The sequence below is a fragment of the Anolis carolinensis genome, chromosome 6 (assembly GCF_035594765.1).
Source record: "Anolis carolinensis isolate JA03-04 chromosome 6, rAnoCar3.1.pri, whole genome shotgun sequence".
Taxonomy (NCBI): Eukaryota; Metazoa; Chordata; class Lepidosauria; order Squamata; family Dactyloidae; genus Anolis; species Anolis carolinensis.
The window spans coordinates 54,507,356-54,651,534 of record NC_085846.1 but is presented as its reverse complement, the minus strand read 5'-3'; the positions used below and the strand labels follow the sequence as shown (position 1 = coordinate 54,651,534).

At 40.6% G+C, this 144,179-nt stretch overlaps 1 long non-coding RNA gene across 1 annotated transcript; it reads left to right on the top strand.

The window, feature by feature from the left end:
* The first annotated feature begins 78,044 nt into the window (after positions 1-78,044).
* LOC103279166 (uncharacterized) lies at positions 78,045-135,333 on the top strand. The gene is made up of 3 exons (XR_506611.3): positions 78,045-78,374; positions 92,891-92,990; positions 134,579-135,333. It is a non-coding gene; the product is annotated as an uncharacterized LOC103279166 (long non-coding RNA).
* Positions 135,334-144,179: the final 8,846 nt, after the last annotated feature.

Below are 144,179 nucleotides of genomic sequence, written 5' to 3'. Positions count from 1 at the left end.
GCTGCAACTATGCCCTTGGGGTGTTTTTCAGCAGCCCCCACTATCCCTTGTATCCAAATATTAAAATGTGCTGTAGTACAGGCAGATGTCTACAATATGCTTTGCATTCTGCAGTGCTGATTTCATCATGCGATGTGGTTCACATTGGGTGCTTGCTGAAGCCCATTAAATTTGGACTTTCCTGTGACTTTTCTTGATGCACTTTAAACCCTTTAATTTATGGTGCCGTCTTTGGCAGTACGTGTTTTGTAACCGCCACAGTTTGAAGTCAGCTTCAAGCTGCATTAAATGGTCAGCGATGTGCCCCATATCAATCTTCATTTGCAATCTGGTTTCCTTGCCAAGATCTCACTTGATTCATGGAAGCATACGGTGCTTTTGGGGGAGGGGGGATTGAAGAAAAATAAGTAGAGCAGTTCTGCCTTTTCATTGTAATCTGTTAGTATTGTACCATTCCTGCTAAGCAGTGGCTCTACATTCTGTTCATGATTCTTTTGCTTTGAATATATTTTTTAAAAGTAGCAATTCCTTGCCTTAAATGTATTTTAAAAATCCTCTTCATTGCTCCTTGCTTGACCAGTCAGTTTCAGCTTATTTTGAACTTTAGGTTTCCCCACACTATTCCCGCCTGGATCACATATCTGTACTTTCCCTTCATCATTCATTCATCCATTCATTTTTTGTACATACAATTTTTTATTTTCGCTTCCTCCCTAAGTTTTTGGAGCTCCGGTGGCATTAAAGCACTGAGCTGGAGACCGAAAGGGCCCAGGTTCAAACCCTGGGAGCGGCGTGAGCAGCCGCTGTTAGCTCCAGCTCCTGCCAACCTAGCAGTTCGAAAACATGCCAATGTGAGTAGATCAATAGGTACTGCTCCGGCGGGAAGGTAACGGCGCTCCATGCAGTCATGTCGGCCACATGACCTTGGAGGTGTCTACGGACAACGCCGGCTCTTCAGCCTAGAAATGGAGATGAGCACCAACCACCAGAGTCAGACATGACTGGATGTAATGTCAGGGGAAACCTTTACCTTTACCCTAAGTTTACTGCGCAAACATTTTGGTTTTTTTTTTTGTTTCTCCTTTTACTTCTTCCATGAATTGTTCGTGGTTATGCTTTTAGCATTTCCTTCATGAAGTCCCAGCCATACTGGATGTCTTATCCTTTAGCACCTCTAGCTATGGGATTCTGCCCAGTATTTTCTTGAGTTTGATTAAAATACACTTTCCTAAAATCCAAGGTGCAATTTAACTATATTCTTTTTTGGTCTGTACTACCATCATGAATTCTAGCATTAAATGGTCACCCCCACTTAAAGTACAAATTACTTTGATTCCAGTGATTTATTGGTTAGTATCAAGTCCAGGATCGCAGATTTCTGGTTCCTTCTTCCACCTTTTCAAAGAGGAAATTATCCACAGCATATATCAGAAACTTGTTGGAGAGCTGAAGCTTAGTAGAGCTAGTATCCCAGCATACGTGGGGATAATTGAAGTTCCCAATGCTTACCAGTTCTTGCTTCTTGAAGATTTCTGAGATTTGTTACGGAAAAGCTTCATCCACCACCTCACCTTGGTATGATGCCCCATAATAAACATCTACTACAGTGTTGTTTTTATTTCTCTCTCCATTTATTTTTATCCAGACGCTTTCCACTGCTTTTGTTTGATGATTACCGTATATACTCGAAGATAAGCCGAGTTTTTCAGCCCTTATTTATGAGCTGAAAAAGCCTCCCTTGGCTTATAACGGGTCAAGGTCAAGGCTGGCAATGGAGTCTGCAGGCTATTACTTGCAATATGTGATGTATTTCTCTCTTCTTCTCCCTTGTCAGTATTTTCTTTTGCAAAGCCTCCCTGCTCTTAATCAAGAGAATGTTTTGCAAAGAGAGACACCCTTGCAAGTCAGGAAGAAGGAAAATATATATTCATTAATCTTATGAAAGCATTTTCCCCGAAATATTTGTTAAACTCTCCTACAGATTAACCCTTTGCAAGCTTTTGCAATCTCTAAGTACCTTTATATGTGTATCTATCTATATACATTATACACACACACACACACACACACACACACACACACACACACACAGGGCCATAGCCAGAAAAAAATTTCGGGAGGGGTTTTGAAAATTTCGGGGGGGGGGGGGGTTAACCCCTAGCACACACCCCTCCCTGCTACAAACCTGTCAATATCTGCTTGAGATAGTGCCTGGAGGGACTCTTAATGTTTTGTGTCTCATAGACTTAGCATGGGGATTTGGTTAACCAGTTAAAATTCATGAGTAAACCAGGTTTTTTTAATAACCTGAAAAATTTCGGGGGGGGGGGTTGAACCCCTAAAACCGCCCCCTCGCTACAGGCCTGTATATATATATGGTTTAAAATATTAGAATCATAGAATCATAGAATAGTAGAGTTGGAAGAGACCACATGGGCCATCCAGTCCAACCCCCTGCTAAGAATCAGGAAATCGCATTCAAAGCACCCCCGACAGATGGCCATCCAGCCTCTGCTTAAAAGCCTCCAAAGAAGGAGCCTCCACCACGGCCCCAGGGAGAGAGTTCCACTGTCGAACAGCTCTCACAGTGAGGAAGTTCTTCCTGATGTTCAGGTGGAATCTCCTTTCCTGTAGTTTGAAGCCATTGTTCCGTGTCCTAGTCTGCAGGGCCACAGAAAACAAGCTTGCTCCCTCCTCCCTATGACTTCCCGTATTTGTACATGGCTATCATGTCTCCTCTCAGCCTTCTCTTCTGCAGGCTAAACATGCCCAGCTCTTTAAGCCGCTCCTCATAGGGCTTGTTCTCCAGACCCTTAATCATTTTAGTCGCCCTCCTCTGGACGCTTTCCAGCTTGTCAACATCTCCCTTCAACTGCAGTGCCCAGAATTGGACACAGTATTCCAGGTGTGGTCTGACCAAGGCAGAATAGAGGGGGAGCAGGACTTCCCTGGATCTAGACGCTATTCCCCTATTGATGCAGGCCAAAATCCCATTGGCTTTTTTAGCAGCCGCATCACATTGTTGGCTCATGTTTAACTTGTTGTCCACAAGGACTCCAAGGTCTTTTTCGCACCCACTGCTGTCAAGCCAGGCGTCCTCCATTCTGTATCTTTGATTTCCATTTTTTCTGCCGAAGTGAAGTATCTTGCATTTGTCCCTGTTGAACTTCATTTTGTTAGTTTTGGCCCATCTCTCTAGTCTGTCAAGATCGTTTTGAATTCTGCTCCTGTCTTCTGGAGTGTTAGCTATCCCTCCCAGTTTTGTGTCGTCTGCAAACTTGATGATCGTGCCTTCTAACCCTTCGTCTAAGTCATTAATAAAGATGTTGAACAGAACCGGGCCCAGGACGGAGCCCTGCGGCACTCCACTTGTCACTTCTTTCCATGATGAAGACGACGCATTGGTGAGCACCCTTTGGGTTCGTTCGCTTAGCCAATTACAGATCCACCTAACCGTAGTTTTGTCTAGCCCACATTTTACTAGTTTGTTTGCCAGAAGGTCGTGGGGGACTTTGTCGAAGGCCTTACTGAAATCCAGGTAGGCTACATCCACAGCATTCCCTGTATCGACCCAACTCGTAACTCTATCGAAAAAAGAGATCAGATTAGTCTGCCATGACTTGTTTTTGGTAAATCCGTGTTGACTATTAGCAATGACCGCATTTGTTTCTAAGTGTTCGCAGACCACTTCCTTAATGATCTTTTCCAGAATTTTGCCTGGTATTGATGTGAGGCTGACCGGACGGTAATTGTTTGGGTCGTTCTTTTTTCCCTTCTTGAAGATATGGACCACATTCGCCCTCCTCCAATCTGCTGGGACTTCTCCCGTTCTCCAAGAACTCTCGAAGATAATTGCCAGTGGTTCTGAAATAACTTCCGCTAGTTCCTTCAGTACTCTTGGATGTAGCTGATCTGGCCCTGGGGACTTGAATTCATTTAGAGTGGCCAGGTGTTCCTGGACAACTTGTTTCCCTATTTGGGGTTGGATTTCCCCCAATCCTTCGTCCATTCCATGTTGCTGAGGTTGAAGATGGCTTTCTTTTTGTGAGAAGACCGAGGCAAAGAAGGCATTAAGCAGTTCTGCCTTTTCCCTGTCCCCTGTCGCCATCACCCCATCTTCTCCTTGCAGTGGCCCTATCACCTCCTTTTTCTTCCTTTTTCTACCAACGTAAGCAAAAAAGCCTTTTTTGTTGTTTTTTATGTCCCTGGCAAGCCTGAGCTCATTTTGCGCTTTAGCCTTGCGAACCTTTTCCCTGCAGGTGTTGGCTATACGTTTGAATTCTTCTTTGGTGATTTCTCCCCTTTTCCACTTCTTGTGCATGTCACTTTTGAGCTTTAGCTCAGTTAGAAGTTCTTTGGACATCCATTCTGGCTTCTTTGCACTTGTCTTATTTTTCTTCTTTGTTGGCACTGTTTGCATTTGCGCCTTGAGTATTTCACTTTTGAAAAACTCCCATCCATCCTTAACTCCCTTGTTTTTTAATATCGGCGTCCATGGAATGCCGCTCAGTAATTCCTTCATTTTTTGGAAGTCAGCTCTCTTAAAGTCCAGAATGCGTGTTTGACTTGTCTTAGTTTCAGCATTCCTTTGTATTGCAAACTGCAGGAGCACATGGTCACTTGCCCCTAAGGATCCAACCACTTCAACTGTATTGACCAGGTCTTCCACATTTGTTAAGATTAGATCAAGAGTTGCTGATCCCCTTGTTGCCTCTTCTACCTTCTGGACCATAAAATTATCTGCAAGGCAAGTGAGGAATTTGTTGGACTTTGTACTCTTGGCTGAGTTTGTTTTCCAGCAGATATCGGGATAATTGAAATCGCCCATGACTACTATATCTCTTCTTTGTGCCTGTTTGGTCAGCTGTTGACAGAAGGCTTCATCAAGTCCTTCATCCTGACTCGGATGTCTGTAGTAGACACCCACGAGAAGATCTTTTTGAGTCCCGGTTCCCTTGATTCTTATCCAGATGCTTTCAAGCTGGTTTCCCGGATTACAGTCTTGCATTTCTTCTGCAACGTAACTGTTTTTGACATATAAAGCTACTCCCCCTCCTCTCCCCTTTGTTCTATTTCTGTGAAAGAGGTTATAGCCCTCAATGGTTAAATTCCAGTGATGGGAGTCATCCCACCAGGTTTCAGTGATGCCTATGACATCGTATGTGTGGTGCTGTGCTAGGAGTTGGAGTTCGTCTTGCTTATTTCCCATGCTCTGAGCATTAGTGTAAAGACATGTAAGCCCCTGTGACCTCCCCTCGAACTGTTTATTTGGGATTATTGTGCTCTCTGTACTTGGTCCTTGCTGTGTTTGTGCAGCCCTCCGTTTAGCCTTTTGGCGGTTCCCTGTGGTCGTGGGTAATATAGTGTTCGCCAGGCTGTTGTTCCCCTCCCCCAGTGGATCTAGTTTAAAGTGCGCCTGATGAGGTTTGTGAGTCTGTGTGCAAAAAGATGTTTTCCTACTTGTGTGAGATGCACCCCATCGCTTGCCAGTAGTCCATCCTCTTGGAAGAGTAGACCATGGTCAAGGAAGCCAAAATGCTCCTCTTGACACCATTTTCTGAGCCAGTTATTGACCTGTACTATTTTTCCGGACCTTGTAGAGCCGTGTCCTACAACGGGGAGGAGGGATGAAAAGATCACATGTACATTATACAGTTTTAGCTTTGTTCCCAGAGCTCGAAAATCATTTGTGATCTTTTGAAAAGTATGCCTAGCGGTGTCATTGGTACCTACATGAATCAACATAAGGTGGGAAGGGTGATGGGGCTTTAGGAGCCTGCTGAGCCTCTGAGTGATATGGTGTATTTTTGCCCCCGGGAGGCAGCATGTTTCTCGAGCCATCCCATCCGGTCTGGAAATGATGGCTTCCGTTACTCTAAGGAGGGAGTCACCTACTACCAAGACCTGTTTCCTTTGAGGATTGACAGGGTCCCTTTTGTGCAAGACAGTGTGTATGTCCCCCGAAGAGTGTTCCTGTGGAAGTGAATCATGTAGGTGTAAAGTGTTGTCCTCCTCCTCAACATCCCCAGTGCATTCATCAATGACAATCCATTGAGATACATCCGAGAGCCCATTACTCTCCCAAGGATGTTCCTGTTGCTCCTGGCCTATGATTGGGGATGGAGCATTTGCATGATTACATAAGTATGACTGTGGTGATGCACTGTCCCCGTCAGGGCTATCCCCTGCGCATTGATCCAGGGTGGTCCACTGAGTGGTATCTAAGAAACTGTGGTCCTCCACAAGATATGTTTCCTGATTGTATGTTAATGATGTAAGAATTTCAAATCTGTTGTGTAAATGCAGCTGAGCAGAGGAGTTCTGCGGAGGCTGCCTGGTCCTGCGTCTCCTTCTATGGGTGACCTCCTTCCAAGCCTGAGGGTTGTCTACCTTTGAGTTGATCTCCCCATAAGGTTCCTGATCATGGTCTTGGTGGTGTTGGTGTGATGCAGGCTGCAGATCTACAGCAGCGTGTTGTGCAGTGTCCAAGAAGAGTGCCTGAATGTCCTTAAGGGTCTTAATACAGTGCTCGAGCTGTTGGATCCTCTGCTCCATCAGAGTCATCTGTTTGCATTTGGAGCAGATGTAGTTGTCTAGTTTTTGTGTGAAAAAGCGGAACATGCCACAGCTGGTGCATGTGATGGGAATGTTTTGCTTTTGTTGCATCTCTTGGTGAGCGTGGTGGCCAAGTGGGATCTTTGTACAGTTAAGTAATATGCACGCACTTTATGTGCAGACTGCAACAAACCACCTCTTTGTGTATTTGTTTATGTTGTTTTGTTTCCTGTATGTACTGCAAAGGATAGTTAGTAAAGGTGCCTTTTTCGCGCGCGACACTGGCAAATAAAGCTTTCCCAGAAACTCAATTAAAAGGGGACAATGCCTGCTGTCAATCAACTTAAGTACCTGGCTCTCTTTCAACACAACAGTCACACAACAGTTAGACTTTGACCACAGGAGCCAAGCCCACACTCAGTTTAAAATCTTAGCCAAATCTTAGCCAAATCCTACCTGAAGCCAGGGAGCAAAAATGTCCTCCTGCTGCCTCTGCTTCTGCGAGAACCAAATGCACACACACAAACATAGAGAGAGGGGTGGATTTGCAAACATTTCAGGGGGAAATGCATATGTGAAATTAGTATCTATAATTATAGATCTATATCTAGCTCTGCATTGTTTATATAAGCATTGAATATTTGCCTGTTACTATGTTGGAAGCCGGCCTGAGTCCCCATGGGGAGATAGGGTGGGATCCAGATGAAGTTTTGTTGTTGTTGTTGTTGTGGTTGTTGTTGTTGTTGTTGTTAGGTTATTGTTGATATCATATTGTTTTTGTTGCCCCTACTTTTCCACTTATAGAGCTAGTTTATTGTTTTTCTTTTAAATATTCAAAAACATTTAATCTACTGATACCTCAATCAATGAAATTTTATTGGTATCTATTTTTATTTTGAAATTTACCTGTAGCTGCTGCATTTCCCACCCTCGGCTTATACTCGAGTCAATAAGTTATCCCAGTTTTTTGTGGTAAAATTAGGTGCCTCAGCTTATATTCGGGTTGGCTTATACTCGAGTATATACGGTACTATGAATTTCCATACAAGTATTTGTCTTTAACATATAATACTACCATCCATTATTTTCTTCTCAATCTATTCCTTTTTAAAGTGATTATTTTTTTCAATTGTTGTGGTACAGTCATGGGAGCCATCCCATCTAATCTCTGTTAAAGTCGTGTTTACCTTTTTGCATTAGGACTGAAAGTTTGCCTTGTTTGTTTCACAAACTCAGTGAATTGTGTTTAGACATTTAAAGCATTGGCTGTTCGCATCTTTAATTCTTCTGTGAGGTTTATCGTGGCTCTAGTTCTCTCCCTCAGCTTCGCCTCTACAATTCCCATAGATGTGCTTAGAGCTTGCTTTTGGACAGCTGTTTAAGCTATTATCTCAAATCTCCCAATGGTCTGTTCCTAATGGCGACTGTCCTCCAGGGTGCTCCTTCAGTGTTACAGAACTCTTCATTTTCTTTCGCAGTTTCATCCTCTTGGCGATCTAGTTTCAATTCTCCCTCTTTTCTATCCAGGAAATCCTCATGTTCTCTGATGTGTTGAAGAGTTTTAACACATAGTTGCAGTGCAGTGACCTTCTCTTTCAAGAGAGCCACCAGTTTGCACTTGCTGTGAGTGTAGTCAATGAGGTTTTCTGGCAAAAAGACAAACATTGCACACACACTGCAACAAACAATGACAGATCCTTCTGCCTCCATCAGTGCAGCTATTTTTGCATCCCTTTCAAACTGCAACAATTTTTATTCATTTGAATACTTGCACCACAAGGTGCATGTCAGTGGCTGCTATCTATGCCCACAAACAAATGAGTGACTTAGGACTTCATCATATGCAAGTCTCCCCCCTCCCCCCCCCCCGTTTCCACACACTTCTAAAACAGTTCATAGATGAAGTACCATGGAGCCAATCATCATCATCATCATCATCACCACCACCATCACCATAACTATTATTATATTTATTTATACCCCGCCTTTCTCCCCATGGGGACTCAAGGTGGCTAACAATCCACACTAGACAAGTTTTAAAAGAACAATACAAAAGTTTAAAAACTATTGAATAACAATAGTGTGGTAAAACAGAATTAAAATACAATGAATACACTTAAATGGCATTTAAAACTCATATCTCCCCCTCACCCCAATGATACAGGCTTCTGGCTGTCACCTATGGTGTTTCGCCAGTGAACTAAAGCCAGGGACAAGGTCCTTAGTCAAGAATCCCAGAAGTGGTGTCTGTCTTCTTAGTGGATGGTTAATAATAATAATAATAATAATAATAATAATAATAATAATAATTTTATTCTTGTACCCCACCTCTATCTCCCCACAGGGACTCAGGGCGGCTTACAAATGCAAATGAGTATACATACAAAAACATCAAATACCGAAAACGCACAAATGAAAAATTAAAATAGATGATTAAAATCAAACCATTAATAAGACAAAGTTAAAACACATCAATAAAAACATAAGGATGGGCTGATCAAAGTGCACTAAGTGAGACTTGTAAACATTTAGGAAGTTAAAAGTGCTATAAGAACATGGGGGAGAACCCAACAACAACAACAACAACAACAACAACAACAACAACAATTTATTGATTAACCAGTTGGCCTTATCAAGGACAGACAATAAAAAAAAACATACTACATCTGGTTCACTTAAAATAAAATACAGATATACAGGTGTCTGCCTGCTTGGTGCCAATGTAGTTTAGCTAAAGATCTATGCATCAACTATCCTCGTCTCCCCTACACTGCACCCCAATCTGATCTATGTACTCTGATCTCCTTTTAGCAGCTTTAAACAAATACAGGGCCACTTTTGTTGTCAGAGTGGGGCTATAAGAACATGGGGGAGAACCCAAAAGTGAGTTGAACCCTGAGGCTCTATAGAGAAATTACCTATGCGGATGCAACCGATCAAGAATAACCATTTGTACAAGAATTTAGCATTCAGGAGGGTGGTACTTATTCAAAAGCCTGTGTGAACAGCCAGGTTTTCAGGCTTTTCCTAAACCCTTCCAAAGTGGCAGCTAGCCGAATTTCCTTGGGAGTGCGTTCCAGAGCTGGGGGGCCACCACGGAGAAGGCCCTCTCCCTCATCCCCACCAACCATGCTTGTGACAGCGGCGGAAGCGAGAGGAAGGCCTCCCCGACGAACGAAGAGATTGTGTGGGTTCATAGGGAGAAATGCGGTCACAAAGGTAGGTGGGTCCCAAACCGTTCAGGGCTTTGTGGGTCATCACCTGCACCTTGAATTGGGTCCAGAAAATAAACAGCAGCCAGTTGAGCTCCTTAAACAGGGGGGTAGACCGCTCCCTGTAATTTGCTCCAGTTAGAAGCCTGGCTGCCGAACGCTGGACTAACTGAAGTTTCCGGGCCGTTTTCAAGGGCAGCCCCATGTAGAGTGCGTTACAATAATCCAACCTCAAGGTAACTAAGGCATGGACCACCGTAGCCAGATCAGACTTCACAAGGTAAGGTCGCAGCTGGCACACAAGTTTTAATTGTGCAAAGGCCCTCCCGGCCACCACCGACACCTGAGCATCAAGTGTCAGTGTTGAGTCCAGAAGGACCCCCAAGCTGCGGACCTGCGCCTTCAGGGGGAGTGCGACCTCATCAAGCACAGGTTGCCACCCAATACCCTGATCGGATGTGCGACTGACCTGGAGGACCTCTGTCTTGTCAAGATTTGTTGAGGTGGGAGGAGGTGATCCTGTGTGATGGGGTAAGTAAAATCTTCATCTTCTTTAAAGACAGAAATCCATGCAAAGAAGATGATTCCATACACAAAGAAAATGATTCTATACACAGATGATTTCCCCCGCATCCCCCCACTATCTCCAGTTCTGTCTGATGAAGTCCTTAGAAGAAGCCTCATCCCTTAGACCACAGACAGTAGATGTCCAAAAAGAAGTAGCTGCCCCCATACAAACATTCAACATACACACTCAGAGTCAAGAATCAAGGAAGACCACCAAAACCCCAAGATATAGCTCAGCTTCTGCTCTCTACTCATAGGTCCAGACTTCCCTAACATTTCCCGAAAGAACCTGCCATCACCAGATACTGATTTTCAGAGAGAAATAGGACTCACTATCACATTGACCATGGATTTCAAAGTAATCTCCACAGTACCTGAAGTCAACCAAGTTTTTTGGCACATGAGACAGAAAAATCCTACAATCTATTGTTTTCATTTTCAAGTATTTATGCCCTTGTTAGCTACCCTGTTTCCACTAAAATAAGACATCCCCAGAAAATAAGACCTAGTAGAGGTTTTGCTGAATTGCTAAATATAAGGCCTCCCACGAAAGCAAGACCTAGCAAAGTTTTTGTTTGGAAGCATGCCCACTGAACAGAACATGAGAGCATGCAGGATCGGTACATTGTTGTACATGGAAATAATGGTAGTAACAAGAAATTCTTGATAGGATTCACAGTTTGTCTGGTTATGCTGGTTTGTGATGACAACTACTGTACAATAAATAATAAATGTTCATTTTTTGTTCAACAATAAATGTGAATTCTTGTTCATGGAAAAATTAGACATCCCCTGAAAATAAGACCTAGAGCATCTTTGGGAGCAAAAATTAATATAAGACACTGTCTTATTTTCGGGGAAACATGGTAGAATCCAGTTGGCCAAATACACTGAAACATACAATGGCATAAATATTCTTATGCTAGTGGTTTCATTTTCTCAACTGTTCAAGACTACCTTATAATGTTTGTATAAGTGGAGTCTCACCTGTTTTCACCAAAAGATACAGACAGATAAAAGAATTCTTCCTACTAAGTAGGGTTTCTTGGAACCACTCTGAAGATTTCAGTGTAGTTCACAATAACTGGAATCAAGATAGAGGCATACCTGGTACATGTAATTTTACCTGTCTATGTAATTTATTTCTCATAATTTGCAATGTTTACAAAAGGTCTATTAGTTCTTCCAAAACTAACAATATGAATAATATTGAATTGAAATAATTGCTTGTAATTTTAATAGTAATTGAAATAGTTGCTTGTCTGAAGTAATAGCTTGAAATTATATGTATCATTGATATCAATATGGTACCATTGGTCTCACAGTAAACACTTTAGGGAAAATGGATACATCTTTGTAATCTGAGTGTAACAATGTGTGGGGATTTTGTGCTCAGTGCTAACCAAAAATAAGTTATATAGAAACTGCTTACATCAATGTTTTCCTTACTGTGAACTGATGAATATCTGACAAAGACTGATATAAGAAAATGGATGACAGTACAAATATGTTTTTAATCATCCTGAAAGTTTGAGTTGGCTTTGGGTTCAAATGATATTTTGTGTAAATGATGAGAGGTTAAGGCATAGCCTGGAGCTGAACCCAATGTTAAAGGATGGAAAATATGACATAGTTCATACAGTACAGTCAGATGGATTCATTCATATTAAAAATCTTCAGTATTATCCTACATCTATTAGTGAGATCTTTGCTATCATGAATAGACATGAAAGGATCTGCTAAGCAGTTTGTCTATATGCATCATGATAGATAGATAGATAGATAGATAGATAGATAGATAGATAGATAGATAGATAGATAGATAGATAGACAGATTGATTTTAGGCAGTCAGAAATAATTGTTTGTCAATTAATAATTAAGTTAAACTGGCAATAATCAGCACATCACCAAAATCTTTTTGAAAAATAATAATAAAAGTAAATGTTATTTCTGTGTTTGTGATATGCATATTTTTGCCCCTAAAATGTGATGGAGCAACTTGCATTCTGCAACCAATATTTCAAACATTTATTTGCATAGTCCAGGGAAGATTAACCAGGTGCACATGAGAATCCCAACATTTTCTGCTCATTATCAGTCATTCTAATCTCATTTTATTCTGAGCTAAACCTTATGGTCAATTGGAATGCACATGTAAAAGCATTATTAAAATAATGGGTTAGCAAATTATAGAGAATAAGAAGACTTCTCTAGACAATGGAAGAAACAAAGTCAGTATGTACATTCTGAGGACAGAAAACATGCTACTCATTTTTGAGCCCACAAATGATAATTAAATCAACCATTGTTAAAGTTTTTAAAAAGTAAAATTTGAAACGTGCTGATGGTTTTTGGGGGAAGAGGGACTCTCTGTCCCACTCAAAACAGCAGTAGGTAGTCTGGACATGTGCTTTCTAGGTTTCTTGCTGTGAGGGTATTTGGAGAGATAAATTATTCTTATGTTTGCTATTGAAGATAGTTTGAAAATCATGAAATTGATACTCACCAAAATCAAGCTTTGCTATTTTCTTATTCTAAGTGAGGGAAACCCCTCTTGCCTTCAGCAATTCACAGTAAGGGAAATCACACTATAAAGTGAGATCAGAGGCTGGCGTTAAAGGGACATTGACCATTTCAAATCCCAGATCTTGTTATTATTTAAACTATTATAGAACAATTTCATCTGACTGGAAAAAAGAGTATTGGTTATAGCCTGTAATGTCAACATCATTATCGGAAATAGCAAGGATTAACAGAAGAAGCTGCAGATGCAATTGAGGATCCTATCTCATCCACACAATAGCCTTGTTACTTCTGCACAGAGAGGGGATACTTCTTACTTTGTAACTCATTTATACTGTGGGATGAATAAATTTCTGGAACTGATGCCATATTGTTTGTAAAGAATGAGCTGGGAGGGTAAATGCTTTTTGGGTTTCGGGCACAGCTTTATCTATTTATTCACGTTGACTTGTAAGGCACAAAATATTGCAGTATATGGCAACTAAGGTGCTACACTTTCTAGTAGGATTCACTACAGCTAACATCTACAAGAACCTTACGTTCTTAAACAATATTTATCATTTATCCACCAAATAATGCCATCTATTCTGTAGATCCTGCAAGGCAGACTCCAGCAATACATGGAGCGAGAGCTGCCAGATGTCCAAGCTGGGTTCAGAAAAGGCAGAGGAACGAGAGACCAAATTGCCAATATCCGATGGATAATGGATGAAGCCAGGGAGTTTCAGAAAAACATCTACTTCTGCTTTATTGACTACTCTAAAGCCTTCGACTGTGTAGACCATAACAAACTGTGGCATGTACTTGGTGGTATGGGGATACCAAGTCACCTTGTCTGTCTCCTGAGAAATCTGTATAAAGACCAAGTAGCTACAGTAAGAACAGACCACGGAACAACAGACTGGTTCAAGATTGGGAAAGGAGTACGGCAGGGCTGGATACTATCGCCCTACCTATTCAACTTGTACGCAGAACACATCATGCGACGTGCGGGTCTTGACAAATCCAAGGCTGGCGTTAAAATTTCTGGAAGAAACATTTACAACCTTAGATATGCAGATGATACCACTCTGATGGTTGAAAGTGAGGAGGAGCTGAGGAGCCTTATCATCAAGGTGAAAGAAGAAAGTGCAAAAGCTGTGTTGCAGTTAAACGTCAAGAAAAACAAAATCATGGCAACCAGACCGATTGACAACTGGCAAATAGAGGGAGAAAACGTGGAGGCAGTGACAGACTTTATATTTCTAGGTGCGAAAATCACTGCAGATGCAGACTGCAGCCAGAAAATCAGAAGACGTTTACTTCTTGGGAGGAGAGCAATGGCCAATCTCGATAAAATACTGAAAAGCAGAGACATCACACTGGCAACGAAGGTCCGCATAGTCAAAGCCATGGTATTCCCCATAGTAACCTATGGATGTGAGAGCTGGACCATAAGGAAGGCTGAGCGAAGGAAGATAGACGCTTTTGAACTCTGGTGCTGGAGGAAAATCCTGAGAGTGCCTTGGACCGCAAGAAGATCCAACCAGTCCATCCTCCAGGAAATAATGCCCGACTACTCACTGGAGGGAAGGATATTAGAGGCAAAGTTGAAGTATTTTGGCCACATCATGAGAAGACAGGAAAGCTTGGAGAAGATCATGATGCTGGAGAAAATGGAAGGAAAAAGGAAGAGAGGACGACCAAGGGCGAGATGGATGGACGGTATCCTTGAAGTGACTGGCTCGACCTTGAAGGAACTGGGGGCGGTGACGGCCGACAGGGAGCTCTGGCGTGGACTGGTCCATGAGGTCACAAAGAGTCGAAAACGACGACAATGACGATTCTGTAGAGGAATTATAGATATCTAAACAGACATCTATGAACACACATGCTTCCAAAGATTAATATCTTTGAGCATCTCCATATGTAGCAGCATCCATTACATATCTATAAACATCCATAATGGGCATGCATTATAATCATAACTGGAAATACATCTACTCAGTATAGCCTAGTCGCTTCTCTTGCCAGTATGGTCCATCCGTGTTAGGATATTTGGACTATCATCAAGGAAAGCACAGCTATTACTGAACAAACTTCTTCATATGATCGAGGCAGACATTAGTTGCCTGATTTCTCTCTCTTCTTACCTTTTTTTATTCCTTTTCTAGACCATCAGCTGACATATTCAGTCAAATGAAATAACAAACACTTAAGAGCATTTCATTTATGTAAACAATTAGTCTCACAGAAAATGTGATAATAGATAATTAGGTTTGTTCCAGTTTGAAACAGATTAACCTGGAACAATATTTCCAGAGTAATCAGTTTCCTATGCCATGTTATGTGGCTGTGAAGTCAGGGCCTAAGTCACAGCTGAGAAGATACTATCTTAACAAATCTTAACAGTGCTTAGCGTTTCTGTTGACACAGACCATAAAATACAAATAGTATATATAGATGGTAGATAATCCTTCCAAGTTTACCTAAGTACAGTAGAGTCTCACTTATCCAACACTCACTTATCCAACATTCTGGATTATCCAACACATTTTTGTAGTCAATGTTTTCAATCTATCGTGATATTTTGGTGCTAAATTCGTAAATACAGTAATTACTACATAGCATTACTGTGTATTGAACTACTTTTTCTGTCAAATTTGTTGTATAACATGATGTTTTGGTGCTTAATTTGTAAAATCATAAACTAATTTGATGTTTAATAGGCTTTTCCTTGATGCTTCCTTATTATCCAACATATTCGCTTATCCAACATTCTGCCGGCCTGTTTATGTTGGATAAGTGAGACTCTACTGTATTGATATGTAAGACACAATGTCGCAGTCATAGCTTCTGGCCTTCCATATTTACCACCTAATGTTTACGGTGTTATTTATGTCTTCTTCACATAATTCTTGTAGAAACCAAACAGAAATTAGCAGCCTATATCAGCTCCTAACTTGTGTGTGCGCGCAAATGTACACATGTATGTGTGATGGAAGGAGAAGCAAAGCTATACCTACAATGAAGCAAGACTGTCATTGATGTGTGCAGTCGTCATATGAGAAGATGAAATAAGGAAATTAATCCAGCAAACTACAAACATCCAACAAACTAAAGTCATGAAGAAGAATGCTTTCAATATTTATCTTGTCTTTATTTTAAGTTCATAATTACATTATTTTGTCTTAACAAACATTGGAGTTCTACTGTGCTGTCATGGATTGTTTCTAGGACTGTTTATCCTAATCAAGTATTCTTTTGAGAAATTGAAACATTTGGCCTTGGATTATTATTCATTTTATGTGTTCCAAATTCTCTGACATTCCAAATTGTTTCAGCAATTAAATTCTGAGTGATTATTGGAGAACTAACTTAATTGGTTTTAAAAAATTGTAACAGATGCATACATTTAGACTTTGTAAAAATGTCCATCCCTCCTCCCTCCCTCCCTCCCTCCTTCCTAACTTACTTCCTAACTTCCTTCTTTCTTTTCTCTCATACACATGTCACCTAGCATCAGCCAATCTGAATCACTTCTTTTATTTCCCAGTCATATGATGGGAGGGGGAGGCACTTTACTTAGAAAAAGCAAATTCACTGTGTTCTGTTTCTTTCCCTCAGCTCTGGGCCCAAAAAGGTTGAGGTATTTTTGTTGTTGTTCAAACCTCTCTATTCTTTTAAGTTAGATAATGAAGGGTATGTGTGCCAGCTTTGGCTCAGATCTATCAAGTTATGTAGGAATCTTTGTGGCATCAACCAACCAACCAAAACACATGCATACTTTGACTTTTAAGGTAAAGGTAAAGGTTTCCCCTGATGTTAAGTCCAGTCATGTCTGACTCTGGGGGTTGGTGCTCATCTCCATTTCTAAGCTGAAGAGCCAGCGTTGCCCGTAGACACCTCCAAGGTCATGTGGCCAGCATGACTGCATGGAACGCCGTTACCTTCCCGCCGGAGCGGTACCTATTGATCTACTCACATTGGCATGTTTTCGAACTGCTAGGTTGGCAGGAGCTGGAGCTAACAGCGGCCGCTTCCGCCACTCCCGGGGTTTGAACCTGGGACCTTTCGGTCTCCAGCTCAGTGCTTTAACGCACTTCGCCACCGGGGCTCCCTTTTGACTTTTAGATAGGCACATTATTCAGCTATTTCATTAATAAGTTCTCTCTAGGAATCCCTTGGTCCTACAGCACAGCTTTTACCTAGAAGTTGACCATGTGCTGGAGAACCAATACATTTCTCTAATCATTTGTGGGTCCTCCTGCATGATTTTTATGGTCAGTTTTCAGTGGAAGATGACCACAGTGTTCCACTTGAGACTAGCAGATAACTTTCTTCTGCTTTCTAACCCCAGAAAACGTATGAAAGATATTTGCAACTTCATCACATGGGCTTTCAGACCCGCCGTAGGATGCTGAGAGCACAGTTCTTGAGTTCCCACTGGATCCCTTCACATAACATACAGCTACTTCCTGTAGGCTCAATCCCTGAACTGTGCTCTCAGCATCCTGCAATGGAGCAAGAACACAGGAGGTTTCCCGCGTTCTCATTGCAAGCAACGGGGATGGTGCAAGGGGAAGCTGGGCAGCAATTCTTTCCCCCATGTGATGGGGAAAGCAGTGCTGTGGGGCACAGATTCCACGGCTGCCCCACAGATTCTCTGCAATGCCTGGTGAATCCCCCTGCTGTCACCAGTGTTAGACAACGAAATGTGATAAAGTCCAAAGCCAGACCTACTTAGGGTTGCCATATTCCACTTCTGCAAATCTGGGTCTATTATTCGCATACTCTAATTTGCATTCTAATTATGAAAATTCAACAGATTAACTGTTGCATTTTCTTCCATTATGTTTCAAGCTTCATACTATTTTTAGAATTATATGTGATCTGAAAGAACCAACTGCCACTGTCGTGGCATCAGATGGAGCAAAGAAGAGGCAGACACAGCTCCATCAAGCATATTCCCAATGCAGAGGAAAAGACCCTCACTCACCCTCTCAACTGCCACTGCCCTGGTCCAGCCGCTGTTGGATCTAATCCCTTTCCCCATTACCATCCTTTCCCCTTGTATGACATATCTTTAGATTGCAAGCCTGAGGGCAGGGAACTGATTTTTTTCCTTATTCTTGTAAAGCACCATGTACCATGATTACACTATATAATAAATTATAACAGCTTAACAGGATTCTGTTAATATAATTTCCCACAAAACCTTGGGCTAGGGATGAAAAGAATATTTGAATGCCTGGGGAGCTTAACATCTTCTTGAAATGACTGGGAGCAATCAACTGGAGGCATTTGGCCGGGAGCTATCTATATTCCTATGACATCCAAATATTCTAGTTTATGCCTTCAAAAGCAGCATCCACTAAGAATACTGTGTCTCCTCTAAATGAATGCCAGGAGGAAGTAATGGACTGGATAAGGAAAAATAATCTGAATCTTACTCCAGACAAAATGGAGGTCTTTTAACAATCCTAATTTGAAAGTATGTTAATCAATCCTGGATGGGGTTACACACCCACTGAATCAGCATGGGCAATGTTTGTGCTGAGTTCAGAAACGTTGAGAGCAAAATATGGCAGCCAGCTTGATTATTGTTGCATCCAGGAGTGCTCATATTACACCTATATGGAAATCATCCCACTGATTGTGTTATTGAGCAATTAAAAGCAGTTCACGGATAGTGAGATCAGAAACGCAGAAGCTGAGTCTGTGCCTGGCGAGACTTAAAACTAAAACCCAAAGTTCCTCAATCAAAGAAATCTCACCAATTGAAGCAGAAGTCACCGAGGCATTTAATTCAATCCGGCCAGAAGGAATGACAGCCAGCGGTATGCTGTTCAAAGAAGCTGACATTCCATTTTACAAGTAAAACACACATTTTATACAGTTAAGTCTTTCGTCTTTCGCATGTTCGCCCAGCTGGGGCCGGCTTCATGCTGAGAGGATTCCCTCCACGTGGAGGGGCTGTGGCATCCAACAGCCAATCAGAGAGTTTTTACCTCTTCAGATGCAGATTTCAGCTCTCCAATGGCAGGCAGGGATGGGATGGTCAGGAAAACCAAAGGAAAATATGGATTTGTGAATAGTCAATAGTGTCTCAAACTCAAGACTAATAAAACAGGGCCATCTGATCCCTGAGGATTATTGCTTTGGTGATTGTCTAGTGAATGAATCATCGGGTGGGTCTGGTGCCCATGGTGCCTGTGTCCATTGATGACTCTGCAAACATGCTGTTCAGAGTCATGGGATTAAGGAATCTGTTCCTGGGAAAAGGGAAATGATAATCAGAAAAGCAGTGGCAGGACCTTCCAGACTCGAGGAAGCGTGCCAGATGATAATGAGTCATTTATGGGCAGTTAAACGTCAAGAAAACCAAGATCATGGCAACTACACCTATTGATAACTGGCAAATAGAGGGGGGAAACGTGTAGGCAGTGACAGACTTTATATTTCTAGGCACGAAGATCACTGCAGATGCAGACTGCAGCCAGGAAATCAGAAGACGTTTACTTCTTGGGAGGAGAGCTATGGCCAACCTTGACAAAGTAGTGAACAGCAGAGAAATCACACTGGCAACAAAGGTCCACATAGTCAAAGCAATGGTATTCCCCATAGTAACCTATGGATGCGAGAGCTGGACCATAAGGAAGGCTGAGCGAAGGAAGATAGACGCTTTTGAACTCTGGTGCTGGAGGAAAATCCTGAGAGTGCCTTGGACCGCAAGAAGATCCAACCAGTCAATCCTCCAGGAAATAATGGAGGGAAGGATATTAGAGGCAAAACTGAAGTATTTTGGCCACATCATGAGGATACAGGAAAGCTTCGAGAAGGTCACGATGCTGGAGAAAATGGAAGGAAAAAGGAAGAGAGGCCAACCAAGGGCAAGATGGATGGACGGTATCCTTGAAGTGACTGGATTGACCTTGGAGGAACTGGGAGCAGTGACAGCCGACAGGGAGCTCTGGCGTGGACTGGTCCATGAGGTCACGAAGAGTCGGAGACGACTAAACGACCGAGCAGCAGCAGGGCACACAAAAGGAAGTTTGCCCAATTCAGTCTGGTCATCCTTTGTATAGTCGGTTCAAATTGGAATCAATAGGGATGGATTAATTCCGAAGATGATGGGTGCTTGAGGAAGACACAAGGGGAACTTCAGGTCAGGAGGTGCTGGTGAAAAGGTCACCAAGGTCATGGTGGTGGCTTCATGGCTCCAAAGACATTTCATAAAATCATAAAACATAAAATATTAAAACATACACATAAGGGATCCTGACATCACCTAATCTGTGGATACCGGGGGCACCTGGTTCTGAATGCCAGGGTTTTGGGGGCATGGAGGTTGACCCTGGATTGGAGAGCATACAAGGGGGCAGTTGTAATGGGGAAAAGAAGGGAGAGAAGCCCCGTTTGAGACTGAGGGGCTGCATGGTAACCAGGGCGGGCTGTCAAAGTAAAGGAAAAGGCAAAAGAAGACAATAAAGCTTACAGTGAAGCAAGTATGAGGGGAAAAGGACACAGGGGTGTCTGCTGTGTAATTCATAAAAAGGGGTTTGGAGACTATTTTTTAGAGCTGGCGGCGGCTGCTAGTCTTCCTCAGTTCTCCTCTGGCAAGCCATCGAGACTTCCTGCCATGGTTCAAATAAAGCAATCTGTCATAGATTTTGCTAAGTGGAAGCAGAGAGACTTCTGGCTTGACATCGATTGCCAATTTGTTTCTGGGCAAGGTAGAATATGCTGTTGTTACCTTTTAACCCTACATGGTTTGAGTCCAGGTTACCTATTGGACTGCCTTCTTCCATATACTGATCTGTCCAATACATTCAGATCTTCTGTTGGACATCTGTGTCAATCAATCAGGATCTGGCTGGCAACTTGTTAACCAAAGGACTTTTTCATCAGTTTCCTCCAAATTGAGGAATGACCTTTTGGGAGAGATTCAATAGCTGGACACTTTAAAACAGATCTAAAGACAAATCTCTTTGGCAAGCCAATCCAGATGATTTTTAAATTATGAGTTTTAAAAATTTGAACTGATTGCTTTAATATGTATGCTTTTAAAACTGATATTAAACTTTTTTACTGATTGAGTATTTTTAATTTGTGTTTTCGATTTCAATTGTGGTTAACTGTTTCTTTATTTAGCGGTATTATTATTAGCAGTTGATCTAATGATGGCTTAGTAGACTAAAGCCTTGTGACTTGAAGGTTGGGTTGCTGACCTGAAGGCTGACAGGTTCGAATCCCACCCGGGGAGAGCGCGGATGAGCTCCCTCTATCAGCTCCAGCTCCATGTGGGGACATGAGAGAAGCCTCCCACAAGGATAGTCAAAACATCAAAACATCCGGGTGTCCCCTGGGCAACGTCCTTGCAAACGGCCGATTCTCTGACTCCAGAAGCGACTCAAGTTGCTCCTGACACATTAAAAAAAAAGCAGTTGATCATCTGGAAATCCAAACTCTGAAATCTTTCATAATCCAAATTGTCCACATGGGTGGCTGAGACAGTAACACGATTGCTTTCTCATGGTTCAATGTATACAAACTTTGTTTCATGCACAAAATCATTTTTAATCTCATAAAATTTCCTCCAGTATATGTGTAAGGTAAAGGTAAAGGTTTCCCTTGATGTTAAGTCCAGCCATGTCTGACTCTGGGGGTTGAAGCTCATCTCCATTTCTAAGCCAAAGAGCCGGCGTTGTCCGTAGACACCTCCAAGGTCATGTGGCCGGCATGACTGCATGGAGCACTGTTACCTTCCCGCCAGAGTGGTACCTATTGATCTACTCACATTTGCATGTTTTTGAACTGCTAGGTTGGTAGAAGCTGGAGCTAACAGCGGGTGCTCACTCCGCTCCCGGGATTTGAACCTAGGACCTTTCGGTCTGCAAGTTCAGCAGCTCAGCGCTTTAACACACTTCGCCACCAAGGCTCCTAGCATATGTGTATGAGATATAAATATACCACAAATGAATTTTATATTTAGTCTTAATTGGGTCTCATTATGTACAAATATGGAAATACAGATATCCCAAAATCTGAAAAAATTAAAATCCAAACTACTTGTAGTCCCTAGGAGTTCAGATAAGGGATCAACCTATATCCTCCTCCTCTTCCAGCATTACTGGAGAACTGAGATATTTGGCTTTAAGCAAGCCAGTGAACTTTAAATTGATGTTAAATTTATGTTAAAAGTAGCATACCTTGAAGGATTGTTGCAAAGACCATATGACAGAGTATATGTGATGTGCTTGCCAAATTCCATAGGGCTATTTCTTTCCTTTATACTTTAGTAACATTCATTTGTCTAAGTAATGGGCATTCATTGCCTCTTTGAGTTTTTAGTGGGAAAAAAACTATGAAAGCAAACCCCAAAGGCTCCTTGTGTTCCAAATGGGTATTTGGTGAGACTGTTCTCTGAGTAACAAATAGAGTCAATTCATTATAACTTGGAGAAGGTACGACTGGAAGGCAGATGAGAGATGATGTGAACTAATGAGAGAGTAATACCTCTGTGAGAACCAGATTTAATTGCATTGTTTCCACTGTTTTCCAGCATAGTGGTATCTCTGGCTCAAGTAAGAATTATTGTTTCCTTTCTCACTGCATGAAATATGCTAGCTTTTCCATCTCCTTTTCTCCTGCATCTAAGGCAGAAAATGTGGAGATAAAGATTTCAGTTTTCCCCTGCTCCATGTTGGTCAGGACAAATGGAATATCTGAGTTAGCATGGTGTACCTGGTACTTTCTCATAGGGCCTTCAGTATCTCTTTATTACAACTTTTATACTCAGTTTGGAGCAGGAATTGTGAATGCATGGTCCTCCACATGTTGGATTGCAGCTCCCATCATCCCTCACCTTTAACTATGCTATTTAGAGCTCATGGAAATTTCAGTTTAAAAAATCAGGAAAATCACATAAACTCTACTCCCAGGGTCTTTCACTCTACAACTGTGATTTCATTTTAACTGAAATTCTTATGGAATGATGAGACAGGTAAACTGGTGAAGAATTCTGCCTGGAAATATTAATTAACCTTTCCTAAACTGGAAATTCCAAAATTCCATTATAATTTGCCATCTATATGCAACTATAAGTCAAGGAATTTTAATCTTAAAATTTGCTCGTAAAACTTGGGAAAATAACTACTACTACTACTACTACTACTACTACAACTTCCTGCTCCTCCTCTCCTCCTCAATATCCCATTTTTTATCTCTGAGATGAAAAATTACTCACAACAGTTAAAAACAATACAATTTAAATTCTCCAGCATGTAAATATTAAAATGTAATTAAACATATACATGGGTTAAATCACTTAAAACACTTTAAAACAATGAAAATGTTATACAGCACCATCCTAGCTCACTCTTAACAACTTTATTCTTTAATAGCCTTTGCTTTGGGTGGAAAGGGACACTGTAGTAGAGCTGGGTATCATCTGCATATAGATTACATTGCACCCCAAAACTCCAGATGACTACTCTCAGTGGTTAGAATTACATGCATATGTTAAATACCATGGGGACAAAACAGAGCCCCGAGGGACCCCACAGGCCAATGGCCAGAGGCTTGAACAGGAATCCCCCAGCACCACCTTCTGGGTTTGTCCCTCTGAGAAGGAATGGAGCCACCATCTGCAATGGTCCAGCTGGGCCAAGACTGCTTTAGCCCCACTGTACTGTCACCTTACCTTCCATGTCACTGCCACCACAACCAGATGGCCACAGAACTCCATGAGAGATCTTTGCTGTTGAAGGCACCCTGTACTTACATTAGCAGAGGCACCTGCATGACTAGTGTGCTGGTACGGCTGTACCAGAAGCTCTAACTTTATTTTCTTTCTGCTAATGTTTGCAGTCATAGGGCAGGCCGCCTGTCAATCATCAAGTTTGGTTCTGCCCCTTGTTCAGGGCTCTGGGAGGGAAGGAGCCATTTTTAAGTTAGTCTCACTAAGGAAGCTAAGCTATAGGACGTAGACCAGCTCGTCCCGTAGAAAAGCTTCTTATCTCAATAACATCCGGGGATATAGAACATCCGAGAAAACAGAAACGGAAATTCCAGGGGAAAAGGTCCCAAAGGCTCTGGCTGAGAGCTTGCAGCCTCTCAGCCTCGCAGCTCCTGAGGGAAACAGCCCTAAAGTTTCCAAAGAAACCTCAGAGAGAGAACGGCACCACAGATCCATGGAACCCCAGCTGAAACATCTACAAGCCTTGGTTGGTAGGTCCACTCGATACCCAGACGCACTTGGAATCAGTAGTGGGTCCCACATCAGCTAGGCCCATATGATAGACAGCCTGGGAGAGGTTATAAGAGGGTTTTCATAGTTATCCAAAGCCAATTGCCTGTCCCTTGGGGACAAGACTGAAAGAGCCAACAGTCTATTAAGGAAACCTTGAAGTGTTATTTGACTCCTTGAAGATTTATTATTTGTTCAACAATAAAGACTTTGTTATCTCATTAAAGACTCAAAGAACTATCCTTTTCAGGAAAATTCTCAAGAACCTCTTTTCGAAGCGCCCTGGCTTCCCGCTGGGCATAAAGTATACATCCTATACAAAGACAATAGTTACAGGCCCAGCACGTGACAGAATAACTAGGGAGAAAGAAGGGGCCTAAAGAGAGCTAAGTGACCTACAAACTTCCTTGGACCTCACCTGGTCTGAAAACTGATGCTACTATTGGCCACTATTCTCTGATAATATAAATTTATCTGAGAAGCATCTTACATATTTTAGTTAAAGGACCAGAAATTTAATTGCTGAGCTCTTTAAGACTATATTTATTTTAATGGTGATATGTTTTCATTATCTTGTACTCTGTCTTGAACTATGAGAAGAGGCAAGAAATACATAAAATGTATTATTTATTTGTGTCCTGACAGAAAAAGAGAAGGGGAGTGTGATCCTAACCTTCATGTGGGAGAAAGTTCCACAAAATTACGCATTAATCGCTTTCACTGGGAAGTCTCTCTTGCTGAACCCTCTATTGAGCCCTCCCTTCTCTTTTTAATTATAAAAGCCTGCACAGACTAACAAACAAATGAATTAGCTTTCCTTAACATTTCAGATTTCAAGTCAAAAGTCCAAAATCAGTCACAAATGGTGACCTCTTAATAACTTCAGAGGTGTAGCAGTTTTAAAACATTATGGGGAAAACCAAAACCTTTAAACAAAATTATTAAAGTGAAAGATTTTGTGACATCACCCTGTATCTTAGGACGTTTAAATGAATAATTCTGATTGAAGACAAAAAAGAGTCTGCTTGCCTTTTGAAATTCCAAAAACTACTGAACTCTTACTGTAAACAGTGGTGACTGATTTTTTTTTTTTTGCGGGGGCGGGGAGTAATGAACCATTTTAATCTTACTTAACAAAAATGGTTTTCATAAGGCAGTTTAGAGGATCTGCATGTAAGTGGTTTGATTAAACCTTCCACTGCCCTGTCTTTTGGCATTTCTTCAGGGGCATGCAAATACTTACGAACTAGCAGCTGAATGTAAAAGTTGAAATGGCCAAAGCCATGGAGTTAATTAACTGGTGATTTTAAAAGAAAAGATTAAAAGGAAGCAATGTTGTATTCTTTGATTCTTCATTGTGTTAATTTGAAACAGGGCTAAAGATTAGTTTGTTGAATTCATCATAAGTTTACAAGCCTAAGGCAGGGACCAGCTTTCATTCGTCTCTGACAATTTGGACCCATTTGAGTTATTGCGCTCTATATAACAACAAAAGAAGTTTGGCATAGTGCATTCTTTTAATTTTGGTTGGTATTCCTCTTGAAAGCAAAGGGGACTTGGAAACTGTTAGCAAAACAGATGCAACAAAAGCAACCTTTAAAGCAAATAAAATACGGAGCATCGTAACAAATTGGCTGTAAAGTTCAGAAAGAACAGTGCAATTATCAAGTAACCACTTCTATTCCATTCAGACTTCTGGAAATATTTCCATTCCATTTTGTGGGAGAAGGAACAATTAGCCACAGTGAAAACAGACGTTGACAAACAGATATTGGATTGGACTCAGTCAAAGCCTGATTCAGATTTGAAGGTTGATCCAATTGACTATTTAGAGACATACAGCTGCAATTCAAATTATTACTCTTTTCTGAATGCCAAGTTTAACTTTGTGAGAAACTAAACAATTTTCTCTGCATTTAGTTATTAATAAAAATACAATCACTTTCTCTGTTTCTCAATTATTACAAGATGTGCATGTTTGCCAAGAATATGTTTTCAGGACAGTGTTTTCCTACATTGCTCTCCACTACCTTTTGTTAGTTGCTTACCTATTTGGGGACAAAATGACTTTTTAAAAAGTTATTAATTTATCCAGTGGTTAGCAGGGTAGCTTCACATCTTTTTTATTCACAATGAAGTGATACAGGGTGTATGTATGTGTGTGTCTTATGCATGAGTGTTTCCCATTCAGGCTTGGAAGTACTTCTCTGAAATGGATGCATTAACAGTCTCTATCATTCTTTGTATTTGTTTGCGGGTTGGTTTTAGTCTTTTCCTCCTACACTGATTTTCTTCATTCTTGGTTTTTTGTCAGGACTGTGGCTTTTTAAAAAATGAGCTGGTACCAAATGCAAAAACACGTGGTTAAAACTATGCTAGTTTCCAGGACAACAAGAGATCTGTAATCCATGCCACTAAATTTCATGATCTGGAAACTGTTAGGTTACTTCAGTGTCTCACTCAGTCACTAGATTCATTTTTAATAGTGCCTATTGAGCAACATGAATTGTTTGACTGTTTTCTTCCTCTTGAAATCCCATATGGACCATATGTTCTTCACTGTAGCCTGATATTTGAACCACATTCATCAATTTTAATGTTACTGCAAGATAGGGAAATCAAATTTAATTCCCCCCCCCACACACACACACACACATTTTTCACATATGATGTACAGTAATGTCTTATTTCATTCTGTTTTTCCTATGAATTTTATGCTAGCATTTAATATAAGGCAATTAATTCAAACATTTCAGTGCTGCCTTTCCCACTGCTCAAGGGCACTTGCAGTATATTAAAAACTAATAAGTTATACGTAACAGCAATTAATTAAAAAGGAATTAATCACAACCAATTTTATCAGCAGCCATAAAAAAGCTTAATGTCTCTTAATCCAATCAACTGTAGAAGTAGCAGATGGCAAAGAAAATCATAAAAAAGGTGTCAGCCCAGTTTTTATTCACCAAACGCCTCTATAACCGAGTGGGCTTTACAGAGATTCCAACATTTCAGTGAGGAGGTCCAGTGTCACAACTCCTCCAGAAGCTCATTTCCAATACCAGTTGTGATAAAGTCTTTACTCCTTCCTGCCACCACCTTGGCAGTAACTGGGAGGGAAAATCCTGCCTGACATTTCAGAGAGTGACTTCCAATTAAAATAAACTCTACTAGATAGATTCCTGTTTCTGACTCAGTATAAAGGCAGGTTCATATGTTTGTCATCATATACACCCATCAGTTGTTCGATGAATGCAAATCCAAAACAGCATTACCAACACACTAGAAGAAGAGTCAGAAAGCTTGGGAGAATCCCAAAGTTTGCAGAAGTATAAAACTTTCAAGAAGTATAAAAAATCACTAGCAAAAACAACTAAGGTTCCATCTACAGTGACCATTAAGTCAGGCATCCTCAAACTGCGGACATACAGCTCTTTGAGCCTCCAACTCCCAGAATCTCTGATCATTGAACAACTTGCATAGGGCTTCGGGAAGTTGGAGACCCAACAGCTGGAAGGCTACAATGTAACGTAAATGATTAACTCTGTGGCAGCTAAATGCCCCATAGCACTGATCCGCATTAACCCTGGGTAAAGGGAATTAGGAGGAGTCAGTTTGTCCCCTAGTTAGGGACAGTCCAAGCTGTTGCTGCAGGTTCCTAAGCGTTGTCTCAACAACCATCTCACGATCTCAGGACTCAGGCGGTCTGGCTACATGGAATGGCAGGCATGTAATGAGCTATACAAAACACAATAATGGTTCTAAACATAAGTAATACACAATATGTATATTAGAGCATCATATACATATTCCATTCACGGAATCAATGCTTATTCCTATGGTATATAACCCAAAAGTATCTAACTCAGTATTATAAATCAAACAAGATGATATAAGTCTCTGCAGTCCTAAAAGGATTAGATTGGCTTAAAGGCAAACCGATTCAGAGTCTCTGCAGTTCTGGAAGGATTCCTCAGGACTCCACAGGTTTTGAATCAATAGTAAAGCCAAGGAGACAGAGTCAATGCTGATGTAGATCCTGAGTAGCTGGTTATTGACTGGAGTAGGTGGTAATATATCCGTTTACGCTGTTTACAACTAGTTCCCGGGTTTTATCCCAGTTTCGGTAACCCTTCTTCTGGTAAGTGGCAAATGTTTTATTATTTCTTTATTGATGGCTCTGCTTCAGGTATTATGTTTGCAGTATCACTATGCTGCTGTGGATTTTGTGGTCTCTATTTATAATTTATAATACTGAGTTAGATACTTTTGGGTTATATACCATAGGACTGAGCACTGATTCTGTGAATGGAATATACATATACATATTGTGTATTACTTATGTTTTGAACCATTATTGTGTTTTGTATAGTTCATTACATTGCTTAGAATAGACATCTGTGTTTATCCAATGGCAGGCATGTAGCCGGGGGGGGGGGGGCTTGAAGGGTTCCAGCCCCCCCCCCCCCCCCCGAAATTCTCAGGGTGGTCCGTGAGAAGGCCTTACATTTATTATTTAAATTGTTATGTTTATTCATATCATGAAATGATCACCATGCTCAATATATCCCATATGCATGGGAGTATTGGGATAACAATACAAAAGGTTTGCTAGGGTAGGCCCTCTCCCGCTCAGGCTCAGCCCCCCCCCCCCCCAACCAAAATCCCAGCCCTTTCCAAAACAAAATCCTGGCTACGGGCCTGTGGGATGGCTACCCTATCTCACCCCTTGTGGCCCTCTTTCCATTCTAATTCATGGGACATGAAGCTCAGTAGTAGGAAAAAGAATCCCACAGGAACAGATAGGTGGCCGTGTCACTGCTATAGTCAGCAGCAACAAAGGGGAGGAGTGGTGGCAGTTGGACCCCTGCCCAGCTACCAAACCATTTTCAGTGTGGCCGGTGACTCCTTACTGTCATTGAGATGGCTCAGGAAATTTCTTTTGGGCTACAAAGTGGGCCTGATTTTGCATTTCACATACTGGATCATGCTTGCTTTTCTTTTCAAACTAAATCTGCTCTAAGGGAGTGATCTCCCCTCTTACTTGCTGAGTGTGTACAAAATGTTAACTACTTTGCAGGGTTGACATGACGGAAGGGGGAAAGAAAAAGAAAAGGAAGGAGTGCCTGGAAACTAGAACTGGAATAGTGTGTCCTTTTTGCTGGCTCCACTTTGAAGTCATAATCATCTCAATGCATGGAGCCAATTTCTGAACTGCAATTCACTATAGCATTTCCCACAAAAAGAATCCATAGCAGTAGTTCTGTGGTCTTTCTTCTGAGGCAAGACTTTCTGTGCCAAAGTCACATTTGTGTGGGCTTTTCCAAGTAGACCTAATTCATAATGAGGGCAGACTATTTGACTGGCAGCATACAGTTTTGTTTTCACAGAAAGAAAAGAAGAGATTGCTACTACTAGTGTGTTTTTCAGATTGTTGTTAACTAGTACTAATATTAACAACCTGAGATCTGCAGATGATACCACTTTGATGGCTGAAGGGAAGGAGAAGCTGAAGAGCCTTATAACCAAGGTGAAAAAAAGACTGTAAAATCTGGGTTGCACTTAAACATAAAAAACAAAGATTATGGCAACCAGACTAATTGATAACTGGCAAATAGAGGGAGAAAAGGTGGAGGCAGTAACAGTCTTTGTATTTCCAGGCATGAAGATTACTGTATATGCAGAGTTTAGCTAGGAAATCAAAAGACATTTACTTCTTGGGAAAAGAGCAATGATCAATCTCAATAAAACAGTGAAGAGTAGAGACATCACACTGGCAACGAAGGTCCACATAGTTGAAGCAATGGTATTCCCCTTAGTAACCTATGGATACAAGAGCTGGACCACAAAGAAGGCTGAGCAAAAGGAGATAGATGCTTTTGAACTGTGGTATTGGAGGAAAATTCTGAGAGTGCCTTGGGCCGCGAGAAGATTCAACCAGTCCATACTCCAGGAAATAAAGCCCAACTGCTCACTGGACGGAAAGATATTAGAGGCAAAGGTGAAGTACCGTAGCCACATAATGATAAAACAGGAAAGTTTGGAGAAAATAATGATGCTGGGGAAAATGGAAGGAAAAAAGAAGAGGGGCTGACCAAGGACAAGATGGATGGATGCTATCCTTGAATTGACTAGTTTGTCCTTGAAGGAGCTAGGGGTGGCATGGACTGGTCCATGAGGTCACAAAGAGTCAGAAGTGACTGAATGAATAAACAGCAGCAGGTACTAAGTAGACTTTGGCATTTGGTGACCTTATGAATAAGAGACCTCCAAGTCACCTTATTATCAACAGCCATCTTAGGATTGTGGCTTCCTGGACTGAACCTATTCATCTGTAATGGGTTTTTTCTTCTCCTACTGCTTTCTATCAAGAGTGGTCCTACAAAAACAAATAAAGCAGTTTGGAGTGTGAGATTTATTATATTTATTTATTTATTTGCAGTATTTATATTCAGTCCTTCTCACCCCGAAGGGGACTCAGGGCGGAACACATTGCACATATAAGGCAAACATTCAATGCCATAACACAGAACAGAGACAGACGCAGGCACAGGTGGGCCTCGAATTCATGACCTCTTGGTCAGAGTGATTTGTTGCAGCTGGCTGCTAACCAGCCTGCGCCACTGCCCAGCCTAGAGATGGCTGTCTTGACAGCCAAGCTGGTTCTGCATAAGAACTAGCTGTGGTTGTCTGGACTGCCATAAATCAGGGGGAGAACCTAAATATTGGTGCAAGATTGGTTTTCCCCCAAGTTATTGTAATCTGGGATACAGATTAAGATTTTCCTGGGTTTTCCTGGATTAATGCAGATCTGCCCACATGTGTTTGTAGCTGTCTGCAGGCTGATCCATCCTCACACCTATCTAAATGGTCAGTCTAGATCAGGGGTTCTCAAACTTTTTAAGCAGAGGACAGTTCACGGTCCCTTAGACTGTTGGGGGGCGAACTATAGTTTGGAGAAAAAAGAATTCCTATGCGCACTGCACATATATTATTTTTAGTGCAAAAACATCTGAAAAATGGGAAGTGTGAGCCTGCTTTTTGCTGATGAAATAGTCAAGTTAATTAGGATTGTTGTTGTGTGCCTCAAGTCGTTTCAGACTTAGGGCGACTCTATACAATTTAGGGTGGGGAGGGTTGGTTCCGGCCCATTGCCATTAGTTTGGGGACCACTGGTCAAGATGGAGACAAATTACTGGGAGGAAAGGAGAGGGAGAATATATGAAAGATGAAGGTATGTTTTGACATAGAACAAGATTACTGTAAGGAATGTGAACTTGGAACGTTAGGTTTCAAAATTAATTAATTTTTTAAAATGTTTTTATGAACACAGTATCTTTGTTTATAAAGCAACATACAAAACAAAGCACTGCAAACTACAGACTGAAATAACATCTATATGTATAAAAGAGTGATGGCATCAGGGCAGCGGACAAAACAACAAAACTACAGGCCCCCCAACCTCAAAATTTGACAACACAACCCATTATCCGCGGCTCTAGGTTGATACAACAAAAAGAAAAGAAAAATAAAGTCCTAATTAGAGGGAGAGGAATAATAGTTTTTATCCGATTGCTGCCAGTTAGAAGGCTAAGCGCTGCCCACTTGGTCTCCTAGCAACCTACTCAGCCCAGGGGACAGGCACATTTAGGCCTCACTTAGGCCTCTTCCACAGATTATCTGATTTTAACTGGATTATATGGCAATGCAGACTCAAGGCCCTTCCACACAGCCATATAACCCATTTAGAATCTTATATTATCTGCTTTGAACTGGATTATCTTGACTCCACACTGCCATATAATCCACTTCAGTGTGCATACTAAACATAAAGACAACCATACAACAGACATTCAATACCACCACTACCTCAACAATTTCTCACCAACACCACCAGACAATGCCACAGCAACGTGTGGCCGGGCACAGCTAGTACTATACTAAAAACATACATACGTTAAACAAAAAAACAAAAGAAAAAACACGTCTTCCAACTTTCTGTCTAATGTTTGTAAGTACTAAGATGAACTTCTGCATATTATTTAACCTGCTATTCTTCAAATCCTATTATTAATACCACTTCTCCCCCAGTAATCAAACTTTCCCAAACCAACTCAACAAGGTCATATTGTTTCATTAACTGTTTCATTTCTAAATACAGTAGAGTCTCACTTATCCAACACTCACTTATCCAAGCTTCTGGATTATCCAAGCCATTTTTGTAGTCAATGTTTTCAAAACATCATGATATTTTGGTGCTAAATTCGTAAATATAGTAATTACTACATAGCATTACTGCGTATTGAACTACTTTTTCTGTCACATTTGTTGTATAACATGATGTTTTGGTGCTTCATTTGTAAAACCATAACCTAATTTGATGTTTAATAGGCTTTTCTTTAATCCCTCCTTATTATCCAACATATTCACTTATCCAACGTTCTGCCCGCCCATTTATGTTGGATAAGTGAGTCTCTACTTTACTGAACATTTTAATACTTATCTACCCACATTATATCTCATAGTTTTTTTCGTTAAAAATGGCATCTGACCCAATTTTTAGATATAGTTCCCATTAATTCTTTGCCACCCCACTTTTCAGATGCTTTTAAAATGTCCTAGTTTCTCTCTCATGTATCCATTTTCTCCCTTTGCCCTCAGATTACTTCATTTGCTGCAAATTGAGTTTTACACTCATTCTGTGGCATGAAGAGCAAAGGGGTAGGGATCTTTTTGGTAGGCTCCCTGTTGTCCTTTCCAGTCAACTCAGGCAAAAATAAACTGCTGTGGTTTCCCTACCTTGTAATCTTCCTCATTAAACACTCTTGCCATCTTGAAAACACTCTGATATTGCTTGGTGTCATGTGTCCTGGCTGGTTGTCATCTGTGAAATGGTGAAGAGGAGGAAACAGCAAGACCAATTCCAGTTTTGTTCAGTGACCAATAATTTTTCTCTGTGTACAGGGTTGTAATAAATTATCCTTTTAATCTTTCATTTATTTTTTCCCTTAGAAAAAGAACACACACATACATTTATTAATAGATTTCTATGCTTTCCTATAAGATTTCATTACGATTGCAAATATAGACTTGATGTGTCCCATGAAAATCAGGAACAGATGTTTCCTGAATCTGATTGTCCTTTCACTTTTAATATTTCCCAGTAATTAGCTTGTCTACAATAAATACCGTACTCCCTATAGCACTCCTGAGCATTGTGATCACATGACTGTTTGTGATTTATGAAGTCTTATATCTAAATAAATAATTACTCCATAGAAGTTCCATCGCCCCTCCCCCATTTTCAAGACATCAATATTACTGCTTGAAAGGAAGCCTTGAACAAATGTCTTAGCTAAATGGTCACCAATCCCTCTTGAGGTCTGCTGTCCAAATTCAGAAAAAAGATCTGCTTAGGACTCAGAAGTCTTGTCAGCTCTGTGTGATCATAATTTCTTTCTCTCAGGTCTTTCCTCCTTTGAAAAATGCATGTCTGTTTCTGTCATTTAAAACAGTCACATTTTTCTCTTCTTTCTTTGGAAACTGAGCAAAACAATTCAAATAATCTATTTAACAATATCTCATTACCCTTTCAAATAAATTGTCCCATGTCTGTTGCCAGTAATTATCCTGAACAGTTTTCTTTTGCAATTTGTTTATAATATAATATTTAGTACAGTAGAGTCTCACTTATCCAACATAAACAGGCCGGCAGAATGTTGGATAAGCGAATATGTTGGATAATAAGGAGGGATTAAGGAAAAGCCTATTAAACATCAAATTAGGTTATGATTTTACAAATTAAGGACCAAAACATCATGTTATACAACGAATTTGACAGAAATAGTAGTTTAATACACAGTAATGCTATGCAGTAATTACTGCATTTACGAATTTAGCACCAAAATATCACGATGTATTGAAAACATTGACTACAAAAATGCGTTGGATAATCCAGAATGTTGGATAAGTGAGACTCTACTGTATTTATGTTGTATTTAAGAATGCTTGAAGTGCATTAAATATGTTACATTTGTTCACCTGGAACTCCTTTCAGCCCAAAAATTCAATTCTGTGTCCAAAACGTTCTTCCAGTAGCAAGAAGTACCAAAGACAAAAGAGTAGGACGAAAAACTAGCTGTGTAGTTTCACTCTTTCAGCCTGTAACTAACCCTTGGGGAAAATGTTGCAATCATTTGGAATAGACAAAATTGTGTAGGAAAATCAAATCACCATAAAGTGAGGGCAGTATTGGAAAAGGTTATCACCTCCGTAGGAACACCAGAGGGACTGAGTGAATAGAACTGTAAGGAAGGGGAGATTCCACCCCAGTGCCTGCAATTCCCTACACCATATTACTGTATTTAACTTTTTTTTTCGTGTCAGGAGCAACCTGAGTTGCTTCTGGGGTGAGAGAATTGGCCGTCTGCAAGGATGTTGCCCAGGGGATGCCCGGATGTTTTGATGTTTTACCATCCTTATGGGAGGCTTCTCTCATATCCCCGCATGGAGCTGGAGCTGATAGAGGGAGCTCATCTGCGCTCTCCCCGGGTGGGATTCGAATCTGGCAGCCTTCAGGTCAGCAACCCAACCTTCAAGTCACAAGGCTTTTATCCCCTAGGCCACCGGAGGTTCCTACCAGAGGGACTGAGTGAATAGAACTGTAAGTGTTATGGTTGAGCCTTCTGGCTCCGGTACTAGGAGACGGGGTCGTAAGACTCCTCGAGAGTCAGACTCTTTTGAGGAGCGTGAAAGGAAACGGCTCCGGGACTTATTTGCAGAACCAACAGATGAAGACTCATTTGAGGGTTTTACCGAGGGAATGGAGGAAGAGATGGTTAGCTCAGAGGAGGATGACATGGAGTGGACTCGTGTGAGGGAGGATTTGGGTGTCACCGGCAGTGATAGCATGGGAGGCGATTGGCGGGTTGCAGGATCAGACCCATGGACGGGCTGGAGGGATGGAGCGGGATCCACAGCTGGGGATGCTGTGGGGCGTAGTCAAAGGTGTTTTAGCTCTGATGAGGATGATGATGATGAGGCACCTGGAATTAGGATAGCAGCTGACAGCGATGAGGAGTTATGAACTGGGATAAAATGGGGTTTAGGATCAATGGCTAATTGCGTTGGGCAAGGTAATCTGGACGAACGCTTGGGCTCTTGTTGGGGAACTTCCTGAAGACGGGTGTGATTCGTTGCTGGATACGTAAGTTACCAAGGACACTGGGCATAGACGGCGGGAGGAACTGTGTGGGGTTTTTCTGTGCAACTTGTGTTTAATCTTGATAGCTTGGACCTCCGTCTTCTTTTTGATGGATATTAATTACCTACTCTGGATTGACGCTGGACTGACTGACTGACTACGACCTCGGACTATCCCTTCTGTGGCTTTCGGTGGAACTTGTGGAACTTTAGACGTCTGCACTTGGCTTTCGACCTTGGACCGGATTGGGACCCTGCTGACCGCCGTTACCCTGATTGATGTGCCTGGACCCGGATTTCGCTCGTTGCACGGAGGAGTAAACAACCTGAGTTACTCATCTGTAGTTTTTGAGTAGCAGAGAGGAATCTGCTGCCAGTTTTTTGTGTTCATTTTGACCTTTGTTTACCAACTTTTGTTTGTTTAAATTGCCAGGCTGAAGTAAGCTCTTTTGATTTAATCCAGATTAAACTCCTGTTTAATCCGGTTTATCCTTTCGAACCGTTTTAGTTCAAACGGAGCCGTTTCTGTTACTTTTCACACTGAAGTCAAGTGTTTGCCTAGTCCTTTGTTTCCTACGGGCATTTTTTAGTTCTGTAACTTCAATAAACTGTGTTGTACTCTATTTGGTGGCGTTCTGTCTTTGACAGTAAGGAAGGGGAGATTCCACCCCAGTGCCTGCAATTCCCTACACCATATTACTGTATTTCGCTGAATCAAAGATATAATTGAATTAATGCACAGCTTGTTTTTGAAGTTTGGGTTTTAGAGAAAGGCGCATCATTCCAACCCTTGTTGGAACTACCTTCCATATGAAAATCAATGTCCTCACTGTGAAAGAACATGTGGATCAAGAATAAGTCTCTACAGTCACCTATGGACCCACCACCAAGACCCTACACTTGGAAGGCAATCATACGCCACCATGAGTGATAGCCTATTATGACAACAGAGAGATAAAACATGATTAAAATAATATAATAGGATAAGGTAAACATTTCCCCTGACATTAAGTCTAGTCATGTCTGACTCTGGGGGTTGGTGCTCATCTCCATTTCTAAGCCGAAGAGCCAGCGTTGTCCGTAGACACCTCCAAGGTCATGTGGCCGGCATGACTGCATGGAGCGCCGTTACCTTCCCGCCGGAGCGGTACCTATTGATCTACTCACATTGGCATATTTTCAAACTGCTAGGTTGGCAGGAGCTGGAGCTAACAGCGGCCGCTCACGCCGCTGCTGGGGATTGAACCTGGGACCTTTCGGTCTGCAGCTCAGTGTTTTAACACACTTTGCCACCGGGCTCCATAATAGGATACATACAGTTAAAATGCAGGTTATAATTTATTGATAAAATGCAAGTTAAAATTCACAAGTTAGTTCTCTGGCTGAGACTTCTCAATATTCCTCCCTAAACATCAAGATTGCCACAGAAGGTAAAATAGAAGCATAGTGCTGTAACTGTGCAATGTGAAAGAGTCCCAGGTTCGTAGCTTCGGTTTTTCCAGAATGTGGATTTCTTTTCTTTGTTACCATTTGCTAACGGTTAACTTAACTTCACTAAGTAATTTGTGCCATTTGTTATGAACCTAACCACATATTATACCCTTTCCTGTTGTTGCAACTGACGTCTGTCTGCTTTTGTAACCTTTATGTAAGAACATTCAGGAGCTCTATGAGTTCTACGTGCTGAACAGCACCTCGTGTTTTCTGGTTCTTATTCAGTTGTAAAGAATATACCCTTTCACTTGGGAAGAAGAAAGCCCACCCTTACTACAATAGGCTTGATTTAGAAAGTTCTGGGTTACACTCCATGGAAAAACGTGAAGAGTAAATATAAATTTTATGATGGCCCTAGCGATTTCGATGTGGTTTGGCTGCAGCCGAAGAATATGAATGGAACAAAATAAGCCAAACAATCTAGAAATCAATTTTAATGCTTGATTTGCCTTTTCCTTCTGGCAGACTAGAAAGGCTTTCTCCCTCCTTCCTTCTTCTCTCTGTGCCATGGAAACCTATCTCTCATGCGGGACTCTGTTTAAAACTAGACCACTTTCCAAACCCAGGCTTGTCATTCTTCCCCAGACTGTAGCAAGTTGGTTGTAAGCACTGTGTGGTATTTCCCTCAAGGTGAGCCAGAAGTTGATATTACATATGTATGCTGTTTTCTTATGCCTGGTCAATTTTTCTGCTTCTGTATGCACAAACCACTATTTCCTGGCACTCTAGTCCTGAACTCACTAACCTGGAAGAAAATCCACTTTACTTTAACAGAATTGACTGCCAAGTTATACCGAGGAGTGCTATGTCTGGCAAGCTCAGCTTTGGCCTTGGTAGAAGAGAACTATTTCACCCAAACTCATAAACTACATTGATTAATTCTACTTCTGGTTTGAACCTGCCAATTATATCTTTGTGGATATGATCGAATTCAGTCTCTTCGCCATCAGTACATGGGATGGTGGCATTGCCCTGCCAAAAAGAAAAAAGAAAGAACATGGAGGACCTTTCAGGATAGGGTGAAAATATACCTTTCAAGGAGAAATCTCACACATGTTTTTATTTGGGAGAAAGCCCTTGTTATGGGTTGCTTAGTAGAAAGTGATTTCTAATGTAACCACCATGTTAATAGAAACCTTATTTCACCTGTGCTTCATTTCACATGAATATATTGTTTATTTTGTATGAAGTGTTAGCTGCACTTGAACTGCTCTTCATGTTTGTAGTGTAGGAAATTATCTCTGTCATTTCCATGATATTTCTATCTCTGGAACCTTTTTTCTCTTGGTTGGGTTGGTGTCTTTGCTGATGTCAGCACAATGCACCCGTGATAGCCAGGAACTCTCATGGAGCTCTGCATTCTAAAATACCATTCCTAAGATCCTCACTAGTCCTTATTTGACAAAGTTATAAAGGCACAAAACCAGAAATACGACTCAATACATACCTTCTTTCTCTTGACTGGTTCCCACAGACTGGCAAGAAGCAGTTTTATTGCTGAAAATTGTTCTGGGTCTTCGTTGGGGAATAATACCTGGAAAAGCTCTCATTTAGAGCCACTTCCACATTGAATCAAAACCAGCTGTTGCCTTTTTTGACACAATTATTTAAAGGTGGTTAGGGGAATACATTTAACACCACATCACGCTTTTTCCAGGATATATTATGAGTTCTACTGTGCAGTTCAGTTGGATGGGATAGCATTTTCCAGCATATGTACAACGTGTTTTATTTTATAATCTTGTAGTGGTTTAGAAAATGGAGCCCCACAGGTTTTCCTTCTGGAACTATTTTAAGCACCACCATATTCCTGAGAAGGTATGTGATTTTTTTTTCTCTGAGACCCATGTTTTTAAAGATACTCATGATTATCAAGTACTCTGTTGCTTGAAAGGAAAAGCCTGTTGCTCATGTACTGAGGAGCTTCAGTTCCAAAGAATATATATACAGTAGAGTCTCACTTATCCAAGCTAAACGGGCCGCCAGAAGCTTGGATAAGCAAATTTCTTGGATAATAAGGAGGGGTTAAGGAAAAGTCTATTAAACATCAAATTAGGTTATGATTTTACAAATTAAGCACCAAAGCATCATGTTATACAACAAATTTGACAGAAAAAGTAGTTCAATACGCAGTAATGTTATGTTGTAATTACTGTATTTATGAATTTAGCACCAAAATATCATGATATATTGAAAACATTGACTACAAAAATGGCTTGGATAATCCAGAAGCTTGGATAAGTGAAGCTTGGATAAGTGAGACTCTACTGTATTCTGTTGCTGGAAAGGAAAAGCCTGTTGCTCATGTGCTGAGGAGCTTCAATTCCAAAGAATATATATATATAAACTAAGACTTAAAATACTACTACTATAATATGGTAGCATCTGCCTGAAAATATGGCAAGTTATAGCATTGAGTGGAAGTGAGGTCATTAGCCTGTCTTGAACGCAATAGATGCTGATATTATTACGGAATAGAATGCAGTAACCATCACAAAAGAGATCTACTGATGGGCCATCAGGAATGACTACAGTAGAACTGGGCCAAAACTTGAAAAAGGTACTACAGTAGAGTCTCATTTATGCAACATAAACGGGTCAGCAGAACGTTGGATAAGCGAATATGTTGGATAATAAGGAGGGATTAAGGAAAAGCCTATTAAACATCAAATTAGGTTATGATTTTACAAATTAAGCACCAAAACATCATGTTACACAACAAATTTGACAGAAAAAGTAGTTCAGTACGCAGTAATGCTATGTGGTAATGACTGTATTTACGAATTTAGCACCAAAATATCATGATATATTGAAAACATTGACTACAAAAATGCGTTGGATAATCCAGAATGTTGGATAAGCAAGTGTTGGATAAGTGAGACTCTACTGTACTTTGACAACTCCCTAAGTTGTCCAGTACTGGTTGGGGGATTCTAGGATAGTACTAAAAAGTTCTAGATTAAGTCATACCATTTGGCTCTTCGGCTTAGAAGTGGAGATGAGCACTAACTCCCGACTGGACTTAAAGTCAGGGGAAAACCTTTACCTACCTAAAGACTCCAACACTTGTACTATGGCTTAAAGACGTTCATAAAAGGGAATATGGTGAGTTTTAGTAGGTAGAATTTTGAGTCTGAGTTCACAGTCTCAGTCATCCATAAATCTATGAACAAACCAGCCCATGCAGAGAGTTATAGCACAACCTGTAAGTATGGATGGGAATTACTTTTGTTTGGTTCACAATTTTGCATCCTCTGTGATTACCAGTAGAACAGTTACTTTGACATTTGTATTTTAGAAAGACTTGTGATCCATTGTATAGACGGGGTACATATAAAACAAATATACATTTGGATATGGGTATAATGAAATATCTACACATCTGAAAGTATAATCACCAAAATATATGTACTTTGAAAATGCACACAATCACATTTTAGCCAAAAGAAAAATGCCTTTATAAATGTGGGCATTGGAAAAATATGCATACTTTCTCACCTCTTTATCGCGAAAAGCTTCTCTCTCAGCATGAACATGGTCCTCACTATGCTAGGAATATCCAATTTGGCTGATTCAGATGTGGGAATTATATTTCAGAATCATTGTGTTTTGGGAAATTTGTACTTATATATTTGCAATTGTCTTCATATCACAATAGAAAGAACTTGAATGTTTTTAAGAGAAAGTAAAGCATTTTCATTACTATGAAAAGAGCATGGGAATAGTTTATCATGAGTTCAGCTCAAGTTGTGGAAGGCTGATGAAAAACCTATTGTTATTAGTATCTTAATAAAAATAACAGTTACAATCAGATACAAAAGTGCTTAGCTTAATTATTAAGATAATTTCTTCTCACAAAAATATTTTAATGGTGTGCCTGGCATAGCTGTGTATTCCTCAGGACAAAGTGTCACCAGCCTACACCATATTCATTACACATCATGGTACTTGGAAAGCTATCAAGTATTCTAGTTATAAATCACGAATAAAAACGTTCCAGATTTATTCATGTGCTTTTCCCAAGTTTGGACCTGGTTGTGTCACTTGCAATGATTTGAAAAAGGCCAACTTGATTTCTGTGGGTTGCCAGGTTGTGAGTAATGCCATGTCGTGCATTCTACATTTCGAGTTCCAAGATCTTTATTCTGCATTTGTTGTTCCAAGTCGTGAATGTGTGCATACCCAATGACCTTCAGATTTCTGATCTATTTTTGTTTGCTTTTAAGCCTCAGCAAAAATAATAGGTTTACTTTTAATCAGAAATCTAACTAGCACTGGAAAGGCAATAAAAAATCTTCTTGCCCTCCATAATAACAGACTTGAGAAATTGGGTGGCATCCTGCTAGTAGCATACATGCACATATGCCTCCTACTGGGTGAGCCAGCTTGTGTGGTGGGGCAGGGGGCAATATAAACTAGGTTTTTATATTCTGTCCAATCCCACTGCATCTATAAAGCCCAAGAAAAGGCAGTAGCTAATGCTACAAACTACTGGGAGGAGAGAATGGGAAGAGTAAATGCAAGCTATGAAGATGTAGCTAGTCTGGGCTCAAAGGGGAAGAAAAGGGGGTGCACTTTACCTGGGAATGCACCCTTGTTCCTTACCCCCTCCGGCCTGAAACCAGCCACATTTTCCTTGTCCAAATTACCTCCCCCCCTCTCTGTTTCCCTAATGTTAAGTAGCAAAGGTGGCTCCTCCTAAGATCTGGCAGCTGACAGGGCAGTGTGAGGACACATAACTGCTTCCTTGATGTAGGGACTTAGCCATTGTCTGCACAGAGCCTCCTCACTTGCGACCTCATCAGACAGGGTTTACTTCAGCCAGTTCAGACCTAGCTGACCCATGGAGCTCTCCGGCTCCCATCTCATGACAAAAAGGAACTTACAGCGGGGCTCTGTGGATCAACTAGCTTGGAACTGGCATAAGCTACCACTGTGGTAACACAGGAGACTTGTTGCAACAGAAGGAATGGAGGGAAGCCACACAGTTAATGCTTCTCCTGTGGGTTCAACTTGTAAATCTGATTTCTAATAATATACATATCTGTGATCTTCTGCACATCTGCTGTAAGGAGGTGATTATCTTAAGTGCTGCTAACTGTGAGAGAAATAAGGTCGAACATTGTGAAAGCCACCCATTGCATGACTATCAGCCTCCTCCCACCAGGCTCAAATCAAGGAAGGGCTTCATGAGAACCACCACTCCTCTTGATGTTCCTCCAGCAACAGCAAGAGTGTCCCTCTGGGCAGCTAAACCAGGCAATCCCAACTGGATGGCCCCCCATGAGGTTCTGCCTCCAGGGGCAAACCAAAAATGGGCAACTTGGAAGTCCCTGAACAGACTCAGAAGCAGAGTGGACAGATCAAAAGACAACTTGGCAAGGTGGCCCTACCTGTAGGAGTCCTCCACCTTGTGTGACTGTGGAGCTGAACAAACAACTCTGCATATGTATACTTGCCCACAATGCCCTGCCTCATGTACGGAGGAGGAGTTGTTTAAAGCTACGGACAATGCCGTCGCTGTTGCCCGCTTTTGGTCTAAAACTATTTAGCTGCTTGTGATTTCCTTTATTTCATCACTTTTAAATTTATTTATTATGCAATGCTTTTGACACAAAATAAATAAATCTGAAGTGCTGGTGAGTCTTTAAAGAGCAAGAATGTATAAAAGAGAGCTGTAGCAAAAACTTTATTAGTGATTACACCTTAGTGGAATCCAAGATGAAACAACCAAAGATAGTACCATTCCTAATAAATAATACAAAAATAGAAGATAATTAATTATTTGGTACAATGCTAACTAATAGCTTTGCTCCATTCAGTTGAAACTTTGAGACTGAGCCACTTTTTCTTCAGAACAAGAAAGAATCCTCTGGCCCTGAAGTGAGTGTAGTAAATCACAGCGCCAGCAGAGAACACGACTTTTGATGATAAGCCATTGAAGCAGACCTTATCAGATCAATACTCTTTAATAGTAAGATTTAGGACAAGGATTACCTTGAGTAGGAATAGTGCAGCCCTCCAAATGTCAGATTGCAACTTTTATCAATAGTAGCCAGCACTGACAGTGATATAAATGCTGGGAGTTGCAGTACAGCAACATCAGACAGCTTCCAAACTACTAGATTATATAGTGTTCATACCATTGTCTTCTGATTAAATACGTTTTTTCTAGAAGGCCTTTTGTCAACCAATTATTTTGTAGTAAAAAGACAGAGCTACATTAGACAGAGACAGGGGAAAACTGCACACCCCTCTTCCTTGTAACCAAAACTCTGATCGCATCTAAACTGACCATTTAATGCAGTTTCAAACTAGTATTAAAGAAAGTGCTTTCACTACAGATAATTACTCGTACATAGGAAGTCTTAGAATCAGTTAGAGGCTGGATGGTGACTGTACCACAGAACACTGATGTGTATTAAGGGCTTTCTTTCACACTTTTTATGGGAGTTTGTTGTCTGGCCACCACAGTTTGAAACTAGCTTTGATCTGCATTAAATGGTCAGTGTAGATGGGACCTCTCTCTCAAGTGGCATATCACTTTCATTCTCTTTTATCAAGATTTGTTTTAATTATAATTATAGTTCTAGATTACCTCAGCTGTTCCTGTAGAGTTGCCTGGCACAGTTGGCATATGACATCATTGCAAGAGACCTTTTTTTTCTTGAAAGTTTTCCAACTGTAGGCTGTTCTTCTTAGAACTGAAGTAGATTTTTTTTGCAGCCAAATGAAGAAGATGTTTTTAAAACAGGGCCAATAAAAACAAGATAGTAATGTGGAATCATTCCCATGAAATGACTACAAAGGGAACAGCCACACAATGAAGACAGGTTCCCATTGAATGTTCCACACATCAGTTTCAGCAAACTCTCAATAATGCTGAAGATTTCCACATTACTTCTTAGATATAAAACAATATTGGATTTCAAGTAATCCCAAGGCCAACATTAATTTTACAGATTTTAATTGTTGTTTACTTTTTAAAAGAAAGAATTCAGGAATGTTTTTCTTTCTGAGCCAGTATGACATGCTGTATTGCAAATATGTGCAAATTAAATACTAGATGAAGTCAATATAACTTGAAAGGGAGTCTGCTGAAATCTCATAATCATGAGTTGAAGTGTCATAAAGCTGCAACATGATACTCTATAAAATTGTGCAGAGGACTGTATTTGTAATTAACCTGGGTGATTTTTGTCAGCTTATTTAATTTCAGAAGGGAAAGACACTTGTGTATATCCATGTCATATGAAAGATTACCCTGAACTAATGCAAGTGGCATTAGTATTAATTGCATTACAAAAATTACTTGCTCCTTAAAAAAGCCCAAGCAGTATTCTGTATTTGCTGAAAACCTTTATGTCATTGACAATGCAAGTACAAGGGGAAATGTTATGTTTTCCATATCGCCACATTATTCAAGAAGTATAGTAAAAGAATAGGTAAAAGAATGAAAATTATATTTTTGCTTATCATGTACAGTAGAATCTCACTTATCCAACATTCGCTTATCCAACGTTCTGAATTATCCAATGCATTTTTGTAGTCAATGTTTTAATACATCATGATATTTTGGTGCTAAATTCGTAAATACTACATAGCATTACTGAGTATCGAACTACTTTTTCTGTCAAATTTGTTGTATAACATGATGTTTTGGTGCTTAATTTGTAAAATCATAACCTAATTTGACGTTTAATAAGCTTTTCCTTAATTCCTCCTTATTATTCAACATATTCACTTATCCAACATTCTGCCAGCCCATTTATGTTGGATAAGTGAGACTCTACTGTAATTATTGTTTGTATCCATTGCAATTACCGTGGTATAATGATGGTAAAAGCACATCTGAAAGAAAATGTGAAGTTCAAACCTTAATAATAAATCCATATACTCTAGTTTTCTTCAGAGCATATAAATCCTTTTCATGAATGCCTGTGATGTACTTTGCTAGCCAGAATGATCTTACTAAACTAATATAGCGGTATGCTTTTCTTTACCCAGTAATTTCTAAACGTTTTAGTGCACAACAGTTTTTATACTGTCTTTCCAAAAAATGCTGTAACTTCTGTCCCTGCAGCTGAAAATGAATAAATCTACGTTACATATTCATGTATAAGTTAACCACACATATTAAATGGAAGACAGGTTTTGTGGCCAACAATTATGGATATCGATGTAACCTCCCTCTCTCTCACCACTGCCATTTTCCCACCTAGACATTTTAAAAGGGATTTAATCTCTACTTAGAGAGACCAAGCTACAATATTATCTCTTATCAAAAATGACAGCCCTGGTTGCTGTCATTTTCACAAAAAGGCATTCAAAAAAGGTCAAAAGTAATGCCAGAGTGAAAAGAATTTGGCCTGCCATGTCTTTTTAAGTGGCCCTCCAATGATGAGAGTGGTTATTCAATAACACTTGGGGACCTAAATTGGGAAAAACTAATGCGCACTGGCCACTATGCAAAAAATACAGTTGGCCCTCTGTATTCACAGATTCTCCATCCATGGATTTCAACTGCCTTCTTAAAGCAAACATAAGGTTGAGGTGACCCTCGATAAAAATGAGTTTGATATCCCTGGATTAGAGGAACCATATCTAATTTGTGTTTTCTCTGGACAGACAAAGATCTTGCCATTTCCCATTCTGCTCAGAACAGGGGATGGATCCTTTTTAAATAATAAGAGTTAAGGTACAGCACAGATTTTTTTCACTTTGACTAAAATTTCTAGACCTATACAGGAGTATATAGGGCACCTTGATCCATGGAGAAATCAAGCCAGGAGTTTGGGGTCAATTTTTGGCTAAAATTCATAATCATATACACAAGTATATTTAGGATATGTATGCCCACATGTGGCAGGAGAATAGAAAAAGTAAGAAATCCGCTTAGATCTGGTATTGCTGAATGGCAATCAGCCAGTACTCTTGTCTCTCAAAAGATCCAGGTCTGACTAAGGGCCTCACCAGAAAGGCCAGGGAAAGCATCCCACATTACCTGGCTTCATCAAGAAAAAAGAGGAACAGCAGGGTGAATCCATCACCCTGCATGCAGTTCCCTCTCAGCTGAGCTTTCCCCATCAGATGGGGAAATCATTGTCCTCCCCGTGAGGCCCCATGCAGGTTCCATTGGGGCCTGCAGGTTCCATTGGAAACCTCCTGCATTCTGGGGGAAGCATCCAATGACACTTCCACCCGGTTGGGGGTGGGGCCTCCACTGACAGTCACACAATGTTGTGTGATGTTTGGCATGGGGCTCCATCCCCAAGACAGGGTGTGTGCTGGTAGGGCTATACCTGAAGCTCCAACTTAATTTTCTTGCTGCTAATGTTTGCAGTCATAGGACAGGCTGCCTGTCATTCATCATTAAGTTTGGTTCCACCCCTTGTTCAGGGCTCTGGGAGGGAAGGATCCATTTTTAAGTCAGTTTCACTTAAGGAAGCTAAGCTATAGGACGTAGACCAGCTCGTCCTGTAGAAAAGCTTCATATCTCAATAACATCTGGGGATATAGAACATCCAAGAAAACAGAAACAGGAATTCCAGGGGAAAAGGTCCCAAAAGCTCTGGCTGATTGCTTACAGCCTCTCAGCCTCACAGCTCCTGAGGGAAACAGCCCTAAGTTTCCAAAGAAACCTCGGAGAGCGAACAACATCACAGATCCATGGAACCCCAGCTGAAACATCTGCAAGCCATGGTTGGTAGGTCTACTCGATGCCCAGACGCATTTGGAATTGGTAGTAGGTCCCACATCAGCTAGGCCCATTTGATAGACAGCCTGGGAGAGGTTATAAAGGGATTTTCCTCTTACAGAGAAAGTACAGTCATCCAAAGCCAATTGCCCGTCCCTTGGGGACAAGATTGAAAAGCCAACAGTTTATTAAGGAAACCTTGAAGTGTTATTTGACTCCTTGAAGATTTATTATTTGTTCATCAATAAAGACTTTGTTATCTCATTAAAGACTCAAAGGACTATCCTTTTCAGGAAAATCCTCAAGAACCTCTCTTTTGAGGCGCCCTGGCTTCCTGCTGGGCATAAAGTATAGGTCCTATACAAAGACAATAGTTACAGGCCCAGCGTGTGACAGAACAGGGTGGAAGCATCCTAGGACACTAAATTCTTCTCCATCTGATGAATTTTTCAAACTATAAACCCATCAAGCTACCTTCTCATCCTTTTGTTCTAATCTCAGAATCCATCAGGGAACATTGCCACCTATTATCCCAATTTAGGAATCTTATGACACTCATGTCCTTAGAGGCAAGCACATCAGCTACACTTTCTTTTCCATGACCCAGCCCCAGTTAGCTGCCCTCCCAGAGGTAGATACAAACAGACAGCAGACAGCTATAAATGAATGTCCTTTTGAACCAATGAGATTACCGATCCTGAAAGTGCACCAATTGCCTCTGTTTTTTATGTTCCCAAATGTGTGTCATTCTCTCTATGTTACCCATACTTGTACTTGGAAAACAAACTGGATGTGGGAACTGCTCTGGCCAAAGCTGAATAAATTGATTTCTGTTCTCGCCTTCAACTCCTGTGTTTTTCATTGGACCAATTGGGAGCTGTAGCACACTAGGAGAACCCAAGATTTCATACAACAGAATATTCAAACAGATCTCTTGGTGAAATCAGACAATTTGGAAAGTCACCAGGAGCAATAAATGAGCCTTTGGTCACAACTTCAAAACCAGTACTGTGATGCAAGCTAACATTTGTATTTTCACAAATTGTATGGATGTTTCTTCACTTGTCAATTATAATTAACACACGTTCTTTTGATATACAACATTACATGCTCAGCCTTTCCAGTTGTACCCAGGGCATTAGGACAGGAATTAGGAATTCATAACTTATTAACTTGGGTAAGATTGGAGGCAATATGATATCATTTTAAATTTGAGACTTTCAGACCTCTATTTTCACAAGCTTGGAGAGAAGTTTGTTTCTCTAAGCTATGGATTTGGATGCCTCCAAGGCAATCATTCTGTTTTAGAAAAAAACATTTATCTGGCTGGTGCATCTGTGGGGCAAAGTGGAATGGCAGACTTCTCCAGTCATCTTTATCATGCTTGCTTCTCCTCAGAGATTAAGATGGAATTTATTATAGCATCTGATACCTTCCAGCTTGTTTAACAAAACTAGCTGAAGCAGACATAAAAACATTAATTCTCTGATATAATTAGTACTGGATAGTGAACTGGATTGTGATTATATGCCAAATTTCCTTAAATCCATTCCATTCCAAAAATTATTCCTTTTCATTCTATCCACCCTCTTCTTGGCTATGCACATGCCTCCCACTTCTGAAGATGCCTTTCTTTCTGAAAGCAGGGTTGACATTTTCTTAAACAGAAAGTGGAGGAAATGACCATTCCATAAACTATCCTATCTAACAAACAAGGTTTTTTCTCCCTTTTGTTGTCTTTTTTAACAGTTTTAGAAAATTCAGGAGACCAGAGTTAAATGGAATCCTTTTGCCAAAAGAGTGCAAAAATACAAGAGACATACAAAAGACATAGAAATGAAGGCAATAACAGCATCACCTGATTATGCTCCCTTTCAGTGGTGGGGAAGAGAAAACAGAAAATAACACTTATCATAGCAATATTTTTAAAAATATTTTTAAATGGGCAGGACTTGAGTCTCATCTGTCTGCAACATATTCAGTCAAAAGCTGGGGCTGGGCTGTGGTGCGGGGCCGGGCTGTGGCGCAGGCTGTTGAGCATGAGGTCATGAGTTCGAGGCCAGCCCGTGGCGGGGTGAGCACCCGTCAATTAAAAAAATAATTTAAAAAAATAGTCCCTGCTCGTTGCTGACCTAGCAACCCGAAAGATAGTTGCATCTATCAAGTAGGAAATCAGGTACTACTTATAAAAAAAAGTGGGGAGGCAAGTTTAACTAATTTACGACCTGGAATGAGGAAGTGCCATCAGAGTGGATGATGAAGCAGCTGCTCCCCCCTGTGGCCAGAATCGAACATCCCCTCAGGAGGTTAAACTGCCTCTGCGTCTGTCTGTCTCAGTCTCTGTTTGATGTGTTTATGGGCATTGAATGTTTGCCCTTGTGTGTATAATGTGATCCTCCCTGAGTCCCCTTCGGGGTGAGAAGGGCGGAATATAAATACTGTAAATAAATAAATAAATAAATAAATAAAAGCTACACCCTGGGTTGGCCTGCTGGTTTTTGTAAAGATGAAGACTCTCATTGCTGAAATCATGGGGCAGTGTAGGGAACTGTCTCGCTGTCTCACTGTGTTCCCTACCTTCGGGGTATATGGAATTGCTTCCCACAATGTTTCCCCATTGTCCCCCGCTTCCTCTTCAGCTCCTCTGTCTTTTTTTATGAGGAGCCAGGTTTACACCCAATTCCTCTGGGTTCTGCTGCCATAATGCCGCTGGCGTGGAGCCCCATAGATCCTGTTGGAAGTAGCCCTGCATTATGTGATGGGTTCTGGGGGACTCCGTGCCAGGAAGAGAGAAGCAAGAAAAATATGCTTCTCTCCCTACATGTGATGAGGTCATAAGAGAACAAGCTCTTAGGGAGAGTGAAGATACAACAGTGACAATATAGAGATACTTCATGTTCCATTACAAAGCCTGGTACTTTTCTTAACATATGCAGTGAGTGCTTTAATTCCTACTCCTCTTACAACAAAAACAAACACTCCAATCCACGTTGACTTTTCAGCTTGCAAACATTCTAGTTCCATGGGATCCAGCTCTTCTTGCCCTTCTCTGTAGATTGAGGCAAAAACAAACTCCAGCAACCTCTTCTATCTTGTTTTTTTCTCATTAATACTTTTGCCATCTTGAACACACCCTTGCCTCTTTTAAAAAAAGCAGCTAAAAACCTGGCTTTTTAGCTGTGCTTTTGAATAAATCAGTCCCCAATACCAAAAGTTAGATTAATACTCCTTTCTATGCACAGGTCCCTCTTTCCATAATAATTTGGACGTCCATCTACCACTCCATCGGTTTAGAAACATTTGCACTTTGTCCTTGACCCCAAAGCACTTTAGAACTATATTTTTGCACTTTAGTCAAGTGGCCCCTCCATGCTATCCCCTCCACCAACCTGGTTGATCCATTATTCTATTTGATTTTAATTTGATTTTAATTGTTAATTGAGTTTTGATGGTCTATTGCATTGTTTGCTTAAGGTAACTGTTTGTATAATTGTCGATTTTACTGTATTTTATTGTAAAACTGTTTTACCTGTTTGTATTTTTGGGCTTTTGTCCCATGTTAGCCGCCCCAAGTCCCAGCCGGGAGATGGTGGCGGGATAGAAAAATAAAGTTACTTACTTACTTACTTACTTACTTACTTACATTTTTAAATGTTGAGAGGTATGAAAATATTCCAGGTCAACAGAACTGTCCTATCAGAAGTGACACTTCTCTTTCCCAATTTCTGAGAAAGCAAGAAATGGAAATAGAATGAAATTTTGTAATTGGTGATAGTAGGACAACAGGATAAATACTGGCTATATACTGGAGCCAGGAGTCATGCAGTTTTTTGAGTTTATTGGGTCACAGACTGTGTAGTGTATCCCTTAACACCACAGCAAACCTCCAGTCCTCAAGGAAAGAGGGAAGAATTTGAAGGCAATTGCCTTGAAAGATAAATGTACATTTTGGTAAGAATCCTGAAGATGCTCCCACTAGAGCAGATATACTGAAAATAGAATATATTTATATGCTGACTCACTATTCAATAACACAGCCCAACCAAAAAAATTCTTTATGTCTTGTTTTTAGTCCTGTTCCTGGGGTTATTTGAGAAACAGAAAATTGCATTGGATAGATTGCATCAGCTGAAGTTTCTTAGATCTGAGTATCATGATTTTTATGGCAAGCAGAGGAAGCCGAGCTGTGGCGCAGCTGGTTAGTAGCCTGCTGCAATAAATCACTACTGACCGAGAGGTCATGAGTTCACAGCCCAAGTCGGATTGAGTGCCTGACTGTTAAATAGCCCCAGCTCGTTGTTTACCTAAGCAACCCGAAAGACAGTTGCATCTGTCAAGTAGGAAAATTTAGGGACTGCTTATGCGGGAAGGCTAATTTAACTAATTTACAACATCATAAAAACGTCCAGCAGTGTGCGTGCTGGAGGAGAAAGTACTCAATCAAAAGGACTCGTTGTCACAGTGGATGACGAAGTTGCACCTCCTCCTGTGGCTGGAATCGAGCATACCCTCACAAAGCCAGAAGCTGGAAAGTTAAACAGCCTCTGTGTCTGTCTCTGTGTTGTTTGTCTAATGGCATTGAATGTTTGCCATATTTATGGACATTGTGATCCGCCCTGAGTCCCCTTCAAGGTGAGAAAAGCAGAATATATATACTGTAAATAAATAAATAAATGTCATATGTTCTGTAGCTCAAAAACTAGCGATGATAGGGGGAAAAGAGTGCCATTTTTGGAATCAACAGGTCAAATATACCCAGGAACAGGTCTGAGACTTGAGACACCAAAACGTGTGTTGAACAGTGTAATTGATTCAATGAGTCCGTATCATACCATTGCAGTATGCATGCTCTTTTCAGCGAATTGTATAAGTGAAAGCCGGTTTTCTCCTCTCTTGTAAGAAGATTATAATTTGAATTCTGAAAGTGGAAGAAACAAATGGAAGCAACAGGAAATGTGAGGCCATGAGGTCACTTATGAATGAAAAATATTGTGTGGCTGGTTGTGAAATAAACAAACTTAGTGGCATCTTCTTTAGCCTCTTGGTATCAGATGCTTATCATGTTTCTTCATTTTTGGCAGCATCCACCATATTTTACAAGTTTAGTAATTGCGCAAAAGCAACTGAAGTACATTCTGTGTATGTGGTGAACTGTATTGTTTTGCTTTTTACATAACACACTGAAAACATTAATGGCCATATTGTGAAATCCTTAGTCATGCTTGTTTTGTCAGTAAGCAACTTCTATTATGAGTAGCTCTTCTTTTCCTCACTAGAATTTCATGCCGAGTCTCTGTTTTTTAGTATGAAGGAATGCATTCTGGCTGTAACCAGTCATGGATCTCCCCTCCTTTGATCTCTCACTTTCTTTCCCTCTCTTCACACAGTGGTTGGTGGTGTTGCAATTGCAGATATGAAACAGAAGATTGCAATTAACTGGAGGCTTAGATTGGAACTCTGTCTTCAGACTGAGTTTATTGCGAGGATTCCAGTTCAATTTAAAGTGACATCAGTGTGGTAAAAATGCCCAAACTAATTATGAGTGAATACTAAGTAAAGATAGGTAAACATAGGCAGTTCTCATCTGAAAATATTCTCATGGGCCCATGGAAGAGTGACTGTTATAAGTCCATGATGTCATTCAGACATCAGATCATTCCAATACATCAGCATTTAGACCAGGGCTTTTTATACATTTTCCATTCATGATCCCTTTCTACCAAATAAATGTTATGTTACTCCAGAATATAGGTATATAAAAAAGGTATAAAATCAAACATTTACTGAAAATGAATCAGCATTTGCAAGGCTTATTAAACAAGTTGATTTTCCTTTTTGTGGAGTACAGCTGAGCAATTTTCTGCAGAGCTCTCTGTAAACTCTGCACGTTGTTGCTAATAAATTTGTGCAATATCTGAAACAGCCAATAGGTGGCATTTGGAATCATTTTACTGTTGCCAAGTTTTTCGTGACCCCAACATTGAGCTAAGGAACCCCATTTGAGGTTTGGGCCTAGTGTTTGTTTAAGAAGTAGTGATTTAATTTAAAAGTATATAAATGCCTTTTGAAATAAGAGACCAATGATGAACTCTACAAGAGTACAGGGAATGACAAGATAAGAATTTCTTTTTCAAATCTGATGAACTTGCAATAAGGGGAAAAATTACTGGTCTAACATGTATTGGCTCATTCCAAAAATTTAAACTAGACACTGTAATTTTACTAGAAATATTTTTGCTGAGCATTATTGTTAAAGATTTGGATTGTAATTGACAACACCAAAACTATCCTTTGCTCAAAGCTAGAAAAAGACCAAAGCGCCAATGATGGAAGAATTGATTGTTACACTTACTGAGTTAACCTAAATGGATGTGGTTTCTAAATTTGTGTGTTTGATGCGGAAGTACCCTGATTCGGAATTGTGTTCGGATGTTTAGCACTTTTGAAGCGAGTTCTGAAATGCCTGCTTGATGTCCCCCAATATTAAGAATTTGAATTAAAAGACATCTCCGATTCTTAAGCTTCAGATGTGTTCAGATGTAATTGTGATGGTGCTAAAATTCACAGGGCAACCAAGCCCTGTGAAGCCAAACATGTTGGAATGCCTCTCCAGTCAATCAGGGCTGACGGAGGAGGGAGGGGGAGGCAGAGGCGGAGGTAGAAATTGCTAAAGCATGCTTTTTAAATACTTTGAAAATTCCCAAAAAATCAGTGGATGAGTGAAACATTATGAAACTTAATAGGCAAAGAGTGGAAAATGTTTTCTACTATTGTAGCAAGTTTCACCCAATAGCTTTTAAAATGAGGGAGATAGGAGCCTGAAGGTTCCCCATTTATAGTAATTTAAGCCATATGCCTGCGCTAAACTACATTTCCCAGAATGCATTGGGCTGCAACATTAGACAGTCTAAAATTCACAGGGCACCCAAGCCCTGCTGAGAAGTCAAGCCAAACATATTGGCATGCCTCTCAGGCAATCAAATTTTGTTTTTAAAAACTGAAAATTCCCTAAAAATTTGTGGATGACTGACACCTAATGAAATTTGGTAGGTAAAGAGTGGAAAAGGTATTCTACCATTGTAGCAAGTTTCACCACAATAGCTTTAAAAATGAAGGAAATAGGAGCCCCATTTATAATAATTTCATTTAAACCATATGCCTACGCTAAACTACATTGCCCAGAATGCATTGGGCTGTAGCAACAAGCTGTGGTGTTTAGTCAGTCTAAAATAATTAAAATCATAGAATCCCCAAAGAAGGCTCTAAGCATCCTAGGGCGCTTATTTTAGGCAATAATAATATACTAATAAATCTTTATTTATATCCATCCCGCTTTTCTCCCACAAAGGGACCCAGAGTGGCTTCCAACATTTTAGTATCGTCCATCAGCAATCCAAACACGTATATAAAACAGATAAAACAATAAATAAACATATAAACTTCTTAAAATAAAACAGTTTAAAAACAATATACATTAATATGGTATATTGTCGGGTTATATTGCACTTCGCTGCAATCGATAAAATTTTTGGCATTTCTTGACACTTCTTGACACTCGGCTGTTTTTTGAAGGAGGAAAGGGAGGGAGCTGTTTAATTTCCTTGTGGTGGGGTATTCAGGGTGCGTTCAACGCCACTGTTTAAGGAGCTCCATTGGCTGCCGTTTATTTTCCGAGCCCAATTCAAGGTGCAGGTTATTACCTACAAAGCCCTAAACTGTTTGGGACCCACCTACCTTAGAGACCGTATTTCCCCCTATGAACCTGCACGATCTCTTCGCTCATCAGGGGAGGCCCTCCTCTCGCTTCCACCACCCTCGCAGTCGCGGTTGGTGGGGACGAGGGAGAGGGCCTTCTCTGTCGTGGCCCCCCGGCTTTGGAACTCGCTCCCTAGGGATATCAGGCAGGCCCCCACCTTCCTCTCCTTCCAGAAGAGCCTGAAAACCTGGCTCTTCCAAAAGGCCTTTGATGATTGATCCTTGTAGGTTCGATTTGTCTGCCTACTTAACAATAGACGCACTGGTATGCCTTCTCAGTATTATACTTAGCAGTTTATTGACTATGTCAGCTGCGTAACTACCTCTCCCTGATGACTTTGACATATTTTGCACTTTGGTCCAGATTTGTGAATTCATCTTTTGTTTTAACACTTTATTTTGTATATTGACCTTTTATGACTGTTTTTATCATGTTGATGTTTTATTGTTGAGTAATTTGCTTTATTGTTTTGCTTGCTTTTATATTGTTGTGTCTGGGCAAGGCCCCATGTAAACCGCCCTGAGTCCCTTTGGGGAGATGGGGCGGGGTATAAGAATAAAGTTGTTGTTGTTATTATTATTATTATTATTATTATTATTATTATTATTATTATTATTCCAAAGGTTTGGGGCAGCCACAGAGAAGGCCCTCTCCCTAGTTGCCAGTGGCGCAAGCGAGAGCAGGACCTCTTCTGAAGATATTAGAGATTGGGCACGTTGATATGAGGAGGTGCAGTTGGATAAGTAAGTTGGAACTGAACCATTTAGGGCTTTAAAGGTCAAATCCAGCACCTTGAATTGGGCTTGGAAACAAATTGGCAGCCAGTGGAGGTGCTGTAGCAGAGGAGTTGTGAGCTCCCTGGGTCAAACACCTGTGGGTAATCTAGCTGCAGCTCTTTGGACTACTTAGAGTTTCTGGGCAATCTTCAGGGGCAGCCCCATGTAGAGCTCATTAATGTAGTCTAGATGGGATGTAACCAAGGCATGGACCACAATGGCGAAGTCTGGCTTCTCAAGGTACAGTCAAAGCTGGTGCACAAGTTTTAATTGTGCAAAGGCTCTCCCGGCCACTGCCGAAACCTGGACCTCCAGGTTTAGCAATGAGTCCAGGAGGACCCTCAAGCTGCGGACCTGTGATTTCAGAGGAAGTGTTGAGGTCCTAAATCTCCTTTTCAACAACCTTCCTCGCCTTGCCCTTTGATAATGCCGTATCATATTTTTGTACGGTGGTACAATCTCTACATACTGATACTAATTTTATCTTGTTATGTATTGCCCATTTTTTGACTATGCTTCTTGCTTGTACTTAGGTTTTTTTAAAGAGTAGAAACTTGGTTTTGAGATCTTTTAATCACTCAAACCTTTGATTTGGGGCCTTTATTTTTGGACACTTAAGGTTCGAAGATAATATTGAACATGGTGCCCTGGATTCCTCATGTTATCCAAGGTATTAAATGATAAATTATGAAGTGAAAGAATATAATGATCAGCTCATTTGTGTTTAGTTTGAGGAAAAATAGAGACCTGCATTTGAGGGCATGAAGGGGATAATACTAGGCAGCTCCATTTGCTGTGGGGCAGGGTTGGCTTGAAGTGAGATGGCACAGTTTGCAATGTTTATGTGCAAATCTGCTGTGGAATATACCATACTTAGATCCTTGGCATGTGCAAATCCCACTTCCACTTAATTCTAGTAAGTGAAATAATATGGTGTTCTTCACTAGTATCATAGAACTCATTGTCTGAAATGAACCCTTTCATCTGTCCTAAGGATTGAGCTGGAAAATGGAATCTCTGTAATTGCAGAAAAGACATTTCAACATCCTGTTGGTCTGAAAAAACTAGTAGACACAGTCACTATATAAAGCAGCAAAAGTCCTATGGCTCTGTGTGCATGAAACAGGGATGGTAAACTTAAAGCAAGGCAGATGTACAAAAAACCCCAAACCCTGGGTAAATTAGATAATGCTTTCCTCCTGGGTGCTTTTTTTAAAAGCAGAAGTCTTTTGAGCTAGGTTGGGTGTTGAGTGAAAAGGCCATCTGTTGCAGGAGTTTATACTAAGCTTACAAAGAAAATCCAGACTTTGTGCCAAATGTAACAGACTCTCTATTATTATTTTCTTCCCTTCATGAAGATACAGTTCAACTATGATGGCATACAGGCCCCATCTATACAGCTAAATAATGTAGTGTAGCAAAGCTTTGGAGGAGCACCACCACCATGCCTGCAATTAAATATGTTTCCATTGATAATGAGGGACATGTTCCTATTTGCTCTTTATCTTGTCTAAAATGCTCAGTATTCTTAACTTTCCTGGATTTATAACTTAGGGTTTTGTAAACAGTGATGCAATAGACAAACCTGTTCTTGTCTTCTGGCAACCATAATTATTTGTTTTGTTTTTAAAAAAGAATAACATTTTCCATCAGCATAAACTTGTTACCTGGCTCTTTATGACAGTATCAGAAGAAAATAATGTGTGCTTAATACTTCTAGCATTTCCGATACAAATATTAATATTTATAGTTTCTATGGTAGTTTTATCATCTAGTGACCTAGCTTCATATTCTGCACTGAAAAATTAATGTAGTTTGACATGACTTTAGCTGCCATGGTTCAGAGCTATGGAATCATGCGAGTTTTGTAGTCCTGCTAAATCTACTTTGCACATTTGAGCTGTTGGGCTGGTCCCACCATGGTGGTCCCGCCATGTGCCATGTGCCTTTGTGAAAGAACCCACAGATGGACTTGTTAGCAAATAGGACTTTCATTTGTCAAGAAGCAAAGTATGGTTAGAAGAAAGTCACCTGAAATGTACAAAGCACTTGTGTTCATTTTAAGGCTACCTAGGGATTAGAAAATTACAATCCCACACCAACATGGTCAATGAGCATGCCAGTGGAATATTCTGGGAGGGATAGTAAACAAAAAAATTGCGAGGCTCTTGTGCTATTTTACTTATCTTCTCACCCATACTTTCCTTTCTGTCACTCAGCAATAGAGTCGCTCCAGATAGCTTTAGAAAAATTTGATAAAAATTATTCCATCCATGGTGATAGGAAGTAAAAATGGCATGGGAAGGAGGTCAGAGGTTGCTTGTTAAGCAAATACTTATATCCCCTCCATTTATTTAGCTATCTTGCTTTTAAATAACCCCTACATTCAGAAAACCCCTCTTCAAAACAATGGGATTGAGCAGGATACAGATTAAGCAAATATCATGGCTAAAGGCTTCTAACTCTCAAATAGAGGTGTGCATTCGTATAGAATTGCTGGTCATTTTGTGTAGTTTCATTCATGTCATCTCATTTTCGTATTTGTGTCCCGCTAACAAAAATCGGCTACCTATTCTACATGAATTTTCGTCTGGCTTACGAAAAAAAACAATTTTTTTTGGACCATTGGCTGCAATAGGAAGGCTTCCGGGGCTCACCCCCCCCCCCAGCTCGGTTTTTGGGCTAGAGGGGTGAAAATTGCCACACATAGAGGGCATTTCGACCCCTTTTAACCAACCAACTTTTAAAACATTTGGGTCTTCCCCAAAGTCTTATTATTATAAATATTATTATCAAGACCCATAGATCCACATAGGATGTAATTGGGGGGCACTGCTCTCCCAGACTCAGCTTAGGGTGACAGAATAACTGCTGATCTTAATATTAATATAATATTATTATCAAGACCCATGGATCCTCATCGGATGTAATTGAGAGGCACTGTTCTCCCAGACTCAGCTTAGGGTGCCAGAATAACTGCTGTTCTTAATATTAATATAAATATTATTTCAAGACCCATGGATACTCATCGGATGTAATTGGGAGGCACTGCTCTCCCAGACTCCACTTAGGGTGCCAGAATAATTGCTGTTCTTAATATTAATATAAATATAATTATCAAGACACATGGATCCACATCAGATGTAATTGTGAGGCACTGCTCTCACAGACTCAGCTTAGGTGCCAGAATAACTATTGCTATTAATATTAATATTATTAATACCCATTGGTACACATCATCTGTAATGGGAAAACAGCCCTCTGTCAGTACCTGCTTATTGTTACGGGGCCGAAACAAAAGGAAAACGAAAGTAAGCATGATGATTGTGCGGCTTTTATTTTCATGTTGCCTCTCATTTCCTACAAAAATGTCATCATTCATTTTGTGTAGATGAACATTCGAAATGAAATGATAGTACAAAGGAAATGAAGGAATATTTTTCACACACATCTCTACTCTACTTCTGTCTCGTTCTCTTTGTAAAAAATTATAGGAGCAAATAATTTTTCCCTATAAATTCTGAATATTGCACTATGTTTGTCTTGATGGAAATGGAAATGTAAGATGTGGAAAAAAAATGTTGTGTGCCTTCAAGTTGTTTCCAGTGACCTAAGTGACTCTAAAGTTTTCACAGGATTTCTTGGCAAGACTTGTTCAGGAGAGTTTGCCTTTGCCTCCCTCTGAGGCTGAGTGTGTGTTTTGTCCAAGGTCTCTGAGTGAGATTTGAACACTGGTCTTCAGAGATGCAGTCCTATGCTTAAACTACTAAACCACACTGGGTCTTATATAAGTTTATATAAGCTACCTTAAACCTGGTCAAACTATTTAACACTCATATAAAGTGGTTCCCGACTTTGGGTCAACTTAATGCGACATCTGACTGGAAGTTGTGAAGGTTTTGAAACTTGAAAATTTTATTGGTTTGGGCACATGCTCTCAGAATTCCCGTCATCTTGATCAGTAGGATTCTGCAAGTTGAAATCTAAAAAATTAATTTCCAAACCATGGAGAAACTGTCCCATTACATTTGCAAGAAAATTCTTAGAATTGTATCCCAAAATGTGATCTTCTATAAACTCTGATAACAAATTTCTGCTTGAAAATTGCTAAAGCCATGAAAATTATTCAAAAACAGAGGGAGAAGCATGTTACGTTCAACCTAAAACAGAATATATCCTCTCAAGAGAGTTTCCTATTTTACGGATATGAGTTTATCCAGGTTTTAATAATTAGAACTATTAATCAGTGATAGTGTTCAGAGGAAATTCTATGTGCTGAAGCATACCTTACTGAAAAACAGGGCTTACGTTTGAATAAACATGTATAGGATTCCACTGCAATCTCTTTTTCCCCTCATTTGTCCACAGCTTTCTTTTAAAACTACCTTAAGGTCCTGAGTTACATATCTTTACAAGGTACTTTGCAAAGAAGCATGTTCTTTTGTCTGTCCTGAATCTTCTGTCAACCTACTTTCTTGTACAATAATATAGAAAGGAAAAGCTACCTCCACTCATTACCCCATCCCATTTTTAGGTGATAATAATAGTAATAATAATAATAATACATGGGACAAGACAAGAAAATAGGATTTGAAGATAAAGAAACCTTTTGGGACAAAATAACACAATCAGAATCTAAAATCATAACTAAAGTTTACAAAAAAACCTACTAGAGTGGGCAACAGAACAGGATTTCATCAAAGAATGTATGGTCAAATGGGCAAAAAATATAGGGAAGCCAATCAGAATAGAGGAGTGGGAGAAATGTTAGAATCAGAGACTAAAATATACATACTCATCAGATCTGGATTAAAACTTTCCACAGATGGTACTTAACCCCCCAAAAACTATCCAAAATCTATTTTAAAAAACCCTCCAACAAATGTTGGAAATGCGGGGAGCATGAAGGCACCTACTACCATTGCTGGTGGACCTGTGAGAGAGCCAAAGAGTTTTGGAAAGAAATAAAACAAAGAATACAAATTTTTTTGCCAATTAAGATTAGCCTAGACCCCAAAGTATTCCTCTTAGGGATGCTAGACTTAGAAGATAGGAACAAAGAAATTTTGTTTAATTATTTAATGATGGCGGCAAGAATAACTTATGCAATAGAATGGAGGACGAAAAACAGACCTGATATAAATTCTTGGTTTAATAAAATTCTGGAAATTATGAACATGGATAAATTAACATACTTATTATCAAACACTCAGGGCAAACAAAAAAAAAACAGATTGGGAAATGAGAAATGTAAAGTTATAATATAAAGAAATATTAGATGAGTAAGAAGGGCAATAGAATTGTCTCAGAATAAAGAATTGAGAACAGATACAGAAACAAGATAGGAGATATAAGGGTACCGGTAGTACCAAGGGAATAATATAAGGAACACCACATAATAGATGGAAGTAGATTTTAATAAATGTGTGTTTTGGTCATGTAACTATGTAAAGTTGTCTATTCGATTAGATTCATATTTTGTTTTGTTTTTTGTTTTTGTTTAGTACAGATTGTCTTTTGATTTTTGGGTTGTTTGTTTTGTTTTTTGTTTTTGTTGTTTTTGTTATTATATATTCACTTATTGTCACTGTCAAATCTTCATCATCTCATTGTAAACCACATTATTATAAATGTTTGCAATAAAAATTTATTAAAAAATAATAATACATGGGAGGCAATGCTCTTGTAAGTCTGTGCATTTTTGTTTGCATACATGAAAAGGGAAAGATCGTGTTACACACACACACACACACACACACACATATATGTCTTTTTGCCTGTGTTATGTTCTTTGTGTATGCCTCCAGACTCACCATCCATAACTCTATTGGCAAAAACTGTCCCAGGGTTGCTTTATTATATTCAAATAAACTTATCATAGGGCAAGATTTATTTAAAGAAGTTTTGCCACTGTGTTCTTCGAAGGCTGAGTGTGGCTGGCCCACTGGGTTTACATGGTTGCATAGAGAATTGAACCTTGTATGATGGGGAAAGTGTCGCCACACCGGAACAGTGCACAGGGCGATGGTATCAGCCTTCGCTGTGCCAGCTGGTGAAATGGCATGGGAGGGGGAGTTTGCTCGTGTGATAAGGTTGTTAGCCTTGAATTCCATCTACATTGCTATAAAATGCAGAATGAAACTTCATTATATGGCAGTGTAGATGGTCCTTGGGGTCTTAAACTACCATACTGACTTTAACTTAATTGTACTAAATTTTGATGGGCTGGGAAAATTATTCATGATGACTAATCAAAAGAAGCTTATGTACTAATAGTAACAATAATAATAGTACAGAAAGGGGAAAAAACAATTATGTATTGGCATTTGAAATGAATAGAAGCAGCAGAAGGGTTAAGAAAGTGAAGACAGTCAAACATGGAAAAGGAAAAACACAAAGAAATGTTATTGCAGTCTGATGAAGATTACCAGACCACCACAGAAAAGCCCCAAAGCATCCTTCAAACCTCAGAGGAGGAAAATATACTAAAAAAGTTACCATGGGAACAACCAATTAAATGATCCAGTAAAAAAAGACAACTATCTACACCTCAACCAATGACACAAACAAACAATAAAAACAGAACTATAAATAAACTAAACTCCAAAATTAACCAGGAAATAGGGAAAATGAGGTGTGTGTTGTGTTTATTAAATAAAAAAATGAAACAAAGCAGTTTGGAAAACTTTATATAAAATTAAAATATAAAACTCTAAATAAGAAATTGAATGAAAACAAAAGCATCTCAAATTTCACACAACAAATACATCTTGAAAAGTGTGGCATATTATGAAACAATCACTCTTTAACGAGCCATTAGACCTTTTCCTTATGGAATGCAAAATGGCAACATTTTAAAAGATCTGAACAAAAGATCTGTAACCCAGATTCTGGACTGGGTTAGACTTGTTGGGTCACTGCCATGGAGGGAAAATTGTCTTTACTTCTAGAGAACAGCTTGCTTTGCATGATATATTTGTAAATGTATCCTGTGGATGGGCAAAGAAGATGGAGAGAGAAAAGCCACTGGATGTTGGTCATTTAATAGACCTTTGAAAAGTTGGGGGTGGGGTTAGTTTTAGTTTTTTATTTGATACCTTCTCATAGAATTGCTTGTTTGACTGAAGGATATTGACATAAGTACAGTAGTCCAAGCTCTAGCCACAACTTTAATACATTCCACTGAATTGGCAAAGTTTGTAGGATAAGACTTTGAAATTATCTCTTTAGCCTTGTTGCTGATAACATGGCGTTTTGCCAGTCCTACCATCCATATAGTAAAGCAGACAATTGAGGCAGAAGCCCCTTCAAATATTGACATCTGTGTAATTTTCCAGTATCCTGGAAACCTGCTTGTTCATTGTTATGTTAGACCTCAAAATTATGAATTATGAGATGTGGCTCCATTTGGGAAATATAGCTAGCCACATGGTTTTCTCTGATTTCCCTACAGTAATCTTTCATGAATTTCAATGGAATGTTGCCCCACCACAACTAGGACTTCATGAGATAATCCCACCGTTACCATAATCCCCTAACAAGGCCTCCACACACCTAACAATGGAGTTAAACCAAAGGTCACAGAAGTTGTCCAACACCCCCTTTTATCCTCCTCCTGGTGAACACCCATTGCTATCCATTGTTTTACCAGCACAAACCATTGCCCTCCCCAAGCTGTGGAAACTACCATCATTAGCATCTACTACCTCAAACCCACTCACATCCTTTCCTTACACCCCATGACAGGCAGAACCAGCAATGATCACAAAATGTCAAACTGAGCAATGAAAATGTATTAAATTTTCCACCAGACTTGGAGACCAATGGGCAATAATGACAGACAAGTGCATCCCAGCCAACCAGCCTGCAGATCCTAGCCTGCCACAATCTGGACCAATAAATACAGAGGGTAGCAGAAGTCCTTTGTTTCAAGTTGCTATCAAAGTACTATAAATATTTCTGCATGTTTGCATTGAGGTATGTCAGTTCTTGGACAGCTATCTCAATTGACATCCTCTCTGGCCATTGAAAATATAGCCTCTGATTTTGCCTTCAGCCCAGCGGTGTCTTATTTGGTCCTTTGTAAGCTTGGCATTCTGGGCCCTAAACCTGTGATTTTAGCAGAGTTAAAATCACATAACAGTTATGGGAAAGCCTTATTATTAATAATACAGTGTTCCCTCACTTATTGCTGGGGTTAGGTTCCAGGACCACCCACAATCAGTGAAAATCCGTGAAGTAGGGACACTATATTTATTTTAATATTTATACATTATGTTAGTAGTTATACACTATTTTAAGTCTTTATCAACCAATCGTGTGTTGATAAATTGCTCCTTCTCCTCCCGTTGTCGCTTGGGCTCCTTTGGCTTCTCCTTCCTCCCTTTCTTAGGCTGTAAATTGTAATTTTTTATGATTTATAATAATCTTTTAGAGTTTATTGAAAAACCGTAAAACAGTGAATCCGCAGAAAATGAACCGTGAAGTAGTGAGGAAATACTGTATATAGATATGTGTACACAGCACACATGAATATCAGGTTGTTGTTGTTGTTGTTGTTGTTGTTGTTATTATTATTATTATTATTATTATTATTATTATTATTATTATTATTATTATTCCCTGCTTTTTCTCTCCACAAGGAGATGCAAAGAGGCTATATAAATATATATTATATAAATATATATAATATTCCCAGCTCAGATACCTATGTAGAAGGAAGGGTTAGAACTGAGGAAAGTTAAACAATGCTGAGCACAGGGCCAAAAAACTTTCTATAAGCTTTGTCCTTTCCTGTGAACAATGTGAGAAGTGGTCTTTTGCTGCTTAGCACATGAAGGTACTGATAAGCCAACCAGTTATGTGCCAAAATTCATTACACAGTCTATATTTGACTAGCAAACCAATCTCTACCCACAAACACTTAAACTTTATAAGATGCTCACTCTCTAAACAGCTATACTCTGCCTCAGAACCCTAGAGCAGCTTTCTATTACTCTCCTGGATCTTCTCAACTAAATGCTTGAAATATGTTTAGGGAAATCTTTTAGAGTCATACCTGCTACACAGCTAAGCACCTTCAAGCCAATGCGGCAGGCAGAGCTTTTCTATCTCCTCTCATCTAAACAGCCATAAGAATGCAATACTTCTATTAATTGTTATGGTAGGGGCTAGATGCGATTGGAGGGACTGTAACTTTTTATCCACCCAGTAGTCAATAATCTGACCTGCAGGTTTTTTTTCAGCTGTTGTCTCCAGTGTACGATTAAGGATCAGTGAGTGCTGAATATCCAGTGTTTTTCTCCTGTTTCTACTACAAGCTCATGTTGCACTGGTCCAGTGGTTCTCAATCTGGCGTCCCCGGATATTTTTGGCCTTCAACTCCCAGAAATCCTAACAGCTGGTAAACTGGCTGGGATTTCTGGGAGTTGTAGGCCAAAAACATCTGGGAACCCCAGGTTGAGAACCACCGTGCTAGTCGCTTGGCACTCTGCTTAATATGGATACCAAATAGTCATATACAAATGACACTGAGAGTATAGCTAAGCCCGAGCTCTCCTGGGCAGGGCTCAGTAGTGGGGTGGAGATATCATCCAGAATGCCACTTCTAGAACATTACGCCTGACCTGCTATCTTCAAAAGATGGTGATTGCCGATTTTCAAATTTGGACGAGATCCCCGCTTGGAAAAATTATTTTTTCGAACTACAACTCAGAACCCACAGACAGCATGGTTTGTTATCAAGATCTGAGTTAGATTACCTATGAACAATCCATCCAACCCCCCCACCCACCCCGGGACTCACCCACAACTGTCTGACAAATGCAGAAAAAAGAGAGTTACAAGATAAACAGTCTTATTTTCCTCGTATTTATATTAGGGATGAAGGACATGTAGCTCTCTACATGCTACTGAATAATGATAATCACCTACCATTTCCTGTATTGGCTAAAACTGAAATGTGTTACAGTGCAGCACCATCTGGAGGGCTCTGAGCTGCCCTTCTGTCTATGGTGACCCCGTAGCCAGGATTTTGATTCGGGGTGGGGGCTGAGATTTCAGTTCGGGGGTGGGGTGGGGCTGAGTCCGAGTGAGAGAGGATCTACCTTAGCAAACCTTTTGTATCATTATCTCAATACCCCCATGCATATGAGATATATTGAGCATGGTGATCAGATCATGATATGAATAAACATAACAGTTTAAATAATAAATGTAAGGCCTTCTCACGGACCACCCTGAGAATTTTTTTGGGGGGGGGCTGAAGCCCCTCAAGCCCCCCCCCCCCCGCTACATGCCTGTGTGTGTGTGTGTGTGTGTGTGTGTGTGTGTGTATATATATATCTCCAATGTCATATAATAATATTTTAGTACTTGATATGTTAATGAAAAAATATTAATAAATTAATATAGATTTCATAGCAATTATTTATTGGCTCGCCATTGTACACCTCTAGTTTCATAATGGGGGAAGATTGCATGTTTTTAGCTACAATAATATTCTGGGATTCCCAGGGTCTTGAACAGTCACATGGATTTGTTTAGAGCTGTGGGATTCTAAAATGTTCCTAACAGAAGTTCTAAGTTCCATTGCCAGTAATGGATGGCAGCTGCTGACAAAATGTGCAAGAGTGCATGGAAGGTTGGGTGGTCCATTATAAACAGACAAAAGTTTCCAAGGTCAAGGATGGCCAAGGGACAAGACATAATAGAATGGAAATGGAATCCTATGTAACAGGGCAGCTGTTGCTTTTCTTGCCTGCCAGGCTTTCCCAAAACATGAAAACATTTTACACAGAATCCTCCAACCACTATAGACAGTGGTTCTGGGTATTCCAATGCCTCTGTTTCAGTTAGAGGAATAAAACCAGGAATAAACCCTAGGTTTTTTCAGGATGTAAGCCAACCTAGGGCTGCACCCCCCCCCCCCCGAAATTACGCCCCCACCCCAAACTTACCGGCCTCTTCATTGAGGCCCCTGAAGCCATCGCTTTGGGTGCAGCCCTTCCTAGGCGCACTTGAAGCGGCGGCGGGCGGCGACAGCGACCTTTGGGTCACTCACCACGGAACAAGGAAGTATTTTGTATTCTCGTGAGATCTTGCAGAAATCTCGCGATATTTCATGAGATCTCGTGAAATCTTGCGAGAATACAAAATACTTCCTTGTTCCGCAGCGAGCGACCCAATGGTCATTGCCGCCGCCGCCGCCCGTCGCCGCCACCGCCACTTCGAGTGCGCCCAGGAAGGGCTGCACCTGAAGCGGAGGCTTCAGGGGCCTCAATGAAGAACCGGGCCTGAATACAACCATTTTATTATTGGTCCACCCATGTTCAGCAGCAATTCTAATCTGATCTGCCTAAAATCAGCTAGCAAGTATTCTATTTTGGGAAACTGTACTACCATATTTCTTCAATTGTAAGACTCCATTGCTCGTAAGATGCATACTTATTTCAATACCACCACCACCAACAACAAAAATACATAAGATACACCTGCTAAAACATACCCATTTTAGAGATGTTTATACAGGAAAAAGTGCTTTTTAGAATTGAAGTAATACAGTAATACTAAAGCAATATTATCTTGGTGGGAAAGTATTTTGATTCATATCAAATTTGAGAGAACATTGTTTAGTCCTGACTACTTCTGCTAGAATTGATCCTTCTCTGTGGAGTAAACCTGGAGACAAATCACAATTATTTCAAAAAGCTGAATAGGGCTGTCTCAAGACATTTTTGATTACTAGGGCCCCATCTAATCCAGTTTCTGAATTCAGATTATCTGAACTGGATTATTTGGTAGTGTAGATACAACCTAAGACAGAAGATAAAATGATGTTTCCTTGTTCCATGTAGCTCATTATTAGCACTGATAATGGGACAAGAGTTTCCATCTCATCTAAGGGTAGTGGGGCATGTTGCTTGAAAGAGACAACCCTGTCCTCCAACAGAGGAGAACAGAAATAACACACAGCACCTGCCATCTGCCTATGCTGAAGGTGATATTGGTATATATTTGAAACAGTAAAAGAAATGCAGATATCAGAATCCAAGCAAAGCAAATGAATTAGTTTCAAAGGCCAATTCATGGCGCATCACATGAAGATAGTACATAAGGGTCATGCCATTGATCCCAGTGAGTTCTGGAATATATCCTTCGACCATTACAACACAGATATATCTTTCCACCATTACCTATGTGCATTGTGAATTATTTAGGGATTCACACCTCACAGGTATATATTTGGAATGGCGGTAAACAAACATGAAGGAGTTTGCATGATAGGCTCTTCAGCCATTGCTCATAATGCTGTCCAGATCTTCTTTCCTCCCTGTTTAGCCTCACATTACGATATCCTGTGTTATCGGGTGTCCTGTGTTTTGTCTGTCTGTCTCTGTATCACATCAGTGTTTCTATTTTGGGACATTCTTATAGCATCCCAAACTTCAGATCAAGAGTTTCTCCTAGAGCTGTGGTGTCATGAACCTGCTTCCTTTTTATGTGAAATCCTGCAGGCCTCCTCTTCACCTATTCTTAGTCACATAATAGCACTGTGAGAACATCAGAAAATATTTATATGGAAAATGCATCTGAAGAAACAAAACTATTATCTAATGGTTGCATTTGAATAAAGTGTGTCTTCCCCTTTTCTTCACAATGTGTCCATGGGGAGATAATGAACAGAAGAACGTAGTCCAACTTATGACTAGCTTGGATTTTAAAGTGCTGGACATTAAGCAGAGCAGAAAGAATGGTAGAAGTTTCAGAGGTTACAATGGAGGGGGGGGGCTTTGTGGGCAGTTTGATCATGGAATCCACTCAATTTCAGGTTTTCTGTAGGTCTTTTTGGGGGGAGAGAGAATGGGGATGCTAAGAGGGTGGGAAACTGAGCTCAGCCCTGCTGAATTTTGTAGTTTTACAAAGTGTTAGCCCTCTCTGCCAAAGAGTCTTGGCACCTCACCAACTAGAATGGTGTCAAGCTGCATTAAATCTTCAGTGCAGATGCACCCTACATGAGGGGCAGAGCCTGGAAATGCTACTTTTGAACTATATTCTCAGATCCCTTCAGCCAAAAATTTCTGTAGCTCCCACAGCTCCTGTTAAGCAGTGCCACATGATCCTGTGTTGTGTTCTTAATTAAACAACAAACCCACACAAATTTATCCCCAAAACATTGCCATTCATGCTGTTTTGGTGCCATGTGAGAGTTGGAAAGGCCTGATTTCTTTCCAACTAATTTCATAATGTCAACAAGTCTCACTGAAAGTAGAACTTAGGCTTCGCGAATAATGATAACATCTGCTGGAAGAGATTTTGTGACTTTGCCTCCTTGGTGCCACATAGCTTTCTGGGACAGTGTCTGCAGAGACCAGTCTTCCTTCACTGAGGAAATCCCATCCTAGGAGGACTGAGTAACACTGGGCTTATTGTATTGCCTGCAGGCATTTTATTCAACTCGAGCTGCTACTCCAATTGACAGATGAATCAGTAACATCTGGGTGCATCAACACTGTAGAATTAATATGGTTTAACACCACTACCATGACTCAACGGTATAGAATCCTGAGAATTGTAGATACAAAGTATTTAGCCTTCTTTGCTAAACTGCACCTCACCAAACTGCAAATCCCAGGATTCTATAGCATTAAGCCATGGCAGTCAATATGGTATCAAACTGCATTAATTCCACAGGGTAAATGAGGTATGTGACACTGTTTAACTGACTGGCAACGGGTTTGCAGAACTGTTCAGTGGAGACTAAGGCTGTGCAATCAATGAAAAAAATGTTTCAAAACTCATTACAAAATTAGGGGGCACCTAATGTTTTGTTTCTAAAGTGTTTCCAAAGTGTAGTTAGTGAAAATTTCATTACTATAATAAAAGTAATGAAATTTTGTTCCTGTTTTGTTATAGTAATTGCTCAAGTGGGGAAACTTCAGGGGCTTCCAAGGTTTACAAAATTCAAGCTCCTCTGTTTTGACTGGATTCAGTTTCAATTTGATTTTCCTTATCTAGCCCATTACCTCCTCCAGGCATTAATTCAGAGGGGACATGCTATCCTTAGTTGAAGCTGTTTTGGAAGGCACTGTATTTGGGTATCATCAGCATACTGATAACATCCCGCCCCATGCCTATGGATGATCTCCCCCAGCGGCTTCATGTAAATATTAAATATCATTAGAGAGAACCTTGTGGGACACCACATAATAGCTCCTTTTTTGAGGAGCAGATATTCTCCAAGCACCACCATCTGGAATGTGCCTGATGTTGGGAATCATCCTGGACTACTCAAGTCTAAATGTAGTAGATAGATGATAGAGTTAGATTGAGGGAATCCTTTCCCTGTTTCCAACGCATGTCTAGATAGGCTTTACTGTGTTTCACTCTATCCTGTTTACTTCACATCCTTTACTTTGAAGTTAGCAGAAATGTGAATCTCCTGGAACACTAACTTCTCATTGGTCAGAATGTCTTTTATGGCCCCAATAAATTGGACCATGAAGTTGGAACCATTTTGGTTCTCTCTTCTCCCTTTGTTCTTCTAGCTAACAAGCATCTTGTCTCTCCTGGCAAGATGTAACTATTTAGATGTTTGTTATTTTTCCTTTCTTATTTTTCCTTAGAAACCAGTCTAGAGGAGACTAGACAGCTCCCAAGCCTTTCTATCTACAATGGAATTCTTTTTACCTGAATAATTTTTTTGAACTTTTACTGAGACTCTGCACTCCATTGACATCCTAAGCTGAAAGGCTTCTCTTTGCTCACCCCGTGTAAGTAACTGTTGCATTTGAAAGCTTTTGCTTTTGCTACTCTGCTGCATTTTGGTGGAATCTCCCCCAGAGAGGGTTAAATTGAGTCTAACTGCTCAGAGATTACCACAAATGGATTTTAATCTTGGACATTCTTAAAATTTTATATAATGTGATTTTATTTTGTAATGGTATCTGTTTTATATGAACTGTTTTGAAGATTGTTTTATATGAATTGTTGTTTTTACATTGTTTTTAGGCATTGAATTTTTGCCATTTACTGTAAGCAGCTTTGAGTCTCCTCGGAGAGAAAGCCGGGGTAAAAGTGATGTAAATAAATAAATAAATAAATAAACACCTGAGACATATGACCAGAACCACTGCAACACAATGCCTCCAATCCCCAGCCCCTCCAGGTGTTCCTGAAGGCTACCATGCTTGATAGTATTGAAGGCCGCGGAGAGGTCTAGAAGTACCAACAGTGATACACTCCCCCTGTCAGTGTTGAGACAGAAATCATCCACTAAGGTGACCATAGCAGTCTCAACTCCATATCCTGTTCTGAAGCCAGTTTGAAATGGGTTAAGGAAGTGTGTGCCTGGATTTGGAAGGCAACTGCCTTCTCATCACCTTGCCCCAAAAAGTGAGGTTAGACACTGGTCTGTAAATGTAAAGGTCTAACCACTGCTTCATTTAAACAGGATGGAAAATTCCCCTCCCTGAGAGATGCATTCATAATTTGTTGTATTTGAGATCGAACTGTATCTTCTCCTGAACAACCAATGAATTTTAGTTCAGAATAAACCTGAGCATCCAGGTTTATTCCAGGACTTTAGAGGACTACGTCTTGGGATTATCATCTGTGATCTCAGGGGGCATTCCACATAGCAATCTCACCTCCATGGGCTCAGGCATGGGGAAGGGATAGTAGTGCCACCCTCTCCTCCCTGCCCCCTGTTCCACCCCAAACATACAGCAAAGACCTCAGGACCAAAACAAGGGCCTCTCTGGAGCTCTGGGCATATCAAAATGATGCACTAGGAGCATTGGAGAGGAAAGGTGAGAATCCCCACCCCAACACTCATGGCATCATTTTGACACATCAGGAGCTCTGAAGAAGCCTTGTGTTGATGCTTTTACTATATGTTTTGGGGTGAAATGTTGGACAAGAAGGAGAGGGAGGCAGGGACCATACCCCCTGTGTTGATAGCTAGTTGGCACAAATGGGTATCTGGTCACTCCCAAATGCAAGTAAAATTGCCATTTTAAATGCTGATTCCATGTGCATTTGTGGCAGTGTAGAAGCTCCATTGAAAGGGTCCTTGCTGCTTGTGGGTCTTGGTTTCCTGCTAAGCAAACAAATAATTCTCTAGGTTGTTGTATGTTTTTCAGGCCATATGGCCATGTTCTAGAAGTATTCTCTCCTGACGTTTCACCCACATCTATGGCAGGCATCCTCAGAGGTTGTGAGGTATGGAGAAAACTCAGCAAGGAAGGTTTATATATATCTGTGGGAAGTCCAGGGTAAGTCTCGGCCATGAAAGCCTTCATCAACACAAATAATTCTCTCCCACACCCATTTCCAAGACTCATTTACTTCCTTCTTTTCCAGTCTTCTTTTTCATTCTTCACAAACCTCTTCTGCTCCAGAAAGTGCCCCCCTCTCTCTCTTTCCCTCCCTCCCTCCCTCTTTTCACCCACCTCTCTGCACCTCCCTCATTTCTTCTCAAAGAAATTCCACTGCCCAAGAAAAAAAAGAAAAAGGTTGCATTTCCTCCATGTGACTGGTTGGAGGGCAGTGTGGTGTGTCCACTGCTGCAACCACTACTTTTGACACTCTCATTTGCCCAACCAGCTTCCAACTGGCAGAATGGGACAGAAGATTAACAGGATGACATTGAGGACAGAAGGGATAAGGAAGACAGATGAGCACAGGAAAAGATGTCAATGGATGAACTGGCAGAAGGTAGTGTGGAACAGAAGGAATGAGGTGGCACCAGGATATGAGAAGAACAGCTGATGAGGAGGAGGAACTTTGTGTTCATGTGAAAGAGAAAAAAGAGGCCAGGAAAAGAATGTGTGGAAAGGAAAAGAGAAAGTAGAGTGAGAAGACAGTGGATAGTAGGAAGCGCTAGCACTGAAGTAGAAGTAGAAGTCTCCTCACTCCCCACCCTGGGCAATTTAAATTTTCTTTCTTCTTGATTACATTGTTTGCTTGTATAACATGGTTTAATAGCCTGAAGTTAAGCAGCATCTTATATTTATTTGCATCATTACTGACTAACCCACAAGCTTCAGGGGAAGTGTGTAAGGATTCAGTAAATTGTATTCTTTCTCTCTTGCAAACACTTTTATGTTGTCCCTACCTACATGGAATTGCAAATTAGGGCTGGCCCTACCCTAGTAGCAAAAAATGAGTGGAGCCACACTTTAATTTTAGTATTTCCCCCCTTTTTGCTACTGAAGACCTTCCTTTTTCCCAGAATGTAACACCTTAACAAATTATAAAGACCCAATTTCTGTAACCATATCTTTAACTTTAGCTCATTTAGAAAATCTAGAAATCACTTACTCAGCCTACTGAATTAGTAACTCAGTGAGTTAGTTCAATAGCTCAGACACTAATATTGATATTCTTCAAAGCAGTGACCATTGGGATGCCCTGTTAACCACACCTGTAGCCTGAGGCCACTCTTCACCAATGCCAAATCATCCCATAATCGGACGGTTTTTTGATTCATTCTGTAATTGGGATTAGGCTGGACCTGCCACCACTGATACCAATGCCAATAAAGGTGCTCAGTGGTCAATCCAGTTCAGAAGTAGAACAAGAGCAGAAAGAATGCTCCCAAAGCTATTCTGTGGGCTAGCAAGGGCCCCTGTAAAGGTAAAGATTTCCCTGACGTTAAGTCCAGTCGTGACCGATTCTGGGGGTTAGTGCTCATCTCCATTTTTAAGTCGAAGAGCCGGCATTGTCCATAGACACCTCCAAGGTCATGTGGCCAGCATGACTGCATGGAGCGCCGTTACCTTCCCTCCGGAGTGGTGCCTATTGATCTACTCACATTTGCATGTTTTCGAACTGCTAGGTTGGCAGGAGCTGGGGCTAACAGCGGGTGCTCATTCCGCTCCTGGGATTTGAACCTGGAACCTTTTGGTCCGCAAGTTCAGCAGCTCAGTGCTTTAACACACTGTGCCACCAGGGGGCCCTTAGCAAGGGCCCCTAGGATCTCCAAAAATTGGGAGATGTTGACTTTCAATTCACTTCTTGGTTTAATAAAGTGACTCTAGTGGGCATAAAACTGATCAAAAGGGGAGAAAACATGGCAAAATTGCCTTCTGGGAGTAGGGAGTGTGGAAGAACAATTTTTAAGGATAATTTTCAGACAAAAAGTTAAAAAACGTGGAGAGGAGACATGGTAGGTATACGTTGCCCTTCAAGACCCACTTTGAGGGTTAATGACTGCCTAACGTCTTACAGAAGGGTAAAGAACAATGTAATGTGTCGAAATTAACAATAATACTTTATCTCATTCAAGAGGAGAAAAGTCCAAAAATATTTTTTAAACTTCAATCGGGAGGGATTCCACAACATTGAGATCACAGCCAAGCATCATCAGATGTGATCAAGATGGCAAATCGTGGCAAACTTGACAAACTAATGACAAACTAGGAAAGGATGCAGTTTGCTTTTGTCCATGCCTACAAAATGATGCCACCCACTCTTCGCCTCTCTTTACTGCTGATTTTAACACTTTGAATTCAGTTTTCAGTAACTTTAAAAAGCCATCACAAAGGGTGAAAGTGAGGGGAAGAAGAAAAATTGGGGCATTGTAAAAGCAGCTGAAAGTTGAGAAGACAGAGGATTAATTGGGACGCTTCTTGCTAAATCAGGATAGTTGGAAAGTCTGCAGGGGAAAGGCCTCTTAAATACAAGTAGGCCTCTTAGCTTCTATGCAAGCTCATGAAAGTGAAGGTGATCCTTCAGATAACCTAATATCGGAATGTTTAAGACTTTAATACTAATAAGCAACCATTTAAACAAAGCATGGAAATGTGTTCGTAACAATTTTAGATCGTTTTAATCTAATGCCATGTATTTCAAAGTTATTGTTACTGCAAAACTTTTTTATTTGCTTGAGCATATGTACATTTGTTTGCATAGGTGTTTATCTGTGTGTACTTGTGATAATGTGTGTATCTCTTTATTGTAAGCAAGGCATGTGCGATCGATAATTTTGTTATGACTTCCTTACAATAAAGAGATACACACATATTTTGAAAAAAACATTATCATAAGCACACAGGTACACACAGATAAACACATATGCATAAGGAATAAGGTTCCTCAGTTTCCCAAACTATCTTTCCCAGAATTCTGTGCTTTTTCGGTCTCTTTCCCAGAAAACTCTGCTTTCTTCCTGCTGTTTCCCTCTCCTAATGGCAAAATGGTGAAAGGCAGCCTTTTTGGCTTTGCTTTGCTACCTTGCACTGAAAATGAAATGGACTTTGGGAAGTTTCAGAAATTTACAAATTCAAATGAAAAAGTATTGGATAAGTTTTAATTCTTAAGTTTTTGGCACGGGCCATGTCCAAGTGTTGGATATTGCACTGTAAGTATTAATTTAACAAATTTGGTATGACTTACTAAGACTAATGAAAAAATTGCACACCCCTATTGTATACATGTATATTCTTATACACACTAATCCATCCTCTTCCCTGTCTACTCTCCAAATCTGTCTGACTATACAATTTAATAATAATAACAATAATAACAACAATAATCCCCTTCCTCCTTGATCTATATAGTGCCATCATTGTACAAGACACTTTAAACATGAAAGACAATGACACATTTCTCTGACCTCAAGTTTATATTTAGATATGACACAAAAGGAGAAAATAATAACAGTATTGGGAAGAAGGAGTCAGCAGACTCTGCAGCTTCTTCTCTCCCTCCGAGGCAAGGCTTTTGCGTTGTGTTGTCAAGTTTTGTATTTCTGGGGCATTCAGTTGTGTTGTTATAGTCACAATGCGTTGTTGTGAGTTTTGTGGGTCCGGATTGTGGTTTTGTGGTGTGATTGTGTTGTTACAACCGGGAGGGAAGGCTTTTGTGTTGTGTTGCCAAGTTTCATATTTCTGGGGCGTTGTTGTGAGTTTTGTGGGTCCGGATTGTGGTTTTGTGGTGTGGTTGTGTTGTTACAACTGAGAGGGAAGGCTTTTACATTGTGTTGCCAACTTTCATATTTCTGGGGTGTTTAGTTGTGTTGTTATAGTCACGATGCGTTGTTGTGAGTTTTGTGGGTCCGGATTGTGGTTTTGTGGTCTGGTTGTGTTGTTATAACTGGGAGGCAAGGCTTTTGTGTTGTGTTGCCAAGTTTTGTATTTCTGGGGCGTTTAGTTGTTGTGTTATAGTCATGATGTGTTGTTGTGAGTTTTGTGGGTCTGGATTGTGGTTTTATGGTCTGGTTGTGTTATAAACGGGAGGCAAGGCTTTTGCATTGTGTTGCCAAGTTTTGTCTTTCTGGGATGTTTAGTTTTGTTGTTATAGTCACTGTGCAAACAACTTTATCCTTTTATATTTATAGATATATATGTGTGTGTGTGTGTGTGTATACACACACACACACACACATATATATACATATATACAATATAATTTACAATAATATATAATATTATAATATATTGTATATACATATAATATTAATAATATTATTTTGTGATACAATATATTACTAATAATACAATATAATAATATTATATATTACATGTAATATTATTAATACTACAATATATAGATATAGTACAATATGGTAATTTATTTCAGAGTAATTTGCAGCGCAGCAGTAGTTGGATGGAATCAGTGGAACGCAGAATGAAGAGACATCAGAGATGATGGTAAAACTATATACAAAGTTTTACTGAAAGCAGTAATAAAGACAAACAGGCTTGCAGACAATAGACGAACACAGGACTTGACTCAACTCAGAACAGAACAGAACTGATGCAATCAGTAATGCACACACACTTGTGTCTGGACATTCCCCAGCTCCAGCCACACATCATCATCATCATCATCATCATCATTATTTAATTACTTATTAATCGCCCTCCATCCACGATGCTCTAGGCAATTTACAAGATAAAATTGTAAAGGATAAAAATATATACATACAAATATTGATAAAATTAACATAGATTAAAAGCTCTAGTAAAGAGCCCGGTCTTGAGTGCTAGGGTAAAAGGCCCCAACTCACACATGGCTCTCATATAGGGCGGCAAGGCATTCCATAAGGCAGGGGCAGAGATAGAAAAAGCTCTGCGTCTGGTCCTTTCCAAGTGCACTTCTCTAGGACCCGGTACATAAAGTAAGTCTCGTTGGGATGGTCGTTGCAACCTCCGATGATGGGAGAAGGAGAGACGGTCCCTAAGGTACAATGGGCCCTGGTCGTAAAGAGTTTTAAAGGTCAGAACTAGCATCTTATATAGACCACAGTAATCAGTTGGAAGCCAATGCAGATGCTGCAGCACTGGTGTTATATGGCATTTCAAGGGTGTTCTTGTGAGTAGCCTGGCTGCCGCATTCTGAACAATACGGAGCTTTCGGGTCGTAGACATCGGAAGGCCAACATACAGGGCGTTGCAATAGTCCAGCCTAGATGTGACCGTGGCATGGATGACTGTTGCCAGAGCCTCATCAGATAGATAGGGTGCCAGTTGCCTCGCTTGTCATAGGTGGAAAAAGGCCTGTTTGCTGGCAGCAGCGACTTGAGCTTCCATTGTCAGCTGCGAATCTAAAACGACATCCAGGCTCTTAACGGTAGGCAAAGGAGATAGGGCAGCACCATCGAAGGTGGGTAGCAAGTGGGTCAGACCAGTCGAGCGGCCATGCCAGAGAATCTCAGTCTTCACCGGGTTCACCTTCAGTCTACTAGCACGTAGCCAGTTCGACACAGCCTCCAGACATAAGGTGAAATTGTCTGGTATTGACATTGCTCCAGGCTCCAAGCGCAGAAGGAGTTGGGTGTTGTCCGCATATTGATAGCAGTCTAGGCCGAAACTCCAAGCCAAACTAGCAAGGGGTCTAACGTAGATGTTGAAGAGAAGAGGGGAGAGAATTGCACCTTGGGGGGAAATCTGTCGGAGACTTGATCCATATACTCCACGCATTGGCTCCGGTTTCGCAGAAATGAGTTGAACCAATTGAGGGCCTGAGGGCCTGACATCAAGGTCATTACAGCTTCTTAGTAATTAACTCTTTCCAGACTATGTTACACTCTGGATGATGCAATCAGTATGCAATACAGACAAGACACAAATTTCATTTAAACACTACCAATACACAAATCCCACATTAACAATTTATTGCCAGTATTGTGCTATGCTAATAATATAATATTGTATGTAAATTTAATTTGTAAGCCGCTCTGAGTTCCCTTCGGGGTGAGAAGGGTGGGATATAAATGTATTAAATAAATAAATACATGGTGTAATTTAGCCTTTTTTACCCTTAAGGTAAATTTCCTTATCTTGTGAAGTCTGCATCCCACTCCACTCTGCAACCTCTGTGGCACAAAAGCTGAAAGAGACACAACAGCAGTGTAATGATAATTTATTATGTAATGCTGTGTAGTTTTATCAGTAACACTGGTTTTGTGTTAAAATTCTGATCCTCTTAAGGTAAACAAAGCTTGCTTTATCTCTGGCATTTTCTGATCAATCTTCTCTGTGATTGTTTATTATTTTCAAACCGTGTTGTGTCTAATATAGTTTTGATACACACTCATGAGGATGAACTTCGCTGAGAAAGGAAATTCAAGCCAAGAAAGCCATGGAACCTGAACTGTCACAGTAGTTGTCAAGAGTAGCTCCTTGACGGCAATCATAGCTTTCTTCCCGCCTCAATCCCACTTATTTAGTCTAGTAGGATGCAAACGCACACGCACAGACTAACTGGCGTCCCATTGCATTCCTCCAGGGGAAAAAGTTTATCAGGAATGAAGCTGATTAAGTGTAAATGAGAGGAATGTCAGGAGTCCAGGTAGCATGCTGCCTTTTCACCTCCAAAGACCCTGCATGTCAGTCTTCATGCTCTTTCAGAGTATTTAATGGATTTCCTTGTTTGGGAACACAGCTCTTTTTTCAGAGGGGAGGCCTTTAAAAAGAATTGGCTCCTTCTTTTGATTGTAGCTCAGTGCAGAGAGTTACAGCATGTGTACTCATTTGGAGATAATTACAGCAGCTGAAAGCTCAAGAGTTAGTTAATCTGTGAAAACCAAATTATGTATCAGGGTGTGTCATCCACATGCATGTTTCCACAAATGTTGATATGTAACCAATTCATGAGACTTGCACCTATTAGAGGTCAACTACTTGGCTGAGTTCTGCTCAGCCACAGAATCTACACAGCCGGCTTGTATGGTTGCTGTGTTGCTGCCTGCATCGGATATGGGACACATTCCAATAAGGACCCATCCTATGGCACTCAATCTTCCAGCTCATTTCCTGGTGTCACAACTATATCCAGCAAAGTGTAGACTCATCCTGATGTAGTCCTGCTCCTGGACAGGGTATTGATGATTCAACCCCATCATTCCTTTTGTTACGGGTGAGATAAAATTTTATTGTATAAGTTTTTCTCATTTGCAAAGAAAAATTGGAGTTTTATTTAAAGTTGCCCTCACTTGTCCTTATTTGCATAATTCAACAGTGAAATGTATCTAGAGACAAAGCACTGGGATGCCATTCCTTTCCCTATATGATTTTTGATTGGATATGATGATATATGTGTGTAAAATGGAACGGTAGAAAACGTGGCCATGGGACTGGGGCCATCTGGGAGTGAAAAGCCAATATTTAGTATGCAAAGTAAGTCTTACCCCGTTTTCGGCAAAAGACTGCTGTAGAAATTTTTACTGTGTCTGATTAGATGAACTTTCATATAGATTTCACAAATACACTTTTGTGAGTTTATCTTTTGACAGGAGAGATTATAGCATACAAAGTTTGCTGTTATTAACTGTGATAAGGGATATTTAGTCATCTACAGCTCTGCTCAAGTCTTGCAAACTCAAAGCTGTGGCTATCTACCAATTTTTCCTACAGCCTTCTATCTTGCCAAGCATTATTATCTTTTCTAGTTGGTTATGTTTTCTTATGATATGGTTAAAGTACAGTTATCTCAATTTAGCCATCATGGCTCCTAGGGAGAGTTCAGGAAGTCCAGGATATCCACAGACATCTCCTTCATTACCACATTTCAAATGAGTCGATTGATTCTCTTCGTATCACTCTTTTTCACTCTTCAGGTTTCCTAACCACACATAGAAGTTGGAAATCAAATGGCACGGGCAATTCTGACTGCAGTCTTTATTTTGATTAATGACTGAGCTCTCTTAATGATCAACCATGAAACCTGTCTTATTTATTTATTTATTTGCAGTATTTATATTCTGCCCTTCTCACCCCAAAGAGGACTCAGGGTAGATTACAATGAACATATATATGGCAAACATTCAATGCTATCAAACAAACAACATACAGTATAGACACACACAGAGGCAATTTTAACTTTTCCAGCTTCATGAGGGTATGCTCAATTCTGGCCACAGGTGGAGCTGTTGCTTCAGCATCCACGAGTGACACCGAGTGCTGTACTTCCTCATTCCTTTCCACATGCTGCTGGCAGTTTTATGGTGTTGTAAATTAGTTAAATTAGCCTCCCACATAAAGCGTACCTAAATTTCCTAGTTGACAGATGCAACTGTCTTTCAGGCTGCTTAGGTAAACAGCAAGCAGACTATTTAATGGTTTAATGGGGGCTTAACCCGACCCAGGCTTCGAACTCATGACCTCTCAGTCAGTAGTAATTTATTGCAGCTGGTTACTAGCCTGCTGCGCCACAGCCCGGCCCGGTCTTGCCACTTTATTCCTTGACCTTCTTCAGTAATCTTTTCTAGTAATACAGTATTTTAGAGGCTTTTTGGAGGCTTTAAGCAGAAGCTGGGTGGCCATCTATAGGGGTGTTTTGAATGCGCTTTTTCTGCTTCTTGGCAGGGGGTTGGATTGGATGGCCCATGAGTTCTCTTCCAACCCTATGATTCTATGGTATCATTTTCATATCTTGAACTGTTGATTTTTCTTACTCCAATTTTCATACCCCTTCCTCAAAATCTGATTCAGCTTTGCAAGCAGTATTCTTGCTATGGTGCTGAAAGAAGATTATGAATTCCATTTATAAAATAATTATATTAGTGGCAAGCCATATGGCAAACTTACACTGTGTTTATCTTGAGTTCTGAAAGCCATGGCCTTCCCCAGGGAAGGAACTGACATGGGTAGGATCCAGTGCTGAACTGATATTGGTGGGACAGCAGAATCCACAACAGCTGGGAGGGGAGAATGTTGCCTCCCCACAATACTGCACTGTCCTAGAAGGGTGGTGATAGGATTCAGCACTATGAAGTAGGTACTGAAACCTGGACTAGATTCACCACTCCATTGATATGAGATCCACCATTTGCCACTGGAAGACGTGTATTTTATAAAGGGATATTTAATATTGTGGGTGCAAGAGATTACAAACAGTGAGACTGAAGCTTAGTTCATATGTTAGTGTAAGCGAGGTGCTCATCTTCCCATATCCAAGAATGAGAAATCACATTTTCCTTTCAGATGTAATTCCCTTTTGAGAGAATTGTTTTTGTTTCCATTGAACAAACTACAGAGCTAACCTGCAAGTGTTCCTGTCTCACTGCACAAGCTTTTAACACTATGAAGCATTAGATGGGCTCTCTGTGCCTTTCTAATAAAGCTTCTCTGTAAAAAGAGAAGACGCTGGGTGGTGTTTTTTTCAGATAAGTTTTGGAGAATTAAAATCACCTGATGAAAAAACATTAATCCTCCTAGTTTGTGCTGGAGGTGAACAATCACATGGGAACTAATGAACTGAACTTGATCTGTTGAGGTAATCTGTTGATCTGTTGAGGTCTCCTGTTAAGATCGGGTAATTTAGTGAAATGTGTCCACATGCCTATATAATGCAGATTGTTTTGCTTGTCATTGTCCCCCTTTAAATGTGTCATTATTACTTAGGTTTATCATCATTAGAGTTTAGAAATGTTATTTTTATGCAACTTCTAGAATGCATTATCCAACGTTTCCATTCTCTATGGTGGTTGATGAGTCAGATGGTTGAAGTCTTCTAAAAGTAATTTCTAATGTAATTTCCCCATTGTTGGCTTGTTTTTGCTTCCGAACGTGGTGCTTTGCTACTGTTCCAAACATTATTGCAGATCCATTCCTATTCAACAGCTTTGCTTAGTTGCACATTATATGTTTGCAGACCTGTAAAATAAGTTTTTTAAATCCTGTACATTACTCTTGGTGTGCTTACACAATTATAGAAAAGCCAAGATTCTCATTGCAGTCAGTACTGAACATTATATTAAAGGAGTAAAATGCTATATGAGGCTAGGTGAGTGGGCAAAGAAAGGGACATAATCTCACCATGTGTCTTGCCAATTTGGAAACAAAATAAAAATATGTAAGGCAACTGATTTCTGTTTGCATATGCCTGCCCCATCTGTTAATAGCCTGTAGACATGAAAAGTTATTTTGTGTGGTTGGTTGCTAGACTTAAAAATACTATTGTGTCTGTGAGTCAATAAAACTCTTAACCACTGTGTTGCTTATAAAAGATATTAATTCAAGCTGTCCTGCTAAGATGAAGCATTGTCCAAAATGAAACATAAAAATAGATCCAAGGCCTATTTCATCATGCTGGAATCTGTCTTAAATGGCAACAGGTTGCATCTGTTTATTCCCATGTGTGATATGCAGCGATGACAGGTCCAAAAGCACAGGGAGTGGCTTTATCCAGGAGGCTCAGAAAACTATTGTGAGGTCTAGTGCTTGATTATGCTTGAACATGTCAATTTGCACTGGCTTACCAATAAGACTGGAGAAGCAGCTACTGGTACAGAGAATTTCACCATCACATTGTGATCCTTAACACTTTGCTTTTAATGAAAATTACTTGCCCATTTTGAAAGCTTTCATTTTCATCCTCTTTTTCACTTCATACCTTAAGAGGGTCGAGGTAAGAATCACATTGTGGTCCTTCACCATCACAAATTTGGTCCTTAACACTCTCTTATCCCTGACTGGACTGCCGCATCCAGGGGAGTGACCACCCTGTGGCAAAAAAAGAAAAATGAACTTTGGAACATACGGACGCTGTTGGACAACTCAGACAATGAATGCCATGAATGCAGGATTGCTCTTATTGCAAGGGAGCTGGGATGCTTTAACATTGAGATAGCAGTACTTCAGGAGACCTGGAGAGCAGGAAAGGGACAGCTGAAAGAAGAAAAAGGAGGCTACACCTTCTTCTGGAAGGGACTGCCTGAAGAAGAACAAAGAATACACAGAGTTGGCTTTGTTATCAGAAATTACCTGACGAAGCACTTGTCTGAAGCACCCATCAGCATTAACGAATGACTCTCAACCCTCCGAATTAACCTTGCAAAAAACCAACAGGCAACCATCATAAGTGCCTATGCACCAACACTGGATGCTGATGAAGACATCAAGGAATTTTTTTACTGTCAGCTGGACACCATTGTATTGAAGAGACTGAAGGAGGACAGAATCGTCTCCTGTGGGATTTTAACACAAGAGTTGGATGAGACTTCGACCTACAGCCAGGGACCATAGGAAAAAATGGGTTTGGAAACAGCAACTTGAATGGCATCCTTCTTCTCACTAGATGTGTGGAACATAACCTTGTCATCACCAACATGCTCTTCTGCCAGAAAAACAACTTCAAGACATTGTAGAAGCACCCCTGATCAAACCATTAGCACCTCTTAGACTGCGTAGTTACATGTGCCAGAGACCACTGTGATGTGCTTCTCACAAAAGCCATGACAGGTGCTGATTACTGTTGGACAGACCAAAGGTTAATCCAATCCACAATGGCCATCAAGATTGCCCCCAAACGCAGATTCCATGGAAGAAAGACAAGACAAAAAATGAACACCCATGCCCTTTAAGAGCCCTCCAGACTAGCCCTTCTCCAAACAACACTCAAGAATAATCTACTCATAAAACACCCGAAAATGTTGAGGAACATTGGAACAAACTGAAAACCTGTATCATCATAGCCTGTGAAGAAACCATTGGATACCAAACTAAGACACATCAAGACTGGTTTGACAATAATGATAAGGAGATCCAGCAGTTAATTAATAAGAAAACAAAAGTCTTCCAAACATGGCAGAGAGACACCAACTATGCTGCTAAGAAAAAGATCTACTCTAGTGCAAAAACTGAGGTCCAAAGAAGGACCAAAGAACTCAAGAAAACCTGGTGGACAAAAAAGGCTGAAGAAATCCAACACTTGGCAGATATTGACAGTTATGGCTCCCAAAGTGACCCATTTAAGGTGGAATCAGGTGTTAAATGGGGATGTGTTATTGCCCCAACCTTATTTTCCATCTTCATCGCTATGATACTTCATCTTGTTGATGGGAAGCTTCACATCCGAGTGGAAATTATCTATCGGACAGATGGCAAGTTATTTAACCTCAGCAGACTGAAAGCCAAAACCAAGGTCACCACAACATCTGTTATAGAACTCCAATATGCCAATGATAATGTAGTCTGTGCACATTTAGAAGAAAACCTACAAACCACTCTAAACACCTTTGCAGAAGCATGCAAGAAGCTTGGCTTCTCATTCAACATCGAGAAAATCAAAGTGCTCTTCCAGCAGTCACCAGCCAATCCCTCTGCAATACCAGAAGTACAGCTTAATGGTGTAATGTTAGAAAATGTTGACCATTTCCACTACCTTGGCAGCCACCTCTCCTCAAAAGTCAACATTGACACTGAAATACAATACCGCCTGAGCTCTGCGAGTGCAGCATCTTTCTGAATGAAGTAGAGAGTGTTTGAAGATCGGGACATCCATAGGAATACCAAGGTGCTTGTTTGTAAAGCTATTGTCCTCCCAACCCTGTTATATGTCTGCGAAAGATGGACCATCTACAGACGTCACACTCAACTCTTGGAATGGTTCCATCAATGTTACCTCTGAAAAATCCTGCAAATCTCTTGGGAAGACAGGCAGACAATGTCAGCACGCTGGAAGAAGCAAAGACCACCAACATTGAAGCAATGCTCCTACGTCATCAACTCCACTGGACTGGCCACGTTGTCCAAATTCCTGATCACCATCTCCCAAAGCAGTTACTCTACTCCCAACTCAAGAATGAAAAACAGAATGTTGGTGGACAGGAAAAGAGATTTAAAGATAGGCTTAAAGCTAACCTTAAAAACTGTGGCATAGTTACTGAGAACTGGGAAGCCCTGGCCCTTGAGCACTCTAACTGGAGGGCAACTGTGACCACTAGTGCTGTGGAACGAATGGAGGGCGAAAGGGAGAAATATGCCAAGAGCAAGGCGCATCAAGCCAACCCTGATCAGAATCACCTTCCACCTAGAAACTGATAGTAGTCATGGGTGATTTCAACTATCCTAATATCTGCTGGAAAACAAACGCGGCCAAAATTCCTCACTTGCCTTGCAGACAATTTTATGGCCCAGAAGGTAGAACAGGCAACAAGGGGATTGGCTACTCTCGATCTCATCCTAACAAATGTGGAGGACCTGATCAATGTAGTCAAAGTAGTCGGATCTTTAGGGGCAAGCGACCATGTGCTCCTGCAATTTGCGATACAAAGGAAGGCCGGAACGAAAAAAAGTCAAACCCGCATTCTGGACTTTAGGAGAGCTGACTTCCAAAAAATGAAGGAAATACTGAGCAGCATTCCATGGATGCCAATACTAAAAGACAAGGGAGTCAAGGATGGATGGGAGATTTCAAAAGTGAAATACTCAAGGCACAAATGCAAACAGTGCCAATAAAGAATAAGTGCAAAGAAGCCAGAATGGATGTCCAAAGAACTTCTAACTGGGCTAAGACTCAAAAGAGACATGCACAAAAAGTGGAAAAGAGGAGAAATCACCAAAGAAGAATTCAAACGAATAATCAGCTCCTATAGGGAAAAGGTTCACAAAGCTAAAGCGCAAAACAAGCTCAGGCTTGCCAGAGACATTAAAAACAATAAATGGACTTCTTTGCTTATGTCCGTAGGAAAAGGAAGAACAAGGAGGCGATAAGGCCTCTGCGAGGAGAAGATGGGTTAATTCTGATAGGGGATAGGGAAAAGTCAGAACTACTTAATGCCTTCTTTACCTCATTCTTCTCACATAAAGAAAGCCAGCCTCAACCTCAACAACATGGAGTGGATGAAGGATTGGGGGAAATCCAGCCCTAAATAGGGAAACAAGTTGTCCAGAAACACCTGGCTGCTCTAAATGAATTCAAGTCCCCAGGGCCAGATCAACTACATCCAAGAGTATTGAAGGAACTAGCAGAAGTTGTTTCCTAACCACTGGCAATAATCTTTGAGAGTTCTTGGCGAACGGGAGAAGTCCCAGCAGATTGGAGTAAAGCAAATGTGGTCCCTATCTTCAAGAAGGGAAAAAGGAATGACCCAAACAATTACCGTCAGCCTCACATTGATACCAGGGAAGATTCTGGAAAAGATCATTAAGGAAGTGGTCTGCGAACATTTAGAAACAAATGCGGTCATTGCTAATAGTCAACACGGATTTACCAAAAACAAGTCATGCCAGACTAATCTGATCTTTTTTTTTCGATAAAGTTACGAGCTGGATAGATGCGGGGAATGCCATGGATGTAGGATATCTGGATTTCAGTAAGGCCTTCAACAAGGTCCCCCATGACCTTCTGGCAAACAAGCTAGTCAAATATGGGCTAGGCAAAACTACAGTTAGGTGGATCTGTAATTGGCTAAGTGAACGAACCCAAGGAGTGCTCACCAATGTGTCATCTTCATCCTGGAAAGAAGTCATGAGTGGAGTGCCGCAGATTCTGTCCTGGGCCAGGTTCTGTTTAACATCTTTATTAATGACTTAGATGAAGGACTAGAAGGCATGATCATCAAGTTTGCAGATGACACCAAACTGGGAGGGCTAGCTAATACTCCAGAAGACAGGAGCAGAATCCATAATGATCTTAACAGATTAGAGAGATGGGCTTCCTAACTGTGAGAGCTGTTCGGCAGTGGAACTCTCTGCCCTGGAGTGTGGTTGAGGCTCCTTCTTTGGAGGCTTTTAAGCAGAGGCTGGATGGCCATCTGTCAGGGGTGCTTTGAATGTCATCTTTCTGTTTCTTGGCAGGGGGTTGGACTGGGTGGCCCATGAGGTCTCTTCCAACTCTATGATTCTATGATGTCCTCACTGTGGAAGAACATGTGGGTCAAGAATACAGTCACTTTCCTATATACACCACTAAGATGATACACCTGCAAGACAATCATACACAATGAGGGATCACCTAAGTACCAGTAGGATTGGAGACAGAGAACTACTGGTACAGAGAACTTCACCATCACATTGCGGTCCTTAACATTTTGCTTTTAATGAAAATTAGTTGCCTATTTTGAAATCTTTCACGTTTATCCTCTTTTTCACTTGATACCTTAAAAGGATCCAGGTATGCATGAGACATATGACTCAGGCTCCTTTTTCACTGTCATATAATGCAGTTTGAAGATGTGTTACATGGTCAGTGTAGACTGATATAATGCAGCCCAATGCAGTTAAACTGCATAACATGAGTCTACACTAACCATGTAATACAGCTTCAAACTGCATTATATGGCAATGTAGATAGGACCTCATTCGCAACTACTCTGTATCATGAATTTCTTCCACCTCAAATTTTGCGCAGCAACATGGAAGTTCATAATAAAGTTAACTTTATCATTTTTAAAAAGTAATAAAGAACAATTACAGGAAATTGTTGCAAAAGAACAGCTGTTGCTCTGGAGGAATATACAAGAGAGTCAGAGAAATGACTGCAAAGTTTGGTCAGCCTATTTACAATCATGCACCAATATTCAAGCTTTATACAGAATGAAACAGAAGTCAATGGCAGCCTGTTTTAATGGTGCTTTCCAACTGGAGCACTTCAGTGTCAATAATTGTCTAAGTGCGCTTTTCCCAGCTTTATCTATCTCAGATTGATCTTTCTTTTCACCTGCTCATGATAGATTAGGACTATATAAGGAATTCATTGCAGTGGATGGACTTTCACAGTCCTTATTCCTAGACCAGACATTGGCAAAGCACACTTTGCATTGTGGCATCTGCACAATACCAAATGATGTTATCTGATAAAATACATATGTAAGTGCATATGAAAAAATATACGCAATGTGTGTAAAACCATTGCACAAATGCACTTTGATCAAGGGGAGAATTACAAAGCTTAAAACACACACAGAAGAGATTAAATTTCAGCCTGTTAACAAACCTAATGGAAGTAGGCAAAGAACAGACATTGAAGTGGGAAAAGGAGATGAACTTGCTAGATGTGTTCATTTCTATGGGTGATGCAGGCATCCGTTCTAAAAAGAAAGGTGTTGTTGCTTATAATAGGGTCACTTCAAGAAAAATGCCTTAATGATGTTTTCATTTCACAGAAATGAGCAGATGATCTGTTATCTTTTTTTGCCACAACACATACATGTTTCAAATTTGTCATTGGAAGGTAATATGCAAGTTCTTTCTTTGGCTGTTACTACAGAGAAGAAGAACGCAAATATGCAGGTCTACAACAAAGTGACATATCTTTCTTCACCCTGACATCAGAAGCTACCTATAATGTTTACTTCATCGCTGGCTGACATCTTATGGATTTCATTTCACCTGTGCATATTAGTACTTCAAAACCTCTTTCGAAATGAAGTACAACAATATTCACGATAACTCAGGATATGCCTGTTTTCTCAGATTTTATGTATTTCTTTGGGCTTCCTTTGGAAGTTCTCAGGAGCTTAGCTGAGGAGTAATTCTTCAGAGATCAATCAGTGGCATTTTGATGGTGAATCTAAGGAAAACAGAGATGTTAGTTATTGTCTGGTTGAAGAGATAAATAACCAATAAAACTCAAGTTGAAAACAATGCAGACTTTCCATAGAGCGCAAGCAACAGAATTCACATTGTGATTCAAGCAGAGTCAGTCCAACAATGAGGCAAATTAAGCGGTCGCTTCGGGCGCAAAACATACGGGGGCGCAGTCGAGACTGCTTTTTCTGACGATTTCTTGTAAAACATGATGTTTTGGTGCTTAATTTGTAAAATCTTAATGTAATTTGATGTTTAATAGGCTTTTCCTTAATTCCTCCTTATTATCCAACATTTTCGCTTATCCAACGCTTTTATTTTTCAATGATTGGTTTGGGGGGGGGGGGGCAAAATTCTGTTCGCCTACACTTGAAAAATACCTAGGCTCTGGATTCAAGTCATAACTTTCCCCAAGGCTTCAGATCACATTATTTCATTGAAATCTATGAAAATATTAGGGTTACTAGATTTTCCTTAAATGTAGGTCAGTTGTTCTGATTATAAGTGATAGTTGTAAATGATCACTCCTATTGTGATACTGTCTAATGCTAAATTAAGACACCAGGATGGGGAGAATCCTGTCTGTGATTAAATAAACACAGGAGAGGGCAGACTGGGAGAGAACTGCCAGCACTCTCAAGGAATGCTCACAGTTAACTTTGGTCACATTATATTAGCAGTACATGCTCCCTTATGGCATGTAGTTGAAAAGGGGGTGGGGGTGGAAACCCAGAGCAAATGTCTTCCTGTTAACATGAGTCAAATAATGGCACTGTACATGAACTCTAAAGAGAGTGTGAAACCCACTTGGACATAATACAAAGAAATGCCACAGGCTGCACAGTAGTCAGTTGTCTTTGGAAGCATCTTAGTGGGATTAAGTCAGAGACCATGTGGGGTATGCAAAATATCATGAGCTACAGCTTTTTGGAGTGCTTCTCCGTCTAGACCAGGGGTCCCCAAACTAAGGCCCGGGGGCCGGATGCGGCCCTCCAAGGTCATTTACCTGGCCCCCACCCTCAGTTTTAGACTTAGGCTCGCCCGAAGTCTGAAATGACTTGAAGGCGCACAACAACAACAACAATCCCAATTAACTTTACTATCTCTTTGGCCAGAAGCAGGCCAAAACTTCCCATTGAAATCCTAGTAGGTTTATGTTGGTTATTCTTATTTTTAAATATTGTGTTGTTCTTTCATTGTTGTTGTTGTTGTTGTTTTTTTGCACTACAAATAAGACATGTGCAGTGTGCATAGGAATTTGTTCGGTTTTTTTTTTTCAAATGATAATTCGGCCCCTCAACAGTCTGAAGGATTGTGGACCGGCCCGCTGCTTAAAAAGTTTGAGGACCCCTGGTCTAGACGGTGCCATGCCATTACTAGGGGGCAGATTTAAATGGATACAGCATATTTTAAACATCCTTCCTTAACCTCTTATATTAGTATTGGGTATTGTTGATGGTCTGAACTTGGTGAGATTGTAAACCAGTTCAGCACCTTGAAGGAGCTGGCTTTGACAATAACAACATTCAAAATCCAAACCAAGGTACAAATTTCAAGGATTAGTGTGCCAGTATTGTCATTTTAGACAACACTGAATTTCTAGAATTTCTCATCATCAGCTAGTGTAAGTGGGAGTTATGTCCCAACTACATCTAAAAGCCCTTTTCACATACATAGTAGTAACAATGTCCCAAATTCCAGAAACATTATTCACTTTTTTTTAGGAGCAACCTAACTTGAAGGTGTGTTTTTTACCTGTGGAGCTGTGGTCGGCCGTGGCTAAATTTTAGACCTCACTTGGCATCTAAAATATCCCAAATCCATTCATTTATTGGCCACTATGATTTCGTGAAGAAGAATTAAGAGGGTTATTTTCCTCATTGAAAACCAAAATGAGCCCAAGAAATAAAATACAATGAGAAATAAACTGTTTCCCTCTTTTTCTATTTCTTTTCATTTTTTTCTTTCTTTTTTTCAATACATCTATTGGATTGGATTTTTGGTAAGTTCCATAGGAATTTTCAAGAAAAAAATCTGAATGAAGAAAACACATTAACGTGGTTTTCTGACATCTGAAATGGAGATTATTTTGTGAAAAGTACTACCTTGAAATGCATGGGAATTTGTTTTTGGATTGTAAATTGTCACATTCATCAGTTGGGTATTACAAGAAAGAAAAGTGGCAGGGTGTGTTTGTGTGTCTGAATGTAGCAATATCTTTAAGGCTTGCTGTTTTTCTCATCTTAAGATGGGTTTTTGTGCATATAAACTCATTTCTTCAGATGCAATACAAAATGATATGCAGACCTCAAACTTTAAAAAAAGCATACTTACAAAGCAGTTGGGGAAGGAGTAGGATGGAATGTAATAAGATATGGAGTGATGCAAAGCATGGCCTTTGCCCTAAATTTTCAAAGCGCCGTGTAAGGTGATACAAGTTTTACATAATCATTTGTGTTTTTCATTTTGTTATTTTTGTTTCTGATGGTGTTGTTGTCACTATTGGTGAAAATAATATATGAACTTGTGGTGTAATCCTAACAAATGGTTACATGGAAGTAAATGACATTGACATAAATAAATACTGAGTGTTTTTAGCCTTCTGACATGACAGATATTAACTAGATTCAAAAATGAAGCTAATGTTACCACAACATGGAAATTAAATCATACAAATTATTTTTGTAAGAACAGGGAGCAGTTCTATTTCCAATAACACAATTTTAGCTCTCATGGTGGATCTACAGTGGCCCGCTCTACTGGAGCTGATCCAACACAACATATACCGGATCAGCCCCAGAGAGGGTCACACAGGCACTCCCCTAGTGCCTGTAGATCTGAGAGTGAGTTCAGTGCCACTGAATGGCTTCCTTTTCCAACCTCTCCCATCCTCAGTGTTGTGGCAGTCTCTGGCTGCTTCATGGGTCCTACTGTTTTCTGTCAACTGTAATGACCTTGGCCAGGGCAAAGAGGCAATAAGGGAAGGGGAGGAGGGCAGGAAGAATTGCCTCCTCTCTTGATCTCTCTGCCAATCAGACTCCCCATCCAACAACAGGTGATGACCAACAAGTAGGACCCATGTCATAGGCAGACATGGAGGATGTGAGGGGGGTGGATCAGTGTCCCAGATCTTCCTGAGGCCGGGAAACATGGGGTGACAGTGAGAATTTTTTTTTTTCATGTCAGGAGCAACCTGAGTTGCTTCTGGAGTGAGAGAATTGGCCGTCTGCAAGGACGTTGCCCAGGGGACGCCCGGATGTTTTTGATGTTTTACCATCCTTGTGGGAGGCTTCTCTCATGTCCCCGCATGGAGCTGGAGCTGAAAGAGGGAGCTCATCCGCACTCTCCCTGGGTGGGATTCGAACCTGGAAGCTTTCAGGTCAGCAGCCCAACCTTCAAGTCACAAGGCTTTAATCCGCTAGGCCACCGGGGGCTCCATGAGAGTAATTGTAGCCGGTTTTGTTCTAAAACCAGCCCAACTGTTTAGGAGACCCAAAGTTGGGAAATACTCAGAATTCTGCAGTGTTTGGTTGCACTGAATCAAGCATTTTCCCTTTGATTTTGTAAAATTCTGTTCATCCTTGTGTATAAAATCATAGAACTATAGATTTATAGGATATTCAAAGACATCTAGTCCAACGTCTTGCCAGTGAAAGAATCTAGGTGTTCTAGCTTGTAGATGTTCTTCTTAGGACATCATCACATTGAGGTCCATTTGCCTGGTGATAGCAGGGAGGTTCGCCATATATTGTGGTGAATGTGGTGGGCCCACACCTCACATTGTCCCTTACTGCATCCCACGGGGATAGTGTCACCACCTGGCTTCCTCCTGTTCTTCTCAATGGGAACATGGGAAGCCTCCCATGTTCTCTGGGGCAGCATTCTAGCCCACTGCCAGGATGCATTCCCTATGAAGCCTTACATTGTATAATGGGCTCCATCGGGCCCTGTCAAAGAAGCATCCTGGAAACATCGTAGGATGCTTCCCAAAGCCATGTGATGAAGACCTTAAACTCTGGAGCTCAAAACCTTACTGAGGATTGAGTAGAAGAGACTATTATTGTTACCACTCTTCATCTTGATGCAGCCTAGAATTGCATTTGGGCTTTTGCTTGTTTTGTTTTTGCTGAATCACTCTCTTTCTTTAGCGACCTGATACAGCTCACTTTGACTCTAGAAGTGGCAATAGTAGGTCAGAGTATACAGCTTTCCAAACCGTGTACTGCAACATGTTATTGTGTCAGCAGCAGTGTGTAGGTGTGTTGTGCCTGGTGTGAGGAGCAGCAGGGATCCAGGGAGGCATAGGGTCCATCCACTGAACCCCAAAGCCTGAGAGGCATCTCTCCCTCCCTGGGTAAGGCACTGCATTTCTCCATGCAAAGTCTCCTGCTGAATTCAGCTCAGCATCACTTCTGTTCTTTCACACCCTTCTTTACCTCCTTCAGTTGTGATATTGCCCACCACATGTGCCACCTTTCCCCCCAGGGCCGGTCCAACAATGGGCAAATTAAGCGGTCGCTTCGGGCGCAAAGCATACGGGGGCGCAGTTGAGACTGCTTTTTCTGTTGATTTCTTGTAAAACATGTTTTGGTGCTTAATTTGTAAAATCTTAATGTAATTTGATGTTTAATAGGCTTTTCCTTAATCCCTCCTTGTCATCCAACATTTTCGCTTATCCAACGCTTTTATTTTTCAGTGATTGGTTTGGGGGGGGGGGGGTGCCAAAATTCTGTTCGCTTACACTTGAAAAATACCTAGGGCCAGCTCTGTTTCCCCCAAGTGGTACATGCACTAGAAAGCTTGCACGCTAGTACAGATTCAACTATGTGCTTGCCACCCATGCCACCCTTGCTGTTTGGTTTGTCAAGGAGAGATGTCTGGGCCAGGCAAGCTGGAAGTGCACTTCCTAATTTGGCAAAATTGGAACCCACTCCTCTCTGTACCATCTTTTCCTTGTTGGGCATAGCTTTCATCTCTCCCAAAGTGCCCGTGGGGTCTGCTAAAAAGTGTGTCATCAAGATGAAATATTTGGACAGCTTTGCCATAATATCTGCAATTTATCTTGTAAATATAGTGGCATAGTAATAGAGAATGTATTTATGGGAACCATTTTATTTATAGATGACCAACAAAAGCGAGACCCTCCCAACAGGCTGTCTATCTAGAACATACAACACACCAGGGGAAAGGGTGCAAAGGGAAGATGGAAACAAATAAACAGGTACTGATTTTCTTTAACTGTTTAAAGCTTTTCTCAGTAAAGGTATCTCAGAAGAATCACGATGTTCATTTGGGAGCATCCAGAATGGTCAAAGGAAGGGAAAGGCAATTTGATTTCTTGGTTAACTTGTTAGCTAAATATCAACTTCAGTGTTCTATGCATTTAAAATCTATTTCTGAAATATTCGCATTTTTAAAAAAGCATATGATGTACATACAGAATAAATTCATTTAACAAGATCAGACAGATGTAGAGAACTTCCTGCATTCTGTTATTTTCCCTGTGAATTTCACCACATTTAATATTTAATCTGTTTCAGGTGCAAGCTTTATCCATTTGGCACAATGTAATCTAGATCACCTCCACTAGTCGGCCATAACAACTGTTGGCTTTACATTTGTGTGTGTGTATCATTTTCTCTTTCTTCCAAAAGATGCATATGCCCAGTTCAATAAGGCTCAGATAGACATATTTAAAAGACTGCCTAGGTAAGCTTGGCCTTGGATCACATTGGTGGTTATTAGATACAAGGCCACATCTTTTTGAGTCCTTCCCTGAGAGTAATTTTTGTCTTCCTCACTTCAGTGTTTGATTGAGCCCTAAAGACCTTACAGTTTTATCCCAGCTATGGATAGATCTCTTGTGTGTTCTCTTTGTTTGCAATTGATTATAAGGTCTTAGTGTGTTGTTTCAAAATGTTAGCTGCACATGACCTTGAGAAGCGTTGTCATGAAAGGCATTCTTTCCTTGTTGAAAAAAAAAGACAAATTCAACAGTAAATAAGGCTGTCCAAATTAGTAATAAACGTGGAACATTTATTACACATGTGATGTGAATCACTTTTGCTGGACTGAGATGTATATATTTTGAGTTCTATGTTGCATCCCTAAAGAGAGGATAGTATCCATGAAATTAGAAGACCCAGAAGAGTAATTTCTAAAAATGGTCTATAATGCTCCCCGAAAGACCCCACATTAAATGTACCCTCCCCCCAATACACACACAGTCAGTTTGTGCTTTGGATTCTGAGCTGGGCTGATTGCGGGGGCGGTTGTTGCTAAATATGGCCAGATGATTATGAAACTTTCCCCCCAGATCCAAGATAATTTGTATGTTGTATTCTTGGAACTGAAAAAAAGGAGGATGATCTCTCGGGGGTGGTATAACTTCCGTTAAAGCTTTTGTAACATCTGCATTTGTTATCTTCAGTTCACTCTCACCATATGTGGGAAGGCTTATAGTAAACAGAAGTGACAACCAGAGGGAGGGCAAATAAGACATTTTGAAATCTGGCGTAAGCATTCCTGGCTTCTTGAGCTTGCTGATGACATAACGGCTGTCACCACACTCTTTTTGGAGGGAGGAGAGTTCAAGAAGTGCTGGAAAAGAAACAAATCATTCACTGACTGGACTGGAAGAACCATTTGTTTAACTGTCCTTCTGAGTAATGTTAGGATCCACATATCCTCTCGCCACATAGGTATATAATATATCTCTTCCTAATAAAGTAGGACAACAAAGAGGCTTCTCTGAGCTTATTACCAACTGTACTTAAAACAACTGCACTATAATATGGTTAAAGATTTTTATGTCACTTAGTGCTTGTGAGATTATAACTTGGGAAAGGTTTATGTACAAGGTTTTGTGGATGAATGGTTCAAGTACTTTATATTGTTTTAAATTTTGTATATTTATATCATTATTTCGTTTAACTGCTTTTAACTGTTTTATTGTTTTATTTTATTTTACTGTGGTGTATTGACTACAAAAATGTGTTGGATAATACAGAACGTTGGATAAGCAAGTGTTGGATAAGTGAGACTCTACTGTAATAATAATAATAATAATAATAATACATGTGTTGTTTGCCTCTCCTCATGACTTGAGCACAGTTAAAACTTATCACCATAAAATACATACATTTAAACACACCACCACAAAATAAATATATTAAAATACAATAAAATACATATATTAAAATACAAATAGAATGTAAATTTAAAATTCACAGTTTAAAATTGACCAAGAGATTGGATAGTCCTTTTTGTTAAATGTACAGCTAATCCTTCTTGTCAAAAAGAGCATTAATACTGTAGCCAGACACATTTACGTGTGTGTATATGTAGGCATGAATCTCAAAAAGAATTTTACACTGGCTATGTAGGAAGGGAGCACTTCTGATCCTCTAACAGCTGAGTAACATATGGAAAGTCAGCCACTTACATTCCTGGGCCAAAGGGTTGGGAGATTCAGCATCTGCTGAATTTTTGCTTGTCAAGCCATTTCTTTAAGCATAGGAGCAAAGATAAATGTGACAACACCGGTTCTAATTCTAATAAAACATTTTTTTTTGTTTTCAAACACTTAAAAGTAATATTATCTTTTCTGTTTAATCTTGACTAATAATGCAATATCAAAATCAGGAATGGAATATCCTATAGATACTGTAAAGTAAACTAGAATGTTATGTAACTCAGTCTATGTAAGTTCCGTTGCTACTGGGAGGGCTATTGCTGGTTTGAATTATCATTGTAAGAGAGCAGTTTGTCAAGGAAGGGGAAAAGGGTATTTCTAGAAGTGCTTTTTAATGCTTCTCTGTATAGAATAAAATACACTACTGTTAAACAGAAATCTTGTCGGAGAGACGAAACAGGCCTGCTACGAGTGATCATAATTCACGAGCCTGGATTTATAAAAATCTGTGTCTAGGCTTGTAAACAGTGTAAGATCTAATTTCAGCTCCTGTTTTCAAAATTTAGCCCTGCAGCAAATTTCTGTGTCTGTATGAAACTTTACCCAGCTATTTAAATGGCAAGAGAACAGAGCTGAGCACTAGCAGCCAGCCTGTTCCATTATGTTCCAAATGTTAGGAAGATGGTTTGAAGAAGAAACATCCCCACTAAAATAAGGTACAATATGTCCCTGGTAAAGTTGTCTATGCCCTTGTCATCTATGAAGGAAACTTGTTCCACTAATGAGTTTCAACGTAATAGTAGTATCCAGCTTAAATCCCTAGATTTAGTGGGAAACTGAACTACATGCATAATCAACTTCAAGATATTGCTCCCCTTTTGGGTGGAGCTTCCAACCCAATTCTTACGCTGCTGCTCAGTCGTTTAGTCATCTCCGACTCTTTGTGACCTCATGGACCAGTCCATGCCAGAGCTCCCTATCAGCCATCACCGCCCCCAGTTCCTTCAAGGTCAAGCCAGTCACTTCAAGGATACAGTCCATCCATCTTGCCCTTGGTCAGCCTCTCTTCCTTTTTCCTTCCATTTTCCCCAGCATCATGATCTTTTCCAAGCTTTCCTGTCTCCTCATGATGTGGCCAAAATACTTCAGCTTTGCCTCTAATATCCTTCCCTCCAGTGAGCAGCCGGGCATTATTTCCTGGAGGATGGACTGGTTGGATCTTCTTGCGGTCCAAGGCAATTCTTATAACAAGTGACAATGTAAAATAAAGGGTATTGTTCAGAAAAGCTAAATATTTTCAGTCCTGCTGACTGAATATGTGGAAGTACACAAAGGAGATTCCACATACTCCCTCACAGTTTAGACTGGTGTAAATAAATATGCCCCAAAACAGCCCCAGATTTGGCATGTTTGTACTGTAGCCAGGGCCATTATTCACATGGCTGGGGAGCATAGTCACTCTGCTGGGACAGCACACAACCTTTTCCATGTCACTACCATTGCTCTTGGAGCCCCGGTGGCGAAGTGTGTTAAAGCACTGAGCTGCTGAACTTGCAGACCGAAAGGTCCCAGGTTCAAATCCCGGGAGCGGTGGGAGCAGCCGCTGTTAGCTCCAGCTTCTGCCAACCTAGCAGTTTGAAAACATGCCAATGTGAGTAGATCAATAGGTACCGCTCCAGCTGGAAGATAACGGTGCTCCATGCAGTCATGCTGGCTACATGACCTTGGAGGTGTCTACGGACAACACCAGCTCTTCGGCTTAGAAATGGAGATGAGCACCAACCCCCAGAGTCAGACATGAGTCAGGGGAAACCTTTAACTTTACCTACCATTGCTCTTAGGAAGCCATAAGGCAGTGTGCAAGCTTTTCACAATTGCAGATGGCTCTGCTATCATCAGAACACAATGCCTCTGCAACCAGCATGAAATCAATATGTGATCCCCTTTCTTCCTGATCATACGGGCATGTTGTTCAAATATTGGTAAAGGCACCAATGCAACCAGAAAAAAGACTGCCTGCTCATGTGGATCCCTTTGCCAATGTCAGAAGGGAGTGCCTAAACAAGCAGGAGGGAAGGGGATCTCTCCACTCCCACATATTGGTTGTGTGGGTTACCTGTTCTGATGTCAGTTGAGAAGTCCACAACTGCCAGGAGTTCTTACAGTGCCCTGTTGCCAGCTATAATAACAATAACAACAACAACAACAACAACAACAACAATAATAATAAACTTTATTTTTATATCCCACCCCATCTCCCCGAAGGGACTCGGGGGCGGCTCATGACAGGGACAAGCCCGAAACAACGACACAACATATTTGACAAAAGCTTAAAACCTTTCAACGATACACAAAATAAAATAATGGACAATACATTAAAATCCAAGCAGATAAAATCAGAGTAATTGAAGGCAAATCAGCGGGAACAGGTTTCATAAAGTGCTGTATCGTGGAAATGAGTAACAGTGATAAAGTGCCATAAATGATGGCATCATGGGCTTAATCCAGCCTTTGCCTTCCAACGCCCCGAAATAACAAGTCAACACAATAACTTGGTTTTAAAACTGGGCAACTTTATTGAAAGTTGCCTAATTAACTCGTTAATTTGTAACTTGAATTTCATTCTCAAGGGTCATCTATGAATTTGGTGAGGCCTAAAGCACATATTGGTGGTCCTACCCGACCATCCATTTAACAGAATTTAGGGTGAAACACCAGGTACCCAGCATAACTAAACCTGGGTGACCTGCAGGGCAATGTGATGGAGAGTTTTGTCCCAATTTACCATTCTACACAGTATAGGGTAGGCGAAAAACTCTCCTAGAACATAAGAGGGGAAAAATTCTTACCCGGCCCCACTAGGCGACCACATAAGCTATACTGTTAGCGGCGGGCGGGCGGGCGGGCGGGTCAATGTCTTGAAGGCAAGTGATAAGGGGGCTGGCTGCTTCCTGGAAACTCCGCCCCCTTCTAGAACTCTCTCTTTCGTTGGGAGGGGGCAAAGCCACTTCCCTCCCCCAGCTGCGTGGGGGTGGGGGGGTATTCTTCTTGCACTGATGAATACAGTTAAAATAAATGGTGAATGTGCCACTATGGATTGGGCTCATTTGGAGCTCATCCAGCTGTCCAGTTAATAGCACAGGCATTCGTGATAGTGTTCTGATGACAGCAGAGGCATTTGAAGCTGGGGAAGTGAGGAGATGTCCCAAACTTTGCTTCTAGCACAGTCTGGTACAACTCCTGACTTTGGCTGAAGCAGAGCAAAATTGGTTTAAAGAAACAAACAAAACCCTTGGATACTCATCAGAAGTAGTTCTGTGTCAAAACATCTAGCTTTCCATTTGTAATGAGTCCTGCATTTTGGCTAGTGTAGATAAGCCCTTTGTCTCATAAACTAAACAGTACTATTCATTGCTGTCTCTTTGTTATTAGCAAATCATTTCTTGCAAATGTATCCACTAGTGCTGATGCATGAGGACAGTTACATGATGGACTTGGAGAATACTGTACTTTTAGTGATCCATTGTAAATCGAGATGGTTGAACCTTCTCAAAGCATGAATAGGCCCAAACTGCCCCATCTTAGTTTGTGCATCTGAAATAATCCTTCAGTAGCTACAGTAGAGTCTCACATATCCAACATAAACGGGCCGGCAGAATGTTGGATAAGTGAATATGTTTGATAATAAGGAGGCATTAAGGAAAAGCTTATTAAACATCAAATTAGGTTATGATTTTACAAATTAAGCACCCAGACATTAGGTTATACAACAAGTTTGACAGAAAACTTAGTTCAATATGCAGTAATGCTATGTAGGAATTAATGTATTTACAAATTCATCACCAAAATATCACAATGTATTGAAAACATTAACTACAAAAATGCATTGGATAATCCAGAACGTTGGATAAGCGAATGTTGGATAAGTGAGACTCTACTGTATATCAATTTTAAGGGACAAATTGTCTTGGGGCCCCCACTAAATGAATTTATGCATTAGCATCAATACAGACATGTCTTGATTTGCTTTAAACTGTAACTCACATCCTCACATTTTTCTTGGAATCAGATTGGCAAGATTAATTGTATGCTTTCCATGACCTGACCTTCCTGAGGAGCATAACATTTATAAATGATAACGTGCCACATTATTTATGTATCTAGTACACAGCTGAGTGAGCAGCTGTGTAATATTTAATCTCCATAAGATTCATAAATGGTGAAGTAACAAATTCAGAGATAACAGAGCTATGCTGATCCAATGGCAGAAGCAAGAGCAATTTATCTAAGCAGAATGAGTCCAAATCATTTTGTTGCTAGAGTCAAAAGACAAGATGGTACCCATTTTTTCCACATATAGTAGCTGACTCGGATGGAGGATTGGTTATTGGGTAATATCCTCTGCATTAGGCTAGTTAGGGAGGGGAGGGCAGATTGTGTGGTAGAGGGGAACATCTAAAGGCCCTTAGAAACAACCTCTGGGGGATGTCATTGCTGCCCTCAGCACTTCATTGGCTAATGATACAGCCACATAGTCATCCTACCATATTTTGAACTACCACCATGAAATAAAGAGACCAGACAAGACTTGCTGCTGCTCAGCCATTTAGGCGTCTCCGACTTCGTGACCTCATGGGCCAGTCCACGCCAGAGCTCCCTGTCGGCCGTCACCACCCCCAGTTCCTTCAAGGTCAACCCAGTCACTTCAAGGATATCATCCATCTATCTTGCCCTTGGTCGGCCTCTCTTCCTTTTTCCTTCCATTTCCCCTAGCATCGTGATCTTTTCCAAGCTTTCCTGTCTCCTCATGATGTGGCCAAAATACTTCAGCTTTGCCTCTAATATCCTTCCCTCCAGTGAGCAGCCGGGCATTATTTCCTGGAGGATGGACTGGCTGGATCTTCTTGCGGTCCATGGCACTCTCAGGATTTTCCTCCAGCACCAGAGTTCAAAAGCGTCTATCTTCCTTCGCTCAGCCTTCCTTATGGTCCAGCTCTCACATCCATAGGTTACTATTGCTTCGACTATACGGACCTTCGTTGCCAGTGTGATGTCTCTGCTCTTCACTATTTTGTCAAGGTTGGCCATTGCTCTCCTCCCAAGAAGTAAACGTCTTCTGATTTCCTGGCTGCAGTCTGCACCTGCAGTGATCTTCGCGCCTAGAAATATAAAGTCTGTCACTGCCTCCACGTTTTCTCCCTCTATTTGCCAGTTATCAATAGGTGCAGTTGCCATGATCTTGGTTTTCTTGACGTTTAACTGCAACCCAGCTTTTGCACTTTCTTCTTTCACCTTGGTGATTAGGCTCCTCAGATCCTCCTCGCTTTTGGTCATCAGAGTGGTATCATCTGCATACCTAAGGTTGTTAATGTTTCTTCCAGCAATTTTAACTCCGGCCTTGGATTCCACAAGCCCCGCATGTCGCATGATGTGTTCTGCGTACAAGTTGAATAGACACAAGACAATGGATCTAAAGAGCCATTTCCTGACCTATTTATTGGAAGAACTCTTAATAAACTATAAAGGGAAATCTGTAAACACATAAAACATAACTCATGGGTTAATGGCCACCAAGCAAGCCTTGTCCCTAGGCCAGGTGTCACTCCCTCTGACTACCGCCAAGGTCATGCGTGTACCAAGGATACCGAATGCCAACCAAAAAACTTTAGCTCCCACCCCCCAGCAGGGGAAGGAAAAGAACTTGTGTGTGTGTAAAAACGCCCCTCCAAGGGGGCTAATCAAGGGGGGTGTGTGAACCAAAAGACCCCTCCAAGGGGAACTAAAAAGGTCCTCTGAGGGGACAAAGGCCGAGGGCAGGAGGCGGCCTAAAGCTCCCTCACAACCCAGCACCAACCAAGTCTGGCATAGGAGGAATCCCAGACTTTGGCAGCCTCCTGATTGCTTGAATAAGGAGATAGTATCTAGTAGCTTACTGCCTCTAAACCACTGCTTCCATGATGCAAGTACAAGGCAGACTGAGAGGAGGGGAACGGAGCAGCCTCAACAACTTGTTGCTCTGCCCACTCACCTGGATGGACCAGCAGACCAGCTAGCCCCACCCAAGACTGATTCCTTCATGGGGTCCTTCAAATCCCCCCCCCACACACACACACACACCTTAAGGCTTACTATTAAAGATTACTATTAAAGCATAGCAATGAACATCATCCTTTTCACACATGACCTCATCAAATGAATAAATTCTGCTTCTCGGCGCTGTCAGCACGGGACTGCTGGAGCCCATCAAATAACACAGGGCTATTTCTGGCAAGGCTCCATTGTGCTCTGTGTTGTACAACTGTCTCTTCATAGAAAAAGCCAGGGATGACATGGGAGGACACTGGGGGAAGCACAGAAATGTGGTATGAGATCCCACGACCACCTTACACTGTCCCGTGAAGTCTTACACTGTCCCACGGTTTCCCCCACTCATAGAATCATAGAATAATAGAGTTGGAAGAGACCTCTGGGCCATCTAGTGCAACCCCCTACCAAGAAGCAGGAAATCACATTCAAAGCACCCCCAACAGATGGCTTAACCTTCTGCTTAAAAACCTCCAAAGAAGGAGCCTCCACCATTGTCCAGGGGAGAGAGTTCCACTGCCAAACAGCTCTCACTTTGAGGAAGTTCTTCCTGATGTTCAGGTGGAATCTCCTTTCCTGTAGTTTAAAGCCATTCTTCTGCGCCCTAGTCTCCAGGGCAGCAGAAAACTCCCTCCTCTCTATGACTTCCCCTCACATATTTATACATGGCTATCATGTCTCCTCTCAGCCTTCTCTTCTGCAGGCTGAACATGCCCAGCTCCTCATAGGACTTGTTCTCCAGACCCTTGATCATTTTAGTTGTCCTCCTCTGGACACATTCCAGCTTGTCAGCCCAGAATTGGACACAGTATTCTAGGTGTGGTCTGACCAAGGCAGAATAGAGGGGTAGCATGACTTCCCTGGATCTAGACACTATACTCCTATTGATGCAAGCCAAAATCCCGTTGGCTTTTTTAGCTGCTGCATCACATTGTTGGCTCATGTTTAAGTTGTTGTCCATGAAGACTCCAAGGTCATTTTCGCACCTACTGCTGTCGAGCCAGGCATCCCCCATTCTGTATCTTTGCCTTCCATTTTTTCTGTCCTCTGGCTTCTCGACCTCCAAGTCAAGAGGTGCAGTAGCGGAAACCAGTCAAGTTATCTCAACACCTAGAACAGAAAATCACTAAAATACCTCTCCCTTGTAGTGAACATACAGTATTAATTCAAATAAGTCACAAAAATATTGTCTAGGCTACTATTTCACTTTACTTAATGACAGGGCATGTCATAGCCAGCCCTGAACCAAAATACAGATAGGCTGCAAGTGTGGGTGCAATGGCTAGTAAAGTTATTACCATACCAAATGCTTGATTTCTGCATGTAATGAAGTTATGCAACTTAAATGATTTATTTAGATAGATGACAATGACAATCCAATACATTCAGGGGAATCTGTGTTGGCCATAAATCCATAAGTAATGATAGCTTTATTAATTGAATTCCAAAACATAAAATATATTATTTTATGTTTTGACCCGGGCTGTGGCGCAGGCTGGAGAGCAAGCCAGCTGCAACCAGCTGCAATGAATCACTCTGACCAGGAGGTCATGAGTTCGAGGCCCGCTCGGAGCCTATGTTTGTCTTGTCTTTGTTCTATGTTAAAAGGCATTGAATGTTTGCCTATATGTGTAATGTGAGTCCCCTTCGGGGTGAGAAGGGCGGAATATAAATGCTGTAAATAAATAAATAAATAATGCAAATTTTCAGTGCTTCGCTGGTTTCTTTACCAGACAAAGATGGTCTTGCAAAGGGGAGGTCTTCAATTATTGAGAATAAAAGTGTCAATAAAAAGTCCTTACTGCACTTTTAGGTGAAATTCCTCTGGTACTTTGGCAGATTTGAACCATTATTACCTTGTCAGTTGTATGCACATTTAAGTCTTAATTTCTCTCAATGAACAGAAGAATTATATGTCCAACTATGCTGGTCTTTCAGAATAGTGGTAAACAACAGGGAAAGAAATTCACTTTTGGATCTGAGAGTTGGAAAGCTCAGTTATAGCATTACTGCCCATAAATGCACTCCTGTAAGGGTGGCTAAATTATTTGGTTTATATATGTGTATATGCTTGCACTTGTAGCCTGTTTGGCTGGAGATGTGTGCATGATGTACTCCATAAAAGGACTTATCTTCAAGCATTGCTGTGTCTGAACACCATTTAATTTATTCTGGATACTATAATTGCATATAATGACTTGAATAAACTACACCTGGTAGATCACAATGCATTTTATATTATGATTGATTTGTCTAGGAAAGATGCATGTGACAGAGCATTCACTTTGGTAAAACTATTCTGCTAATGTCTAAGTAATGAGACAGATAAGATATCACAGTCATGAAATATAGGGCCCTCTGGCAACATTTAACTTAGTATGACATGTGAGACAATATTGCTTGCTGAGAGCAATGTTTGTGTTCATGCAGTATCTTTATATAGCCAACTAATAGGAATTCAAAAGGAAGTATGCTTAAACACATTCATCAAATGCAAATATAAGGGTTCTGTAATTAAAATTCCTTCCTTCCTTCCGTCCGTCCTTCCTTCCTTCCTTCCTTCCTTCCTTCCTTCCTTCCTTCCTTCCTTCCTTCCTTCCTTCCTTCCTTCCTTCCTTCCTTCCTGCCACTGTTCATTTTTTGAACCATTGGTTCTTGTAAATCATCCATTGAGATCCAGAGTTCTAGGTGCTATGCTTCTGGGTATCTAATGCTTAAAAGTCTGGCTTTGATTCCTGCTGTATTTGATCATATTAATCTGATATTAATGAGACAGCCACTATTTAATAGCAGGCTCCTTGTTTAATGACAGCTATTAGTGTGGCAGGCAAGGACGATCCATGTTCTTCCCTCCATGCTGGAGAAAATTTGCCTATCAAATTGGCAAATTGGGCAGGTTTTTTTAGCTTTGAAAAATATGGCTAAAATTCAGATATGGCTTCATAGGATAACTATCTTGGGATTTCAACAAATGGAATGTGAAAGACCACAAAACAGTTGGATTTTTCAATCTCTGCATACATAAATTCTAAAATGTATGACATTATTGTAGAAAATTCCAAATCCCATCTTATTTTGGAAGTTAAGCAGGGTCAACCTCAGTTAGTACCTGGATGGAAGATGTCAGTACATACCAGTGATAGAGGTCCTATCCCAGAGAGAAGCACTGGAAAAAGCACCTCAGAGTATGCCTTAGCTAAGAAACTCTATGAATCTGGAGGCTCATAGGCAACTAATGCTGGATTACAAATCAATACAATACAGAATTCTCTTTGCCTTATGTATTTCAAATGCATCCAACTCTCTAGTCTGCAAATGTATTCAGCTACATAAATGCTCATACCATATTTTGGTCATATAGCTTTGAAAATGTTGCTTAAAAAGCTAATTGTTAATTAGTCAGCCTTTGCTGAGTAACCTCTCATGCATTCTGGAAAACAGTTTTTTATTTAAGCAGAGCATTGGAGACTCCTTTATACCTTCTGATTCAAAAATTGCTAAATTGTGTACAAAAAATGTCTACATGTCAGTAACTAGCAGAGCCCACTTTTCAAATACAGTAGAGTCTCACTTATCCAACATAAACGGGCCGACAGAATGTTGGATAAGTGAATATGTTGGATAATAAGGAGGCATTAAGGAAAAGCTTATTAAACATCAAATTAGGTTATGATTTTACAAATGAAGCACCAAAACATCATGTTAGACAACAAATTTGGCAGAAAAAGTAGTTCAATGCGCAGTAATGCTATGTAGTAATTACTGTACTTATGAATTTAGCACCAAAATATCACGATATATTGAAAACATTGACTACAAAAATGCGTTGGATAATCCAGAACGTTGGATAAGCGAGTGTTGGATAAGTGAGACTCTACTGTATGTATACAACTTGTAAAAAAAATACTTTTCTTGAATAGGAATGAATAGATGATAGGCACTTTGACAGCCTCATCACAACAGAGCATTGCTCCACTTTTAATACAGTTTCTTCCTTCTGAAGTATTCTGGAGTTTGACTTATGGTGAGGTGAGATGTTCTCAGACTGGATTCTTTGAGAGCTCTCAGAGAGACAGGCCCAATTTGCAATTGGGTAGTACTGCTAGATCCCTCCTTCTAGCAGATCAATGCTAGAAGGACTGCAAAACCCATAAGATGCTGAACCAATGGGAAGATATCCAAGGGACCCAGACAAGGCACCCGGCAGGCACAGCAGATCGCTGTGGGGTGAACCAGGGCTCCAGAGGACCCCTGGATAACTGCCAACCTTGCTCATTTTGAAATAAAGAACAAAGAAGAAAAGCTAAATATTCAGCTCTAGAAAATTGTAAGTCAAGAATAAGATCTATTCATTGTGGAGGGAGGCTTCCCCCCAGCTGGCTAAAGAATAGAGAAAACAAAATGTGGATAATTTATTTGAATTGAAAAGAAGTCCCGATAGAAGGGAAGACTTGGAAACTTAAAAATATGTAAACTTAAAAAGTTAAAAGTTGAAGGAATAAACTTAAAATTTGAGGGAAATAAAGAGATTTAAAAGTGGCAAAAGGAAAACAGAATGACTGACCTTGAGAAGGAATTGTTTTTTCTACCCTGGAAGCTTCTCTAAACAACCCAAGTACCATAGATGTAAGAAGGAATAGAAATAGAGAAGCTAGAAGTGATTTTGAGGAAGTAAGGAACCAAAGAGTTGGAGGACAGAGAGACCAAAACAGAACCCTGAAGCAATGTCATTTATTTATTTCGTGTCAAAAGCATTGCATAACAAATACATTTTAAAATGATGGGGGGGGGGGGGAAGGAAATCACAAGCAACTAAATAGTTTTAGACCAAAAGCGAGCAAAAGCAACCGCATTGTCCGTAGCTTTAAGCAACTCCTCCTCTGTACATGAGGCAGGACATTGTGGGCAAGCATACATATGCGGAGTTGTTTGTTCTGCTCCACAGTCACACGAGGTGGAGGATTCCTCCAGGTAGTGCCACCTTGCCAAGTTGTCTTTAGATCTGTCCACTCCGCTTCTGAGTCTGTTCAGGGACTTCCAAGTTGCCCATTCTTGGTTTGCCCCTGGAGGAGGACCCTCATGGGGGTACATTCAGTTAGAATCGCCAGGTTTAGCTGCCCAGAGGGACACTCTTGCTGTTTCTGGAGGAACATCAAGAGGAGTGGTGGTTCTCATGAAGCCCTTCCTTGATTTGAGTCTGGTGGGAGGAGGCTGATAGTCATGCAGTGGATGGCTTTCACAATGTTCGACCTTTTTTCTCTCACAGTTAGCAGCAACTTCCCATTGCACATCAGGAGGGGCAATGCCAGCTAACTTGTAGAGTTTATCAACAGGTGTAAGTTCAAGGCATCCTGTGATTATTCTGCATGTTTCGTTTAGTGCTATGTCCACCTGCTTCACATGTGCAGACTTGTGCCAGACAGGACAGGCATACTCAGCAGTTGAGAAAGACAAGGCCAGGGCTGATGTTCTTATTACTTGTGGGTCTGCACCCCATGCGCTGCCAGTCAGTTTCCGCAGGAGGTTATTGTGTGCAGCTACTTTGTGCTTGGTGTTCATGCAGTGTTTCCTATATGTTAGTGTCCAATTTAAGGTGACAGCAAGATATTTAGGAAGAAAACAGTGTTCGAGCTCTTGGCCTTCCCAAGTAACTTTCAGTTTCCTGTTGGCTTCACGGTTACGTAGGTGGAAAGCACACACTTGTGTCTTGGCAGGGTTAGGCTTCAGGTGGTTCTCTTTGTAGTAGCTGGAGAGATCTTTCAATGTCATTAACTAAAGAGAAGAGAAATAAGGATACAGTGACCAGAAGTGAAGCAACAGAAACATAGAGAGGGAGAGGGAGAAGAAAGAAGCACCCTTGCAGAGTCCGGAAGAAATAACCAAGACTATAGAGTTGGTGAAGAAAAATGGAAAGACAGAAAATATCGAACCTGAAAAATAGTAACAGTAACAGCATTTTTGTGAAAACAATATTTCTAGTTCAGAAAATGTTGTTTCCTCTGTGGGTATGCTATTTTCTGTATCCCAAAAAATGCCCTTTGCCAATTTTTTACAAGTCAAATGTTCATCATGGTGGAGAAATTTTGAAATTTTCGTGCCGGATGACAATAGATTGCAGCCTTGATCGAACCAGCTCTGCCTGACTCTTTGATAAACCCAAATCTCTGACCAGATCATTCAGCTCTGTCTGAGATATTAAATGATGCTGATGGTACAAAGTCAGGATCAGCATCAGCTTCCATCTGCATCTAATTGCCGTCATCACCTACCTTCACATCTTCTAGTGTCCATGCCTGGGCAAGTTTCTACACAATCAGAAATGCATTCTTGTAGTATTTTAACAGACTGAGTCTCTGTTATATGTTACATAATGTTGGTTATGGCTGTCAAAGATATGAGCAATTTAAGAAATCATGCAAGTTACTGTTGAACAAGAAAATATTTCAAAATTTTGCAATAATTGTAAAACAAAACTGGCCATTTCTCAAAAACCTTATGTGATGTGACAATTTTGAAATTATTTATGTGATCAGCATCCAGAAAAAAATCTATTTGTAAGGGAAAAACTTGTAAAGGAAACAACATACCTGTTTTTCATAATCAGCCACCACTGATATAGGCACCCAGATAATTATGGAAATGTGTACTACAAAGTATAGTTCCATATTTAGAAAATATATTATTTCTTGTAAACAGTAATCATAGTAGTACTGATTATTAATATCATGATGCTGGTGGTAAAAACAATGCTTTCAAATTTGACTGCTTTTATAGGAAAACTGTTGTAACAACAATGGTTATTATACACTTATTTTAATAGAAAATTCAGTACAGTGTACAATATAAAACTATCAATATGCAACATATTTCTAATTTAAATGTCAAATACAAAAAACAAGGGCATACACAAGTGCATATGCAATATCAGATGATTCACTGCAAACTGAGGAACTATGAAAAAGAAGAAGCAAATGCTAACTTAAAAGCAAGAAAAAAATACATTGTATCTATCTATCTATCTATCTATCTATCTATCTATCTATCTATCTATTAGGCTTGCTCAAATAATTCGTTTTCCCCGTTTACTGTTATTGATTCGTTATTTTCGTTTGTTTTGAAGCAATATCGAACCTTGGTTGTCCACACGCCTGGATATCGCGGTTTCGAACCGCGATTGGCCGTTTTCCGTTATGGCGCCTTTTTTTTCGTTTTTAAAAAATGCTTTGGCAAATCATCCAAACTTGTTTAAGTCCACTGGGGCAGTCTAGCGTGTTGTTTGCACCTTGTAGCCAATCAGAGAGCACGTTTAACCAGGGGGAGGGGCTGGTAGGACGTCCTGAGCGTGCACACGCCTCGTGGCTCAGTCGCACTGGGAATTTTGGAGAGGGTGGAAGGGAGATTTTGGTGCAGGCACTGGCAGGCAGGAAAGATTGCTGCGTCACAGCATGGCTGTGTGAAGACCGGGAGAAAAGGTGGGGTGGCTGGCTGAGTTTGGGTGGTGTGTGTTAGTTGGGTCTTTCTTTTTCTTTTGTTTTTGCAAAGGGCTGTCCTGTGGGTGTTTTTTTCCTTGCGGGCGGGGTGGTCTTTCTCCTTTCTTTTTTCCACGCAAAAGTGTTTTTGGAAACAAGGGATCCGAGCCAGGGACGCTTCCTGATAATCCTAAGCCAAGTTTGGGAAAGAGTTGCATATCCCATACTTCCCTGTACAAAATACAACTCCTTTTGGGGAAAGAAGGGGGGGTGCCTTTGTCCCTTCCCCAGTCTCAAACACAAGCGGGGCTGCTTGTGTCTCAGCCGGGGACGCTTCCTGATAATCCTAAGCCAAGTTTGGGAAAGAGTTGCATATCCCATACTTCCCTGTACAAAATACAACTCCTTTTGGGGAAAGAAGGGGGGGTGCCTTTGTCCCTTCCCCAGTCTCAAACACAAGCGGGGCTGCTTGTGTCTCAGCCGGGGACGCTTCCTGATAATCCTAAGCCAAGTTTGGGAAAGAGTTGCATATCCCATACTTCCCTGTACAAAATACAACTCCTTTTGGGGAAAGAAGAGGGGGTGCCTTTGTCCCTTCACTGCTCTCAAACACAAGCGGGGCTGCTTGTGTCTCAGCCAGGGACGCTTCCTGATAATCCTAAGCCAAGTTTGGGAAAGAGTTGCATATCCCATACTTCCCTGTACAAAATACAACTCCTTTTGGGGAAAGAAGGAGGGGTGCCTTTGTCCCTTCCCCAGTCTCAAACACAAGCGGGGCTGCTTGTGTCTCAGCCGGGGACGCTTCCTGATAATCCTAAGCCAAGTTTGGGAAAGAGTTGCATATCCCATACTTCCCTGTACAAAATACAACTCCTTTTGGGGAAAGAAGGGGGGGTGCCTTTGTCCCTTCCCCAGTCTCAAACACAAGCGGGGCTGCTTGTGTCTCAGCCGGGGACGCTTCCTGATAATCCTAAGCCAAGTTTGGGAAAGAGTTGCATATCCCATACTTCCCTGTACAAAATACAACTCCTTTTGGGGAAAGAAGAGGGGGTGCCTTTGTCCCTTCACTGCTCTCAAACACAAGCGGGGCTGCTTGTGTCTCAGCCAGGGACGCTTTCTGATAATCCTAAGCCAAGTTTGGGAAAGAGTTGCATATCCCATACTTCCCTGTACAAAATACAACTCCTTTTGGGGAAAGAAGGGGGTGCCTTTGTCCCTTCACCGCTCTCAAACACAAGCGGGGCTGCTTGTGTCTCAGCCGGGGACGCTTCCTGATAATCCTAAGCCAAGTTTGGGAAAGAGTTGCATATCCCATACTTCCCTGTACAAAATACAACTCCTTTTGGGGAAAGAAGGGGGTGCCTTTGTCCCTTCACCGCTCTCAAACACAAGCGGGGCTGCTTGTGTCTCAGCCGGGGACGCTTCCTGATAATCCTAAGCCAAGTTTGGGAAAGAGTTGCATATCCCATACTTCCCTGTACAAAATACAACTCCTTTTGGGGAAAGAAGGGGGTGCCTTTGTCCCTTCACCGCTCTCAAACACAAGCGGGGCTGCTTGTGTCTCAGCCGGGGACGCTTCCTGATAATCCTAAGCCAAGTTTGGGAAAGAGTTGCATATCCCATACTTCCCTGTACAAAATACAACTCCTTTTGGGGAAAGAAGGGGGTGCCTTTGTCCCTTCACCGCTCTCAAACACAAGCGGGGCTGCTTGTGTCTCAGCTGGGGACTACACCAATTTAACAAAGTTTCAGCCACAAAAACAAACTTTCTGAAGTAGAGCAATGACTTTCACAGTAAAGACAACCCAATTTAACAGGAAATAAGACTTTCAAACCAGGAACAGATTTCTGCAATTATTAAAAAATGGTTTATTATAAAAGCTATGAAAATTTGCCAAAAATCAGAGGATAAGGGAAACGTTCCACATTTTGGTGAGCTATCAGTGTTAAATGTGTTCTACCACTGTACCAAGTTTGAAGAAGATCACTCAAAAAATGAGGGCGGGAGAGCCCCCTAAGTCCCCCCCCTTTGGGCTGTTTTTGGGCCACCGCGCATGCGCGTCCGCCATTAACGAATTAATTTCGAAAATAACGAATTTTCGTTAATTTCGAAAAATTTTGGGGGCCAAATTCGTTATTAGCAACAAAAACGAAAAAATGCCCCCTCTAGTTTTGAAACGAGTTTAGAATCAAATTTTTCATGGATCGATCAAGCCTACTATCTATCTATCTAATCTAATCAGGGCCAGAGAGACACTGGGAAATTGTCATTATGCAAGCACTGTGGGAAGACCCATTAGTAATGCTTATATTTAAACATTTCATAGATAAAGACAATAGTAAATATACTGCATTTACTCAATTATGATGCACACCTTTTTTGGCTAAATTGCTTAGCTAAATTTTTTTAATATGGAGATGAATGTACTATATTAGTCTCACATATGGGCATTAAAAACAGGGAGCCTTTCATAAATAAAGAGATGGCAGCTTTAATTTTTCAATAAACATGCTCACATACAGAGATTTAGTGCGGCTTTTAAAAAACTAAGCACTTCAAATTTTGCAGTTAGATGGATTATTATGTTGTTTCTGGTTCTGCATACATCTGGAGAATTTGCAAATTGTGATAACTGAAACAAAATTTTCACGAATCCCTAATCAAAAGGCACTACTGTGACTTCCTTCATGTATGTGTGGCAGCTTTTTTTACATGTGGCTTCATGTGTTTTAATCAGGAATATGTCCACCAATTTCCCCCAGATGTGTTATTTATTGCTAATGTTATAGCTCTGCTTTTGTAAATAGCAGTTCTTATCAAAACAAAGAACAAAACAAGCTGTGAGATCTCTCCCCACTGCCTCCCTGCAACTACTATTGTCTCTCCAGTCACAGATTATGTGTGCTACAAATAGCATAAATTAATTATTAAGCTTTAAAGGGGAAACCAAAACCACGCACTTTCAGTCATTCTTGAATTAACAGTCTGGCAATGGGAGCAAAGTTTAGTGGAATCTATCGGCGCAAAATGGGAAACAGAGAGCAGTTTGGATAGGAACCGTCCTCCACCTCCTGCCTACTCCTTTAGTTTTGGTTCTTCAAGGCTCCTGTGAAATTTCCATTACCTCGATATGGCAGTTGTCACAGAAAATCACACCTCATTGAGCCACTTTGCTGAATTTGTTTGCATCACATTTTGAAGAAATAAATAAATAAGGAAAACTATATGGAAAGAGGAAATAGCTTGCTGATAACACAGGAGCCTTCAAGTCTGCTGGGTGTAGCTCAGAGTTTCCCTAACAAAGCCGTATGTGTTGGCTTTTCAAATAAAAAAGACTTTTTAGTCTCATGTAACCAAAGCTGCTAGTTTCCAATATGAAAAAGATTCCCTTTTGGTTTCTGTTTATATGCATTTTTAAAGCAACGTATAATTACAGTGGGATCGCCTTAACCATACTCCCCTCCCCCCCACACACAAATACATCCATTGCTCCCCCTGCTTTCCAGGCATTGTGGAACCCAAGAAACTCTTTAACTCAAGCAGCATCAGAAGACAGACCGGCTCTGCATTGCACCCTTGAACAGAAGTTAAGGCACTCTAGGCCTAGAAACATTCTTTCTTAATAAGCATGCCCATACTTTTTTATTGAGTAGTTACTAAGTACAGAGTCATAGAATCAGAGTTGGAAGAAACTCTGTGAGCCATCCAGTCCAACCCCCTGCCAAGAAGAAGAAAAATAATATTCTAAGCAGCCCTGACAGCTGACCCTCTAGCCTCTGTTGAAAAGCCTCCAAAGAAGGGGCCTCCACCACACTCCAGGGCAGAGAGTTCCACTGCTGAACGGCTCTCAGTTAGGAAATTCTTCCTAATGTTCAGCTGGAATCTCCTTTGAAACCATTGTTATGCATCCGAAGGACATCATGTTGAAAAGTATTTATTGAAGTTCTCTGGCGCCAAAGCTTTTGATGGCCACCTGATTTACTTAATAATAATATTATCCCAGATATTACAAGGAATGGTAGTATCTGTGGAATCTTAATTTAGGACTTTTTCACATGGTGTGCCATTTTTTTTGGAGTTGCACCCTGCACACCCATCCCCCTTCCCCCACCATATGGTGGGGACAGGACAAGGCGCATTGGCAAAAGGCCAGCAATGTGCATTGCTCCATTGCCTTTTCCTCCAACATATGGGGGAAAGGAGAGCAAAGTAAGGGTAGGAGCTACCTGAAAAACACTTTCCTCTCTGTCATGGAGGAGGAACCTCTTGCATCACTTCCCCTCCACTTCAGGAGGAATGTGGGTGAGGCCAAGCCAGCGTCATCTGATGACACTCAGCAGGCTCTGTTGACAAATAGAAAAAGGGGCCAAAAAAACCCATGTGAAGAGGTCACTAGAGTGCTCCAAGACTCAGGATGATGAGTATCTCCTCCCCAAAGGCTATACAAACAATGCTTTCTTTATATCTTCTTAGGTCATTTTGTCTTTCTCCATGTAAAAGAATGGAGAAAGACAAACATTGGTTTTGATGTCTTTACCATCTCTTTATTGATTTTGAATCCTGATTTCTCTCTATATTTCTTCAAGATGGAAGTCAAACTATATGCAAATGATCTTCTAAAATTTTCACCAAATCATTCACAAATGCATTTAATGTATAATTTTTAGGTGTTCTATTTATTCCTTTGTCCTTTTTGACTCTTATTGCTCTATTTAATATGTCTATCACCCTTAAAAATAACAATGGTGAAAGAGGATATCTTTGTCTAGTTGTCCTCAGAATAGTTCACCTTGCTATTGACACCAAGCCACACACAGAAGGTAGTCTTTTGTAGTTTTATTGAGCAAAAGCAAATATATAAATCAAAGCAGGCAGATAAAAAGTTACCAAAGTTGTGGTAAAGGGGTCAGTGAAATCCATTAGATCATAAGCAAAACAGGAGGCAATAAATCTAATAATCCATAGGCAAAACAAGAGTCCAAAATCCAAAAGAACAAAGGTCCAAAGGTTACAAAGATCCAGGAACAGGAGAATCCCTAAGGCATGGAAGCATGGACATCCACACAGATGAAGCGAGGATTTGCTTTGACAAAGATCTGTCTCAAAACACACAGTTTTAAAAGCAACCCAAAAATGCACTACTTTTTCCTTCAGAGGCCTCTCGTTTCCCAGCCAACCTCAAACTACGATGAGGCTGAGACATTCCTTTCCATTGCAAGCGATCTGCTCTAGATAGTGATGGCGCTTCTTCAAGGCCTTCTACCTCATTATCTCGCACCTGAACTGAACTGGGAGGCTGAGACATCTCCGGCTCATTATTTCCCATGGGAATGTCATCCTGGCTGTTATCTATGACAGGCTGGTTCAAAAGTTCATCCTCAAGCTGCATTTCTCGAGCCTGTATAATTCCCATCCCCATACCATCATTTGACTCTTGTATCTGAAACCCAGAATCCCCTTCTTCATCTTCACTCTGGCTCTGCAGGCTATGCTGTTGCTGAGTCACAACACTAGTTTCTTTCTATGTTTTACATTATTTTGTCAATTCTTGATTAATCAGGATTTGAGCACTTTGCTTGCCATAGATCTGTTTAATCCATTCTTGGCAATTTGGTCCAAAATTTATTTTTTCTATGACAGCCCCCAGAAACAGCCATGATATATTATCAAATACTTTTTCAGCATCTAAAAATTCAAAGCAACCTACTTTTCACTATGGCCATTGTAGTATTTTAAAATGTCCACAACACAGAGGATCTTTTTGGTAAAAATCCTGCTCATTTCTCATGTATTAAAGTTTGTGACACTTTTTTCAGTTTTCGCTAACATTGCAAGAAAAAAATCTTGTAATCATTGTTCAACAAAAATATAGACTGCTTGGCCAGTTCTCTAACGGTTGAATTGTGTGTGGCCCCTTCTACACTGACCAAAATTTGGGCCCAATCTGGCATGCTGGACACCAGATTGGGTCCAGCTGGAGTCCTAACAACCACTGCAGAGTAGTGACTCCCTCAATTACCTCAGAGGAAGGAGGGAATCCTTACTATCCATCCACACTGAACTCAGTTCACTGTCACTGGGCAGCCATCTTAGAAGTTCCACCCCCTAGGTTGTAGCTGACCCTGGCCACAGCACACCACCTACCTTACCCCCAACAACTGCTCTGACATCAGAGTGATGACGTGTTGAGAAAGAGGGGAAAGGGAAAAGGAGGAACCACCGCCTCTTCCCTTCTCTTCCTTTCCAGCACGTGCATGACTTTGCCTGATGTCAGAATAAGGGTGTGGTGAACGATAAGTAGCATGTAACAGCTGGAAACTGCTGCAATACGGGGGATAGGAGGGGGACTGGGGACTGGCATCCTGTGTCCCCAGGCCACCCAAGCTCAGGGAACGTGGGATGGCAGTTAGGACAGTTGAGTCCAGTTCTGGTTGGGAACCAGTCCATTGCTCTCAGTGTCCCTAATTCAGGGGAAAGGCTGAATGGAACAGATTCATATTGATGCTGACCAAAATGTTCAGTATATATGTGCCCATCAAATTATTTGTTGACTGGGTTTCATAGGGTAACCTAGGCAAGGAATACTCAGAGGTAGTTTTGCCAGATCCTTCCTCTGAATAATAATTTACTGCACCTGGTACTCATTGGTGGTCTCCCATACAAGTACTACGGTAATAACGATAGCATAATCCTTAATGCTCTGCTCCCATGCAATACAATAGAATAACAGAAAAGAAGAAAAGAAAAAGCCTGAGGAGGACCTCAGCTAGAATATAATGAAAGTTTACTTACATGTAGTAAAGACAGTAAAGTGTACCTGTGGGAATAATTAAAACAAATAGTGTCTGATTTAATCTTGCTGTTTCTTGGCTTGTTCTTTAGTTTAAACTATTGTTCATGTTCTGATGAAGAAGAGTTTTTATCTTCCTAAAGCCTCCTATTTTCCAACATTTCCAAATGGGTGTCCACATCCTACTTAGATGGGACATCATTTTTGTCATTCTAGAGAAGGCATTGTCTGTGCCCTTTGTATGCTCCGGCTCAATGCTGGAGCAACATGAGAAAGTGTATGCTTTAAAAATAGGCAGAATGAGGTCACATGCACTTAATTCCAACAAAGTAATGGAAAAGCATAATAAAATAATTAAAGAATGTCAGGACTGCAGACCTCACTTGTGGGCTCACCAATTAAGGCCAAAGAACCATACAGTAATAATAACTACACAGTCTATTAATATCATCCAGTGACTACAAGCTTGACTGAAACAGGAGCACCTAAAGAATGATTTCTCAGTTAGGGAAACCCTGTAATTAATCATTGTCATCATAAATAGATTTCTTCAGGATGTGCTATAGGATTTATAATTAATCACCATCACAATAAATAGCTAACAAAAATACCCTACGTCTCACTGAGAATATTAGTGGTCATTTAATTCATATTATCCAGGTTTTGCAACAAAAATTAATTGCTGATAGACCAGACCTGTGATGAACAAATTCTGAAATTCCTTGCTGGAGATAAACAAAAGTGTTCATGAAGGGAAAAGAAAGGGAAGCAAGAGAAAAAGCAGTTGTTTTGGAGCACAAAAGAAAATAAGTCAAACATATCACTTTATTTTCATGTGGAATAATAACTTGCTGGAGGTATTCTGCTAATTTACTTAGCCAAAGTTGGTGAGGGAACAAATGTATAATCCTTTATTTTTTAAATTTGATTCCAGTTATTTGCACCATGTTTGAAAGAACTAGAATATGATGGGGACAGGAACCACAGTACAGATGGCATCAGTGCAGATGTAACTGTCTTCCTCTTTGGAGCTGAGCAAAAAGTTGCATCCAACTTGCATCCATGATGAGCAAAATTAACTGTGGAGAAAAAAAAACTGCAGCTGTCTGTTGATAATCGATCATTTCATGTCTGCAGTTTCAGCATAGTTAAGAGTAGCATTTGCCTGGGCCAAAAGAAAACAGGTTGCTATATTCCTGAATGTGTCCCTTACTGTTTTACTGTGTTGTTATGGTGGTGGTGGTTTGTATATGGCTCTGAGCAATCCATGTCAATATATTTTATTTTGGGTGATAGCTATTTTGAAGTTGTATTAATTCCAATTGAATGGATCTCCTTTTGCAAAATTTCTTTTTTCCATCAAGGAATGCTTCCTTGTAAAGACTGGCTAGACAAAAAGGACACATGCTCCAACCAAATATTCAGAATAGCATTCCTTTCTCAGTTCCCATCATTTTCACATATCTCTCAAGCTCTATTAATCATGCTATTGTTTATCTTGTGCTATAAGTGTAAGACACTTGCTTGGGGAAGTTGTGAACCACTGTAGTTGGAATGAAGAAAAATGTAAAATGCTGCTCTTTAAAAAAATCTCCAGCCACCCTGTTTATTTTTCAGGACTTTTAAGTGGCTATGCATGTGATATCTTTCTGGATGGAATGGATGAGTTGGGGCTTGGGAACACTGTACTTCACTGATTCAAGAAGGAAAGGCAGGGTGATGTTTGACCTGTGGGAAGGTTCTTGCTATATTTTTGTACATCTGACAGTAAGATATCATTGTATGATTTATTTGTAAACAGCCTTGGAAAGGTTGTGTCCTTAAAGATGGGTTAGAAATAATTATAATGCATCCATACATATATATTTACTGCTTAGCTCATTGGTTTTCTTGTGTCACTCTGTTTTGGGAACTATGCTAAATGAAATTAAATCCTCCCCCTTTCCTTCTACCTCAGGCATCGGCAAACCTTTTTCTGCCTTGGGGGCACATTGTGGGACACGCTGGGTGGGCCGGGCCTGGGAGAAGGAGGGACCAGGAGGGGGTAGAGCAGGGCCCTGGTCATTCTCAGGTTGTCCTCCTGGCATAAGCACAGGGATGCTCACCCCATCCTTATGCCGGGAGGAAAATGAGATATGTAATGATTGCCCCAGTCCTCTTCCCCAATACTCCTCCCTAGATATTCAGGCTGTCCTCTCAGCATTATGCTGGGAGAAGGAAGAGATGGGCAGTGTCTGAGAGCGCTCAGTAGGGCTCTTAACCACTGCATGCCTTTCTCGAGCTGTCCTCCCGGCATAAGTACAGGGTCACACGCACTGTCCTTATGCCAGGAAGAGGGTGAGACATGTGGTGGCTGAGAGCGCTCCAGAGGGCTCTCAGCTGCTGCGTGCCTTCCTCCCCCGTCCTTTCTGCATAAGGATGCAGCAGGCATCCTTATGCTAAGAGGACAGGGAAAATGAGGAGGGCCTGAGGTAGGTGCCCAGCCCCCAGACCTTAGTTTACCCATGCCTGTTCTACATCCACTTACACTGGCCAAATGTAGCAAGAGCAGCTGTTCATAGCATAGAGAGAACTGTGTAATACCTTTCTGCCCCCCTCGATGGATTGTCACCTTGTCATGGTGAGGGGGCTTGCGTGTTCCGATGAACCTGTGGGCACAACCACTAGAGTCATGCACTCCCAGGAGTGGCCGCAGGGAAGGTTCCAGACCAAGCACAATCGGAAGACCCAAAGACCTCAATGGCGGAGCAGGGGGAGGATAACATGGTACATATTGGGGCCGGGCTGTGGCGCAGCTGTTGAGCAGCTGCCTTAAATCACTCTGACCATGAGGTCATGAGTTCGAGGCCAGCCCGTGGCGGGGTGAGCACCCGTCAATTAAAAATAAAAAATAGCCCCTGCTCGTTGCTGACCTAGCAACCCGAAAGATAGTTGCATCTATCAAGTAGGAGATAAGGTACCACTTATAAAAAGTGGGGAGGCAAGATTAACTAATTTACGACCTGGTATGAGGAAGTGCCGTCAGTGTGGATGATGAAGCAGCTGCTCCCCCCTGTGGCCAGAATCGAACATCCCCTCAGAAGAAGGTTATCTTGCCTCTGCGTGTCTCTCTCTGTCTCTGTTTGATGTGTTTATGGGCATTGAATGTTTGCCCTATGTGTGTTATAATGTGATCCGCCCTGAGTCCCCTTTGGGGTGAGAAGGGCGGAATATAAATACTGTAAATAAATAAATAAATACATACATACATATTACAACGGCTGTGAAGGCAGAAGAAGGCTGCAACAGACTGAGAAGCCACTCTCATTGTGTTAATCACACCACTGCTGGAACCTCAATCTGTGAAGACTGTGTGTTGACCGGCCGTGCACCAACCTCCACACATTAAAAAAAATCACTCACAGGTGTCTTCCGAAGTGGAAGACCATCGTCCTCGAACTACGAGGGATCGCCTAATGATAATGACCTTTCTGCAATACAGATGTTAAGGAATAGAAACCCTGTTGATTGCTAACTATCGAGGACAGTGTCTTCTATGGCAGTGTGGTTGTTCATCTACCAGATTTTAATCCAATCTTTAGGGACCTCATCACACTGAGGTCCGAATCCATGTGGCAGAGGTGGGATTCATTATACAGTGTGGCAAATCCATGGGTCAATGGGGGGAAACTGTTGCCCCATGCCCCGAATTGACCGCTGTATCCCTCACCTTATCCCACTGGAGGAAACATCGTTGCCCAGATTCCACCTGTTCTTCTCCATGGAAAATAGGAAGCTTTCCATGTACTCAGGGAAGTGTCCTAGCACACTTCCAGGATACGTCCTCTACAGAGCTCCACCAGAAGTAGTCTTATGTCATATGATGGCATCCGGTGGGCTCTGTTGAAGAAGCATCCTGGCAGCATGCTATGACGTTTCCTTCTCACCATGTGATGAGGTGGTAAAAGAGCTATCAAAGGTTGCATCTACACTGTAGAATTAATGCAATTTCGCATATTTCACATTGAGCCATGGCACTTAAAATGATGTCAAACTGCATTCATTATATATATAAAAAAGATACATTCCAAAATGCTGAAATTATTTTCTGTTAGGGTTTAACACATAACCTCCTTTAAAAGTCTGTCTAAAACCTAGAGCACATTCTTTCTTGCATTTCATTGTATTTGTCACCAACCTTTACATTTTTCCTATCCCACCCTTGTTTGTACGTCTGCCAATAAAGAATTACACATCATGCTTCTGATGAAATATTTTGTAATAAAAAGCCATAATGAGTGTTTTAGTTTAATTGTATATATTGCTATTTTAAAAGGATATAATTACGCATTGGTATTCATTTATTTCACTTGTATCCTACCCCTCATTGCAATTGGCTCCTAAGCAGTATACCTTTGTGCTTGTATGTAATCATAATTTTTCTTTTCCTTCTAAATCAAAGGAAATTGTTTTGATTTTAAACTGATGTCTGTCAATATTAATGGGTAGGATGAAGGCAAAAAATGAAGCTTATTTCAGGTAATACAGAGCAGCTCCTGGTCACACAGAAGCCAAATCAGGGAATAGAGATTCAGCCAATGATAGATGGAGTTACATTCTGACCCACAGATTAAGAACTTCATGCCATGAGCGAGGAAAAGCACTCTCCTATTTCATTCCCTACCGTTGAGGTCTGTGTTCTGGGATGGCCAGCCCTCTCACATCCTTTCCCCGTCTTTCCCTTGTCTTTTGCTGTCTTCAGATATTTGGAGTCAAGTAACACCTGACTCCTCAAACTGTGAACCTTAGGATCTCGTTTTACTCATTCTGGGCTCCATTTCCATGCACTGTGGAAAAATAGTCCCGTGGAGTCTCACCGGAAGTGGCCTTATGTAATGTGGGACTCCGTTTCCACAGTGCATGGAAATGGAGCCCAGGATGAGTAGGACGAGGTCCTAAGGTTCACAGTTTGAGTGTTCTTCTGAATGCTCCATTTTCTGTGGTTGGTTAGGTTTCATTTTCACAGTGAAAGCTAGTATACCAATTTCACAGCTTCTGTTGGGGACATGAGAGAAGCTTCCCAACAGAATGGTAACACATCTGGCCGTCCCCTGGGCATTGTCTCTGTAGATGGCCAATTCTCTCACACCAGAAGTGACTTGTCTCAATTCACTTCTGACACGATTAAAAAACTTCTGATGTGACCATTATGATACATGCCTTAGTTATATCCTATTTGGATTACTGTAACAAACTCTATATGGGAATGCATTTGAAGAATGTTTAGAAATTTCAGGCCCAAAGAACTGCAGCCAGGCCATTAAAAGTGGGGCTGGTTAAAAGATACAACTACACAATTTCCTTTTTACAACAGCTCCGCTGATAGCTTGTCTGTTTCTGGATAAAATTCAAAGCACTGGTTATGACTTGTAAAGCCGCATATGGCTTAGGTTCAGATGATCTGAAGGATTGTTTCCTCCATATGAGCCTGTCTGTACTCTGGAATCTTTGAAGGAGGCCTTTCTTTTTGTCCTTCCACCCTTACAGGTTCACCTAGTGGGAACCTAAGAGGGAGTTTTCTCAAGTGACTGCTTTTGCTGTCGGGACTACCTTACTTGAAAGGAGAGAAAGGCTACTGCCTTGTTGTCCTTCCATTAGCAGGTGAAAACTTTTTTTAATCCCACAGACTTTTGCAAGGTGCTTGGTTTTCAGAAAGAGGGCTTTGATTAATCCTATACTATTTTTCACATTCTTTTACCCTTTGATTGATGCATTTTAAATGTGTTTTTTTTCATTCTATTGATGATTTAATTTCGTTTTAAAACTTTATGTTTACAAGTGTCCAATTAATTTTGTGAATTACGTTGAGTCCCAGCTATGTGAATGAGGTAGAGTATGGATAAACAAATACCACATAGTTTCATCATTTAGTGAGATATATATATATATATATATATATATATATATATATATCACTAAATGCTTTCAAGGAGTACGGCAGGGCTGTATACTATCGCCCTACCTATTCCATTTGTACGCAGAACACATCATGCGAAGTGCGGGGCTTGACAAATCCAAGGCTGGAGTTAAAATTTCTGGAAGAAACATTAACATCCTTAGGTATGCAGATGATACCACTCTGATGGATGAAAGTGAGGAAGAGCTGAGGAGCCTTATCACCTAGGTGAAAGAAGAAAGTGCAAAAGCCGGCAAATACAGGGGGAAAACATGGAGGCAGTGACAGACTTTATATTTCTAGATGCGAAGATCACTGCAGATGCAGACTGCAGCCAGGAAATCAGAAGACGTCTACTTCTTGGGAGGAGAGCAAAGGCCAACCTCGATAAAATACTGAAAAGCAGAGACATCACACTGGCAACGAAGGTCCGCAAATTGAAAGCAATGGTATTCCCCATAGTAACCTATGGCTGCGAGAGCTGGACCATAAGGAAGGCTGAGCAAAGGAAGATAGGCGCTTTTGAACTCTGGTGCTGGAGGAAAATCCTGAGAGTGCCTTGGACCGCAAGAAGATCCAACCAGTCCATCCTCCAGGAAATAATGCCCGACTGTTCACTGGGGGGAAGGATATTAGAGGCAAAGTTGAAGTATTTTGGCCACATCATGAGAAGACAGGAAAGCTTGGAGAAGATCATGATGCTCGGGAAAATGTTAGGAAAAAGGAAGAGAGGCCGACCAAGGGCGAGATGGATGGACGGTATCCTTGAAGTGACTGGCTTGACCTTGAAGGAACTGGGGGCAGCACGGCCGACAGGGAGCTCTGGCGTGGACTGGTCCATGAGGTCACGAAGAGTCGAAAATGACTGAACGAGTGAGACGACGACGAGTGCTTTCAACAGTTCACAACTGTGAGCTTGCTGATCCATGTGGCAACTTTGTAATATAGGTTTCAATTGCTGTTCTCATACTTTGACCATGGACTTTAATTCAATTACTTTTTTTGTGTCAGGAGCGACTTGAGAAACTGCAAGTCACTTCTGGTGTAGAGAATTGGCTGTCTGCGGGGACATTATGCTGTTGGAGGCTTCTTTCATGTCCTTGCATGGGGAGCTGGCACTAGGGTTTAATCCATTGTGCTGTTGCTGGGGGGGGGGGGGGTGAATTTAATTACTTGATACTGATTAACAAGCAGATTTTTGTTGTTATGTAAATAGCAGCCACAAGTATGTCAGCTGCCTTGACCAATGTTCAGGGATTCTAGGAGCTGAAGTCCAAAACACCTGGAAGACCAGAGTTTGCAAAACATTGCACTTGTCAATTGTGCTGAAAAGGGTTTAATGTTAGGCCTGCCTACCTCAATATGACAAAGGCTGCCTCTCCAAACTTGTATTTGTATACTATCTATCTATCCATCTATCTATTTATTTGAGTCTATCCAAGTTATTGGGGAAGGGATTGTTCTCCATTCCACCACACTCTCAGGCTCTTCTTGGAAGGACACGAGCGAAAACTATCTCAGTGGTTCTTCTTGTCACGAGGGAAGTTTTCTTTGCCCGATTCTTGCTTTCTTTTATCTGGTAGGCAAAACCTTTCTATTTAAACAGGCCTCCAGATTTAACTATTTAAGATAGAGGGCATATAATTTGTGTGCTGATTCTATGTATTTCAAACAAATGAATGTCTTAAAACTAGTATTTTAATTGAATTGATTTTATATACAGTATTTTGCTTTTGCTATTTTGTGTTAACTTCTGGTCCCATTTGGGTGAATGGCACGTTCAAATTAATCAACCTCTCCAAAGTTTCTATTAGTATAATGGGGTTGCTCCGCCAAATATGGTATTTGTATACAGAATCCTGTATCCTAATACTGGTTTGCATTGTGTTGCAGGTTTATGTAGAAGCAAGCTCCACCAAATCCATTACACCTTCAGTTGAATGTAATACAATAAAGCAACAAAATCACTTCCCTGGTAAACTTTCCAGTGCAATGCTAACTGCCCCTTTCTTAGGTAGAGAACATTGCATTTCTCAAGAACAATTACATTTGGAAAAAATAGATGTTGCATAGGTAAAACTCACCAATTGTAGTCCAAATGAAAAAGCGGGAGAAGGGTAGCCCCTCTCTGAATTGGGATACCTCCAGACCACCTTAACTGACAACAAAATTAACATCTGAGATAAAATGTCGGCATGTGACTCTGACATCACCACTATACTTTTCTTGTATAATTTTAACATCTTTGCAATATGAAGAAATCAGTGGAAATTTGTGTGCAGTTTGCATGTTAAGTGGCCTAATACAGTTTTGTCTATTTTGTATTTTGTTGTATTTTTGCTGCACGGCTAGCACAGCTACCTCTGAATACATTTTTAGCTGAATGGTTATTTTGAGTTATCTAACTTGCAGATCCACCCATTCCATTAATCTAAAATGGAAAAGTTTGTCATTGTTTTGGTCATCTTCCATTCAGGGTCAGGTGGGGTGGGGCAGTCTGATCCTTTCAGTCTTAAAATTACTGTCCAAGTTGGATAGTTTTGTTATGAGTCCCATTTTCAAAGTTGGATTTTCTCATAAATCTCCACAATGCCACAGACTGATTAAGAGGTGTAGGGAAATAGTATGATATCTGAAAGCATCTGGAGAGCATAATAAAACTTCTAAAGGAAATATCTAATATCCTTTTATAATGCAAATGTGGAAACTGTATTTCACATTCATCTTTTAATCTCATACAAGTGAGTTTTATGTCCCTATGTAATTTTTTTTATTTGCATGGATATCATGAATATAAATTTAATGATTTTTTATGTCAAGATTTTGTCATTTGGCCTTTAGTCTGAGTCCTGTGAAGAAAGTTAAAATGTTTTATGCATGTTCTGCCAAAGAGCATTAAAATATTGGTCATATATTGAAATGTAGCTATGGCTTGGAAAGATTCTGTGTTAAAAGGTAGTGTCCTTTCCGGCTGAAAGAATCCGGCCTGAAAGTTTGGGCCCAGACAAACAGTGACCTAAAGCAAATTGGAGTAAACCTGCAGGGTCAACTTTTTAAAAAAACAAACCACAGAACTCTGTGACTAGGGTGCTTTGACATGCGATCTCATCACAAGGCTCAAAATAAACGTCTTAGGACATTTAGAGCCTTCTTGTGGGACGGAACCCCATGGCAGCCCTCAGACAAAGTCACCTGTGGCTCCTCCCCCAATGAGGGTAAAAGTGTTGTGGAGCCAGTACAGGGCCTCCCCATGAGGGTGATGTGATGGGGAAAACATTGTGAGAGGGAGGTATAGCTGAGCAACAGATTCACCCCACTGCTCCCTTTTTCCTCACTGGAAGCCAGTCAAAGTTGAACACTTCGCCTGGCCTTTATGACAAGGTGATTAAATAATTCAATAATTCTTTTGATTTAACAGACAACCACAAATAAAAGAAGAGATTTTATGGGATGATTTTAAAGCAACCATAAGGGGAACTTGTATCTCATTGGAAATAGGAATCAATAGAAAAGAAAAGTATACATTTGAGAGAAAAAGATCAGAAGTAAAGGATGCATTCCTACATTTCCAAAAAAAAATCCAACTGTCGGAAATAAGACAAGCTGGAAAGAGGAAAAACATCAACTGGAGAATTTAGACAAAATAGAGACCATAAAAATACCTATGGGTTAAAAAATTAATTCAATTAATAACTCGAAAAGACTGGCTAGTGTCCTAAAATCAAAACAAGCTAGAAACAGAATACTTAAGCTGAAAGATGATAGAGGACACCTGAGATCATCAGATAAGGAAATCAGGGAGATTATGGCTAGTTACTATGAAAAACTTTACGAAGGTAAAGACTTAATCAAACGAGTTGGCCTCTTGGAAAAAAATCATAAATTCACAGTCAAAATCCAATCTAAATAGCACAATAACTAAATCAGAAATTGAAAAAGCAATAGAAAGCCTAAAAGCAAACTCATCACCTGGGCTAGATGGCTTCACAACAAAATTTTATAAAATATTCAAAGAGGAAATTACTCCCAACCTATTTACACTGTTTAGTGAAATAATGGAGAGGCAAAAAGTACCAATTTCCTGGAAATTCTCTGAAATTCTAACAATTTTAAAACCAAATAAGGATGAAACAGATACGAACTCTTATAGACCAATATTCCTATGTAATGTGGACTACAAAATATTTACTAAATATTAGTAAACAGACTGAAGGATATAATACTTGATATAATTCACGAAAACCAATACAGATTTGTAAAAAACAGGAAATTAGCGGACCCTATAAGGAATATTTTCAACATTTTGAACCACGCCACAGGAAAAAAATAATCTAAAGTACTCATATTGAAATTGGATTTCTGTAAAGCATTCGACTCATTAGATCACAAATATTTGAACAGACTCTGTGAGGAAAGTAATATGGGGGAAAGTGTGTAAGGTAATAAAAGAACTATATAGTGGAAAGAAAGCAAGCATCTCAGTAAATGGGGCACAATCTAGACAAATAAATATCAACAGGGGAACCAAACAGGGATGCCCCCTCTCTCCAGCCCTCTTTTCACTGGCCATTGAGCCCTTAGCAAATTCAGTAAGGAACAACTCGGTTATTAAAGGATATAAGGAGGAGGGCAAGGAAGACATCAAGATCAGTCTATACACTGATGATGTTATGATAATTTTAGGGGAGGTGGAGAAGTCATTACAACCATTAGTTAAAACAGTCAAGGACTTTGGAAAAACTTCGGGCCTCACAATTAATTTAGGAAAATCAGAGATATTACATAAAAATCTAACATGGGAAGAACTTAAGAAGGTTCGAAATATTATGGGAGTTAAATTGGGGAAAAAGAAGATGAAATATCTGAGAGTAGATATACCAAAAAATGTCAAGAACATTATATCAATGAACTATAATCATCTATGGAAAAATATAAGCAAACAAATTAACACATGGGGAAAGAAATTTCTAGATATATCTACAAAGTCTGGGGAGGAACAGAGGACTAGTCCAAGTAGCCCCAGATGTGATGACATGGGCCTTAAGAAGTATTGCTAATAACAAGGCAGCAGGAGATGACGGGATCCCAGCTGAGCTGTTTAAAATCTTGGAGGTTAATGCTGTCAAGGTGATGCATGCCATATGCCAGTAAATATGGAAAACACAAGATTGGCCATCAGATTGGAAAAAATTAATTTATATCCCCATACCAAAAAAGGGAAACGCTAAAGAATGCTCAAACTTCCTTACAGTGGCACTTATTTCACATGCCAGTAAGGTAATGCTCAAGATCCTGCAAGGCAGACTCCAGCAATACATGGAGCAAGAGTTGCCAGATGTCCAAGCTGGGTTCAGAAAAGGCAGAGGAACGAGAGACCAAATTGCCAATATCCGCTGGATAATGGAGGAAACCAGGGAGTTTCAGAAAAACATCTACTTCTGCTTTATTGACTATTCTAAAGCCTTCGACTGTGTGGATCATAATAAACTATGGCATGTTCTTGGTGGTATGGGGATACCAAGTCACCTTGTCTGTCTTCTGAGACATCTGTATAAAGACCAAGTAGCCACAGTAAGAACAGATCACGGAACAACAGACTGGTTCAAGATTGGGAAAGGAGTACGGCAGGGCTGCATACTTTCACCCTCCCTATTCAATTTGTACGCAGAACACATCATGCGACATGTGGGGCTTGAGGAATCCAAGGCTGGAGTTAAAATTGATGGAAGAAACATTAACAACCTTAAGTATGCATGCACTCTGATGGCCGAAAGTGAGGAAGAGCTGAGGAGCCTTATCACCAAGGTGAAAGAAGAAAGTGCAAAATCTGGGTTGCAGTTAAACATCAAGAAAACCAAGATCATGGCAACTACGCCTATTGATAACTGGCACATAGAAGGAGAAAACGTGGAGGCAGTGACAGACTTTATATTTCTAGGCGCGAAGATCACTGCAGATGCAGACTGCAGCTAGGAAATCAGAAGATGTTTACTTCTTGGGCGGAGAGTAATGGCCAATCTTGACAAAATAGTGAAGAGCAGAGACATCACATTGGCAAACAAGGTCCGCATAGTGAAAGCAATGGTATTCCCCATAGTAACCTATGGATGCGAGAGCTGGGCCATAAGGAAGGCTGAGCGAAGGAAGATAGACGCTTTTGAACTCTGGTGCTGGAGGAAAATCCTGAGAGTGCCTTGGACCGCAAGAAGATCCAACCAGTCCATCCTCCAGGAAATAATGCCCGACTGCTCACTAGAGGGAAGGATATTAGAGGCAAAGCTGAAGTATTTTGGCCACATCATGAGGAGACAGGAAAGCTTGGAAAAGATCGCGATGCTGGGGAAAATGGAAGGAAAAAGGAAGAGAGGCCGACCAAGGGCAAGATGGATGGACGGTATCCTTGAAGTGACTGGCTTGACCTTGAAGGAAATGGGGGTGGTGACGGCCGACAGGGAGCTCTGGTGTGGACTGGTCCATGAGGTCACAAAGAGTCGGAGACGACTAAACGAATGAGCAGCAGCATCCACAAGGTTAAAAATTTACTAGATGAAGATCTTGCCCAAATTCCTATTTTTGTTCCAAACCCTCCCAGTGAATATTCCTAACAATTTGCTGAAGAAGTGGGATAACTCTATCAAAAATTGGTAGTGGGAGGAAACAAAAACAGAATTGCCAACTTTCTATATTATAGTAAACAAGAAATGGGTGGGTGGGGGGCTCCCTCTTTGGGAATATACTATGAGGCAAGTCAGTTAGCAAAGTTATTAGAATTTGAATGGGATGGGTAAAAAAATGGGTGCAAATAGAAATGAAGGCAAATAGTTGGCTAAGGGGAACGTCTATGGGAGCGAGAATAGACAGAAAAGACTTTAAAAACTTAAAAGTAGGTCCCTGCTTATCAATGTTGTTAATCTGTTAAATTATAAATAAATAAATTTGACCCTTTCCCATTAGAAACATTGGAAAATAAGGACAAGATATTCAGGAATCTAATTAGGGCACTGAAGGAAAATGGCATCAAAAGGATAGGGGACCTCATGGAACCCAATGTAGAAATAATAAAGTGGGATAAAATAAAAGACAAATATGGTCAAGGGAACTGGATTCAGGAAATGGTCTGTGCTAATTGACAAAATAGACAGAGACGACAAATATAGCACCTTGAACCAGGTTTTTCACATGGTTAAACTGATGCAATGACAATATTTAGAACTGCTGTTCTAGGGGGGTGGGGGAAATGGGGGAAGTGCAGGAGTAGTGGGTGATACATATCTATGGAACATTTATAATGTCATTTAAGAAATATTTACTTTTGGAATAATGTATAATGAAATAATACCTGTATGGCAAAAGTTTGTTAATTGTCGGGATGTATCAAATAAAATTTATTTAAAAAAACAACTAGAGACTTCTGGGAAGGAGGGAAAAGTGACCTCTACGGGCAGGCAGGAAGAAAACACCTTAAGTTACATAGATGTAGAAAACGAAGGTGAAAACAAGACAGTTGGTGTGCACTACAGGATTCTCTCTGTCCCTAATTGCTCTATGTACAAGTGTTGCTGCTTCTTCATTTAAAATAAAATCCCTAAAGAGAACATATTTTGTTAGAGGTAGGTAGGTGAAATTGCAGGTACCACTCCAATGGATAGGGAATTTGACTTTATCTCTTGGTTGCTCTACTCCTGTACTGAATAAGCAGCATTCAGCACATGGAAGGCTAAATAAAAAGGAAACTCACTGAAACAGACAAACATCTGACTTCCCTATGGTTTTATTTCTCTATTGATTTGGCGATGATGGGAATTAGATTCATATGTCCTAACTTGATATGTTGATGATATACTAGAGACAATTATTTTTTATGTGAGAAAAAGAAGTGAGGATACCCGTGACCTTTCATCTTATTGGCTGTAGGAATTATTTTTTTTTTGGTTCCATGTGCTCTTTCCTATAATATTTCATTTGCACTTGTTCCATGTTTTTCCTGTGATGGAAGTCCCAATGGAAAGTACTATGTCATGTATATAATATACACATGGCAATCTATTATTTTGTATGGTTATTAATCTCAGTGGAGATGAGAACTTTCTGTTTTGCCTTAATGCAAAATCCATAAGCATGTTCCTCGACTGAAAAAGAAGGAATATTCTTTTTGGCCTAAACATGTGTTTTATAAAAACCATATAAGAACATCCATGAGTTATGTATCAGTCTCAGCTGCTAGATCCTTTTTTTTCCTTAAGAGTCTTTATCTCTCATTTGGGTAGAATTTAAGATCAAGCATGTCTTGGGCAGACTCAGAGGCAAAGCTGTTCTTAAGGAATTCAGTTCCACTATATGCATCATTTTGTATGTTGTTAATAGCAGCAGTAGTAATATCCAACCTTTCCCCCTAACATTGAACCTAAAGTGGCTCACTATTTAAAAGAACATAGAAATGAAAAACATACAACATTGAATTAAATAATTCACAGTATTAAAACAATTCTAACTTCAAATAAAAATAATGAAATGCAGTTTAAAATGATAAAAAGCCATTAACACCATTCAGTTAGAACAATGCAACACCCTCTAATATACTTTTTTAAAAACTGTTATAAAAACCTGTCAAAATAAAAAGTGTAAGCTTACCAACTTCAGAAACATAAACAACTAAGTCTTGTGACAGGGATGAAAAATGTTGTCAGTCATCAGATTGCTTTCTCCTGCATTCACATTTATCAAACCTCAAGGGCTTTTTTTGTCTTGAGTATGAAACTAGAGATCAAACTGACTTTTTAGACAATTAGCAATTAAAAAATATCTCCCATTATCACTGGCCAAAGGGGGCTAAATACCAGATCCTGTTGATTTTGGAATCTAAGAAGGATCCAGCCCCAGTGAATATTTGAATGTGGAAGAAAGACGAAGTGCTGTAGGCTGTATTTCAAAGGAAGAAATTGGCAAAACCATACTGAGCTGTATTTATTTGAGTATAATTCACCATCAAATTTTGAAGGTGTACATTACAAAAATGATTTAGCCCTTGAATATACAGTGTTCTCTCACCGCTGGGATTAGGTTCCAGGACCACCTGCAATAAGTGAAAATCCGTGAAGTAGGGAGGCTATATTTATTTTAATATTTATTCATTATTTTAGTATTTATACACTATTTTAAGTCTTTATCAACCAATCGTGTGTTGATAAATCGCCTCCTTCTCCTCCCATTGCTGCTTAGGCTCCTTTTCTTTCCCTTTGGCTTCTCCTTCCTCTCTTCCTTAGACTGTAAATTGTAATTTTTTAATGATTTATAATAGTCTTTTAAAATTTATTGAAAAACCGCAAAAAAGCGAATCTGTGAAAAGTGAACCACAAAGTAGTGAGGGAACATTGTATGCACCCAACAGTGCAGGCATAGTGTGCTAGGGAGGCAGCATGAATGAGGGTATTTGGGAAGCTGCATCCCTCCATCAGGCCGAGACCAGTGAACTTCCCAGGCTTGCATGATTCCCAACTGGCCCCTTTCACAAGGCCTTCAAAACCGAAGGAGGTGGTTTGCTGGCCTTGTAAATGAGGCCAGTTGGGAACCACGTGGGACTGAGCCTGGGGGGAGGGGAGTGGCTAGAGACCCTGAGAGCCACACAAGAGGCAAGATTTGTGGCTTAATGGTAGGAATATTTGGGGGCACTTCCAGACAGCGCTAAAATGCAGGACAACGAAGTGGGTTTTTTTAATGCAGGACCTCAAATGTAGTCCAAACACAGACCTGTCAAACCTGCTACATAGTTCCCCGTCATCTTCACAGCTGTTTTCTGAAACAGATTAAGATAGAGGGCAGATGGTGCACATCCAGTGCATGTGCTCATATGCGCATAGGAAGTCCAACACATAACGGAGCAATGACTTTTTAAAAAGTTTCCCTCAGATCCCTCCCCCCAATTATTAATTCAAGTTCTGTTTAACATTACAAGTGTAAAAGACAGAAATTGAGAAAACTGTATTTGCTTTCCACTTGTGCTTCCCTGAGCCACCAGTGTCTCCATTTGACAGCTGATCAGTCAATCAGTTGTTTCAGGCTTTTTAGAAATGCTTGTTCTCTGGATGAGTCCACACTGGGAGGGGAGGAGGGAAGGAAAGCGTGTGTTTTCCATGACTGCTGGGATACACAGACATGGAAAGGTGCATGTTTTTCAGGAAGCATCAGGTTTAAAAGGGCACCTTTTAAACATGTGTTTTCCAGCTCTTAACCCAATTTGTCCTGATTCCACTTTAGCCACCCACCCCCTTTTTAACCTGCTTCCTCTCAGGTTTTAATGCATGTGTAGAAGGGCCCTGGGTCACCAGCCAAGTTCATCAAATGTAATGCGCAACTCAATTTTAGCCATGTAATTTAGCCAAAAAAGATGAGCATTAGATGTGAGTAATTATGTTATCTTTGATTTGAATAACCTTATAATATTTGTATGGTTGGCATGAGTCAATAAGCAATGCATGCACATCACAGGTGAAATTTTATAGGTCTAGTTATTCTCAGCATGAAGAGGATGATGTTATACTCATCTGTTTCATATATGTTAAAAAGGAGCAGCCTCAAAATGTAGCAAGAGAGAAGGAATAAGGAGAAGACTAAAAGGAGCAACAATAGTGACAGTCACGTCAACCCTAATTTAGCACTTAACATAGTTCATTCCATAAGGATTCACAAAGTCACATGTTTTAGATTATAGGAATTACAGTCTTGAGCCTCTACTGACACAGTGTTGGCTTTGATTTTTTTCCATCTACCAGATTTTTCAAAATCCTAAATTCTTTTCCAACCCAAATATAAAAAGAACTTTGACAAAGTTCAATAAATGCTTATCAAAATAAGCTGAAACAAAATTTATACTCATGCCCTAATGAAAATGCATTGTTGTTCCAAAACTCTCAGTGGGGAATCTGAACTTCTTTTACTTCATGTATGAAAACATTTTATTATTTATTCATCAGTGCAGAGAGGCAGAAGACCACAGAAGAACATCAAGAAGTTGAAGGAAAGATAGTTTTGCTTGTTGATGCTGCTTCCTTGAATCTTGGCTTTTTTCATCATCTCTGGGTAGGGATGCCTATTGCATCTCTGTATGTGGAAGGGAGTAAATCTGTATGTAATTTTGTATCTAAATATATATCAGAAAATATATTAATATAAGGTCAAACTAGAGGTCTCTTCTAGCAACAGTGTAAGTTCCTGATGATGACTCCAGGGAATTGTTTTTCCTTCCTCTCTCTGTTATGCATTCAGTCATTTCTGCCACCATCTGGTAAATTCATGTTTATCCCTCCAGCCACGCCTGCCTTGGAGTCATTTTCATTCCTTCCACTTCTTCCTATTTCATCCAAGCAACCTCATGCTTAGCCTGTCCTCATGCTTAGCCTGTCCGGGATGTTCTCTTTTTCCTTTTCCTTTGTTTTTAATTGGCTTGGTGAGAGCACACCACAGAGGATGTTTACTTCGGAAGGAAAGCCTGACGTACATCTAATAGGAGCACAGAGCCCCAATCCCAGACTTTTAAGAGAGCCTAGAGGGGCTTCTATGCCAAAATTTCATCTCTGGTGGATGGCCTGCTGTATTCAGATCAGTTCCTGCACAATGTCTTATACTGATGAAAGGGATGCATCCCAAAGAAACTCAATTATTGGAAGAAGCATGCATGCCTATGCACAAAAGACCTTGAAATGAGTGCATCAAGGCACAGAACATGCCTCGGTTCCACACAGCACAGATTTCCAAATTAACTGTTTTACCAGATATCAACTCTCATGATAATCATGACATCAGTTAGCTGCACCGTGATTAATATTCCTTTCCTAAAAGTCAGGCTTTCTGAGCTAAAGGTGACAAAGAGGTCAAACACACCTTCTTGTTCAAAGTCATTTATACGACATCAACGTGAAACCTGTTGTCCTCATTTTAGGCTTTATTTCAGCTAAAAAGGGTTCTGAGTGATGTTTCACTGAAAGCACCAAGTCTGATGTTAGTTGTGTCTAAATTCTTCCATTGCTTTCAGTGGGACTTAAACCAGACTTGAGGACACATTCTTAAGAATGAGAAATGAACTTTGAATTCATACTTCCAATATTTCTCATAAAACAATAAATACATAAATATCCTAAATGTAGTTAATCACCCACATTTCTATACAGACAGAATGGAAGCTGTGGTCAGACAATCATCTTTTGAGTCATGGAGTAAATTCTGGGTTTTTTAGTTGAAATAACCACTTAGTGTTACATTAAATTCTATGATTTCAGATCATATTTTCTTTGCCAATCAAAATATTAAACAGTGCGTCAGAGAAAACCACAAAACATACACATCTTCGTTGTATTGGTTCTCCCCCCCCCCCCCCCTTTAAGATCTTGGAAATGCCTTCACTTCTTCAACAGTTTTTTCCCAAGAGATTCCTATGACAAATGGAATTATTTGCTGCGCAGTTCCTTGCATCATCAGCTGGAAAGTGTAAGTTTAGGTTTTTTGGGTTTCACATCATAGGCCCTGAAGGATGAGAAGCTCATACAGTATTCTTCCTTTATTTATGGAATATGAACAATCAGTGCAAAAGTTGTAGTCCATAATTGCTCTGAGTGCCACTCTCCTATCCCTGAGCTACAATACCAGTAGGCTTTATTTAGTCTCAATAGAATCAATATTTCATCACTTAGTAGACAAATTATTAATGGGCTGGGTTACAGAAGGGCATATGGCTCTTTTCTTACAACAACACTGCTGGCTACTGGTCCATTTCCATCCATAATTTGAGGTGCTGCTGATAACCTATAAAATCCTCTACAGGTTGGGTTCCGTCAATCTTAGAGATTGTAGTTTCCCATAAAAGCTTTCCCAACGTCACAGATGTGCAGGAGAGGTACTTCTGTCAATCCAACCATCTTCACAGGCATGTTTGGCAGTGTCTTCTCCAAGCATGTTCCTATATTCTGGAACACAATTTTTATCTTTAAAATTTCATTATATAATAACTTTATGTATGATTTTAGCTATATATGTTTTATTTGTATCTATTTTTATTCTCTGATCCACCTTGAGTGAATGATTCTAAGGATGTGTATTGATCTGTTCCCTCTAATCTTTATGCAGCTAGAAACAGAACAATTGCTGCAAATAATTATCTCCACATAATGTGCTCAAGATACCAGAATTTTCCCTTTGGACTCATCCCTGGACTTAGAACTCAGGAAGCATTTTGATCCCACAAAGACACAAAAGAAATCTCAAACCTATCATCCTGGGATTGCTAGCCAATTTTGTATGATGTACTGTATATGCTCATGTATATGTCGAGGACAGGTTTGGGAATTAAAATTATGAATTTTTATGTGACTTGTGGATAACTTGAAGTTCATTCTGCAGAGAGGGGAACACATCAGTGTTGCCTTAGGGGGCCGGCCACCCCTGGTCACCACCATTCTCCACCTAGGCATTCCGAAAGGTCAGAAGTAGCACCATGGTTGAAAGTAGAGGGGGTCAGTGCTTCTTTTATATTCTTCCAGAAAGGAGTGAGCTTTTGCCTTTTGTCATTCTACTAAGAGAAGGGAATGGTTGCTTTTGTATACAGGCAATCTCTGGGTTACAGACAAGATAAGTTATGATATAATAATACTTTATTAATAGGCCACCCTATCTCCCTGAGGTTCTGTAGATTTGTTCTCAAGTTGAATTTCTATGTATGTCAAAACAGGCACATTATTTAAGTGTAACTCCAGCCCAATTTTTTAAAAGTTAACATCCCTGTAACATTTCTTTTTCTGCTTGTGTCCCTTTTCAGAAGATTTCACCTCACTTTCTGTCTCTGTGACTATAGGATATTGAAAAATTTGGCTTGTCATGGAAACAAAGATTGGTGAGAAAGCTTCACTGGAGACACCTTTGTTCACATGATAACTCTTCCAGGAGTGAATTTCTCTTCCTGGGGGTAGATTTCCTCTCACTTCCTATTGTCTCACCCTCATTCTTAACTATGGATCATATGTAGGTCAGATGTCTGTAGGTTGAAGACTGCCTGTAAATAATACAAATTAAGACACAGTATTAGGCGCAAAGATCACTGCAGATGCAGACTCCAGCCAGGAAATCAGAAGACGTTTACTTCTTGGGAGGAGAGCAATGGCCAACCTTGACAAAATAGTGAAGAGCAGAGACATCACACTGGCAACGAAGGTTCGCATAGTCAAAGCAATGGTATTCTCCATAGTAACCTATGGATGCGAGAGCTGGACCATAAGGAAGGCTGAGCGAAGGAAGATAGACGCTTTTGAACTCTGGTGCTGGAGGAAAATCCTGAGAGTGCCTTGGACTGCAAGAAGATCCAACCAGTCCATCCTCCAGGAAATAATGCCCGGCTGCTCACTGGAGAGAAGGATATTAGAGGTAAAGTTGAAGTATTTTGGCCACATCATGAGAAGACAGGAAAGCTTGGAGAAGATCATGATGCTGGGGAAAATGGAAGGAAAAAGGAAGAGAGGCCAACCAAGGGTGAGATGGATGGACGGTATCCTTGAAGTGACTGGCTTGTCCTTGAAGGAACTGGGGACGGTGACGGTTGACAGGGAGCTCTGGCGTGGACTGGTCCATGAGGTCACGAAGAGTCGAAAATGACTGAACGAGTGAGACGACGATGATTCATATTTACCCATGGATTAGTCAACCCAAGGTTTTTGAGTTGATTTTCTCCCTAAAAATTCTAGACTTATACATGATTATTTGATCCCATTTCCACAATCACCTTTTAAAAAACAACCCCCCCCCCACACACACACATGCAAATGCAAATTCTTTAAAAAATAAATCATCTTTGTGCCAAGAACTGTGCCAGAATTCGGGATAAATCAAAAACCTGCTGGATATCACTCCACACATTTGCCAGTCACTTCATATTGCAATTAACGAAGACATTATCCTTCAAGTACCAGTATTTTCTATTGATCACCCTTCTATACTGCTACTCATTTCGTTTCACATGGAATGAACTTGGAGATATTGAACCATATTAACTTTTCTCTACTACTCCATCAGCACTGAACCTGCATATATTTTGCATGTCTTTTTAATCATGTAAATGGAAGAGGTTATGTTCCTCTGTAGCCCTACTGAATTACATCATCCAACACAATTTTTGATCCTGTGTTATAAATGTTATTTGCTAATTGGTTTTATCATAAAAAACATGGAAAAGGTTTATTAAACTGCAAAACTTTTTTTTCCTGCACACTGAAAGGTTAAAGATGGCATATTACCATTAGGGAAAATTACAAATGAAGTGCCTAGACGGATTGAATAATAGTACTACCCTAGGCCACAAAAATGAAGTTTCTGGAGAAGAGCAACTACCTTCAAAATAGGTACTGCACAATTAAATAGGAAATAACACTTTCAAACCAGATTTTTTCCCCCAAAATGTTACATAGTGTAATCAATATATGAGTTTCACTACAGAAAGCATCTTGGTCTGTTTTTAAAATACTGTATAGTCAATCTGAAAATTAGACTAGTCATACAATAAGTGTAGATAAATCAATCAAAAATAGGTCAGTATGCCCAGTTGTGGATCAAGGCATGGTTACCCAAAAACAATCTGGTGCCTGTGAGAAATTGAAAGCAAAGGGATTTCAGAATAACTTCTAGGGGGATAATTTTACATATTGTTTATAAAACACAGGCAAATAATGGCCCTTTGTCATGTTAATAATAAAGACAAGTGTGCAATTTGTTTCAAGAAAAAGAAGACATAATAAGCAATTTCCTGTAGATAGGGCATCCTCACTTTTGCAGACTTCCTTTAATGCAGTAGATTGGTAACTTTTTGTGTGCAGTATGACTATATAGTGTTTATTCAGCCCTTGTGTATTCACATGAGTTTGACACTAATCAGCATTAATGGCATAATTACAAATCTGTGCAGGAAAATAACATTCATTTGTTTTAGGGAAAGTGCTCCTCAGATTCAGCCTTCCTTTTTGGAGTCCATAGCTTTTCACAATACCACTGAGTTTTGGCAAACTCCCAAAATATATTAGTCATGAACTCATTAAAAATACAATAGACAGCACAGCACACAAAATGCCAGGCATCCCCCAGAATTTCTAAATAATGTCTTCCGGAATGCTTATCTAACATTCCATCTCATTATTACTTTGGCATATTTTCATGATTGATTGCATCAAAAATAAAGAAAAGCTTCAGAAAAAATCATTCAAATCATTTGCACTGTATTCCAAATTTTACTCTCTGTGTAATAAAGGCAATGTTTTTCTCTATACATTGGAAGAGCCGAGCACAAATCTAACTTTGCTGTGGTTATATGCATATGCAATATATATATATATATATATATATATATATATATATATATATATATATATATAGAGAGAGAGAGAGAGAGAGAGAGAGAGAGAGAGAGTAGTTCACAGTTATAATACTGAAAACCTCACTGAAATCAAAAGGACCTAAGTGAAGGTACCACTTTTATCTCTTAGGCCCCATCTGGCCATTTAATGTAGTTCTGAAATGGCATTGAAGAAAGTGGTTTTGCTGTGCAGAAGATTACATGGGAAACCCTGAAACCATTTTGAGACCTAAATGTGATTATGCAAACAACAGAGCACCGAAACATGTGAGGGGTTTCTTTCGCATGCTTTTGTAGGAGTTTGTTCTATCCCAGGTAAAATTCCTGAAGCAATAAATGTAAGTTCTCCCCCTGAGAATACATTTTTAACCTTTCAGGAACTGAGCACTTTTCTCTTGTTTTCTATCACAAGGTTTTCTCCCATACTATATTGCACTGCCTACGTTGCACTCTGCTTGATATAGACCAAATCTATCTATATAAAAATGTAATGTGCATAATTAGGACCGAGTTAACAACAAAACCACTGGGCCAAATCACACCAAATTTGGCCACAATACACCAACACATCCAGGGTATGTTCTCCACTCAACCCCCTCCCTTCAAAAAATTGATTGGCCAAAATCTATTTTTCACTCCCCCTCCCCTTTTCGGCCAGAATGGTATACTCCCCTCTTTTCCCTTAACTCTCTGCACTTGCCCTGAGGGGGCGACTGTGTTTACAGATGACGGAGAAGCCTGGCACTTGGAGAAGAGCACGTAGAGAGAGAGAGCCAGCTGTCACGGCTGTTCCTCTTGGAGGGGCTTCCCTCTCTCCATGCCCACACAGGAACACATAGACATCCAATTAGAAAGCAGGGGGGAGGATGAGGAAGAGCTGTTCTCCCCCGGTTGCCAGTCAGAAGGGTAGGACCTGCTGCCTTTAGGCCACGCACCTTTAGTCATAACAACCCCCTCAGCCACAATGGTGCCCATGGGACAGGCAGGGTTCACTTAGGCCTCTTCCACACTACTTATAAAATACAGATTATCTGATTTGATCTGGATTATATGGCAGTGTAGACTCAAGGCCTTTCCACATAGCCATATAACCCAGAATGCCAAAGCACATAATCCACAGTATCTGTTTTCAATTGTATTATCTTTAGTCCACACTGCCATTGTTGTGGTTCAGTCTGATGATGAAGGGGGATTTAGGTTTCAGCAGGTTGACCAAGGAAATGGTGAAGGCTCTGAATTGTCAGAAATGCAGGCTGACCAAGGAAATGTTGAAGGCTCTGAATTGTTAGACAAGCTGCAGGCCAGCAAGGAAGCTGAAGTTAGTGATAAAGGTGGCCTTTCACAGAATTTTGAACATCAGCAAAGTCCAGGTGGCTCTGGCAATGAGTCAGAGAAGCTTTCCTTAGATAGAGACACAAGATTAAGGTTAAGAGTTCAACCCAAATGTTCTGTGAGAATCGCTAATAAACGTGTGGGAACCCAAGGTCAGATGAATGCTTTCCTAGCTTGTAAGCATGGTTAAAAAGGGTGAAACAAGGAAATATTTCAGATGGTGCGATGTTGATTTTTGGAAGCTTAACTCCGGCCTTGTCTCTGCTCATGGAAATAGATCCTTGCTTCTGTTCCTGCCTAGATTCTGTGTTTGGATTGTATTTTGGAGTTCATGCTACCTTGTTTTCCAGGACTGAAATGTTATTTTAGAGACTTTGAACTATTTTCTACAAAGACTTTGGACTGTACTCTGCAGATTGCCTATGCAATTGGATTATTGCTTTCCTTATGGCTTTTTATTAAGATTTTGCTATCTTTTATCAATAAACTGGAAAAACCAGGTCTGCTGTGGTGGAGTGTGGGTTAAGAGCAAGGTGATCCAGTGCTGAGGTGCAACAGTCATATAATCCAGTTCAGTGTGGATATTATATAGCTGTGTAGAAGGGGCCTCATATAATCCAGTTCTAATCAAATACTATAACATTATAAATGTAATATATAAAAATTATATTATAATGTGGTATAATAACACAAAACAATATAATCTCTAAAATCAGGTAGATAAATAAAGAGCAACTCTCTGAAAACAGTGAAATTCCAGAAAGGAAACAACCAGATCCAGCTAACACCTCCCAAAACAGGATTCCCCCAGGGAGGAAGCAGCCAGTATTTGAAGCTGCAAGGCCATTAAATACTAATCAAGGTGACTAATTGCAACATTCATACCTGCCGCAGCGAGGCTAATTCCACCTGGCCAACCAAGAATTCCACAAAGTAGAAAGCAGCCAGGCATGCAACCAGCAAGACTATTGAGTGCTATTCAACCTGGCCAACCAAGATTTTCCCTAGGTATAAAACCCCCAGGCGTAGAAGCCATGAGGCTACTCCATCCCATTCAACCTGGCCTCGCAAGGATGCCCTATGAAGAAAGTGGCCAGGCGTTTAAGCTGCAAGACTATTCAGTGCAATTCAAGCTGGCCAAACAAGGATTCCCCTACAAAGGAAATAGCCAGGCTTCAAAGCGGCTCTTTGGTTGAGGGTGCTACTCCAGCTTGCCAAACAAGGATTCCCCTAGGTATAACACAGCCAGGCACTGAAGTTGCAAGGATATTCAGTGCAATTCAACCAGACCAACAAAGGATTAACATTGGTAGAAGGCAGCCAGGCTTTGAAGCAGTGATACTACCCTATACTATTGAAGCTGACCAACCAAAGATTCCCCTAGATAGCAAACAGCCAGGCTTTGAAGTAGTGAGGCTATTCATTGCAATTCTAGCAGCCCAAAAAATCATTCCCCTAGAACTCAAGTTCCCAGCCTTCCAAGCAGCAAGCCTATTCCATTGTATTCCAGCTCACCAAACAAGGGTTCCCATAGGAAGAAAACGGCCAGGCTTTGAGGGTGCAAGGCTATCCCTGCTATTTCACCTGGCCAACAAAGGATTCCCATAAGCCACAGCAACACGTGGCCGGGCACAGCTAGTATCCTTAGAACCAACCCACTCTTGATGGTTTTGTCATGTGGAAAGAGGCAACTCTAAAAGGTTACTGCTGTTTCCATAGAAACTCTTCATATGAACATGAGTCCTGATTTTTGAGCATGGAATATCCATGGAAGTTGGACTTTTTTCTATATAACTTTCATTTCACACTGAAGAAAGCGGTGATTCAGGGAGAGACGTTAGTCAATTCCTTGTAAATGACCCAGTAAATAACACCTGAACAAGCACATGATTTTAAGAAAACCATGCACCCAGGCATAAAAATGCCCATACCAGCTAATTGTAATATTTATTTTATGCAGATATACTTTGCCACCTTAAATTTCCTTAGACAAATATAATTGTTTCTTCCTTATTTAAAGCAGTTTTAAACATTGTCTTCCTATACTGTGAAGTGACACAGTTGTTTACATGCCATCCTTCTTTTCCTGGGCTTGAGTAGCTTAAGAGCTGGGAATGATACCTATCGTGCCTCCCTTGATCCTCTGGTCACAAAAATGATGATGTTCCTTGCTCAGCACCTGGAATGACACTATCCAGAGTGTGGAGGTGGTTGGAGAAGGGAGGGGAAGAGAGCAGGAGCAATTCTTCCTCTTCTGTTTCCCCATCACAGACACCAAACAATAAACAGCACAATTTTTGTGCCTGATGGGCATCGCAAACAGAAGATGGAGCAAGTGGAGCAATGTACGGTTCATGGGTGAGCATTGCCAAATTGGTTTTGCCACCAGCCACTCTTTAGTTTCGGGGCAGTCCAGGGGTGTGTTGTGTATCCTCTAGGGGTGTGCTAAGCTGTAGAAATGTTTTCTGCTTTCATTTTGAATTTCGGGTCCCCCACCCAGGTTCTGGTTTTTATGAAGATTCTTCCAAAAATGGAAATGAAATTCAGTAAGGCTTTTGACAATGTCCCTCACAACCTTCTGGCAAACAAACTAGTAAAATGTGGGCTAGACAAAACTACGGTTAGGTGGATCTGTAATTGGCTAAGCAAACGAACCCAAAGGGTGCTTACCAATGCGTCATCTTCATCTTGGAAAGAAGTCACGAGTGGAGTGCCACAGGGTTCTGTCCTGGGCCCGGTTCTGTTCAATATCTTTATTAACGACTTAGACGAAGGGTTAGAAGGCACGATCATCAAGTTTGCAGACGACACCAAACTGGGAGAGATAGCCAACACTCCAGAAGAAAGGAGCACAATTCACAGATGGACCGAAACTAACAAAATGAAGTTCAACAGGGACAAATGCAAGATACTTCACTTCGGCAGAAAAAATGGAATGCAAAGATACAGAATGGGGGACGATGCCTGGCTCGACAGCAGTATGTGTGAAAAAGATCTTGGAGTCCTTGTGGACAACAAGTTAAACATGAGCCTACAATGTGATGCGGCTGCTAAGAAAGCCAACGGGATTCTGGCCTGCATCAATAGGGGAATAGCGTCTAGATCCAGGGAAGTCATGCTACCCCTCTATTTTGCCTTGGTCAGACCACACCTGGAATACTGCGTCCAATTCTGGGCACCACAGTTGAAGGGAGATGTTGACAAGCTGGAAAGCGTCCAGAGGTGGGCAACTAAAATGATCAAAGGTCTGGAGAACAAGCCCTATGAGGAGCGGCTTAAAGAACTGGGCATGTTTAGCCTGCAGAAGAGAAGGCTGAGGGGAGACATGATAGCCATGTGCAAATACATGAAGGGAAGTCATAGGGAGGAGGGAGCAAGATTGTTTTCTGCTGCCCTGCAGACTAGGACACGGAACAATGGCTTCAAACTACAGGAAAGGAGATTCCACCTGAACATTAGGAAGAACTTCCTCACAGTGAGAGCTGTTCGGCAGTGGAACTCTCTCCCTCGGACTGTGGTAGAGGCTCCTTCTTTGGAGGCTTTTAAGCAGAGGCTGGATGGCCATCTGTTGGGGGTGCTTTGAATGCGATTTCCTGCTTCTTAGCAGGGGGTTGGACTGGATGGCCCATGAGGTCTCTTCCAACTCTACTTTTCTATGGTTCTATGATTCATACAACCCTAGTATCCTCCTAGAATCCAACTTCCAAGCCACTCAGGAGGGTAGGCAATGTAATCTCCAACAATGTTGATCTGATCCACTACTGATCAGAAATAACGTTTTCTGCCCTTTCAAAATGCACTCTTTAATAAAGTGCATTCCAGTGCTCATTTTAAACAGCCATGTGATATACTTACTTCCTTTGGCTGAACCCCTTTAACAAATAGGGATCTTTAGAAAACCAGCAGTAATCTTCCCTGCTTGTCTCACTTCACTTCTTTTTGGCATACCCCTTCTGGGACAGATTCAGGAAAATACTGTCCTCAAAAGCCCTTTTTTTTAAAAAAGGCTGTAAATAAAAGAGATGTGATAACGACAAATAGACTGGCAACTGAGGGTTTCAGGTGACTCATCAACTACTATCCGTGCCTCTCCTTAAATGCTTACTAATCCAACAACGGTTGCATGATGGGCAAATAATGGCATGAGTAATCCATGCCACTCGTCATCAGGTTTTTGAGAGCCCTCTGGAGATACCCACGTTGATGCAGAATACATCTTGTTTCTGGGGTGTGTGTTAATTAAAATGCTGCATGATTCACTGACTCCTGCTGTTTCCCTGCAAATGTGGGCACGATACACTTACATTTTCAAGTAATGCTTTTTAAAAAATTGCCTCAGATAATACCCACTCTCTGTTGGTATCAATACACACATTTAATATTTCATCACCCTGTGAAGTGACCTCTCAGTTTAATGTTGGTTCCTGGTGATGTTATAATATTGCATTTCAGATCTTCTATTGGGTATCCATTATGACTTTTTTTAAAAATAGCCATATGTCAGTGGTTCTCAAAATATGGGTCCCCAGGTGTTTTGGACTACAACTCCCAGAAAACCCAACCAGTTTACCAGATGTTAAGATTTCTGGGAGTTGACAGCCAAAACATCTGGGGACCCACAGGTTGAGAACCACTGCCACATGTTGTGAGGGTTATCTATTGTATATCCAGAGTTTATAATAGGAAGGACCATTGAAAGATCAACCTAAGGACTCATTCAGTCTTCCCCAAACAACTACAGTAGAGTCTCACTTATCCAACCTTCACTTATCCAATATTCTCTATTATCCAATGTAGTCTGCCTTTTAGTAGTCAATTTTTTTGTAGTCAATGTTTTCAATTCATTGTGATGTTTCGGGGCTAAATTTGTAAATACAGTAATTACTACATAACGCTACCATGTATTGAACTGCTTTTTCTCCCAATTTGTTGTAAAGCATGATGTTTTATTGCTTAATTTGTAAAATAATAACGTAATTTGAAGTTTAATAGGCTTTTCCTTTA